General features: G+C 38.2%; 17 protein-coding genes and 1 pseudogene across 24 annotated transcripts in view; 13 read left to right on the forward strand and 5 right to left on the reverse strand.

Moving 5' to 3' along the window:
• Positions 1-329, reverse strand: part of LOC121770016 (pumilio homolog 24-like) — a 4,926-nt gene extending 4,597 nt beyond the window's left edge. Inside the window, exon 1 of the mRNA XM_042166807.1 lies at positions 1-329. This exon is cut by the window's left edge and continues 11 nt beyond it. Coding sequence (XP_042022741.1) covers positions 1-235 — 235 coding nt within the window. The 5' untranslated portion in view covers positions 236-329.
• A 7,246-nt stretch (positions 330-7,575) lies between these two features.
• LOC121772054 (two-component response regulator ARR1-like) lies at positions 7,576-11,482 on the forward strand. 5 transcript variants are annotated; one of them, XM_042169000.1, is made up of 8 exons: positions 7,576-8,019; positions 8,436-8,588; positions 8,694-9,080; positions 9,453-9,529; positions 9,610-9,817; positions 9,887-10,773; positions 10,857-11,147; positions 11,258-11,482. In XM_042169000.1, the coding sequence occupies exons 1-7, from the start codon at positions 7,851-7,853 to the stop codon at positions 10,929-10,931; spliced, it is 1,956 nt and encodes a 651-aa protein (XP_042024934.1). In that variant the 5' UTR covers positions 7,576-7,850; the 3' UTR covers positions 10,932-11,147; positions 11,258-11,482. The 5 variants fall into 5 exon arrangements, with proteins under 5 accessions (XP_042024934.1, XP_042024932.1, XP_042024930.1 ...); XM_042168998.1 differs by having other exon boundaries at positions 7,577-8,019; positions 9,610-10,773; positions 11,219-11,482; XM_042168996.1 differs by having other exon boundaries at positions 7,577-8,019; positions 9,610-10,773.
• Positions 11,483-11,524: 42 nt separating this feature from the next.
• LOC121772055 lies at positions 11,525-12,612 on the reverse strand. The gene is made up of 2 exons (XM_042169001.1): positions 12,001-12,612; positions 11,525-11,924 (listed from the first exon to the last, which is right to left on the reverse strand). The coding sequence occupies exons 1-2, from the start codon at positions 12,363-12,365 to the stop codon at positions 11,525-11,527; spliced, it is 765 nt and encodes a 254-aa protein (XP_042024935.1). The 5' UTR covers positions 12,366-12,612.
• Positions 12,613-14,828: 2,216 nt separating this feature from the next.
• On the reverse strand, positions 14,829-18,063 carry LOC121769867 (myb-related protein 308-like). The gene is made up of 3 exons (XM_042166632.1): positions 17,909-18,063; positions 17,650-17,779; positions 14,829-15,495 (listed from the first exon to the last, which is right to left on the reverse strand). The coding sequence occupies exons 1-3, from the start codon at positions 18,039-18,041 to the stop codon at positions 14,904-14,906; spliced, it is 855 nt and encodes a 284-aa protein (XP_042022566.1). The 5' UTR covers positions 18,042-18,063; the 3' UTR covers positions 14,829-14,903.
• A 30,595-nt stretch (positions 18,064-48,658) lies between these two features.
• LOC121772160 (zinc finger CCHC domain-containing protein 10-like) lies at positions 48,659-50,160 on the forward strand. The gene is made up of 2 exons (XM_042169157.1): positions 48,659-48,785; positions 49,178-50,160. The coding sequence occupies exon 2, from the start codon at positions 49,195-49,197 to the stop codon at positions 49,984-49,986; it is 792 nt and encodes a 263-aa protein (XP_042025091.1). The 5' UTR covers positions 48,659-48,785; positions 49,178-49,194; the 3' UTR covers positions 49,987-50,160.
• Positions 50,161-50,851: 691 nt separating this feature from the next.
• Positions 50,852-52,330, forward strand: LOC121770087 (annotated as a pseudogene).
• A 1,411-nt stretch (positions 52,331-53,741) lies between these two features.
• LOC121771156 lies at positions 53,742-55,575 on the forward strand. 2 transcript variants are annotated; one of them, XM_042167941.1, is made up of 2 exons: positions 53,742-53,877; positions 54,079-55,575. In XM_042167941.1, the coding sequence occupies exon 2, from the start codon at positions 54,135-54,137 to the stop codon at positions 55,026-55,028; it is 894 nt and encodes a 297-aa protein (XP_042023875.1). In that variant the 5' UTR covers positions 53,742-53,877; positions 54,079-54,134; the 3' UTR covers positions 55,029-55,575. The 2 variants fall into 2 exon arrangements, with proteins under 2 accessions (XP_042023875.1, XP_042023876.1); XM_042167942.1 differs by having other exon boundaries at positions 53,784-53,867.
• Positions 55,576-55,900: 325 nt separating this feature from the next.
• On the forward strand, positions 55,901-57,904 carry LOC121772568 (ubiquitin-conjugating enzyme E2 32-like). The gene is made up of 5 exons (XM_042169714.1): positions 55,901-56,093; positions 56,576-56,707; positions 56,790-56,874; positions 57,076-57,239; positions 57,324-57,904. The coding sequence occupies exons 1-5, from the start codon at positions 55,983-55,985 to the stop codon at positions 57,711-57,713; spliced, it is 882 nt and encodes a 293-aa protein (XP_042025648.1). The 5' UTR covers positions 55,901-55,982; the 3' UTR covers positions 57,714-57,904.
• Positions 57,905-60,647: 2,743 nt separating this feature from the next.
• On the reverse strand, positions 60,648-62,153 carry LOC121772639 (universal stress protein PHOS34-like). The gene is made up of 4 exons (XM_042169823.1): positions 61,889-62,153; positions 61,197-61,306; positions 61,001-61,119; positions 60,648-60,908 (listed from the first exon to the last, which is right to left on the reverse strand). The coding sequence occupies exons 1-4, from the start codon at positions 62,064-62,066 to the stop codon at positions 60,830-60,832; spliced, it is 486 nt and encodes a 161-aa protein (XP_042025757.1). The 5' UTR covers positions 62,067-62,153; the 3' UTR covers positions 60,648-60,829.
• Positions 62,154-70,487: 8,334 nt separating this feature from the next.
• LOC121770115 lies at positions 70,488-74,368 on the forward strand. Its single transcript, XM_042166912.1, has 5 exons — positions 70,488-71,171; positions 71,319-71,377; positions 71,456-73,123; positions 73,384-73,540; positions 73,616-74,368. Exons 1-5 carry the CDS (start codon positions 71,054-71,056, stop codon positions 74,278-74,280), a joined length of 2,667 nt encoding a protein of 888 aa, XP_042022846.1. The 5' UTR covers positions 70,488-71,053; the 3' UTR covers positions 74,281-74,368.
• A 902-nt stretch (positions 74,369-75,270) lies between these two features.
• LOC121771479 (ATP-citrate synthase beta chain protein 2-like) lies at positions 75,271-80,089 on the forward strand. Its single transcript, XM_042168265.1, has 17 exons — positions 75,271-75,519; positions 76,478-76,596; positions 76,701-76,803; positions 76,978-77,043; positions 77,131-77,254; positions 77,375-77,509; positions 77,693-77,753; positions 77,830-77,906; positions 78,035-78,190; positions 78,274-78,402; positions 78,478-78,610; positions 78,702-78,829; positions 78,913-79,018; positions 79,159-79,235; positions 79,321-79,391; positions 79,478-79,762; positions 79,852-80,089. Exons 2-17 carry the CDS (start codon positions 76,497-76,499, stop codon positions 79,925-79,927), a joined length of 1,827 nt encoding a protein of 608 aa, XP_042024199.1. The 5' UTR covers positions 75,271-75,519; positions 76,478-76,496; the 3' UTR covers positions 79,928-80,089.
• Positions 80,090-82,006: 1,917 nt separating this feature from the next.
• On the forward strand, positions 82,007-86,790 carry LOC121771544 (phytochrome B-like). The gene is made up of 4 exons (XM_042168354.1): positions 82,007-84,492; positions 84,661-85,468; positions 85,682-85,975; positions 86,332-86,790. Exons 1-4 carry the CDS (start codon positions 82,401-82,403, stop codon positions 86,549-86,551), a joined length of 3,414 nt encoding a protein of 1,137 aa, XP_042024288.1. The 5' UTR covers positions 82,007-82,400; the 3' UTR covers positions 86,552-86,790.
• A 5,434-nt stretch (positions 86,791-92,224) lies between these two features.
• Positions 92,225-97,574, forward strand: LOC121771161 (probable serine/threonine-protein kinase DDB_G0282963). Of its 3 annotated transcripts, none has more exons than XM_042167950.1 (13): positions 92,225-93,104; positions 93,375-93,786; positions 93,865-94,525; positions 94,913-94,953; positions 95,385-95,453; positions 95,569-95,669; positions 95,763-95,841; positions 96,328-96,426; positions 96,508-96,579; positions 96,691-96,740; positions 96,829-96,910; positions 96,996-97,090; positions 97,181-97,574. In XM_042167950.1, exons 1-13 carry the CDS (start codon positions 92,656-92,658, stop codon positions 97,293-97,295), a joined length of 2,325 nt encoding a protein of 774 aa, XP_042023884.1. In that variant the 5' UTR covers positions 92,225-92,655; the 3' UTR covers positions 97,296-97,574. The 3 variants fall into 3 exon arrangements, with proteins under 3 accessions (XP_042023884.1, XP_042023883.1, XP_042023885.1); XM_042167949.1 differs by having other exon boundaries at positions 92,225-92,493; positions 92,569-93,104; positions 96,328-96,579; XM_042167951.1 differs by lacking the exon at positions 96,508-96,579.
• A 57-nt stretch (positions 97,575-97,631) lies between these two features.
• LOC121771163 (huntingtin-interacting protein K-like) lies at positions 97,632-99,493 on the reverse strand. Its single transcript, XM_042167952.1, has 4 exons — positions 99,268-99,493; positions 99,108-99,163; positions 97,939-98,005; positions 97,632-97,842 (listed from the first exon to the last, which is right to left on the reverse strand). Exons 1-4 carry the CDS (start codon positions 99,394-99,396, stop codon positions 97,762-97,764), a joined length of 333 nt encoding a protein of 110 aa, XP_042023886.1. The 5' UTR covers positions 99,397-99,493; the 3' UTR covers positions 97,632-97,761.
• A 5,410-nt stretch (positions 99,494-104,903) lies between these two features.
• On the forward strand, positions 104,904-106,661 carry LOC121772426 (transcription factor bHLH148-like). The gene is made up of 3 exons (XM_042169534.1): positions 104,904-105,064; positions 105,395-106,010; positions 106,272-106,661. Exons 2-3 carry the CDS (start codon positions 105,438-105,440, stop codon positions 106,332-106,334), a joined length of 636 nt encoding a protein of 211 aa, XP_042025468.1. The 5' UTR covers positions 104,904-105,064; positions 105,395-105,437; the 3' UTR covers positions 106,335-106,661.
• A 6,810-nt stretch (positions 106,662-113,471) lies between these two features.
• LOC121769713 (probable prefoldin subunit 3) lies at positions 113,472-116,116 on the forward strand. Its single transcript, XM_042166451.1, has 6 exons — positions 113,472-113,772; positions 114,380-114,437; positions 114,895-114,966; positions 115,194-115,313; positions 115,390-115,491; positions 115,789-116,116. Exons 1-6 carry the CDS (start codon positions 113,645-113,647, stop codon positions 115,867-115,869), a joined length of 561 nt encoding a protein of 186 aa, XP_042022385.1. The 5' UTR covers positions 113,472-113,644; the 3' UTR covers positions 115,870-116,116.
• Positions 116,117-127,229: 11,113 nt separating this feature from the next.
• LOC121769878 (probable WRKY transcription factor 48) lies at positions 127,230-128,880 on the forward strand. Its single transcript, XM_042166641.1, has 3 exons — positions 127,230-127,704; positions 127,905-128,048; positions 128,127-128,880. The coding sequence occupies exons 1-3, from the start codon at positions 127,331-127,333 to the stop codon at positions 128,617-128,619; spliced, it is 1,011 nt and encodes a 336-aa protein (XP_042022575.1). The 5' UTR covers positions 127,230-127,330; the 3' UTR covers positions 128,620-128,880.
• A 3,056-nt stretch (positions 128,881-131,936) lies between these two features.
• LOC121770911 (peroxidase 40-like) lies at positions 131,937-133,542 on the forward strand. The gene is made up of 4 exons (XM_042167688.1): positions 131,937-132,220; positions 132,292-132,483; positions 132,707-132,872; positions 132,947-133,542. The coding sequence occupies exons 1-4, from the start codon at positions 131,969-131,971 to the stop codon at positions 133,333-133,335; spliced, it is 999 nt and encodes a 332-aa protein (XP_042023622.1). The 5' UTR covers positions 131,937-131,968; the 3' UTR covers positions 133,336-133,542.
• The last annotated feature ends 1,926 nt before the right edge of the window (positions 133,543-135,468 follow it).

Raw genomic sequence — 135,468 nt, forward strand, 5'->3', positions numbered from 1 at the left:
GACGAGCTTGTTTCTTGGAGTCCCCCACTTCCCCATTCTCCCCATGAGGTTTTTGGTATTCCTTTTTAGGAAATTTCGATGGATGGGTAGGATTAAACTTGGACTTGTTCGGATTGTACGATAATTTAGGTTTTTTGAAGTTTGAAACTTGTCCATCCGATTTCTGGGTAGGGTTAGTCTTCCTCTTAATCGAGCCGGAGCCGCTGCTCTTCTTCTGTTGTGGGTTCGGCGCCATTGACAGTGTTTGTGTGAGTTAACGTCGGCGAGGCAGGGCGGCGGTGGGCGTGGGTTTAGTATATGTAAGCCTCTAGGGCTTTGGGATTTACTTACAGAAATTTATAGAGTATTATTATTACCACTATATTTCTTAAAAGCTAGGAGTATAATATAGGAGTATATTTTAAAATTAAATTCTTTTTAATTAATTAATAAATGTAAGTATTATTTTATTGAATTTTTAGTAATAGTATGTTGAAATATTTGTGGTTATATTTAAATTAGGTAGTACACATAATTAGAATTGAGTTGATTTTAATTTGTTCAAAATGACTTTTTTTTCTTGTTTTGTGCTTTTTAAAAGATTGAAATATGTATAATGCAGTATAATATTATGTATTGAATTTAAATTTGACAAAACTGAATATATTGATTATGAAATTTCGGTATTCGTTTGCTCATGTGGACTAATTTCTAAAAAAACTTGTTTGTATGTTGCATTTTCAAGAGTCGCGATATTTTAATCTATAATGATGAGGTTAACAATAATTAGTGATTAGAGGTGAGCAAAATAACTGGAAATCGAATATTCGATCCGAATCATACTGGAATTTAAAATTCTGTTCGGTTTAAACTTGTGGCCTATTTTGATTTTGGGGATTTTGTTTTCCGATAATTCAATTTGGTTCGATTTCGTTCAAATTCTTTTTTCGCAAATTTCGATTTTTTGTTGTTTTAGATGTTATTATTCTATCTTGATTCTTGATGGATGTAATGTTTTAAATATTATTTATTAATTGTCATTGTTTATTATAATTATTTGTTTTTTAATGAGCTTTAATTGATGATGTGGCATAATAAATAGTAAATATTGTTAGATTGATGAAGATTTAAATATGAAAATTTAAATGAAAGTATAAACTCAAATTTCAATTCATATAATTTTATTTAAATTGTGATTTTCGTGTCAACTGTAACGTATGGTTCATTTAAACCTTTAGATTGGCATAATGTCAGCACAGAGTAAGTTGGATTAGCATTTGACGCCCTATGTATATATGTACAAATATATAGGTGTGTATGTGTAATATTCGTATTGCGTATGTATTTAGGTTCACCACATGAATGAGAGTAGTATTTGGACATAATAAATTTGGCCTATAAAAGAGAGTTCTTTTTCATGCATGAGCACCCCATCATAGTCTTTGCAAATGCCATCTTTGTTTATTTTTCTTGACCGGTACTTCCTTCGTCACTAAAAATTTGACATTTATTTCTATTTTCGTTCATCCTAAAAAATTTGTTACCTTTCACTTTTACCATTTTTTGTAGTGGGCCTCACCTTCTAGTGACTTATTCTCACTCACAATTTATTAGTAATATTTAAATAGTGAAAATAGATATTAAAGCATGAGAGAAAGAAAAGTAGAGAAGTAAAGAGAGAATAACGTAGGTGGAGAATAAAGTAAGAGAATGATTTTTTTGCTAAAAAAGTAAATGATTCACTTGTAATGGAACATTCTAACAAAGAATATGACTCGCTTATCTTAGGATGAGAGAAGTACATAATATCAGAAATTATAATAATGCCAAGAGGGAAATCATTTGAATATCATGAAAAATCCGGGAAAAGACTATTTTGTTTTTAAAGGGTGGAAAGTGGGTGATTGGCTAAGGTTAGTTCTAAGAAATTTATATGCGTCTTTCTTTTGTGTCAAAATTATTATTGAAAATAATAATTCATTAGAATTCTGGAATCGAAATTAATCCAAATTTGTAAAAAATAAATTTTCAAAATCACGAAACCTCTTTCTGGTCTTTTACTTCCAAGTCATAATTTAATTTTTACTTTTTCTATAAAAGAAAAAAGAAAAAAGAAAAATAAGCTTCCAGCTGAAAGGAACGAGGGAGTGTGAGCCACTAATAAATAAGAAATGGGCCCGGCCCACGTACTTTCCCGCGTTGGCCCATTAGTTCAGTACCCAATTGGCTTTTGGTACATTCAAATAACAATACTATAAAAGACCCCGTTTTGTTGTTTTTAATCCTAAAAATGGCATTCCTTTAATCTAAGATTTTTATCTTTTTTAATTTTATAATAATTAAAACTGTTGGTCATTCTACTATATTAAATGATACAACAAATATATAGATAAATTATACATATAAATGACACAATTGAATATAGTCACCCAACATAGTACTACTACTACTACTACTATTTATACGATTAATTTGGAGCAATTTTAAAGGTGAAGAAAAAGCTGGATGTGGGGTCTTAAAATAATTTTCGAACAAGCTTTATTCTGTATCAGAAGCATTAAATATTTATACAAATGCTGCCCGTTATTTAATTTTCATAAACATTTTTGGAATCTTGTCTTTATTTTGTACCTAGTATTTTCCTTCTTTGTTCTTCTTCTGCATACAATGATACAAATGACACAACACAATTGAATATAGTCAGAGCAGAGTGATAAATGAAGCAGATAACAGCGTAGATGAAACATTTATAATTGAAGCATTATTATGTGAAATAAACGAAGAGGTCAGTTTTAACAGGATAGACACATTTTGTCGAACCAAACTATTTAATTTCAGATAATTATAACCCTATAAAAACGTGAAAATTTGTAAATAAATTAAATTTTAGTATTAGATATTTGAGAACGATGAAAGAAATAAAAAGTTTTTTTTATAAACGTTGCAATGGACTTTAATTTATACCCAAGAGAAACCCACATTTTGATATTACCCACATAAACATTAGATATTTGGAATTGGTGATTGAGAACAAAATGAGAATTAATATTTAGGAATTGTTTCCAATAGAATAAAGAAAACAAAGATTGGACATGGGAACACAAAGCATATACTTATATGTGTGTGCTGAAAGATATCTTCAGATTTGGTTTAAATATTAGTATTAATTTCTTGATTAACCAACCATCTCCAGCCTTATCCAAATTGACATATGATTTTTTTAATAATAACTTGACGATATTCTAAAAGGGTTCAACTTTATTAGTTTCTTTTTAAATTTTTCGTCTTATGTCACAATCAATCTCTGCAACAATAATAATTTGATAGCTCATGTAAATTAATTATCTACTCATTACATGATCAACGTATTTTTTACCGTTTTGTTGACATAATATTAGAGATTTTAAAAAATCATTCTCATTGTTAATTGGATGGCAATACTTCATCTAATATAATAGGGTTGTAAGTTGTTACTTTTAGGCCTGAATTTGTAATAATTGTGAGAGTCAGCAGCTAGGTAGCCGAAATTTTAATTAGTCCACAAAATAAACAATGAAGATAAAGTATATTCTACGTGTTTGTTACTATATTGTAAATTTACTCATATGATAATTAAAAATTGATGTTATTTTTTTAAGAATGCTCCAATATAATATGAATAGGCAAAACAAGAATAGTGAAATTTCCAACTAAATTTCACTAAAGTCTCCATCCATCCATCCCCCTATAAAAGATTGCCAAACGTCTAATTAGTGGTTTTGACCACAAAGCACTTATTTGTGGTGTGCAAAAGTTTTGTTTCATTTAAAACTACCGTTATTTCTCAAACTCTATATCTATAGTATCATGACTTTCGTATTATAGTTGAAAGTGGTTTCTTCACAAAAAGGTAAGTTAAAAAGATTAAATAAAAATGCGAACACTAGTGAAAGAGACATCAATAGTGGTTTTTCCAGATATTGAAACCATAATAAAAATGCCATTATTTTCCCAAATATTTGTGAAATTTTGAAACGAATTTGAATAATGTCATACAATGATATAAAATAATTCCACTACCCGTAGAAGGACAAAACACAAAGACAAAGATCGATTTTTGTACTAAAGAAAATTTCTCAAGCTCCTAATGATGAGGGACACTTGCCAATTTAGGGAGGAATTATAAAATTGTAAACCCTAGTGCTTTTAAAGAAAATACACTATGCTATTCATATTGGTATAGGATTTAAGATTATTATGACAAAATATTACTATTATACTATTATTCTATACAGAAATCATGATTATAAATATAGGGAATAATTTAAGTGAGAGAACTAAAAATCATAGTATAAGTTTTTTTATACATTCATATCAGTTGACATCACAAAAACTATTAATTCCTGATATTCATGAATCAACAAACTAATATTAAGTCTGAAACTGATATGTTTGTAATATTAACTGATATTAATGTATTTAAGAACTGATGTAGTTCAATATTTTGACTTTAAGAAAAATTCGTAAATGAACCATATTCTTATGAGTATATATTACCAAATTTAAAAAATACTATGTCATTCTCTTTTAAAACATACTTTGAATATCACATTTTCTTAATTAGTGGATACATAAAACATATTTTACAATAGCTTTGAATCTGAATCAGAATCAATGTGACTATCTATTAATCTTCTTCTGAATTTGAGATCCTCATACAAACTTCACCTCAAATGTGCTATTATCTTTAACTGGGGGGGGGGGGGGGGGTCCTTGCCTTTTCACTTAAATAACATCTACACTTAATTTCTTAGACTTGAAAATCATTACCCAAATAATGGTATAGTTGAAAATTAATAAAGATCCAAGAAAATTGGAATAAAAAAGTGTAGTGGCCAACTTTACCCTCCCTACCACCACCAACCTAGAAAGTGGAAGAAAAAGGGTGGACATACACATACTAAGAGATGTTGCAATAAATGCACATGTCATGCAAATAAAATTGCAACATTTATGGTAGCAGATCTCAATTCATGCATCATACCATGTGCTTAACACCTCAATTCCAACTTGTTAACTCGGCAACTCTCATTTAAATAATTCAACCTAATATTGTTTTTTGTATTATTTTCCCATCAGTTGTTTCCTCTTTCAGCAAATCTGATTATTGGGCATTTTTTTTGGATTAAAATAATTTTTTTTCTAGGGTATGTAAACACTCCAAGATGCTAAAAGAGAAACTGTAACCGTTAATTCCAGTAATACACCGCTGCCGTTGCATTTAGTCTGTATTTGCATAATTCGTGGATTATTTTATGAATGTGACCAATTCATATATTATCTCAGATGTAGAAGATGATCTTTGCACCTTTTGAAAGGGGAACCAAAAAATGGTCCACCAAATTATTTTCATTATGCAAGTTCTCTAGATTTTTGGTATTTTGCATATCTAAAGATCCAATGTTTCTTCCTTTCATAGATGGACGTACGTACTATTTTGAAAAGCTTTATAAGAGGATGTGAAGCTCAATTGTGGTCAATTTGGTGGCTCACAAATAAATTTATCTTACAAAAGATGAAAACTGCATTGATATAATTAAAAGGAACTTGTTATGTGGAGACTAGGAGCATAGATAAAAGATTGGTGCCTGAAATATCTTTATATCTCGGGATAAATGAGTGAAAACCTGATTGAAATTAAAAGATTGAAATTAAAAGATGGCATGGATAGAATTACAAAGCCTGTCATATAATTGGTGGTCGACCATTAGATTACTTAGTATGTTGCGTGCGGTTTTTTGGATTATTGGTTTGTCCATTGTTGGCAGGAGTTGTCTTTGTTGTTGATTATTTTTTTATTTTGATAATATTTTTGCTTCTATTGAATTCAAGCTCACTACCTTATTAAACTAGAAAATTATAAAAACTATATGAAGTTCGTTGAATTGGAAACAAACTCGAGCAATGTCGGTGGAGTAACAATGATATTTTTACAAATTATTTCGATCCGATGATTGAGATGAAAAATTGTTTGTGGATAATAAAATAAGTCGAATAGTGAACCAAATTTGAATATAAATTTCCATGATATTGTTATCTTGAACTTGACATATAGTATTAACCAATTTGAACAATTTTTAAAAATTAATTTAAAATTTATTTAAAAACTTACCTCAATTTTCAAATCAGAATAACTATATAAGAACTACTCCATATTAAATTAATATTGTACAAATTATATATCAGCCTAAAGCTCTTGTCTTATATTCATTTTTTATATGTATGGTAAACAAATTAGGAGTATTATTTGGAGCATTAAATTATCCTAATAGTACTAATTTTTTTAAAATAGCGAAGAGATATACTACTCCATAAAATAAATAAAATGAAAAAATTATAGAGTTATTATTTTTCTCTACATGACACGTTACGATCGATAGTGTATGAAAAAACAGTATATTTTCTTTGTTGATATTGATAAGAAAATATCATAAATGAAAACTTTGAAATCGGAACATATCATCTACCTTAGTTACGTGAAGGGTAATTGTATAAAATAAAATTCAACTAATTAGGGTAAATCCCTTAATTTTGGGAAAATATATACTCGTAAACAATAAATTATCCCTATTATATAGTATTTCCATATATGCTAAATCATCACTACCCTAAATTATATGCTAATTCATCACTACCCTTTTCATTTTTTTAGTACTCATAATAATAAGAAGAATGTATGAGTTTGGATACGAACTAATGTACGTATGCACAATAAACAAACTTTTGGAAAGCAAAACTTTATAGCTCATGATTTAATTTGGTAGTAATTAATTTGATTTATGGCAAGAAATCCATTTATTTATGATAAATTATTTGTATTTAACTTGGGTGATCATTGATATTTATGACTGTATTTTAATGTATGCAAGTAAAGAACTAATCTGAAAATTTAAAAAATCTACTATTAAATTTAAATCAAACCAAAAATTTCAAACTATCTAAAAATTTCCAAAAACTTGAAATTTTGAAAATTCAAAATATTTTTCTATATAATAGGTCATCTAAATATAAAATTTGTTTGGATTAAAAAAAATAGTCTGAAACCATAAGAAAATTCAGATTTTGAAGAGAAAGAAATTCAAGAAACTTAAAAAAATAAACAAAATTCAATATTTTGATACAATTCAATTATTAAAATTGAACATATTTTCCCCCCCTCTATATTTAACTCTCTAAATTGTTAAGGAAAGAAAATCTCTAACTTGGAGACTTATTCTATTAAGTCAACAAATCTTTTTGGTATATAGAAACTAAATAATAGGAGTACATCAACTTTGTAAATTTCCGTCAATATAGTTCCGTTAGAACAGCCACTAGCTTAAAATTTTACCCACAAGAGAAATAATTTTAGCTTCCTCAATGAGTATTTACCAATTTTACTAATAAACGCATAAAATAAAAATAAATTTTTTTATCTAAATATATTTGGCTGGTGTGGGGTTTGTTATAGGTGAGCTGTATCCACACTCAACGAAGTGCCCACCATCAAATGAAAATACCAAGAAAAATAAAGATAAATTATACTCATAAAATACAGCACTAGTATAATTCCAATAAATTGAGTAAATTCCTAAAATTAATAAAAAAAGAAGTTCATTTCCTCGAATCACAAATACTAGCAAGTTTCCTTTTCTCACTTGATCCGTTTATTTATAAGTAAAAATCCAATCTTGAAGACGCCACTTTTATTTCCTTTTTATTCTATCATATGGGTGCTTGAATTTTCAGTGACTGCAAATGAATTATGCTCACATAGCTCGAAATATGTGATTTTCAGCATATTGAAATTCCTGGAATTATAGTGTTGTTTTGTTGATTTTGGCAAAAAAAAAATGAATCTTGGAGTCAATTCCATGTCTGTAACTACTTCAAGTGCTTCTTGGAAGTCCGGCGATGCAGTTTCCGATCAGTTTCCGGCGGGTTTGAGGGTTCTCGTCGTCGACGATGACCCCACTTGTCTTAGGATCTTAGAAAAGATGCTGAGAAATTGCCGCTATGAAGGTAAAATTTGAATTACTGTTAATTGATTTTTGCTTGTTATGTTTGATTTGTTTAGTCTAAGATGTTGCTTAGAAAGCTTAAAAACCTATTGTGTTGTGATAAGTGTGTTTGAATCACAGATCTTACAACAGAACTAGGTATTTTTGTTAGCAGTTTAGTGTGTGAAATTTAGATTTGGGGTTTTGATTGTGTGATTGATTAGGGGATTTTCGTTTAAGAGGGAGAAGAAGTAGATGTTTGGGATCAGAAATCTAGAGAGTTTATTTTGTAGATCTTGTGAACGAATCCGAATGTGGTGGAGCTTGCTGTTTCATTGCCTTTTAGCCAACAGTATTATGGAATCTTGTTCTTTAACTCAGCTTTCACTAGGCTAGGTGATTGTTTTGGTTAGTGATCTCTTGCTTTTGAGGTTTCAGTTACCACATGCGGTCGAGCTGAGGTTGCGTTGAAGTTACTTAGGGATAACAAGGATGGATTCGACGTTGTTATAAGTGATGTCCACATGCCTGACATGGATGGTTTTAAGCTCTTGGAGCGCGTTGGACTGGAGATGGATCTACCAGTCATCAGTAAGTACCAGCTTCGTATATCATTTTTATCTATAATTATTAATCGATATGTTACTCGCTCGACCTTGTTGTTTTTCTGATTCTTGATCATTTGTGGTTGCTTAGTGATGTCGGCTGATGATAGCAAAAGTGTCGTGATGAAGGGTGTCACTCATGGTGCTTGTGACTATCTGATAAAACCGGTTCGGATGGAGGCGTTGAAGAACATATGGCAGCATGTGGTTCGTAAGAAGAAGAATGAATGGAAGGAAAAGGATGCGGAACAGTCGGGAAGCGTGGAAGAGGGAGATCGGCAGCAAAAGCCTACGGATGATGTTGATTACTCTTCTTCAGCTAACGAAGGGAATTGGAGAAACTCGAGAAAGAGGAAAGAGGAGGAGGATGACGGGGATGACAAGGACGATTCATCTACATTGAAGAAACCGCGTGTTGTTTGGTCTGTGGAGCTGCACCAGCAGTTCGTAACTGCTGTTAATCAACTTGGGATCGACAGTATGTCCCAACTCCCTTTCCTTTTGAATCTTTTGGCTGTGATGTTTCTGGTTTCGTGGTTAATTAGTAATACTGACTGAACTAGGACAAAAATGAAAAAACAAAAGTTACGGCCAAACAAATCGAACTCAGATAGTTTTAGTGCTTCAAGAGATGTAATTTATTGCATCGTATTTTACATATTACTAGTAAATAAGTGATAAATCTTAAGTGATCCCAAGTACTATTGTAACTTGGCTGTTGCAGTTCAAAAATATGAACACATATAATTTCTTTTAGAAATGGAGTTTAATTGAGAAAGTTCCTCAGATGAATTAGTTTCTTTGCACGGATTAGTTACGTTCTTATATTCGTTTCTGTCCACGAAAACAGAGGCTGTACCAAAGAAAATCTTGGAATTAATGAACGTCCCGGGCCTCACAAGAGAGAATGTTGCAAGCCACCTTCAGGTTAGTTGAAATCAGAACTTTGCTTCGTTTATCAGAGTCTCCTCATGATTCCTCTGACAGCTGACAATTGAATGATGCAGAAATATCGTCTTTATCTTAGAAGGCTTAGTGGACAGCCCCAGAATGGACTCGGGAACTCGTTTCTTGGACCCCAGGATTCAGGTTTTGGCTCAATAAGCTCGCTCAACGGCCTCGATCTTCAAGCTTATGCTTCTTCAGGTCAAATCCCAGCTCAAAGCCTTGCTTCAATCCAAGCTGCAGCACTTGGTAGGGTGACCAACAAATCAGGTATATCTGTGCCCATTGTTGATCAGCACAACATTTTCAGCTTCGATAATCCAAACATGAGGTTTCTAGATGGGCAGCAACACCATAGCAATGGTAAGCAAGTGAATCTACTCCATGGCATCCCTACGAATATGGATTCGAAACAGCTTGCTGCTTTGCACCAGTCTGGACAGCCCTTTGGTAATACGCTTATGAACGTGCACTCCCAGTCAGGCCAAAGTAATTCTTTACTCACGCAGATGGTTCAACCACAGTCGAGGACACAAATGTTAAACGAAGTCGGTGGTAACCCGGTCTTGAATTTTCCATCATCGGTAGGGCAACCTGGTTTGTCTCAGCCGATTCCCGGATCCGTCTTTAGCCGGTTTGGAATGGATAATAATGTTCGTCCTCTGACATACAAGTCCCTTTCCCAGCCCACGTCTGTAGTAGAATTTTCGAGGAGTCAGGGCATGGAGTTATCCGGGAATTCAATTCCACTCACTAGTAACTCAGGAATCCCAAGTTATACCTCCAAAGGGACGACTCTCCAAGAAGAGGTGAACTCTGAAATCAAAGGATCTCGAGGCTTTCTACCCAACTTTGATGCGTTCAACGAGCTCAGCCAGAACAGAACCGACACTTGGGACTTGCAAAATGTTGGATCAACCTTTGAAACTCCTCAACATTCCAATGTTCAAAGCCGTCTGGATGTTCCACCGTCAGTTTTAGTCCAACCAGCATTTGCCTCTGATCATAGGAATGGGCATCTCCGGACTACATCCGTTAACAAGGCCGCTTTCTCAACTGCTACCAGTCTTGGCAACGGCACAAACTTCGGGCAGCAGCTCACGCCATCACACGCTGATAGTTCTCTAAGAATCAAGACTGAAAGACTACCCGACATGGGCTTCCAAAACAGCCTCTTTCCCGATCAGTTGGGCCAGGACGACCTCATGAGCACGCTTCTCAAGCAGGTAAACGTTGTAATTCACAATTTTTGAATGTGATTATTATGTGATAAAATGAACTCTATGGTAAGTCGATTTCTTACTTGCAGCAGCAAGACGGGTTGGCGCCAGTGGAAAACGAGTTTGGCTTTGACGAATACCAACTGGATAATCTTCCGGTTTAGCCTGCCCGTCTTTATGTAGCTGACTCACCTTTCAGATCTTTGTACATAGTCACTTGTGCTGACAATTCGTGATCAACGCACACATGCTATAGATTTGTTCTTGCAATAACGTGTTGCGCCTGCGCCTTTCTTGCATAGACGGGCTTCATTCTTTTCAAATTCAGAACGTCGGGAAACAACACTCTGATAGTCGCGTGGTTGAAGAAAATCGGCATGGTATGCAAAGCGTACTTGCTAAATTTTGGTTGCTTTAGGGTTAGGTGATTGATAGTAGGAAATTGTTACAGGCTGATTTTCCTCATTCATTGTGACAACACCTTCCGCAGGTGGTGTGCTAAGTCGCTTTGCGCGTTTCTGGGTTAAAAATACGATGGTTTCTTATTGACTCGTTGAGAATGACTCGGATAAATTTGTGGCATCATGGTAGAATCACACGGATCTGATTCGGAGAAACGTTCTAGATCGACATGTTTGATTATGAATGTGTGACATTGTTGTAACTTTGATGATTCTTTTTTGGAATATTTGTCTATCGATTTGGGGTTATGTTACAGCTTTGTTGCATTTCACAAATCTTTAGAAATAAATCCCTATCAAACAAGTCTTGATTGCTTGTCAAACGCTCGTAAGTAGTAATCCAGTGAATGAACATAGTGTTCATCTTGTCTCGGCAAATTCGGCCCCTCACCCCGATCAGCCCCGACGGGCTGATCCCGTGTGGGTGATCTTGGCGGGGAGGCATACATGACCGAAACTTCCAATATGTCTCGTCGCATGTTCTCCTGTATTTGAATGTACCTCTCCGCCCGCAGAGCCGTGATGTACAAGCCTGCGGCGAAGAAAACCGTCGCCAGACCCAGAACTCCGGCCGCCGTGAAAAGTCCTTGTCGGATGACGAGGCAGCTCGGCCGCGGCGTCTCCCAGTCATTGAGGTGGCCTGACTCCACGCTCAGCCCGACCAACAGTTGGATCTCGCCAACAGCAAATGTCGTCCTGCCAGTTATTATCCACTCATTTATAAAAGGGTCATGATCACCAATTTATCGACAGGGTTTCTTTCAGTACTTACCACGTGGCAACGAAGAAAAAGCCGGCTTGCCACGTCAGAGTCTTGGCGAAGTGGGACTGAGGGTCCCAGGTGATCTCAACTGATTTGCTGACAGCGACCAATAGAAAGACATGCTGCACCACCATGGCCGCTGCCAGCGCAGCAAAAGCCGCGGTGGCGGAAAGGAGGGGCAGCTTTCCGGTGCCCGTGTAGGTGCACTGGGAATCGCGCCATTTGGCCTGGGAGCGGGCGGCCTCGGCTATGAGGCAGAGGATGAAGCAGAAGAGGCCTAGTAATATGGATAGGACCATGAGAAAGACGCCGGTTTTGCTGCCGAGGTTGGTGGTTTTGGGTGTGGGAGAGAGATCGGCGTGCGTCACCGCCATTTTCGGAGTCGGAGCTCGTTCTTTGCTGTGAGGAGGAACAAATAGATTGTCATGCTTTTGGATTTGGAGAAAGGTTTTTAGGATTGCTTGGAGCAAAGGTTCCTTAAAGGTTAGACATTCCAATATTCTTGTGCTTTCTTTTGTGTCTCAATATTATCGATAAAGTAGTCCATATTTACATGAGTTACATTTTGATTTTAAAGAACTTACTCATCTCATCTTACATGTATACGAATCTCGACGATTGAGAAAAAATGGAATTCGTGATTTAATATCTACTAGTTTTTAACTTTATATCATTGATTATATTTGACTAATCTTCGTAATTTAAAAGTTATTATTCCTTCATTTGATAATGTATCATGGCCGGTGAAGTCCTACTTTTTTTGCCATTCTTGGAGGCAGATTCGTTTCATATATGCATTTCTTGTAGACATTCTTTATTCTATAATTGTACCATTAACTTTTTAATGCTAAGAGCACCCACAACCGTGCTCTTGCCAACGAGCACGGTTGTGGGTCCGACGCCACTATTCATGTCTGCTCTTAAGCAAGAGCACAACACCAACAGCTGTGCTCTTCCGCAAGAACGAACACAATTCATTTTAAATAAAAACATTTCCATAACCTTAAAATTAAAAAAAATTGGAATAATATTACAAATTACAAATAAAATAAAAAAAACATAATTAAAATCCTAAAAAATAAAAATTACATAATTAAAATCCTAAAAATTAAAAATTACTTAATTAAAATACTAAAATTAAAAATTACATAATTAAAGCTAAAAATATCCCCGTGGAAGACTACTCATCCGACGGCACTACCCCCAATTGTTTTTGGAGGCCCAATATCATGGCCTCGTGCGATCGAAGTTGCGAGGGGGTCATAGTTGACCTATTGGCCATATTGAGTTGGGCCAAAAGGGTCCACAACGAGTTGGTGGGGGGTGGAGGTAGCGCATAGGGAACGGGAAAGGGAGCGGGGTCGGGAGCATCGCCGGATGGAGTCGCGGTGCAACGGCGGTTGGCCGCCGCCTTCTTCCTTCCTTGCGGTCGGCGTTGGGAACCGCTCGGGCCGGCTTCGGGGCTATCCAAGTTAGCTCCGGCGAGTTGGCTAACCACGTCTTCGGAGCCAGAGTCGGATAGGGATACCGACCTTGACTATTTGGAGGAGCCGCTAGAGGAGGATGTTACGCCTCCCCTATACTTCGGATGCGACCGCGTCTCCTGCCAAATGTTGAGGTACTTGAACGCCTTGTAGTTCATGGATTGGTAGGTCGACATAGCGGAACTGATGATGTCGACCTCGCTCCGGCCGCTCCCCGCCGACCGCTCTTTCTGGAGGTAATACCCCTGGAACTTGTTAATTTCTTCGTTGGCTCGGTAGATGGCGTTGCGCACCATACTCTCGTTGCGCTCGATTGTTCCCTCCGGCCGGTTTTCATTGTACCGGCGACAGATGCGCCACCAAAAGTGATCGCCGGATTGGTTCGTGCCAACCTCCGGATCTTCGGAGATTGACAAATACGCCTTGAACAATTGCTCCATCTCCGCCGGCGAGTACGGTGTGCGGACACCGCGAGTAGGAGGAGTCGGAGTTTGGGAGGGGGCGGTCGACCTCACTCTAGGCTCGGGTGTCCACCCGTATCGCCCTTCGGGGGCATCTTGGTCGTCGATTGGGTATGGCCGGTAGCCACCCGGAACGCCCGAACTTTGGGTTTGAGGAGAGGCCGAATATTCTGTTTCCGGACTAGGAAACGGTTGTGAACCTAACCAATCGGGGTTCCAACCGTGGGAGCCCGGAGTGTGATCGCCTTGGCCGGACATTGTTATGTTGTATGTGTGGAAGAAATGGAGATGAGAGAATGTAGATGAGAATGGAAATGAGAGAATGTAGACGAGAATGGAAATGAGAGAATGCGGTGTGAATTTTTGGGTGTGAAAGTGGAGTATTTATAGATGAAAATGTCTATTTTTTGGGGGAAAAAATAAAAATAAATAAAAAGTGGTAGAAAACGGTAAAAACGGATATATTTTTTTTGGGAAGTGAAAAAATAGTTTTTTATTTTTAATCGGTTTTTTAATTAAAACTCGATTTTTTTAAAAAAATAATAAATAATTCAAAGGCAACGGCACGTCACCTGCTCGCTGTCATGGACGTGCTCGATGCATCGAGCAGTGCCGTGCCAGCGGTGGACGAGCTCTTCCGTGCCGCTGGCACGGACAGCGGACGCCATCCGTCCACCGTTGCAGATGCTCTGAAAGTATAAAAGGGGAAGCTACTGCCAATTTAATGAGAACATTTGATTAATTGTGCTCAAACTATTTGCCACATTTCCTAAAATAGTTACTTTTATTCTAATAATTGTCACTTCAATATTATTTTTTGTTATTTTTTATTAAATAGAAAAATCAATTTAATTTTAACAGTAGTGGTAAATAAATGAAACAAGTTAAATCATTGCCACATTGCAATCAGTCTTCTTTATTCAATATGATTGCATGAGAAAACCAATATCAGAGTTGATCAATTTAATTACCACACATGTCTAGTTTCTGATTGTATGCCCAAATCAGACGAGTCCCACAGATTGATGTCGCCTCCAGCACCGCTGTGATCCCACTGCATCACATGGTCGTCACCGAAAAACGAAACGATGGGTGACAAACAACCATACATGTCTATATCCGAGCCCCAGCCACCATCCCTCTCTTCACTCGTAGTCCTATTGCCTGTATTCGTCAATCTATCCCCATCGTTCTGACACCGGGCTGCCTCGTCATCTTCGTCTTGTAAGAAGTGGTTGAGCTGCATTAATATGTCATCATCTATTTCAATGAATGGCTCCAACAACTCCATCCCTTGTGTTGCGTCGTTTATGGGTGACACCATTAGTGCATTTGTACCACTGCTTGACACTGTCGTGGCATTCGAGCTCGGGGGCTGCTCGGATGCATTCTTGCTGTTGCGACCTTTGTTCTTAGCTATCTTGATTATGTCTTCCGGAGAGAGGGTGGCTTCACTAATGAACCTATATCGGTATATTGTCCTACTCAAATGAGAGTTCCAGTAGTTCTTGATCTCATTGTCTGTTCTTCCGGGTAGATGGCTTGCTATCACTGACCACCTACATACAACGCCCAATAAAAACTATCAACGTGCCACTTTCTAGTTCATAAATTATGTTGTTAAATGAAACAAAAGAATATTCAACATTTGTTTGTGTATAATAGAACTGAAACTACCGTATAAATCTTTATCATGATATTTTTCCCTTTTTTAACTTTTATTTCCTACTTTTGTGGGAAAAAGACAAATATGTACTAGAGTATAGAGGATGATAGTGCCACAACATAACAGCTGATTACTTTGAAGTCATGTACATTAGTGGCAGGGTATGAATTTATAAGTAAGAAAAATCATATTCTATCTAGTTTGATTATGGAAAGTCCCTAACTACTTTGAAAATTTTGAGTTTTTCACTTGTCGATATCCTAAGGACCTAAAGGATTCAATAAACATCTTCCCCTTTATTAAAAACATTAGCATGTAGACTTTTCAAAATGTATAGACTAGACTTTTATCAATCTTCAACTAAATCACTTTATTTGTACTCTTTTTGTCCCCAACAATAGATTTGCAATTGGATACTAGTTGTAATAAAATTGAATAAAAGGGCCTTGCTTTAAAAGTAGTGCTAGACTATATAATATATATGAACCTACCAAAATATCAAATGGTACTACCTAACGAAAAACAACCTTTTTTCTTAGAGTATCCATAGTGGTGCGGATGTCCCGGCGAACATCTCGACGGACTTCCCAAAAACACCTCCGGCCACGTCATAAGGACCTCCCACTGCACTGCCACGTCATAAGGACATCCCACTGCACAATGGCGGACATCTCCAAGGACATCCCAGCGGACATCAACAAAAAAATAAAAAATCGGGACATCCGCCGGGACGTCCGTCGTGGCACCGCAATGGCTGACGTCCCGACGGACGTCTTGAAAAACCGCGCATGTGCGGTGTCCGCAGCCGACCCTCCCTCGCCTATCCCTCGCCTAATGGCGGACGTCCCGCGTGAATGTCCGGCACACCGGTCCGACGTCCGGCGGGACATCCTCCATTATGGATGCTCTTATATTGGGTCGTCCACCACCAAAACTATTTTTTTTAAATGCAAAATATCAAATTTATGAATGTTATATATTTACATATTCTGACATAGTAATAAATACTATTATGAAATACTACATATTGATTGCACATGCATTTGGCATTTAATTAAAGGTCCGTACCTGCATTTTTTCAGCACTTTTATTGGGTGAACGTCGTCAGTAAGGGACTAGGGGCAAACATGAAATTTGGATTGGTGAAAGATTTTTTTAGGGAGGTTGGTGTTTTTATTGTAGTTTTTTTACCGTATGATTTCCTTGGACTGTATAATTGGTAGAGATGAATATTTAGGTATATCCTACTTCATTCCTTACAATAGGTTGGAATAGAATGTTACTAAAACTTGAGAAAATAGACTACAACAAAGATGTAGGTATATTTTTATACCTTAAAGGAAGATGCTCTAAAATTTTCCCCACCTTTCGTCCTTGTAAAAGGCTGAAACCCCAACCCCAAGGCCACCCACATCCCAGCCCGATAGGGTACGCAGTGGCCCGTTAAGGGAGGGCCGTGACTCACTGTCCTGCTAGAAGCTCACCTTCCAAGGCCACATACTTGTGCCTGAGAGAAGTTGCAATTACATGGCAGTGTGGGAATCGATCCTTGGCCATTCTTGCAACTGCGATGCCTATGTGGGCAATTTTCCCCACCTTTAATCTCTTTGGTACTCCTTATATAGTAATATAATGTAAAGAGTTAGTTATTTTGCCTTGGGATCATTCAAAACAAATACTAGTAGTGTTTACAATTGATTGGAATAAAATGTTACTACAACTTGTAAGCCTTCACCAAGCCAAGAGGTTGAGCTTTAAGAAAGTTCCATTTTTGCATACGTTGGCATTGAGTGCATTTTAGCCATCCATCTAGCCTTTCCCTATTGTAAGTCTTAATGCGTGGCTAGTACATGCGTTATGAGATGCAATCAGTGACTTGACGCAATAAATTTTGTTAGTAAGAGTTCTTTTCTAAGCATCAGTTCAGTAAGTCAAAGGAAAAAAACAATTGGTAGGAACTTAAGCTCGTACGTGGTCTGCGCAACACGAAACATCGTACGAAGATAGATCGACTGTAAGAAATGAAGAAGGCAAGAATGAGGTTTACCTATTCCCCAAAGACTTGTGCAGCTTGACAATGGTCTCCTCTTCTTGTTGAGTGAATTTCCCTCTCTTCACATCTGCTCTCAAGTAGTTAATCCATCTCAGTCTACAACTCTTCCCACATCTCAACAAACCTTAATTTATTTCACATCACACAAAAAACAAACAAACAAACATTAATACATCTAATCTGGTCGTTACTTTACTAAGACACTCTCTAAATCAACAAATCCAATAATATCCCAAGAGAGAGAGAGAGAGACCTGCATTCTTGGGTAGTGATCTCCAAGAGCCTTCCCCATTGGCCTTGATGTACTTAACCAATTTATCATCTTCTTCAGCACTCCATTTTCCTCTATTCAACCCGATTTTTTCGCAACAAGGAGTTCTCCCCATCTCTCTCTCTCTCGTCCTCGTCCTCGTCCTCCTCCTCCTCCTCCTCCTCCTCCTCCTCCTCCTCCTCCTATATTGCAGGGCACTGTAACTGCCAATTTATAATGGAGTAGGTGAACTTCCAAACTACTACCTTTGTCCCCGATTAATTGTCACTCTTTGACCGGACACAGGTTTTAAGAAATGTAAAGCAAAGTTAGTTGAAAAAGTTAGTGGAACGTGAGACTCATTTTTTTATATTGGTTTTATAATAAAATGTGAGTGAAGTGAGTTAGTGTAATGTGGGACCTACTTACCATTTATGATAAAAATAAATCGTTAGTAACAATTATTGAGGGACAGACCGAAATGGAAAAGAGCGAGTATCGAATCATGTATAAAGAGCTCTGTGTTGGCGTGTATCGAATCATGTATATATATATCAGGATTTTTGTTGGCGTGTATCGAATCATAGTATATATCAGGATTTTTGTTGTTCATGTGATGGCGTGTATCGAATCATGTATAAAGAGCTGTGTGTTGCCTCGTCTTGTCTATTCCTACTGGTGATGCACAAAATGTGTATATTTGATACCACACCATATTCTCAATTGGCATAGCCCTAATTAAAGAGGCATTTTTTAGTTACGAAATCAAAACCGATGATAGGAAAATTGGATTTTTTACATGCCTCTGATTTGTTGTAGTGAAATGTAACATAAAATTTGATATGTTGGATTTCATATAATTATATTAAGAGGAACACCTTTTAGGTCCACAAATTTTGTCAAAGTATCATTTTAGGTCTGTGAACTTTGAAAATATCATTTTAGGTCCGTTAACTACAAGTTAATATCATTTGAGGTATTTTGAACCTTTTCCAGACGAAAATGCCCATAAGGCCTTCAAAGGGCAATTTGGACAATTCTTTCGCCACTCATCTTGCGTCAAACACCTAGAGTCCAACAAATTTTTTTTACTACTATTTAATTCATTTACCATCCAAATTGAATTTAAATATAATTAAAATTTGCCGTAAAAATAGTACTATGTGTTAATTTTTCAATTATTAGATGACCAATTATATAGGAACAATGAATTGAGACTTGATACTTTATTTGATTTTTTCAATCTAAACTGCATTTTAAGAAGTTACTATAGGTGATTTGTGAATTATATTTTGTTTATTTGTCTTGAAATTAGATAGCTATTAATTTGGATTGTCATTCGGAGTATTATTTATATGAATTTCAGAATGGAGATCAATTACCATCCAAATTGAATTTAATTATAAAAAATTACCGTTAAAAATTGTTGGACTATAGGCTTCTGGCGTAAGATGAGTGGCGAAAGAATTGTCCAAATTGCCATTTGAAGACCTTAAGAGCATTTTCGTCCAGAAAAAGTTCAAAATACTTCAAATGATATTAACTTGTAATTGACGGATCTAAAATGATATTTTCAAAGTTCACGTACCTAAAATGATACTTTGACAAATTTCGTGGACCTAAAAAAATGTTCCCTCTTATATTAAATATCGTCATTATTGTGCATAATATGTCATGAAACACAGAGAATATGTAACATATTCAAATTTAACATACTAGTACTTACTATAGTTTGTTGTACTGGTACAACAACACTATCCTAAAGTAGATAAAATTGAATAGATATAAATCTACAACGGTGACATTGTTTTATTGCTTTTTTTAAAAATAGATTACCAATAATATTTTCAATTTACTCCACTAATGATAGTGACTTCAAACTCCCAAATTATTAGTCACATGCAGTCATTGAGCCAAAATTTTAATGGTCGACCCCAAACTGCAGTTAAATTTTGTCAAGTATTTTTAGTATTAGCCGTTCGTTAACGGCGCTGAAACAATTTCGCTGGAATTGTCAAGTATGCAAAATCCCAAAACTGTTAATGTTTGTTGATGGATCCGCGAATTTTTGATGTTAGTAAATGCTGGTAGAGAATGAAGATTATGACACAAAGAATTTACGTGGTTCGATTTACTGAAGTAAATCTACGTCCACGGGAAGAAGGGAGGGCAAGATTGTATTGCTTGATCTGGGATTACAGCTTACAACACAGACTTGCTATATCGTATTTTATCTCTAGAGAGCTTAACCCTTTTCTATCTGATCTAAGTTCTATTTATACAATGAACTAAGGTCGTGGTTTGCAGCCCCACTAACAAGATCGTGGGTGAGCAATAACTGCTCAATAACTGCTTCGTACCACTAAATAGATCGTGGGTATAGCGGAGGTCGTGGAGGCCTTTCATGAGTCCACTAACTCCTAGTTCGGTCGAATGCTGAGACCGAACTGCTGGACTTTACCGATCAGCTCTTGCCGATCTGAGAGGAGAGCTTGACTGGTCGGCTTTTACCGAGCTGTAGGCTGAGTCCGAACTCTTTGGTCGTGCCGAACTCTTTGGTGCCGAACAGATACTCTTTCTTGGGCTCTGGGCTGATGGGCCGTCACTGTTATTGGGCTTGCCATTAGGGTTTAGTTCGTACCCCATCACTACCCCCCCCCGAAAAGCGAAGTGAATCACTTCGGCGAGGTGAGTCACTTCGGCATTCTGGATAATGGTAAGGGGGAGGCTGACGTCAGGGGACGTGCCTCGCGCGTGCCTGCATTAAATGCGACAGTAAAATCCGGCCGTTGAATCCTGAAAAGGTGGGATTCGAAACGGCGCAACGATCTCGAAATCTTTCCCGAATCTGATAAATATGCTCTTTCTTCCTCATTTGAACACCTTTGCTGTTGCGTCTTCTATACTCTCTCTTTCTCAAGAAATTTTCTTCCGCTTTCAAGAGCTTCTTCAGACTTTCTTCACCTTCAAAAAGTAAGAAAAATGTCTTCTTCTTCTTCGGAGTCGGGTAGCGGTAGGAAAGGGGATAAGGGGTCTTCTGGCCGGAAAGAGTCCGGGGAGAAGACCGTAGAGTATTTCCATAGTATTTTGAGTAAGGATACTGTGATATCCCTACCCGAAAAATACTTTTTTCCTGGGGGGAAGGCGGTGGTACCTGACGGTGATCATAGGGCTGACTCCCCGCCGGAGGGGTACGCCACCGTGTACGAGGCCTGCTTAGAATGCGGGCTTCGTTTCCCCCTCCCTTCTGCCTTTATAGATTTACTAGATTTTTTTCAGCTTCCTTTAGGCCAAGTGACTCCGAACTCTTGGAGGCACTTGTCGGCCTTCGCTGCCGAACTCCGTAGGTTAGGAAGGGATTTGTCTTTGAAGGCGATCCTTAAATTCTTTCAATTTAAGAGGAAGGGGTCTTGGTTTTACTTGATCCCTTTACAGCCCTTTAGGGCCTTTTGTAAAACGAAGTGGCCGAAGTGGCAAAATCGCTTCTTCTACTATGATAGGACCGCGGCTCCTAGTTTTCCCTGGAGAGGGCCGGAGTCCGTTATCCGTCATCCTCGGCCTGAACCGTTGGACGAGCTCGATGGCGAGCTCAACAAGATTCCCATAGTTAGGAAACAATACACGGAGTCTGAGCTCGTCAAGGGCGACGTCGTGTTCGACATCTCGTCTTCGGACGAAGAGGCCGAGGGTGAGGATTTCTCTTTATCTTTATGCTCTACTGCTTTAACGAAGAAAATCTGACTTTGCTTTCTTGCTTTTTGGCAGTGTACATGCTGAGTAAGGCTAGCCGCAAATCTTCGGAGTCCAAGGAGCCGGAGAGGCCGAAAACCACCAGCTCGGCGTCTGATGCCGAGAGGACTCCGAAAAGGCAAAAAACCTCTTCGGATCCGAAGAAGCCGGAGTCGACTTCGGCAAAGGGGAAGGGGAAGGCCCAGAAGCCCCCGAGAGCGCCAGAGAAAGATGTGGTCTTGGCGCCTCCTTCGGAACATATCTGTGAGCCGTTTTTATGGCCCACGGACTTCGCCGAGGTGAATTCTCTTCTTGATTTTCTGGCCTTGCTTTTTTCCTGTATTTTTTGTGGCCCCTTTGTTGACTTTTTTCTTTATCCATTTTCAGAGGAACGATATGCTCTCCAAGCTCGTCGCCGTCGAACTCTCCAAAGCGTCCAATGACTATGCTGAGATGCAGAGGAAATTGGCGGCTGCTTGTCATCGGGCCGAACAGGCTGAGGCTAACTTTGAGAAGGCCAGAGCTGCTAGGATTTCGGCCCAGGATGAAGCTCAGTTTGCCAAAAACCAGCTCGTCATCCAGCGGGAGCAGACGAAACGGAGGGATGCTGCTGCCGTGGTTGCCCAAGGGGAGGCTCTCCGTGTTTACACGGAGAAACTCTTTTTGAGCAGCCAGTTCTCGGCCTTTGTCGGTAGTCTGGTAAGGCTAATTGCCGATAAGGGCGAGCAGGGGGCCGACGTCGTGCTGCCTCTGTACAGCCGAGAGATAGCAGCTCGGCTTCAGAATCTGCCGCTCCTTGAGGAGCTCGCTTCATCCTCGGTCCTGCTTTCTGCAGACCGAGTCCGGAGTTGTCGAGCTGATCGGGACGAGAACCTGGAGGCTATCTTTGCCTCCGTGGGACCCGTTTCACCCGCTTCGACTTACAACGGAGAGGGTGAGGCCGAGCCGCTGGAGCTGGAGGCCGAAGTCGAGCGGGCCGGGCATCCGGAGAAGGAAGCCGATCAGGAGGCGGAGGCGAGGCCGGCAGGAGGCGAGGCCGAGGCTGAGGTAGCTCAGGAGAAAGAAGCTGAACCAGACCAAGGAGCCGGAGACGAAGCTGGCGGAGTATGATTTCGTCTCCCTTCTCTTAGTCTAGTTTCTTCCTTGTAAAATGGCCTTGAAGCCCTCCTAGTGTAAAAAATTTTCCTTGTGAATGAAAAATTCTCTACACTTGTCTTCGTATAGCTTTTCGTACTCGCCTTTATTCCTGTTGTATTTTACTATCTGCTCGGTACAGCTGCCGAACTAATATAGCTGCTTTGTACTCAAGGAGATGGAGATACTTCACTGGAAACGGTTGTACTCTTCGGCTTTAGACGAAGCTGAGAAAAGAGCTATAGCCGATCAGACGAAGAATGACGAGCTTCTGGCTCGTTTAATGAAGCTGGAGGCCGATAATAAGGACTTAGAGTCCGATAAGAAGGATCTGGAGGCCGAGCTGAATACGACCATTGCTGAGAGGACTGCGTACGAGGATTACATCCGTGTGCGCGGGGGAGTGACCATACCAGATGTTCAGAGTCGAGTTGACGAACTGTGGGAGGAATATCATGTACTCCGGAGGAACAATGCGCTGGAGAGCTCGGCTTGCCAACAAGTTGTGACATCACTGCGGCGTTGGGCTTCTCGGTACAACATTGTTCTTTCTCGGCGCCCCTCCATAGAAAGATTCCTTCGGCATATCGTGCCAACAGATGCTCGCACTCCAGATCAAACCTCTGGTTCCCCTGTTCAAAATCCTACTCCTAGTCAACAACGAACTCCGGAACAGCCGGAAACGTCAAGACGAGAACGGGCTCAGGAGCAACCGGAATCGTCAAGACAGGGACGGACTGAAATTCGCCGAGGAGTTGTGACTATGAGCGAGCAAGATCAGCAGATGCTTATTGCAGAGACTCTTCATCGCCGAGGTGTTAGGACTTCTCGGGCTCGGGGAAGAGGCGTTGGGTCGAGGATAGCATCTCGTCGACCTGCTTATTCTTCATCTGCTCGGAACAACCGAACTCGGCTTCCAGAGGATTTTGCAGATAGGTGGCTTAACTTCAGCAACCCTGGACAGTAGAATAGTCCTTTGTAATAGCGTAACGCCATTTTGTAGGGTAGCGGAGTTGTATGCCGAACAAGATTTGAAAAAATGAAATTTTGTTTTCGCTTCTAACACTGTATTTACAGCTTAGCGAAAAAATTTCATCGTACTTGTCCTCGGTCTCATGAAGTAAACTTCTTTGACCGAACTTGGTCTTTGGTCTGATGAAATAAACATCTTTGACCGGACTCGTCTTTGGTCTGATGAAATAAACATCTTTGACCGGACTCGTCTTTGGTCTGATGAAATAAACATCTTTGACCGGACTCGTCTTTGGTCTGATGAAATAAACATCTTTGACCGGACTCGTCTTTGGTCTGATGAAATAAACATCTTTGACCGGACTCGTCTTTGGTCTGATGAAATAAACATCTTTGACCGGACTCGTCTTTGGTCTGATGAAATAAACATCTTTGACCGGACTCGTCTTTGGTCTGATGAAATAAACATCTTTGACCGGACTCGTCTTTGGTCTGATGAAATAAACATCTTTGACCGGACTCGTCTTTGTGTTCTAACTTGGCAATTTTTGTCGCCGGGATCGAACTTTCCCTTGTCCTAATTCGGCGAGTTTTATCGCGTGGATCGGACTTTCCCAGTTAACCGAAGTGGTCTTATGCAGTAAACCTCTTTGACTAGACGTGGTCGTCCCCGGTCTTATGAGGTAAACTTCTTTGACCGAACTTGGTCATCCTAATTCGGCGAGGTTTATCGCGTGGATCGGACTTTCCCTTATTGCAGTTCGTTTCAGACGAAGTGCTTATTTCTTAAGCCGAATTGTGGTCTTGTATCTTCCTGAGAAGCTTGGACTCACAATCGTTGGCTTATTGCAGTTCGTTTCAGACGAAGTGCTTGTTAAGCTGAATTGCGGTCTTGTATCCTCCTTGGAAGCTTGGACTCACAATCGTTGGCTTATTGCAGTTCGTTTCAGACGGACTGCTTGTTAAGCTGAATTGTGGTCTTATATCCTCCTTAGAAGCTTGGACTCACAATAGTCTTTAATAATCGATCTAAAAAGGGGATCAGTCTTTAAAGAACGATATACCTTGGTACCATTTGTAAGAGACGACAAGCACATAGAGACAAAACACATAGGGAAAAAATGAAAAAGACGAAAGAAAAAAAACTTTAAACTTTTTATAAAACGACAAGTAAAAGGTACAAGTAAAAACAAACAAATAAAAACATGTACCCCTATGACCGAACTAGACACAAGACAGACTGACCGGACTTTGTCTCTTACAAGTGGAACTTCTTGAGGTTGGAGACGTGCCATGTTCGGGGTACTTGTTCTCCTGACATGTGAGTCAATTTATAAGACCCTTTGCCGAGGACTTCTGACACCCGATACGGACCCTCCCATGTGGGCTCGAGTTTGCCCAGCTTTTCTGCTCGGCTTACTTCGTTGTTTCTCAAGACGAGATCTCCCACTTGAAATTGAAGCTTTTTCACCCTTTGGTTATAATACCGGGCTACTTGCTCCTTATACTTGGCTGCTTTTATGCACGCCAATTCTCTTCTTTCTTCGGCGAGATCTAGTTCTGCTCTCAGTCCGTCGTCATTCATTTCTGAGGAGAAGTTTAGAGTTCGGGGACTGGGTACGCCGATCTCCACCGGAATTACGGCTTCAGTGCCATACACCAGACTATACGGAGTTTCACCGTTGGAGGTTTTGGGTGTAGTTCGGTAGGACCATAGGACTTGAGGGAGATTTTCTACCCATTGTCCTTTGGCTTGTTCTAACCGAGCTTTTAACCCTTTCACCAGAATCCGGTTCGTTACTTCCGTTTGTCCGTTTGCTTGGGGATGGGAGACCGAAGTGAACCGCTGTTGAATGTTCAGCTCTTGGCACCAATTCTTGAACGTCTTGTCGGTGAACTGAGTCCCATTATCCGAGATGAGGATGTGGGGTATGCCAAATCGGCACACTATGTTCCTCCAGACGAAGTCCAATGCCTTTGAGCTCGTTATCGTAGCTAATGGTTCAGCCTCCACCCACTTCGTGAAGTAGTCCACGGCAACGATAAGGAATTTCATTTGCCGAGGAGCTTGAGGAAGTGGTCCCACTATGTCTATGCCCCATTGCATGAAAGGCCAAGGGCTTTGCATAGTGTATAGATCGGTCTGCGGCATCCTTGGGACATTTGCATGAATTTGGCACTTCGTACACTTCTTGACGAGCTGCACTGCCTCTTGTACCATGGTTGGCCAATAATATCCCCATCTCAGAACTTTTTTAGCTAAAGCTCTGGCTCCGATGTGGCTACCGCACGATCCTTCATGAACTTCTCTGAGGATGTAGTCCGTCTCTTCTGGTCCTACGCACCGTAATAACGGCTGGAGGTAAGACTTTCTAAAGAGGACTCCTTCATGAAGTTCGTACCGAAGTGCTCGGCACGTGATCTTCCGAGCTTCTCTCTTATCCTCGGGCAATTGTCCTTGATCCAGATACTGCAAGATCGGCGTCATCCAGTTCGGCGAGCTGGATACTGAATGTACCTCGGCTTCATCAATGCTTCGATGCATCAATTCTTCCGCCTTTGAGCTCGGATCTGAGGCCAACTTACTTAAGGTATCTGCTCGGCTATTTTCCGCTCTGGGAATGCGGATTATCCGAAAATAGGAGAAACTTCGGCTGATGCTTTGCGCTTTGTCCAAATACTTCTTCATTCTCTCGTCACGAGCTTCACTTGTACCCAACATGTGGTTTACTATGACTTGTGAATCACAATGGACTTTGAGAGATTTGACGAGCAGACTTTGCGCTAGCTGGAGTCCGGCCAGGAGGGCTTCGTACTCGGCTTCATTATTAGTAGTGGGGAATAGGAACCGAAGTGAGTAGGTTACCTCGTGTCCGTCGGGAGCGACAAGTAAAATACCAGCTCCACTTCCCATCTTGTTTGAAGCTCCATCTACGAATCCGCTCCAGCAGTCCGGCGGCTCTACTTCGGATTCCAAGGGCTGTGCTAGTTCGGCATTGGCAGAATTCTTCTGTTCGGCAATAACAGGAATTGCTTGATCGAACTTTGCTTCTGCAAGAAAATCTGCCAAGGCTTGTCCCTTGATGGCTTTCCGAGGTAGATATTCAATTGTGTGCTCTCCCAACTCTATAGCCCACTTGGCGATTCTGCCTGATGCTTCTGGTTTGGTCAACACTTGCCGAAGTGGCAGATCAGTTAAGACGCATACCTTGTGAGCATAGAAGTATGGCCGCAGTCTCCTTGCTGCATTTACTAATGCCAGAGCAATCTTTTCCAGTGGTTGATACCTGGTTTCTGGACCTCTTAATGCTCGGCTTGTAAAATAGATGGGAAGCTGCTTTAGGCCTTCTTCTCGTACAAGCACCGCGCTGATGGTTTGATCCGATGCCGCTAAGTATAAGAATATTACTTCGGCTTCGGTTGGAGCAGAGAGAATAGGAAGCTCGGCTAGATAACTTTTGAGCTCGTCAAAGGCCTTTTTCTGCTCGGCTCCCCACTCGAACTTTGGTGCCTTTTTCAACACCTTGAAGAACGGCAGTTGCTTTTCGGCTGCTTGGGAAAGGAATCGATTCAGTGCGGCTAGACATCCGGTTAGCCTTTGCACGTCATGTATGGACTTCGGCATTGCCATGTTCTGAACGACTTGAACTTTTGAGGGGTTTGCCTTGAGTCCGTCCTTTGAAACCCAACAACCCAGAAACTTTCCCGAATCTACCAAAAAGGTACACTTTTGGGGATTAAGTTTGAGGTTGGCTTTCTTGAGCACGTTGAGAGTGGACTTGAGGTTGTGCTCGTACTCCGAAGTGCTTTTGCTTTTGACGACTATATCGTCAACATACACTTCGACCTCCTTTCCAATCAGGTGCCGAAAAAGCTTGTCTACCATCCTTTGATAAGTGGCTCCGGCATTCTTTAAACCGAATGGCATCTTTTTATAAGCGAAAATGCCGAAATCAGTAATGAAGGCCGTTTTTGAAGCGTCAATCTCATCCATTAAAACTTGATGGTATCCTTTGTACAGATCAAGAAAACAAAAAATTTCAAAGCCTATCAAAGCTTCTACTTTTTTATCTATGTTCGGAAGGGGATAGCAATCTTTGGGACAGTGCTTATTTAGATCGGTGAAATCTATGCACATCCGCCATCCTCCTTCCTTTTTCTTGATCATGACAGGATTGGCCACCCACGAAGGATACTTCACTTCGAATAACACATCCGCCTTCAATAATTGACGGACTTCGTCATGGATGACTTGACTTCGTTCTGCCGCAAAGAGTCTTTGCTTCTGTTTTATCGGCCGGACTGAAGGATCAATATTTAACCGATGAGTGATTACCTCGGGGGGCACTCCGGTCATGTCCAACGGAGACCATGCAAAGACGTCTTTATACTCCTTGAGGAGCTGGATGGTTTTTTCCCGAAGTAGGGGCGTTCCCGCGAAGCCGATCTTGACCGTTCTGGATGGATCGTCTTCGTACAGCTGAACTGTCATCGAGTTCGGCTCCGGTATGACTTCGGTCATCGCCTCTGACTCCGGCTGCTGTGATTGCTATGCTTGGTGGTGCCGATCTGACTGCTCGGCACTTCTAAGCGCAATTTGCAGACATTCCTTTGCTCTCTTTTGGTCACCTCGGATGACCGCTATCCCTCCTTTAGTAGGGATCTTGATGGTGAGGTGATAGGTGGAGCAAACGGCCCGAACTGTGTTGAGCCAGTCTCTTCCCAGGATGACGTTGTACGGGGACCGAGCTTTCACCACGAAAAACTCAATCATCGTACTGGAGCTAGTAGGCGCTTTCCCCACCGTGATCGGAAGGCTGATAATACCTTCAGGGCGGGTGTCCTCCTGGGTGAAGCTCTTCAGGGGAAGCGGAGCCGGACTGAGCCGAGCTGGGTCCACTTCTAGTTTGTCGAAGCACTCTTTAAAAAGAATGCTAACCGACGCTCCTGTATCCACAAACACCCTGTGGATCAGTTTGTTTGCCACTCCGGCTTGGATGACAATGGCGTCTTGGTGAGGAGAGATGGCCGGGACGGGATCAGCAGCCGAGAACGTAATCACTTCGTCCTGCTTCAGCCTTTTATGCGTTGGCTCCTCTCGATTGGAGCCTCTGCGCTCTGACTTTAGGGACGACTTGGTCTTCCCGGCAGGGAGCGCGTCAATAGTCTGGATTACTCCATCATATTGCGGCTCGTCATCGTCTTCGGGATCCGGCTGCCTTTTCGGATCCTGAGGAGCGCAGTTCGCACCACTCTGCTTTTTATTCTTCTTTGGCTGCTTGCTTCGGTATTTTTTCAATGTCCCTGCCTTCACAAGAACATCGATACCTGCAGCCAAGTTTCTGCACTCCTCAGTATCGTGACCGTGGTCTTGATGGTAGGAGCAGTAGCTATCCTGTGGTCGGCGCGCGGCTGATTTCGTCATCCGCTTTGGCTTTTCGAATAGGTCAGAGTGCAGTTCGAAAATTTCCGCTCTCGGCTTGTTCAGCGGTACGAACTGAGCGGGCGGCTTCTCGGGATTGAGACGAGGTCCCAATCTGTCTTGCACCGGAGCCCTTTGAATTCTTTCAAATGGAGTCCGGCGAGGATGCCCCTGATCGCTATGATCGGGCTTCCTTCTGTCTCCTCGGGACGATGAGCTGTCTAACGACCGTTTGCGACGGTCTGCCTCATCGGCCCGGGAGTACTGGTCCGCAATGTCCCACATTTCCTGAGCTGTCTGCGGACCGCACTCAACGAGCTTCCTGTAGAGAGCTCCAGGCAGGATTCCATTTTGGAATGCCGAAATGACAAGCAGATCGTTGAGATCGTCTACTTGCAGGCATTCCTTGTGGAATCTTGTCATAAAGTCGCTGATTTTTTCGTCGCGACCTTGACGAATGGAAAGCAGCTGAGCCGAAGTGATTCGGGCTTCCGCTTTCTGAAAAAACCTCCTGTGGAAGGCATCCATTAGATCTCGGTAAGATCTGATGCTGCCTTGTGGGAGGCTATCGAACCACCTTCTCGCGTTCCCGATGAGCAGCTCGGGAAACAGCTTGCACATGTGGACCTCGTTGAGACCCTGGTTCGCCATGTTATATTGATAGCGCCCCAAGAAATCGTGAGGGTCCACGAGCCCGTCGTAAGTCATCGACGGAGTTCGGTAGTTCTGTGGTAGGGGAGTTCGGGTGATGTCGTCCGAGAACGGAGTCTTCAGTGCTCCGTACACGGCGAATCCGATATCTCGTCGGTATGGAGGAGATTGAGTTCTCCTGTGATTCCGGTACCGAGGAGGAACAGGAATATGTCGGGGTTGAGGACTCTTCTTCCTGGAAGCCACGGCACTACTGCGGTAGTGACTTTCTTGTGCGGAGGGAGAAGGAGAATCCGCCGTTTTCGTCTCCGGCTGCTTTTGGCTTTTTCGCAGGAAGGTTAAGAATTCCTCCTGCTTCGCCTCCAAAAACTGCTTGACAGCCTCATTCAAATCGGGCTGCTGGGAAGACTCAGTGGGACGATTTTTGGAGCGGCTTGTTCCTTCGCCATGAGAACTGGTGGTGGATTTATCCCTAGGCTGTTTTCCAGACCTGTGGGATGGATTGGCTTCCTCCTGGTTCTCACGGGCAGGAATACGGGTACTCTGCGATCTGGTATGCATTTTTTGGGTGGAAAAAATGGATCAAAAATTCGCTTTATCACAAATTTTGTTCTCTGTTCCCACAGACGGCGCCAGTGATGGATCCGCGAATTTTTGATGTTAGTAAATGCTGGTAGAGAATGAAGATTATGACACAAAGAATTTACGTGGTTCGATTTACTGAAGTAAATCTACGTCCACGGGAAGAAGGGAGGGCAAGATTGTATTGCTTGATCTGGGATTACAGCTTACAACACAGACTTGCTATATCGTATTTTATCTCTAGAGAGCTTAACCCTTTTCTATCTGATCTAAGTTCTATTTATACAATGAACTAAGGTCGTGGTTTGCAGCCCCACTAACAAGATCGTGGGTGAGCAATAACTGCTCAATAACTGCTTCGTACCACTAAATAGATCGTGGGTATAGCGGAGGTCGTGGAGGCCTTTCATGAGTCCACTAACTCCTAGTTCGGTCGAATGCTGAGACCGAACTGCTGGACTTTACCGATCAGCTCTTGCCGATCTGAGAGGAGAGCTTGACTGGTCGGCTTTTACCGAGCTGTAGGCTGAGTCCGAACTCTTTGGTCGTGCCGAACTCTTTGGTGCCGAACAGATACTCTTTCTTGGGCTCTGGGCTGATGGGCCGTCACTGTTATTGGGCTTGCCATTAGGGTTTAGTTCGTACCCCATCACTTGTGATTTCTAAAACCAAGTTTTAAGTTCGTGGAAAAATCCAAAATTCGGCCAAAGTTCATGATTTAGCGACCAATTGTCAATAATATAACATAAACTAAATGAAAATTTTCAACAACTTCTCTCTTACTTTTTTCTCTTCTCTCTTACTAATAATATGGACCTCAAATTCCACTAACACTATTTCTTTCTTACTTTTTTCCCTTCTCTCTTACTTTACTAATTTCACATTAAAACTCATGTCATTCATAATGTGTCCTATTTTTTAGTAACCGAGGAAGTATTATTTGGAAGATAAATTAAAATTAGAATTACAAAATTCTTTAAATCAAAATCGTAAGCTCGATTAGTGTCAATATGTTGTACATCAAAATTTTAATTTGTTGCATGTTATAGTGAATGAAGCTAAGAACTCTAATAATTAGAAAGAAAAAAGATTTTTTATTTTTATTTTATAGGTTTAAAATACTACACAGAAGGGTTAAAAATATGTGATTATTTTTTTAATAGACGTTCGATGTAATGTTCCAAAAATTAACTGATTAAAGGATAAAGTAGATGAGAAAAAAAAGTAAAATTTTAAAGAAATTCCCGCAAATCAAAACATTACTGGTACTATATATAATAGTGGACAGACCAAAATGAACACTCCATAAAGAAAGAGTATTATATTATAGTACTCCATCCGTCCCAACTAAGTTGAGCCTTATACCTCTTTGGGATGTCCCAACAAAGTTGAGTCATTTCATTTTTTAGCAAAAAAAACAAAACATTCATTCACTCTTATTTTAGTATCTACTTTACTCTCCTTTTATGTTTCCTACTTTATTCATTTCTCCTACTTTTCAACACAATTTCTTAATCTCCGTGCCTAAAAGATAGTATGACTCAACTTAGTTGTGATGGATGAAGTAGTACATTTCTATAATTTTATTAAAGCATTAAAAATTTTAGTATTTTTAAAATTGTATATTTTCGTTATTTTTTATTTTAAAATAAATTGATGAAATTAATAAACCTTTTCTAATGCTTTTCATTCTTTTATTACTCCAATTTTTAAGCACATAACAAGATATTTTATGTGGATTTTACGGAAATAAAGTGATAAATCATAAACGTGTCGGTCAAATGTGGGTCCCAGCCTCTCTAGCCTTCGATATCTTTCACATATAATATTCCATAATCAAAGTCATCCTTGTTTAAGATGTTGGAATGATTAATACTCCTATATACTACAAAATGTGTACTCTATATAATAACTACGAATTATACAACTTCAACATACTATTAAACTTGAAATGACTAACAAATTATAAATATTTGGATAGCTCTGATACACAATGCATGAGTGGGAATCATTTAAAACAATATTTGATTAAATTTTGAGAAGAAAAAACGAGCACCTATAATATAAGGCTCTATTTATAATTATTACAACACTAATTTATGCTCAAACAAACATGTCATAATAATTAAAAATACTACTCCTTCCGTTCACGAAAAATAGTCATATTTTAAATAGTCATATTTTGTCATTTAGGATATGCAAAAAAAATAAAAAAAATAGTACTACCATTGAAAAAATAAAACTAATATTTTATCCATGTTTTCTCCTTTCGTTTCTTACTTTCTCTCTTTTACTTACCAATTTCTCCTTAAAACTCTTGTCGTCCACAAATAAGATAATTTCGGAGGGAGTATATTAGAGGCGAAAATATAACATCTCATGAAATATTTTCTATATAAAAGTTCTATAATGTTAATAAACAGGTTTTAAATCAAAGTTAGACAAATTCAAATGAACTTGTTACTACTTTTTATATATTCTATACATTTAATAACAATAAATTTAAAATATTGACATCGGGTAATAAATTATAAAAACAGTTAGCTAAACGATTTAGACAATATTTAAATCAAAACATTAAATAAGAATTAAATACAAAATAAACTATAATACATTCAATTTACCAAAAGCATTGATAATTCATGACTCAACCTATATATAGATCTATTATAATAATAATAATAATAATAATAATAATAATAATAATAATAATAATATATAAGGGCAATTAAATAGGAGCCTATTCGATGAATAGCTTAATGGTTCATCCCTATAACTAAAAGAATAATCTAACAACATTGTCGGAAAAAAAATTAGAACTACACTAAATAACAACAAATAATAAACCTGAAATTATACAAAAAATCCTCTGTTCTTTAAGTACATCACCGAACCTCAAAACAACAAATCACACGGTCAACACTATAAACTGATAGACATTGATTTTAACTTCATGAGCGGTAGTTTCGTAAAATGAATGCAACAAATTTTGATAACCGAATAAATTGTGGAAGACTATATATCATTGATAGGTATGAAATGGTTCAGTGCTTTCAACCTTTCTTCCTATGATAAGAATAAAAATATCAAGCTACAACTAAAATTGTGACTAACGGCTGATTGCCTTTAAATTTAATTAATTTGATCACATTAAGAATCACTCATTGCATTAATTTCTTGAAATTTTGAAACATTTACAATGATAATATAAATTGTGATAAGAACAAAAATACCAAGCTTGAGAATGTGTGGATAGTATGTTTCAAAATATCATATTTATAGGCCAAAAAATAGTCACGAGACTCCTCTATATTTATACTATTCATAATGATATTTATGCACATTTAATATTATGATTGATAGGTGACACTACATATTCATTAATAATATTTAATTTTATTTAATCATTATGAAAGTTAAATTTTTGAATAATTGTAAATGTTTCAACTTTCAAGCATACAATTTATATTATCATTGTAAACGTTTCAAAATTTCAAGAAATTAATGCAATGAATGATTCTTAATGTGATCAAATTAAGTAAATTAATTAATGTGATCAAAATAGTAAATTTAGTCACAATGTTAGTTTTATCATGGAGAATGTGAAAGCTTTTAGAGGAGTCTCATGACTATTTTTTTGAAACATTGTATGCTTGAAAGTTGAAACATTTACTACGATAATATAAATTGTATACTTGAAAGTTGAAACATTTACAATAATGCAAAATTGAACGTTCATAATGATTAAATAAAATTAAATATTATTAATGAATATGTAGTGTCACCAATCAATCATAATATTAAATGTATATAAATATCACTATAAATAGTAGTATAAATATAACAACCTTTCATTTTCTATATTAATTATGAAGTATTTTACAAATATTAAAATTTATACCCATAACTTATAAATATTTCAATATAAGGCCAAAACTCGTCTTTTATATATGGATAGATTAAACCAGTCTATGAACTATTACATCACACATATTTCTAGTAAATAAACATAATCCAAGACCTATTGCTCACAAAAACACTTGCAGACAAAAGTGTTTGGTCCATCAATAACCTCTAAATTCTTTCCAACCGTTAATGGTCCCATTTTCATATATAAGTGTAGTAAATAAAATTTAAGGTGACGTACTTATCTTATTTTTATTTATTGATAAATAGTGGAATTAAAAAAGTTACATAATCGAAAACAAGTCCTGATCATCAAGGGGATCAAAGGGTTCTATGCTATTTTTTTCAATTAGATTATGCTTGAGTTGCCTATGTTAGTCTTTATCGTAAGTTGATTCAAGACAAGCTGCTACTTTCTAAAATTTCTTAGTTTGGGCGTCACTAGCAGTCCAAGTAAATGAACTAGTAGTGTCCTTGTGTGCCCAGTTAGGCGCATTGGTTCCTTCATCCAATAATCAATCATACGTGATATCGACTTGCACGTCCTCCAACCACATATGATTGCGAACCATGCTCGTAGCACACCAAAAACAAGTTTAATTAATTCATGTTTTTTTGCTGACTCCTGCTTTGGGCGAAACGAGTTCTTTTCAGTTCTGCTGAAAATAAAAAGGTCTTGATGAAGTAGGTGCGCACTTGGGAGAGCTGCCCCACGAGATAGTACGTAGCTGCGGGTATACACTGCCGTCTAACGGGAATTTTTTTCACTCCCAGTTCATGTAGTATATCCTGCCAAGCATGTCGGAAAAAGTCGTGTCGTTCCCCTTGCACATTCAATTCAAGCATTATAGCCTAGAGCTCTCAGCGACTTGCAAGTACTCGTGAATATATCAGAATCCCCTCCAGTTGTGAATTGGTGGATATAGCCTACATATATTAATATTATCTTGTCTAATTGGATTATTGTATAACTAATTGTTTAGCATCTGTAAAAGGGGCGAGCTTATATAATAAATGAAAAACTATACATGTTTCACATAAAATATACATGAAAGGCCCCCCACCAAAAAAAAAATCTGTTGATTATGGTGTGGTTCCTATCGTAGAATTAATAGAGTTGCCAAAACGCAACAACCGATGTTTGGATGCCAGTGTTTGATAGTTCAAGTATTTATAAGGACAACTCGCAAATAGAAACCGTAATAAGATAAGGAAGATCCAATTTTTCAACTTTCCCCATAAATGGGGCAAACAAAACAATAAAGAGAGCGAAATTAAAATATACTAGCAATTATTTTGTGGATGGGATCTTATAACAACTTGTCGGTCATTTGCAACCAAAACTGTCTTCCAAGTTAATTTTTTTTATCAAAGTCGGGAATTTACTGTCAAAATTCACGATGAGGCAAAGTCAAAACAACATCAATCTTACGTTAAAAGATGTGAACTAGCAAATAATAAAAATTCACTAGCTAACAAACAATTAAACATCAACATCACCCAACAATATTAGATCTATAGAGATATCGATTATGTAGACCGATCCAAAAGCACACATATAACAAACAATACTATAATTAGCAAATAAAAGGAGAAACAACAAACATATATAGTCCTAAATTCTGTAAATTCTTAATCTTCAAAGGAAACAATAAAAACGTGATTTTTATTTTCATGAAGCAAATTAGCACGTCCTAATAATAAGTAACGATATAGTGAGATGAGATGTGGACCTAGACACCTAGTTATATGACACATGTGGCAATTTTGTGTAATTTGTTCACCGTACAGGTTGAAATTAATTAAAATTTTGAGGTCACATATTGAAAGAGGGCAGTACTTATAGTCAGCTGTTAATTGAAATTTTATAACCGATAAAATCACAGCTCGATTAACCCATAGGATGAAACAATTGGCCCGAAATTCACTGGGCTGACCCGATTGACATCGCTAGTCTATATTCATCAAATTAGTAATTGCTAGAATACAAACATCCATGCATATTGGGCAAAGAAGAGTTGATGGGCTTAACTCCACTCCAGCACCAACATTTCTTTTTCCACAATTTTATTTTATTTGTTTCTCTACACTTTCCTAATACTCCATTACATTAATATAGTGTATGAATTTAAACAGGATACTAATTAAATATGCACTTTTTTTTATTAAATAACCAAATTAATTTAATAAATAAGCGTTGCCACATACGCTTTTGTATTCAATAGCAATATACAGAGTTGATCATTTTCATAGCCACAGATTTGTAGTTTCTGATTCTATGCTAAAATAAAAAATAGAGATCGCCTCCAACACCACCGCTGAGATCCCACTGCATCATGTCATGTCGTCGTCATCGAAACAAGCATGCATATATAAATCCGAGCTCCAGCCACTCGTAGTCCTATTGTCCGTGTTGGTCAATCTGTCTTCATCGTAGTTCTGACACTCGTCATCGTCGTCTTGTAAAAAGTGGTTGAGCCGCACTAAGAGCATCTCCAATAACCGGCGTCACCACCGCGACGCCGATTTTTCGCCGAACCATTGGAACCGGCGTCGGCGAAATCGGCGTCAAAATCGGCGTCGCCATGCCGATTCCCGCGCTGACGCCGGTTCCGACGCCGATCCTCACGGGCGCCATTGTGCGTCCCGGATCGGCGCCAAACCGGCGTCGGATTTAATTTTTTTTTTATTCGAATTTTAAAAATTCGAATTTAAAAAAAATTAAAAATACTATTTATTTATGAAAATTGTTTTTAATATTTAAAAACAATTTTTACAAATAAATTTATACAAGAAATTCGTAATAGCCCATATATATTTAATGGGCTTGCGAGTTATGAAACCATTCTAGGTTGTCTCTCTTTTATAGAGACATCCTTGAATGTTTTATGTTCCACATTCGATGTGGGACAAAAACCACTCTAGGTAGTCTCTCTTTTATAGAGACATCCTTGAATGTTTTATGTTTCACATTCGATGTGGGACAAAAATCATTCTAGGTTGTCTCTCTTTTATAGAGACATCCTTGAATGTTTTATGTTTCACATTCGATGTGGGACAAAAATCATTCTAGGTTGTCTCTCTTTTATAGAGACATCCTTGAATGTTTTATGTTTCACATTCGATGTGGGACAAAAATCATTCTAGGTTGTCTCTCTTTTATAGAGACATCTTTGAATGTTTTATGTTTCACATTCGATGTGGGACAAAAATCATTCTAGGTTGTCTCTCTTTTATAGAGACATCCTTGAATGTTTTATGTTTCCATATAGAAATATTGTACTTTTTTAATTGTACTTTTTAATTTTTGTACTTTTTTTAAATTATTGTACTTTTTTTTAAAATTAATGTACTTTCTAAATTTTAATAGTATTATTCGAATTTCCCGTATTTGTCTCGTAAATTAAATTCCGTATGTTGATACGAGTGTAAATTAAATTATATAATTGTTATTAGTGATGTGGATAGGTAGTGTGAAGGCTATGTGAGGGCTATTTGATGTCCAGTTGATGTGGCAAGCTGATGTGGCAGGAGAATTGTAGTGCTGATGATGTGGCACTGTGAAGGCTATTTGATGGCTATTTGACGTCCAGTGCTATTGGAGATGCTCTAATATGTCACCATCTATCTCAGTGAATGGCTCCAACATCATCTCCATCCCTTGCGTCGTAGTAGTATTGTTTATGGGTGAGAGCGTTAATGCATTTGTACCACTGCTTGACACTGTCGTGGCATTCGAGCTCGGGGGCTGCTCGGATGCATTCTTGCAAGCTCGGGGGCTGCTCGGATGCATTCTTGCTGTTGCGACCTTTGTTCTTAGCTATCTTGATCATATCTCCCGGAGAGAGAGTGGCTTCACTAATGAACCTATATCTGTATATTGTCCTACTCAAATGAGACTCCCACTAGTTCTTGATGCCACTATAACGAGTGTAATCGAATATGATATTTACTTATCATTTATAATTAAAAAAAAAAAGTGAAGATAGACTCTCAATTGGGTGGGGTCGGATCAAAATGGCTAAAATTGACACTTACTATGGAAATAGGGAGTATATTAAGTAGTTGAAAGCTCATTACATATACTATTATGTTGTACAACAAGACTATCCTAAAGTAGAGTAAACTGGATTAATGAATGTACAACCGTGACATTGTTTTATTCCCTTTTTAAAAAAGATTATCAATAATAATGTTCACATATACCCTATGCTAATGATGAATCATGAATGTACAACCGTCACATTGTTTTATTCCCCATTTTTAAACAGATTATCAATCACAATTTTCTCATTCACCCCACTAATGATAATATGATAGTAACTTCAAACTCCCAAATTATTAATTAGAGGCACTGGCTTTATTAGCAGATAATGGCATGGGGCCATGAGTCCTTTATGTATTTGTTTAATGTTAAATTGAGTCCTATACGTATTTGTTCGAGTTTTCTTCTAAAATTAGTTGGTGATATGTTCATTTGGTTCACAAATATATGAGCATTTTTCTGTATTAGTCTGAAATTTCACAATTTTGTATTGCTACCATTTTATAAATTGCTCAATATTACTACATTGAATTGTTAAGTGTGATCACTGTGTATATGACATATCGAAATTGAATAGGTTTATTTTTAAGAGGATCAATAATGGTCATTTTTTTTAATTTTTTTTCTTCTAATTGGAAAGAAAGAGGATTAATAATGGCTCTCTATCTACCGATGTGGTGATTCGAACTCCTAACTTATTGGTTAGCGGGGAAGCATTCTACCAATTGAGGAGATAAAGTTTATCATCGATTAGGAGTCTCGATTTTCTATTTTGATCTGTGTGTGATTATAAGTCTCAATTGAGTTCATCACGAGCTTTAAGAAATATTGTAATAAAAAAAAGTGAGTAAAAATATAATAAAATGTGAATCTTATTTTTATATGTTAACACGTCAGATTCACAGGAATTGTCAAGCGGGCTAAATCTAAAAAACCATAAAGTTTGTAACTAAGGCCAAAATTTAAATTTGTGGAAGAATCCAATTCGGCCAAAATTAACGATATTAGTGACCAATTACACTTAATATAACATAAACTAAAACATTTCATAAATATAATCCAAGACCTCTTGCTCACAAAAGTACTATATACTCTCTTCGTTTCATAAAAATAAGAATTTTGAGAATGACACAAGTTTTAACGTGAAATTGGAAAAGTATGAAAGAGATTGAAAGAAAAGTGATTATGGTAGTGATAGTAAAAAATGAGGCCCAACTTATTAAAGAGAATAAACTTGCCAAAAATAGGAGATTAATTTTATAGAACACCTAAAATAGATTAAGAATAATATTTTTATGGGATAACAAATGTACTGAATCCTCCTTCCGACTAATCATGCTCGACCAAGTTTGCGGATCCTACTCGACCAAGTTTGCACATTAAGGTCGAAAATCTCCCAGCAAATGACGGGGTTTGAACTCGTGGCCTCAAGAGGTCACTACAGCTCTACGCTACCAACAACGCTACAACCCGTTGATAAGAAGATTTAACTTCTAATAGTACATGGGAGTACTAATATTTGACTCGCAAATTCTAATATTCCTAGGCTTGGCCTGGTTCTTGTCATAGCACTAACTGAATGTGATATGTCAAATATTTTTAAGTGGAAACTGTAAGAAGCTGAGAAAGATCCATTTATTCAAATTTCCTAATGAATGTGGCAAATTAAACAAAACAACATAGAGAGTGGTACTGGTACATAGTCTGCCACTATCAAAAATTCAAATACAGTAATCATTTCTTGGTAAACAACATAGAGAGTGCTACATAGTCTACCACCATCAAAAATTCAAATACAGTAATCATTTCTTGGATGGAATCTTACAGCACTTGTCGGTCCTTTCAGAGCATCATTAACCCCGGTTCGGTTTCAGGCCTCAAGTCTCCTCCACGTCATTATTCCCTCAAATTTGAGTCTCAGGCTCCAACTGCTCTAACCCTACAGGCCACAACCCTGGCCACAACTAATAAATGACACTATTCACAACTTCAACCTATTTTACACGTAAATGCAATACGTTGTACAATTCAAACCGGAAAAATTTATTGTTCAGTCGAAAAAAGAAAATAACAAATCCTAGAAAAAAAAATACAAATCCTAAAAAAAATTATTAATCCCTAAAAAATAAAAATTACAAGTCCTAGAAAATATATTGAAATAATTTAAAGGATAGAAATGGAGAAATTGGTGGAAGAATGTTGAAGAAATGAGTATAAATGGGCAAAAAAATCCAAAAAAAAGAAAAATAAATTTTGGGGGTTTGCGGCCCGTCCCGACACCCTCCAACGCTAGCCCGGGCCGGACCCTGGGAGCGTCCCCAGGCCGCAACTGCGGCCCCGAGACCGGCCCAGGTCGCATTTCCGCCTCGTCTAACCCCGCGCCCGGGCCGGGACTCGCTTTTTGCGGCCCGGCCTGGCGCGTTAATGATGCCCTTACCACCGAAACTCTCATCCATGAGTAACTTTTCTGTTTCATTCATATACCCTACGCTCTGGGAATTCAATTCTAGCATTAACTTTTGTACATATTGTTAAAATTCTTAGGCCATCCCCAACGCTTTTGTACATATTGTTAAAATTCTTAGGCCATCCACAACGCTGTCACTATACCGTCCCTTAAAACACTATTCGTGGGCCCCACTGTACTTTTTTACTCCATCCCTTAACTAAGGGACGGAACATGCAACCCTCCGTCCCTTAAATTACTATTCATTAAATTTCATTTTTTTATTTTTTTCCTACAAATTCAATTAATAAAAAACACACTTCATTACAAATAAAATAACATTACAACATAAAATAAAAATACAACTTAAAATTCAAAAAAATAAAAAAAACACACATAATTAAAATCCTAAAAAAAAAAAATTGACATAATTTAAAATACAATTTTATAGAAAATAAAAAAAACTACTCCGCCGGCGAATCATCCCCCGGAGGAGGCGGTGGAGGTGCAGTGAAGACGTGAGGAGGCGGAATGCCAAGTTGTGCCGCCATAAACGCAATTTCGTTAAGCCAGGCTTGGCATTGGGCGGACGTAAAGCGGGAAGTGTCCGCCATTGTAGCGGTCATGTACATGGCCATAAGGGAGTTAGGGGTCCCCCCGAGCCCGAGACCGAGCATGCCTTGCTTGATTCGGCTCGGCCCCTCCTCCCTCTACCCGCCTTCGCCTCATTTCTCCCTTGCGGCCGACGGCGCCCACGGGAGGACCCCCCGACATCGTCTTCTGGGGTCTCCTCCTCCTGCGAGGCAAACTCTTGTGCCCCGCTGCCCAAACCGCCCTCACCAGACAAGTATTGGCCACTCGCCGTGTGCTTCATGCGCTTCGATGTCGAGCCCGAGCTGGACCGCACACCGCCGGCCCACCTTTCCTCTTCCCATACGAGCTCCCAAACATCGGCATATTTGAATTGTTTGTCGGTGTCTTCGAAGTAGACCCGCAAAGTCGACCTCAGAAAGTCGGCTTTCGTGGCTCCGCTTTGGTACTGTGCCGCTTCATTCTTTTAGATGGTTCAGAATCATTTGACCTCTCTGTCGACTCGGTCAAAGTGAGTGCGGAGCATCTTATATGTGCGGCGGCGGGTCTTTTTCGGCTTAATCTCGTGGTAGGCCTCGGTGACCTTTTCCCAGAAGCACTTTCGGGATTGTTGATTCCCGACGATGGGATCGTATTAGACGCTGATCCAGACGTTGTACACCGCCAGCGTTTCTTTGGGGCCGTACGGATGCCGGCCTAGATCCTTCTCCTCCGCGTCCGCCTCCGTCCTGGAGCCTCCCCCGCCTCGGCCTCCTCCCCCACCTCGGCGTTCTTCCGGAGTGGGTTGAACCGGTTAATCCTCCCGAATCTGGGATAATCCCTGCGAATACCGCGGGGCGGGGGGACGGACGTATGGATCAACATCAAAATTGGGTGATTGGTACCCCCAGCGTCGACGAACCGGAGCCACCCAATGTGTTGTACATGCTCCCCAGTCGCCGAACGCGCCGGAGCCGCCACCTCCGGAGTTTCCGTCGCCGGACATTTTGTGATGAGATGTTAGATGAAAATTGGAGAGGAAATGAAGATGAATTGGGAAGAATAGATGTGTAGTTGTGTGTGAAATGAGGATGAAATAGGAATATTTATAGAGTAAAAAATTTAAAAAAAATTTAAAAAGGAAAAACGACTCTATTAACGAAATATTACCGTTTAATATTTATTTATTTATTTATTATTTATTTAATCCGATTTTTTTTAAAAAATGAATTATTGCATCAGCGTGACGATGCCCACTTGCCGGACGGCGAGTGGGCGTCACACATGGCCTGGGAGCGCGCCACGTCGCCTCGGCGCGTGCCGAGCCGTCCCGCGTTTCGTCGCGGCGGGACGGGTTGCGTGACGGGCTGGTGATGGGACGAGACGCTGCAACGTATCCCGCCCCGGTTCCGTCACTGCGGAATGAAACACGGGCCACCCGCTTGACGCGTTGCTGGTGGCCTTAATATCTTGTTCCACATCGACTTGGTAACGATCCTAATTCACCTATAAACGTATGGATAACCCTCCCCCTTATAAGGCCTTTTAAGGGTTGAGTGGCTCATTTCTAATACATATTCTTGTCCTTATGATTAAACAAATTCACCACGATATAAAATCGAAATAACGTCTTGAAACTACTAACAAACGACAAAATTCAGACAAACGCTAACATCACCCAATAATAGTATACTGTATTACATATCGATCATGTAGATAGATCCAAAATATTACTCTTTTTGTCCCGCTGCAACTGATCAACTTATGCTTTCTACCATGGGATTTTAAAAAGTGATATTTATTAAGTTTAATGAAGAGAATATAAGATAAAAGTGAAAAAATGTAAGAGAGAATACATTTTTTTTATTATTAAAAGGGAAATCAATCATTTAAATTGCGACAATCCAAAATAAATTAAAAGGTTGATCATATAATATGAGATAGAGAAAATATCAAACTATATAAAAATAGTAAAACCATCAATGTAATCCTAAATATTTGAACATTCTTAATCTTCAAAAGAAACAATAAAAACGTTGATAATCTTCTATTACAAATACAAGGTTCTTTTTTATTTTCATGGATATATTCTAAAAAGAAATTAGGATGTAACAAGAGTGTCCATTATAGGAGCGGCGCGCAGGCCGCCCACTTCCCGCCGCCGCGCCTTGCTATAGTGTGGAGGTCCGAGGCGGACGAAATTTCCGGGGCGGAAGGTCCTCCGGCGTTTTTTGTGCGAGGACGCGCCTGTGCCCTTTTGCCGCGCCGATAGTGCACAGGCGATTGGCGCGCCGGCCGCCCCCTTCCAAATTTTTTTTCCGAAAATTATACCTATCAATACCACTCATCCACCCCCCATTTTACACCCTTTTCACACACTATTCATTCATTCACTATCTACACTTTCACTCTCTAAAAATGCACGGTGGACATGACGACTCACACAGCTCGGACGAATCGAGATATGGCGGCAATCCTTCCCAGCCGTCGGGATATGGCGGCTATCCTTCTCAGCCGTCGGGATATGGCGGCAATCCTCTATCCGACGAGCCAGAGAGGCTGGAATTTCCTCCCGCCGATCATCGGCCGCGTCTGGATCGCGCACCCCGCAGCCCGCCCCAGCACCGCCGCACAGGGTCCCTGGTTCCCGCGAGGTCTTGATGGAGAACCTAGATATGCAGTTGATGCAACAACTGCAGGACGTCTACAGCAAATACGAGGCCGCAACCGACCCGTTCATCAAGGATATATACTTGAAACTCATAAGTCGGATCCAACGCCGTCTAGGCTTGGCTGATGAGGCTCCTGGGGCAGGGGAGGCCGGTGGCAGCGAGGGAGACGAAGAAGAAGAGGAGGATTCCGACTCCGCCACCGATTAGACGGTGGCGGCGTTTTTATTTGTATTTTGTTTTAAATGTTCGTTGTATAATTTTACCGTTTCCAATACAACGAATATTCGGTCTCAATTACCTCATTTTCTAATTATTTAAATTCCGATGATTTTAACTATAATTGATTGAAACTAAAGGACAAAATTAAAATGAAAATTGGTTATAAAATTTCAGGGCTTTGGAAGTGTCCGCCTATAATGGAGGAAACCTTTTTTTTGGGCGCGGACAAAAAAACTGAGGCTGTGGACAAAAAAGGGGTGGAGCTATTGGGGACGTCCGCCTTATAGTGGACACTCTGAGTCACACTATATTGTGACATAAGTGGACCTAGTTATGTGACGTATGAGGTCAATTGTGAATATAGAGTATATCATAATTTTGTTTCACACTTGATTAATGAAATGTGGAACATATATGTCGTTTTAACACTTTTGAAGCTTGATAAATGTGTCGAAGTGTATGCCCGGCCATATTCCGTTATGTTTTGGTGCCACGTTACCACTGAACATGCAACACATGGATAGAAATGATGCATGTCTAAAACAAATTTCATAAGCTTTATGATAGAAACACATTAATATGATTATTAGTTACTCTTTTACTAATTCATCGGCCAACCCAACATGGGCTAGTATGAATTTATAGTAGTAGTATTTTAAAATGATTTTTTATGATTAAAATCACGTTTTTATTAAAAACTGACTTTAAAATAATAAAAGGAAGAAGAATATAGTATTCCCTCGTTTCCTCATAGTTGAGGCGAAAATTTTCGGCACGAAATTTAAAGAAAATAGATAAATGTAGAGAGGGGAAAAAATAGAGAATAAAGTAAAAAGTAAATAAAGTAAAAGAGAGTAAAGTAAGAGAATACTATATATGAAAATGACTCAACTATAAGGGAACTTTTCGAAATAAAAAATGACTCAATTATAAATGAATAGAAGCTTTAGAAGCCTTATATATGTAAAAATTATTAACTCAGGTACTTCTACTGTACGTATTCAGAATTTTAGTAAAGAGGGGTGAAAATAAGTGTACTACTGTATCAACTTGGAGCTTCAAAATTTGAACGATTATTTTTCTATCAATAAAGATCTTTATATTTTTTAATTAAAACACTTCATCGTATTAGTTTCTATTGTTACTATTTAGATGACTCTGCCTCTTGAAATTGACGTTCTTATATTTATGGATTAAGAAGATTTAAAAAGAATTGCATATTTAATTCAAGAGTATAATGGAGTGAATGACATACGACTAGTCCATTCTTAATAAAAATGGTCAAGGATCAATCTCTGCCTTATTGGGCCAACTGTCCGATCTTCCGAGGTGTCTACAAATCAACACAAGGAATAGTTACTAAATATACCGATGGTACCCTTATCAAATAACCAAAAAAAATCTGCATATTCTAATACATCTGAATAAACATCTTTAATTTTTTTATATAAAAAAAAAGACATGCATCTCGAATAAATGGATTGAGTGCAATGTAAAACAATTTATACAAATAGATTCAATATGTGCACCAGATATGATTATTCAAATTATGGCCCATAAAAGAGCCCATTGACTGAAAACAAGCCGACGAGGCCCAAATTCCTGAAGTCATATTTATATTCATGAATCGCAAAATTAGGGTTTCAGAACTTAGCTTATCATCTCGCTCCTCTCACATCCGCCGCTCTACTCTAGGTAAGCCGCCGCTTCTCTCCATATAAATTTATTATATATACGCATGATATATTCCGGAATTTATTTTTCTGAATTCGTTTTAGTTTTGGTGAGAGAAGTGATCATCAATGGCGAAATCGAAGAATCACACCGCGCACAACCAGTCGCACAAGGCTCACCGGAATGGAATCAAGAAGCCGAAGCGTCAGCGTAACAGCTCCACCAAAGGGGTAAGGATCCCGATCTCGTTGTCGTCGCCCTAATTTGATGGCGAATTTGTTTAATTTTTTGTGTTGATGCAGATGGACCCGAAGTTCCTGAGGAACCAGAGGTATGCGAGGAAGCACAACAAGCAGGTCGGCGATGCTGCTTCTGAGGAGTAGATTTTTATTCACCGATTTCAGCTAAAATATTATGTTTTGTTTTGAGATTCTTCAATGGTTTTTGTTTGGATTATGAGCTGAATTTCAATTTGTTTTTATTTACGACTCTCTTGCTATGTGCTACTCATTCAGTTGCAAAACGGTTGTTACATGATTCGATAATTTCTAGTTTAATCTATCAAAGCAGGCCTGATTACTGGAATCTTAATGGTGATTGGTTTTCTACTGTCGATCTTGATCGTGTTGCAAATTTGTCCAATCTTTTGGGTGGAATTTGTAATCGTAGTTTTAATTGATGAATCAAATCCAGTAAAATCTGTTAAATTATGTTTCATTTCATTCGACTTTTTGTAGTTTCTCTAAACTTCATCTTTGATCATCATACATAAATTTACGTGCTCAAAATGGAATTGGCTTAGTGAGTGTTTGTAGCCTATGAAATGAACACCGAAACTCAATTAGGTAAAATTTTTTCATGAATAATTATGATTGTACGTTAATGGTCATTATATAAAATCTTGTGTATATTATTGTAAGTATAAAAGCAATCGTTAGTCGTTCACACATCTTGAAAAGATCATAAAAAACAAAATGGATAACAAGTGCAAATGCTAAATGGTAGTAATAAAGACTGGCAAGACTGATGGATGATACACCCGATTTCAACAACATGCTCCTAATCGCTAATTTATATCCTTAATCACCCGTAAATCTTTGATAGTAACACTTAATTTCTAGCTCTTGTATTCCTATTATTTCGGTTAACTGTTTAGGTCTAGAAGATATTTATATGTAATTCTCACACTTGTGTATTCCATTTGGCTTATGAATTGCCATGAAGATTTAGCCAACAACCCTACAACTTTTTCCATTACAATTTGGTCATTTGGTGTGTAACTTAAACCTTTTTTAGAAAAAAAATGGTTGAAAGGAAAACGTTTTATCAATTGAGTTATGCTTCATTCGTCTGTAACTTAAAACTCGTATGTTCTCATTATTTGTATACTGCAATTCTTAATTATGATCAAACAATGTTCAATCTTCATTTGTAATACTTACGCCCACAAAAGTAAAAAACAAAATCAATACGTTGCATTGTTTGAAGAAAATATTATAGAATTAATAAATTGAAACACGTAAATTACTCTATCGAGAGCCATGTTTTGTTATTTCGGTCCGTCCCATAATAAGAACCATGTTTTGTCATTTCATTTCGTCCTACAATAAGAATCCTATTTCACTTTTATCATAAATGGTAATTATGTCCAACATTCCACCAACTTATTCTATTCAGGCCTTCACATTTTATTATAAAACATATTTTCCACTAACTTATTCAACTCACTTTTCTTTACATTTCTTAAAACTTGTGCCATAACCAAATAAGACTCTTATTGCGGGACTGAGGGAGTATATAAAATTGAGATGTACAACAATTTTTTTAAGCAAATCGCAACATACAATATCTCGAAGTAGGGTGAAAGCTGGAGTTTCTGGTTCATAATTACAGTAAAATTTCCAATTTTCATTTAATTGCTTTAATAAAATAAAACTTAAATTACGTTTAGAGCATCAGCAATGGGGCGCCCTAAGGCGCGCCCTATATGTTTTACTATTATTTAGTTAATTAATTTTAATGTTTTCAAATATATAATGCAAACTAATTAAAAAACACAACGAGTAGCTAAAACCGGGGAAGACTGCATTGATTAACAAAAGTTACACGATTCAAGTTGGCTAATCTACGCAATTCCCAACTCCCGGCGTAGCTCATCGATCAACTCCCGGCGGCGGGTCGGTTTGGAGACGGCTCCATGTCAGACAAACCATACGATTCCGTACTGAATTCGGGATCGTACTGCGTGTTGGCGTCGAACAGCCGATATTCGCCGGGTTCTGTACCCGGCCAACGCGCATCACCACTAAACACCAGATTATTGGGACTTGAATCCATTTCGTAGTAATGAAAATGTGAGTTTCGAGAGTGGAATCGTGAAATGAAATGTTACAAATGAAGCCAGGGTAGGGGGTATTTATACAAATTTTTCGAATTTAGCATTTAAAAAAAATAAAAAAACGCGCGACATCGTCTGCGGAGCCCACAATGGTGCCCGATGGCGCGGACGATAGGCCATCGTCCGAGTTTCTTCCGCGCCCGAAGCTTAGGGCATGGGCGTAGGGCGTGCCATCGGGCGGGCACCCACAATGGAGCCATCGGGCGCGCCCGAGGACGATGGCACGCACCGGGCGTGCCATCGGGGCACCCCATTGTGGGTGCTATTATAGGATCGGAGATTAATTTTAAAAGATAAGGTCACGGGTCCCGATTAGAAATACTAAAAAGAGGAGGGTGCTAACAATATTTTACCAAAGTGTAGGCCGCGGAGTGCAATAAATTAAGACACTTTAGAAACGAATTTGTCAAGGAAGGGTTTCAAATTGGCTACCTCTCTTCATAAATCAGAATAGTAAAAGGTATGAACTTGCTCTAGATTTCCCGTATCTGTTACTGTAATTGATTATTGATTCTGTTAGTTTCTTGTATAATCTTGTTTATGGGAGACGATGTAGGTTTTGTTCTGTTTGATTTGTTATAATTCCAGACATCCAATTCCGATACTGATACTGTTGCGTTTTTCGCGGAGGATAGATCTTTTGATTTTTTTTCTTAGAATTGGGGAATTTATCCTGAGAGATATAGAGTTTAGCTACTGATGTGGTTTCGATTTTTATGAGTTGTAGGTTTTGTTTATCTTGTTCAATTTCATTTTTAAATTGTGTATTCCTTTTGGCACAATATTTGGGGAAATTGGTTAATGATGTTGGAAATTTGAAATGCTCGAGCTCCGATTGAAATGGTGGTGAAGGTTTTGGCTGTTTGGCAATGTCGAGCAATAAAGATGATGGTGCAGCGGAGAGAATCAAGGCAGCTGCTCTATCAGCTGCGAAGGGGCTGAGCCGTGCCCAGGCGGAGCGGGCTGCCACTGCGGCTGCACGGAATGTGAATGCATATGGGCAGAAGGAAGAGGGTCCGAGTAGATGGCAAGAGAGGAAAGAAGCCAAGAGGCAAATGTATTTGATGAGTACCGAGAAACAAGTGAGATTGGGTGAAAGGAAGGATCTCAAGAGCTCCACTTCATCGGTTGCTTCAGCTTCGCAATGCCAGAAGTGCTACCAGATGGGGCATTGGACGTATGAATGCAAGAACGAGAGGGTTTACATTTCAAGACCTTCACGCACGCAGCAGCTGAAGAACCCGAAGCTGAGAATGAAGGTCTCCATCTCTTACGACTTGGATAACCCGGATGTTCCCGTGGAGGATAAGGGTGAAAAGCGGGTGAAGAAGAGCAAAAGGAAGCATAAGTCTGATAAGGAGTCTGATAATGACAGTGAGGCCTCAGTTTTTGAATCTGACAGTGGTGCCTCTTCAGTGACGGGTTCGGATGAGTCTTCAGGGGACAGTGAGTCCAGTGATAGTTCCTCGACTGATTCTGAAGAGGAGAGGAGGGGGAGGAGGAAGAGCAAGAAGAAAAAGAAGCAGCAGAGGAAGAGAAGGCATCGGAGTTACAGCTCTTCATCGGAGTCCTCAGAATCTGATTCTGGTTCGGACTCTGAATCTGAGGATAGGTGTAGTCGAAGGAAGGGTAAGAGCAGGAGGCATGGCAAAAGGCACTGAGTGGTATAATCTCCTATATTATTATCCATCCTTATCCTTTTAACCCTTTAGTTTGTTTGTCTTGTTAATCTTGATGTAATAAACCCTTTAGATTTAAGTGTTTCATTCTGTTTGTTTTCAAGTGAAAGTTGTGGACTTTTCTCTACTGAGATGAAGTGAACTATTGTTTTGATACTCTCCTCTTCTTCTATTAGGAATTAGGCTTCTTTGCGTTGAGCCATGTTTGAGCTACTGCTTTTTTGTTGTTCATGTTGTTTCGTAATGGAGAAGGAGATCGATGTATGATTTGTTTGACAATTGAGAAGGCTCTCTATGTATGATGATATGAATATTTCCATGGAGGTCAGCTTAATGGCTATGTTACAGTTAGTTAACTGGTATTATGAATGTATGGAATCGCTCATCTTTATATATCGTGAGCTTCCTAATTGCTCATGTTTTTATGTTACTGGTACGGCTATCCAAACGGATACCGGGTCTTGACGATCCAGCCCGAATCCATCAGGCATTTGAGGCATGCTATTGAGCTAATCCTCACTCCACTTTTAACTGTGACATGCTATACCTCATGAAATTATGTATTGCATCCGATTTTAATCTGAGTATTGACACATAGATATGGTGCCTAACTGCCTATGCAAACTTATAATCAAAATCAATTTTTGTTATCTTGAACTGCAGATAAATCTGAGTAAAATAATTTTGTTTGTTTGATTTGTTTGTTTTAGTGTCTTTATGCCTTTGTGGTAAGACACTCGATGTCCACATCCAACAAAGCAACAAATAAAGATTGATGGAGTAGTTTTATCCAAGAACCAAAAAAGCCTTTTGTACAATGGCATAATAGGCAGAAAATAAAAGGCACATAGTTTCACTTTTATATAAAGCAGGACAAATTTCTCCGGTCATCACTCACTACACCTCAAATAATGGAGTCAACACCATCATCTCTCAACCACCGCCACCTCCTCTTTTTCTTCTTCTTCCTCAGCATCATCGCCGTCCTCCGCCTCTCCGCCGCCGCATCACCCTTCCCCACCAAATCAGGCTACTTGACAGTCAACTCCACAACCGGCTCAGCCATCTTCTACACATTCTATGAAGCCACCAACACCACCTCAAACCCCCAAACTCCAATAGTAATCTGGCTGCAAGGCGGGCCGGGCTGCTCATCGATGCTAGCCAACTTCTACGAGCTCGGGCCGTGGTTAGTGAAGCCAGACCTCTCACTCGGGCCTAATCCAGGCACTTGGAACAGAATCTTCGGGTTGCTGTTTCTTGATAATCCCATAGGCTCTGGCTTCAGTATTGCTGCATCACCTCAAGAAATCCCTCGAAACCAGTTAGGTGTGGCTGAGCATCTCTTTATAGCAATCAAGAAGTTCATTGCTTTGGATGCAAATTTCAAAAGCAGGCCAATTTACATAACTGGTGAGAGCTATGCTGGCAAATATGTGCCTGCAATTGGATACCACATTTTGAAGAAGGAAAGTGGAGTGAATTTGGCTGGTGTTGCTATTGGGAATGGCTTGACTCATCCTGAGGTGCAAGTGTCGACTCATGCTGTGAATGCATACAATCTGGGGTTGATAAATGACAAGCAGAAGGCTCTTTTGGAGGGGATTCAATCTAAGGCTGTTGGCTATGTGAGATAAGGGCGTTGGGGGGAAGCAACCGATGCAAGAACCAAAGTGCTCAACACACTACAAAACATGACTGGATTGGCCACGTTGTATGATTTCACAAGGCAGATTCCTTACCAGGATGACATTGTAGCTGAGTTCTTGAGCAATCCCGAGGCGAAGAGGGCTCTCGGGGCGAATGAGTCCACTGTGTTTGAGGTGTGCAGCGATGTCGTGGGGGAAGTTTTGAATGATGATGTGATGAGGAGTGTTAGGTATATGGTGGAGTTCTTGGTGAAGAAGACGAGGGTGTTGCTGTATCAGGGGCAGTGTGATTTGAGAGACGGTGTGGTTTCTACCGTGGCGTGGATGAAGGGGATGGAGTGGGAGGGGATTGGTGAGTTCTTGGATGCGGAGAGGGAGGTGTGGAGGGTGGATGGGAAGCTTGCTGGCTATGTGCAGAGATGGAAGAGGCTTAGCCATGTTGTGGTGATGAATGCTGGGCACCTTGTGCCTACTGATCAGCCTATTAACTCTCAAGTTATGATTGAAGATTGGGTTTTGGAGAAGGGACTGTTTGCTGCTCTAGAAACTGAAACACAAGTCAAATAGTTTTGGGATGAGTTTCATTCAACATATGATGATTTTGCTGTCTGCTTTGTAACAGTATGTAGTTTTGATGTTATATCAGTCATGGGAAATAAGAAGGCAATGTTGGTTAACTTAAACACTTATTTATTCATTGCAAGATTGCTTTTTTTTACATGAAAAAGATTTCAAGAGGTATTGGATATTGGGGAAGGATCCTCTGCAGTGATGAAAATCACAGCACCCACATGCTGTGTGCCAAAGCGCAGATGTTTATGTATTAAACGGCAACAAACATTTTATATACTATTCTTTTAATTCATTAGATTCACTACTAAGTATTTAATTCCTCGCCGTCCATGCAAATTTATTCTTTAATTCATAGATATACATTTTGATTTTACATGCATAAAGATAAAGATGCGTACTGTATAATTCATAGGATTTCCTTTGTTATATTTTCCTCCGTATATTAAAATGTTTTTGCTAATCTTTTTAGTTAGTTATTTTATTAATTAAATTTATAGATTTTATTATTAAAAATATTACTACTACTACAAGAAAAAAAGTGTGTTGTTTCGTTAATATTTTTATTCTTTTTTATGGAATAATTTATTTTATTTAGTAAAAACACCTTAAATTCGGTGATTTGGCTAGTCATTTTAATTATAACTCATTTTTTATAGTTGAATATAAAGTGTTTTTACTACATAAAAAATAATAATATTAAAGAAAAGAAGTAAATTTTTATTAAACAGCACACACTTTTTTTCTTTTAATATTTTCTATAGAATATATGTTATATTTTTAATAATAAAATTCATAAATTTATATTGTTAAAGTAATTAACTCATTACTAAAAGGACTGGCAAAGAAACAATTAGAAATCCTAATAAAGAATAAAATGATTTAAAGCATCTTTAAAGTATACTATATAAATAACATGTAATGGATTAATGAATAAAGCTGTGTGGAAGGTGGGGTTTGATAGAAATCCATGGGTTTCATCCTAAAACCAATTGGTGATAAGAGGAGAGGCCCATGAGACTTATATAGTGGATTAAACTCACTTATATAGTGGATTAAGCTCTTTGTGTACACCGATTTGAGATATTATTATATTCATTTTTATGTTTCAATTGCCAACACCCTCCCTCAAACCCTTCAAGGTGAATCTTGGAGGGGTTGGACTTTTTTTTTTTTTTTATGATCGATTGGACAATCGGCCCAATTTTTTTCGATCGGTTGGACCACAAGCCCAAATTTTCAGCCCAGTTATACTGCTAGGTCAATCATTTTTTTTCAGTTTTAGCCCAGATATACTGCTGGGTCAGTTAAATATGACTCACAGTCGGCGACCCGCTCTGATACCATGATAGAAATCCATGGTTTCATCCATTGGTGATAAGAGGATAGGCTCATGAGACTTATATAGTGGATTAAGCTCACTTATATAGTGGATTAAGCTCTTTGTGTACATCGATGTGAGATATTATTATATTTATTTTTATGTTTCAATTGCCAACATGATTAAATGAACAGTATATCACATGTGAGTGCGTTTAATGAACAAAACTCTGCGTTTTTGGCACTGCATAGGATCCTTCCCCAGAAGGTGGCCATGTTAGTGAAACCAGATTCATTGCAAGATTGCTTTTTTACATAAGAAAGGTTTAAATAGGTATTCATTGCATTTTTACATACTCAATTATCGCTGCTTTCTCAATTATCTTCATTTATTTCTCTGATGCTTGGTTTTAGTTGCTATTCATACATAATACCTTGTTTTATAGAGAGGGAAATCTATGTGAGTTTAGCAGCAGAGTCATATGTTACTTTTGAAAGGAAGCTCATAACCTGTTTGATGAAATGCCCAACTCAGGTTTTCAGTCTTGTAAACTCAATGCTTGAAGTGGAGTAGCCTTTTGCGAGACACTAATGGCCAGCAAAATGCTGCATAGTTTTCTAGCAAAGACTAAACATCTGCACGCAAGAAACAACGTGATTATCACGACTACTCGATCAAATCATCATTCCGCATTAGAAGAAGATGTTCCCGCTAGAGAATGGTGCGAAGCGGCTTTTTTGAAGATGAAGAAATGGAGCCAATCATTGAAAGAGCTAGACTTGATCGGTGGGAGGCTCGTGAACATCAACAATCATTCAAGAGTCTTCGACGCGAAGCTGGAGAAGAAAATGCACATTTTCAAGTCCATCGGTAGGGAGCTCATTCTGCTTCCATCGATGCAGGAAACACTGAGGAGCAACTCAAGGAATTCATCGGCTGATCAACGGTGCAAAGAGCTGGACTACTTCTGCGGACCCCACGAGAGGGAGGCGCTGACAGTGAGCTCGTTGACAAAGGTGGCGGACATGCTGAGCATCTCGGCTCAGCAGAGGAAGGCGGTGAGGAAGAACATCGGCCCACGGGTGACACAGCACAAGATATGGACGGGTGCACTCTCTCGGATACTCAAAGGATTGAAATCAGAGGTCGAGCTTCTCAATCTACGAGGAACAACGAGCAAGGAGATAATGCTGTCTCAGCAGATTCTTGCTGGCTGTCTCAAGATCCTTGAATCAGCAATGTCTTATGATGTTGAGTCTAGTTCGTGGATGCGCCTCCCACCCACAAAAGGGGCGAACGCGACAGATTCTCCCAAATGGGGAGATGCTCTCGAGATGTGCACTGATCTGGTCAGCTGCCTGAGTGATGAAAGTGAGCTAGCTTTCCATGTCTCGAAGCTTGAGTTGATGAAGGAAGGCCTTTTCCAGCTACGAGACGTGTTCACACTCTTGATGAAGGAAGGCATTTGGTGCAGAAGAGGCTGACAAAGACGTTAGGCCATTCATCGAAATGCTTGTTCACACTCTTGATGCACTATCTGTATGGCACGGTTGTGGACGTCGAGATGAAGGTTCAAGGAGGGGTGCATGTCGTTGGGATCGGGCAGAAGGTGTGCTTGTACGCGGGGAGGATCTTGACTGTGGACGAGGAGGAGGTGGTGAGGAGCGGGGTGAAGCAGCTCGACGTGGCCATGGGGTTGTTCAAGTTCGTGTGGGAGAGTGCGGGGGAGAAGGGGGATTTGGAGGTTCAGGGCCATTTATGGTGCGTTGGAGCTCGGAATAGGTTGTTTACATATAGAGGAAATGTATATTTGGTGCATGCTATAAATCTTTGATATGTTGTTATGTTTTGATTGGAGTCTAGTTATCAAGAATTTGGATTTGGTAGCAACCCAGCCAAGCAATAAACTTTATTTTCTAGTTCTCTATGGGAGGATCACTTCTATGTAGGTTTGTTTATTCGATCATAATTTGGAGTCGTCGATCATGGAACCAGAGCTGGACCATTTAGGATTCAGTCCTGAAAAAAATATTCAGTTATCAAGTAATCAACAAGTGATCGATTGAATTATTGGCCATATATGAGTTTATCAAATTCCTTTCAATATCAAAATTGAGTTATTTATGGAGTACTTTAAAAAAATTAAATAAATTAAAAAAAGGGAAAAAAAAGAAGAGAATGAGATGTTAACTGAAAAAACAAGGTACCAACCGCGTTTTTAGTGGAAACTGTACAACACTTAAATGTAGACAATGATCAATTAATTAGCCTATCATATGCTAACACGTACGCATATCCACGACAGATGACGTGTCGCCCTTCTCTATCTTGGGTCCTCAAATAACTTTATCCATCACAGAGAATTTGAATCAAAATTGAACTTGGCTGTTTCCGTCTTCGGCAAGGGGATTTTGGTGCCGTGAAAGTCAATCGGAGAAATGACGGAAGATAAGTACAATCTGAAGAATCCGGCGGTGAAGAGGATTCTGCAGGAGGTCAAAGAGATGCAATCCAATCCTTCTGATGATTTTATGAGCCTGCCTCTCGAGGTTTTGATTGATTATTTTGCGATTCGATATCCAATTTGTGATTGTTGTTAATTTTTTGTTTCGATTGTTTGTTTGTTCACGTTATTTTTAGATCGGCTGGATCCGACTGATTTCATACTTTAATTTGCGTAGGGTTGGTTGACTGTTGGTAAAAAAAATCATTGTTTTCTTCATTAATTGGCTTATGAGTTGGTATTTTATTTTTTGATTATGGTGGTGGGATGTTGTAGCTGCTGAATTTGTACCAATTTCCTTTTTTGATTTTTTTTCGCCTTTTGCTTTTCATTGGCAAATTTGAATCTTCCACGGCGGATCTCAATCATTTTGTTTTTAGATTGCATAGCTGATTCTATAGATATTTAAAATATTTAACTATACACTTTCATGATTTAGGAATCATTTGTTCAAATGTTTCGATGAATTTATCTTGCCATATTCTCTGTCTAGATTTAAGCTGATTTTATATTGATGTGTGCTTGTAGGAAAATATATTTGAATGGCAGTTTGCGATTAGGGGTCCGGCAGATTCGGAGTTTGAGGGAGGAATATATCATGGAAGAATTCAGCTGCCTGCTGAATATCCTCTGAAGCCACCTTCATTCATGCTGCTGACGGTATTGTACTGATCATCATCTGCTGTATTTGTGTTGTGTTTGTTGCAACTGATCTCTGATACGTGTATGATTCACATTACAGCCGAACGGTCGGTTTGAGACCCAAACCAAGATATGCTTGAGCATTTCAAATCATCACCCTGAACACTGGCAACCTTCTTGGAGCGGTAAGTTTCATCCCGGATAGGGTAAAATAGGACATGAGATGTTATTTAATGAGGTTCACAAAATTGAGGAAAAAATAACTTTAAGTTCTCATCTTGTCATTTGACTGAGAAGTTATTTAATGAGGTTCACAAAATTGAGTTATGCTTCCTTGGTGTACAATTAGATGGGTTATGACAGTCTCGTGTGGGATGAATTTGCAGTTCGAACTGCTTTGGTGGCAATGATTGCATTCATGCCTACTAGCCCGAACGGTGCACTAGGATCATTGGATTACACAAAAGAGGAGAGGCGAGCTCTCGCAATCAAATCTCGTAATGCAGCTCCAAAATTTGGATCTGCCGAGCGCCAAAGTTTGATTAATGAGGTCCGTGACATTGTACTTTCTGTATTGGCACATTTATTGATTTCATATAATTTGTAATCTTAAACTGATGAACTCCTTGCGTAGATTCATGAATACATGCTTAGCAAAGCATTGCCCGTGCCCAAAGACACGTTAGTCAAGACTGGCAATGAAGAGAATGAGGGTCAGCAAACTCCTAACCAAGACACCAAGGGTGCTACTGAAACCGAAACTCAACCAGCTGAAGTTGATGAGATAGTTCAAGAACCTAATGGGGTTCCTTCAAATGTGCACGTTGCTGCTGAGGCATCAAACTCAGTTCCTGCAAACGAGCAGCAGCTGTTGCAGAAATCAGAGACGAGAGTCCCCAAGCAGGCCGATGATCGCCTACTCACATGGGCAGCGCTGGGGCTTACAATAGCTATAGTTGCCCTTTTGTTGAAGAAGTTCATGAAAGCTGATGGGCATGGTGCTGTGTTTTTGAATCATTCGTAGATATATCCAGGCAAAATGTGCTTTCTACTAGATATGGTTGGTCCTGTATTTGCAAAAGGGGCAGAATTTCCTTCATGGCTAATGAGGATAATCTGTAATCAAGTACTAGTTTTATTGGCCTTTTCTTGGGTATGTGTTTTTCTAATATTGTGGATTTTGTATAGAAATAAAGAATTATTCCCGTTGTTTCAGTAGATGGTTTGAAAAGTTTTAAATATGAAAGAAAATTGGTGAGTGGTTTGAGCGCAACGCCATATAGATTTGAAAAGCTTTAAATAGTACTCCCTCCGTTCCACAAAAGTATGTATTATTTTCTTTTTAGTCCGTTTTTTAGTCCGTCTCACAAGAATAGACATTTTCTAATTTTGGAAACTTTTTTCATTTCAATGAGGTGGGATCCATTCTCCACTAATAATACTTTAATTATTTTTTCTCTCTATCTCTCTCATATTTTTCCAATTTTGCATTAAAACTCGTGCTGAACGCAAAGTGCATATTCTTTGGGGACCGGGGGGACTAGATAGATATATACGTTTAGAGCCGGTTTTGTAGGACGGAATTTAGGATTAAGCTTTTTATCCGCACATTTCCATTATTTTGTACGGGATAAGAATAACCCATCGGCCCGAAATATTTCATTGCCTGATACTTGTCGAGATCGGGTATAATTGATATCCATTTTCCTAGCCCTACCGGTGGTATTGTTGTGCTGGGTGTTGTTCGGTCAGTTCAATTTCCATTGTTTTGTAGATGGGATAAGCCTAACCATAAGACTGGATAATTTTCTAGGCTCGATACCCAAGACATCCTAAATTACATTGCCCGATATCTATCGGGATCAGGTATACTCGATACTCGATATCCATTTCCCAGCCCGACCTGTGGTAGTGCCCCGCTCGGCGTCCTTCGGTTAGTCAGCCATGCACAATTCAATTGGGGGTGATGAACTAATGATGGGTGGCATGCTAGGATCTGAGCCTCCTCGACTTGATTTTTTTTAAATTAACTCCTATATAAGGGAGGAAATTACAAATAAACTCCTATACTATAGATAGGAGGAAATTATTAGTGTTGTCAAGAGGGCTCGAACTCGGCACCTCATGCAATAATGTCTAAGCTCCTTGCCGCTAGGACAAAGCCTCCTCGACATGATTCAATTAGGATGTTGAGTTCATTTCTGGATTGTGTCGATTTGGGGTGATGATGCCGCCCTGCTAGGCTTTGAGCCTCCTCGATTTAGATTGGACTTCGCATTAGTTTCTAAACTTTAGTGGAATGTTATTGTGTTTATTTCTGAATATTATGAGTTAGTGGAATGTAAAGTTCAATACTTAAAAATAATAGTACAAAATATAAATGAAATAATACAATTAATAAGGGCGGACCAAACTAAACCACATAATTGAAGATGGAGGGAGTATTATTCTAGACTCTAGTATTGCTTTAATTCATATACTAACATTTACAAGTTGGAAAAAAGCCCATTAAAATAAGTTTGCCAAAAATTCATAAACTTTGATCAAATTCGTTTCGGCCTTGCATTTCTTAATATAGTCAATTATATCATAACTTTAACGTTTCTCAATCGTCCCATTAATTTGAATTTGGAGTGGAAGCCAAAATCTATGGACTTTATGCAAATTTGTATCCCACACACAAAAAGCATGAATTTTAGTTGGAAAATTAAGGTTAGTCGGGTTTCCAAATCTAATGAACACAATTTTCCTCAAATCCAATAAACAAGATAACTACTCCATATAACATATCAAAATTATGATAGTACTTCGTAATTGACTAGGAGTGTATTTGAAAGTTGGAAATAGACTAGATTTGACCAAACTTCTTGATATTTTCTGCAATTTCCCAAAAAAAAATATATAATACAAACCCCTTTTCTATTACTATTCTAACCTGAAATCTTGTACCTATGTTTCTGAAAATCAAATGAGCGGTTCGATTATCTAATCTCTAGTCTGGAAAAAACAAAATCTGTAATAAAAAAAATCTGCAAATGAACCACTAGTATTCAAACAAAATCTATAATAAAAAATCTGTAATAATTTGCAAAGTTGATAATGTTTTCTCATCTAAGTTAATTTGACGAGCCTTTTAACCACGATGCTACTGTATCCATAGCTGAGGTTGCGACCGGCCCCAAATCAGCCGCTTTATCCTTTACTGTGGTGGCAGCTGTTGCGGCGGCCGGCCCCAACTTAGCCGCTCCCTCCTTAACCGAGGAGGCGGCCGGCCCCAGCACACTTTTGTCGAACTCCGACACGTACTTAGCTGCTTCCGGCCCCAACTTAGCCGCTCCCTCCTTAACCGCGGAGGCGGCCGGCGCCAGCACACTTTTGTCGAACTCCGACGCGTACCTAGCTGCTTCGACCATAGCTTCCTTTGCCGCCGGCCCGCTCAGCTTCCCCTCCACGTCGTCCATCACACTGGACGCTTCGGACCCTCCGATGTCATCGAAAAACTCATCCGACCACGGCGACTGAGAGGGAGAGCTAATGGGGCCGTATATAGGCGATGCGGCTAGGTTGCTTAGGCCCTTTTTGGGGGAGAGTCGAGACATTGCAACGGGTTTATGGCGGTAGTGGCGGGAAGCATGAGGGGCATGTTGAGGTGATTCGTCGGGCGCGAGCTGGGGTGATGCGTCGGGGTCGGGGATGAGACGTCTTGCCTTGCAGACGGAGAAGGCGAGGCAGATGAGTAGTAGGAAAAGGATTACATTCTTGCAAGATTCCATAATTGTTGTAGTTTGGGAAGAAACTAGGTTTCTTGGAGTTGATATAAGGAGAGGGAGGCTGTTTTGATTGGTTAGTTGTGAGTGAAAATAGGATTAACCATTCCTAAATAAGGGGTTGACTCCTATGGACTAAATGATTTGTCTTCCTTGTAATAAGATCATCCACAAATGGCAAATCACAAGAATAATTGAAGGACTATGTTACATTTCATTATTGGGTTTATTGAATTGACACTCAAGGATAGATAACAGCATAGATTCAATAAGTGAAACAAGAGAAGCTTCCTAACAAAGTGCACACATGATACGATTGAGTACATAGATACGATGATCGAAACGAGACAAGCTTTCTAACCGCGCTGATAGTCTAGTCATGGCTCTTCACGACAGTTACTGGACAAGAAGCGTTGTTCACGACAAAGTTGCTAACGCTGCCCATGATAATCCTGCAAAATCGACCAAAAATGCGTATATGACAAGCGCAAAATGCGAGCGAAACTTCAAGATTTAGAAGAAAAACTTGAAGAATGAATTGGACCTTTTGAGCTTGCCAAGGCCTCGGTTCCCAATAAGAATGGAGTCAAGTGGAATGTTATCAACGGCCTCAACGAGCTTCTCACGAGCATCTCCCCAGTAGATTTTCAAGACCACGATGATCTGATTTACGAGCATAAGATGATTGAAACATCAAACATAGATGTGGAAATTAGTTACTAAGAGGTTGCTGAAATTACCCCATGCTGTCTTGCAGCAGTAGAGACGATATCCAACGTTTCAGCATCCGGGCTAACACCGTATTTCTTCATGAGATGGGGCTCTGAGAACTCGCTCAATGGAATCAAAGCTGACAAAACCCACAAATTTTGAAACTAGTAAGCAAGCCACAGCAGAACCAAACTGCATAAAAATGTGATCTTGAAAGATCAAGATTGGGGCTTAAACAGATACAATTACACAAATCCAATCCCATAAAACCCAATTACCTTACAATCCTGAAAGAAGAAACTATAAAAGGTAAAAATCATGTGTTGTTACAAGATTAAACTAATGAGCAAACCACATCAGAACCCAAACTACATAAAAATGTGTTCTTGAAAGATCAAGAACGGGTTTCAACAGAGAAAGTTACATAAATCCAATTCCCTTACAACCTTGAAAGAAGAAACTATAAAAGGTAAAAAACCATGTGTTATTACAACATCAAGAAACAGAGTGACAATCTGAAACAAATCCCATCAAGCCCTTTCAATAGACAGCGGCAGATCATTGATCAACACTCGATTAAATAGCCCAAAATCGTTAATTGTTATAAACAAAATCTCACCTTCACGAAACACAACATCGCCAACTACAAATAAAAAATCACAAAATGCTCATAACTCAAACAATCACAGAATCAAACAAGTTAGAGAGAGAGAGAGCATACGAGAGCCAGTGGCCTCCCAGAGCTGCATCTCGCCTTCCTCATAGTTGCCTTCGGGGCTGACGGAGATGAGAATGAGGTGATCGCCGCTCCGGGCAACGTTATCAACGGCCCACTTCAATGCTTTCTTGCTGCACGGTGAGAAGTCCACGGCCACCCCAATTCTTCTGCAATCTGCCATCTCTCTCTCTCTCTCTCTCTCTCTCTCTCTCTCAGAAACGTGTACTGGACAGGATATGGATGTTAGTGTGCGTTGTTTCAAGTCAAGACAAGAACACAACTGTATCAAATTCTAATCATGGATGATGATGCTGCATATCGTCTTTACTCTCTGGCCGTTGGATTCCGGACTCACCATCCCACATCGACGGCTATAATTTGATCCTTGGTTTTGATTTATTGATTAATTTTGACTTTTCAAAAATAAATTATGTAAATTTATGGTGCTTGTGTGCATGTGTAATGCACTAGTGTAGACTAGAATGTGTAGTGTTCTATTTTCTTCCATGTGATCTTTCAATTTTATATTTGAACACATAAAATCAGTTGAGTTGGATCTCGAAAAGCTCGTGGTATGGGGAATTTGATTTTTCCAAATAAGAAGGGTTGTGCTTGTATTTTATGCAGAGGAGAAATTGAGTTTTATAAATTTTCATCCTTAAAGCAACGCCATTAATTCCTACTGAAAAAAAAAGGGAGAGGGGTGGAATATAATGGGTAACTAAGACATTTTTGTCTAGAAATTTAGGATAAAAAAGCATCAAGTGTTGGCTAGAAAAGAATGTGGAGTAATGTGAGATTAAATGCAATGCGCTATAACTCATTCCAACTTTAAACTTACATTTTTTGTGGCGTTTTTGGTTATACCATTATTTTACTATTACTATTGGGTTTTATTGGAAGATACTAGTAATTTATAATGTATGAAAGTGAAAATCTAAAAAGTGGTACAAGAAAAAAATATTTAACTATAGGTTTTTAGAATATTAAAAAATAATTCAGAACTCGAAAACTAAATAGTTAAGAATAAAAGCAAGGGGTAATTTGAAGGCCTGTTGAAGCAAACTATTAATTCATAGATTGCTTCCAAATAAATGAATTGTCTCTAAGGGGCCAAAATTAAAAGTTTGTAAGTGTTTACATTGCATTTATTAGCTGCATTATTTCGTTGAATTTAATGAGCAAAAAAAGCATATATATACACAATATAAATGGGTGTCGGTTACATTTTCTTTCAATGATAAAATTTGTTGACATCATTATTGAATGCATCATATGATTTACTACTATCATTTAATCTCATTCCCGTGAGTTTCAAAGATGCGGGAATATAAATCTTTTGTAATTTTTCCATTTTTTTGTTTTAAATTTTTAATAATATAATAAAAAAAAATTGCTCCAAAAGCAAAATATGTTGTATTTTCTAAAATTGCCATAGAAGAAAATAAACCGTCGGTGCATCCATTGTGATACTTCATACTTAGGAATATCATAAATCATAATATAAATATTTGATGGTCGAAAAATGACAGTATGAAACTACTAAAAACATGATACACGGATTATTATTAGTATTATTTTTTAACGAATGCTACACGTTGATTCAACGTAATTTTGCTACATTCAACTGAATGGAGTCGTTTGTTATATAATGATGTGACGCTATCAAATAAAACAAAGCACAAGATTTCAAGATCTTGAAATTAAATGGTTTATATGATTAATAATTATTCTTTTACTTTAATTAATGATTTTACTCTAAAAACATTATTCTTTCTCGGTGCTATGACAAATTGATGTAAATTAGTGGTTGTTTAAATATCTTTATCATATTCATTGTTTTAGGTGATTGGAATGAAGTTGGTAACAGAATCCAGCTAGCTCTAATATAAATTATTTTAACTTTTCTATAACTTCACAATTCACTATTCAGTAGCGGAACTAAACTTTTACCCTAGGTCCAATTAATCATAGTTTTATTGACTTATTAGAACTTTAAAATTTTAATTAGAAATAAATAATAATTTCAATATGAATATAACCATTTTGAATCTCATTGCATGTAGTTTAAATGTTAGTACTCAGGAATCAGGATAATTCAAAACTTATGATATTACAATTTGTTTTAAATGCAATGTTTTTGAAAACATCTATTTAAACTTATGGTGAAACAGAAATAATTTCCCTATTAAAATCACTTCACTTATTGATCCCAAATGAGTTATTGGTGTTTAGAAGGGAGAAAAATACATCAATTATTTATTTGAGTGAGGTGATTTCAACCAGATGAGTTCTAATAACCATCTTGAGTGTATTAACGTTTGTGTTTGCGTGAATTCGATGATTAGAAAACTTCATTTGATCTGATACAATGTTATTGGAGGAGCACCAACCAAAATTTGACATATGGTGTTGTTCGACATGTTACTTTCATCGTATGTAACCTTGTACGATATACTTTGTAACATCAGATTAATTTGATTGTTTACTAGTAGTACTTATAAAATAACAATATAATTATCGTCATAATAATAATACGCCTTGGTTTATCCTAATACTCATGAAATAAGTATTTTTTTAAATATTTTATGTAGCATTATTTACAAAATAAAAAAATGATAATGTTGATTCATATAGTTTAGACTAAAGTCCCAAAATGGTCCTTAACATATGACGATTTTTTGATTTTGGTCCAAAATATTATCTTTTGAATTATTCGGTCCTAGACATTTGAAAACAGACCATAATTAGTCCTTTTTGAACTATTATGTTAAAATCTAACAGTCAACGTTTATTTAAGCTATTTGACCGGATTAAAGATTAGGATTAGAATTTTTAATATTTTTGAAAATAATAAACCCTGTTTTGAAGGTGTACCCAACCAAGTCTCCGATGAACTTGAACTCAACCTCCAGAAATTTGGTGGAGCTCCGCCGACTGCTACGCTTGACCTGCAACTACTCCAAGAATCTTCGCCCTAAGTCTTCCAAACACCACCAACCTTCCACAAAACACAAAGCCCACCTGTTGAAGGGCGGAGAGAATAAAACTCCACTAAAGACAAATGGAAATAGTCAATGTAGTGTGCGTTGAGGGAGTTTATGACAGAAGATATTGGATTAGAGGAATGATTTCTCGCCGGATTTGTCAATAAAATCCGCAACACCGCCGCATTCCATGGCAGAGCACTTGCACCGATCTGAGCCATCCGAACGTCAGTAGCGCTTGCCTGGAGAGCATATGCGTACGCCTTAGCAGCCCCACCTCCTCAGCTTGGCTGACATCCACATCCTAAGCCAGCGCCGAAACGACAGCTCGGTAGGACGATCTGAGGCAGAAAATCCTGCCTGCGCAGTGCGTGGGAGGAACGAGAGCGAACCGATTCGATCCGCGACGCCGCCTAGGCATTCCTCCTCGATGCAATTGAACGTCACCACTAGCGGAAGCGGCTGTGAAGGTTTCTCTCTTTCACAAACAAGCAGTGAATCCGGTGCAGAAAATTTGGTGTCGGATTTTTTATTTTCAGGTTTTATATTTTAAATTATTTTACATTTTTAAGTTTTAGGTTAATTAGTTAATTAGATATTAGCCCTTAATAAAACATAGTTATAACTCTTAATCCGGTCAAAATTGATTTAAATTCCGTTGACTGTCACATTTTAACTATTCCGTCAATTTTGGACTAAATGTGGTCCGATTTCAAATGTGAGGGACCGAATAATTCAAAAGATAATGTTTTGGACCAAAATCAATAAAACGACATAGGTTAAGGATATTTTAAGACTTTAGTCTATAGTTTAACCAATTTTTCATACCCGCAGTCTCCCTATCTCCACGCATCTAATTCCCAACTATGCACCGAGAAACACGCAAATATTTCCCAACTACAAAGTAGGCTGTGATTCGGAATTTGAAATTTCTCCTCCCTCACTAAAAGAGACGTTGCAAGATTTTAACCTTTTCTGTAGCAATTTAATTATTTTCTATGTCACACACACTATTCTATTTTTTAATTTTCTGTTCAAATCCAAATCCATTGTCTCCTCATTTATTGCTCAAACCATCACACTTCTCAGCTCTCTTTCTCTCCAAGAACTTGTTCAACTCTAACGGGAATGGCACATACAATTGATGCTTATTGTTAGGATTCGCACACACAAGGCTTTCACACACTCAATAAGATCACACACACACTCACTGTTGTATGAGATCACACAATGCAGAAAACACACACACTCACACTTTGAGTATTGAAGATGATAAACTTGGAGAGAAAACTGGAAAACTCTTTATTGAAAAACTCTTCTCTAAACTACATACACGGTGAGCTATTTAAAGCTCTATAATCAAGTAGCAACTGCTACTAACTAACTACAAGAAGAATCAAGAAAGCAAGAAGAATAACCGCTACATCTCTGCTAACTAACTGCTGCTCCAACGGCTAGTTCGGCTAGGTTGCTTCTACCTTCTCGGTTCAAGACCGAACTCCTTCCTCGGTTCAAGACCGAACTCCTTCCTCGGCTTACAACCGAACTCCTTCTCGGCTTACAACCGAACTTCCTTACCGAGCTTCCTTACCGCTGAGCTTACCGACTTCTGCCTTCTTCTTCTCGGCTAGTTCCAGGCTAGTTCCAGCTCGGTAAGCCGAGCTTACCGAACTCCTTTCTAGCCGAGCTTCTTCCAACTGAAATGAGCACTCCATTATTACAATTCTCCACCTGAGGGCTCATCTCAGTTCTTGCACAAACATTGATCAATTTCTTGCAATGATCAAACTTGTCTCTACCTAGAGACTTTGTTAGCATGTCAGCCGGATTGTGCAAGGTGTTAATCTTAATCACCTTCACTCTCCCCTTTCCATCTGTATTCAGCTTGGATTTGTCCACCAAAATCCATGTTTTGTTCTTGAGTAAAGACTCTATTTCCTCATTCATGGCTTCAATCCATCTTTCTCTATCTTTACTCTGCATAGCTTCTTTATATGTGAGTGGATCTGCACCATCAATACCTTCAGCTGCACACAGAGCATAATACACAACATCAGAGAACTTTGTTGGTGGCCTTGTTTCTCTTCTAACTCTGTCCCTTGCAAGCTGATAGTCTCTGATAGAGTCTGATATAGACTCACCAGCCTGGTTGCCCTGAGTTGGAGCCTCTTCTTTATCTGAATCAGACTCACTCCCTGAGTCAATAACTCCACCTGCTCCTAGGCCAACCCCCACAGGCTCCACCTTGAAGAAATCACCCTCATCTTCACTGGAGTCCAGCTTATCTTTCAGGTATGGCATCTGATCCTCCAAGAACACCACATCCCTACTCACCAAGACCTTCTGCTTACCGGGCTCAATACACCAGAGCCTATACCCCTTAACACCCCTCTGATACCCCAGCAAGATACATTTCAGAGCCCTAGCTTCAAGCTTACTTTGCCTAGCATGAGCATAGGCCACACACCCAAACACCTTGTATTTTGAGTAGTCACTATGAGCTCCATACCACATGTAATCAGGAGTTTCAGATTTCAGGGCAGTAGATGGGCATTTATTGATGAGATAGGCTGCTGTATACACAGCCTCACCCCAGAATCTGCTGCTCAAACCAGACCCAAGAAGTAGGCACCTCACCCTCTCTAGGATTGTCATATTCATCCTTTCCACAACACCATTTTGCTGAGGATTACCAGGAACAGTCCGGTGCCTCTTCATACCCTTCTCTTTACAAAACAGATCAAACTCAGCAGACAAGAACTCTAGGCCATTGTCTGTCCTTAAGCATTTAACACTTCTACCATTCTCTAGCTCAACCTCCTTACACCATATCTTGAACTTTGTGAGTGTTTCAGATTTTTCTTTAAGAATATATACCCACAACTTTCTTGTATAGTCATCAATGATAGCTAGATAATACTTTCCTCCACCAATTGAACACACCGGTGAAGGCCCCCAAAGATCACTATGTATGTAGTCTAAAGGGGCTGTAGAAGAGTGAATACCTGTAGGATAGGGTGCCTTCTTAGCCTTTCCAAGTATACATTGCTCACAGGGGTCCATCTTGTTGAAATCTCCAGAGATCAGACCCTTCTTGATGAGTTCTTTCAAGCTTCCTTCGGCTGGGTGGCCCAATCTCTTGTGCCATAGCATTATGGAATCATCTGACACTGCATTGCTTTCTCCATCAACAGCCTTAGCCTTCAGATAATAGAGAATATGCTCTCTGTCAGCCTCCATCATCACTGCATCTCCAGATTTCACAAACAATTTTCCTTGACTCATCAATATGGTGAACCCTTTCTGTTCCAGCATTCCCAATGAGATGAGGTTCCTCTTTACTTCTGGAATATACCTCACCCCAGTTAGGATCTTTATAGAGCCATCTTGTAGGCTTAGCTTTACCTTCCCTATTCCTTTGATCTGACAAATGTGATTATTACCAAGAACAACCGTACCCGATGCTTCTTGAAGATCATGAAACCAGCTTCTATTTGGGCACATATGGAAGCTGCACCCCGAGTCCATTATCCACCTATGACTGACCCCACTATCACTGATATTCATGAGTTGAGCCGGGGGATCAGCACTCTCCACACAATCAGATTGATTGTGTCCCTCAGAGGCCATCTTTCTCTTCCATGCATGACAATCTTTCTTCAAATGTCCAGGTTTCTTGCACCAATAGCAAGCTCTGGTTTCCTTCTGAGCATCAGAACTTGAGGGTTTAGGGCCCTCAAACTTCTTCTTGAAGTTCTGCTTCTTGAACTTCTTCACATTCAAGGCCTCTGCAGCTTGAACATTGGAGCTTGCAGAGCCTCTGTTGGCTGTCTTCTGGAGTTCTTTGGCCATCAAGGCTGAATAGACTTCTGCATAGGTGATAGGTTTATCTCTTCCATAGATAATTGCATCACTTAGCTGGTCATACGAGCTAGGCAAGGCATTCAATGTGAGAATGGCCTTATCCTCATCTGAGATCTTGACATCAACAGATCCCAGGTCATCAATGATCTTGTTGAACTCCTCTAGCTGCTCAATGATGGACCTATCTCCAGAAAAACTATAGGCATACAGCCTCTTCTTGAGATACAGCCGGTTAGCCAAGGATTTGGCCAAGTAAACTTCATCTAACTTGTCCAAGATCTCCACCGCAGTCTTGGCTTCTTGAACTTCCCTCAAGACCTTATCTCCAAGGCACAGAATCACTGCAGAATGTGCCTTGAGCTGCATTTCCTCCATCTTTGCCTGAGCTTTTTCATCAAGCACTGGAGCCTTTCCTTTCTCCTCTGGTTTTGCAAGAACTGCCGCCAAGCCTTGTTGAATTAAAACCGCCTTCATCTTCATCTTCCACAGGCCATAATCATTCTTGCCTGTGAACTTTTCTGCATCAAGCCTTGCTGCCATCTCTGAAACCGTTTGATCCTCTGCAAATCAGCTTCAATATCCCTTTCCCACAGACGGCGCCACTTGTTAGGATTCGCACACACAAGGCTTTCACACACTCAATAAGATCACACACACACTCACTGTTGTATGAGATCACACAATGCAGAAAACACACACACTCACACTTTGAGTATTGAAGATGATAAACTTGGAGAGAAAACTGGAAAACTCTTTATTGAAAAACTCTTCTCTAAACTACATACACGGTGAGCTATTTAAAGCTCTATAATCAAGTAGCAACTGCTACTAACTAACTACAAGAAGAATCAAGAAAGCAAGAAGAATAACCGCTACATCTCTGCTAACTAACTGCTGCTCCAACGGCTAGTTCGGCTAGGTTGCTTCTACCTTCTCGGTTCAAGACCGAACTCCTTCCTCGGTTCAAGACCGAACTCCTTCCTCGGCTTACAACCGAACTCCTTCTCGGCTTACAACCGAACTTCCTTACCGAGATTCCTTACCGCTGAGCTTACCGACTTCTGCCTTCTTCTTCTCGGCTAGTTCCAGGCTAGTTCCAGCTCGGTAAGCCGAGCTTACCGAACTCCTTTCTAGCCGAGCTTCTTCCAACTGAAATGAGCACTCCATTATTACACTTATGTTGTTATGCAACAAGGGAGAGTTCAACAAGTTTTGATTTTTTGAAGTGGGCTGTGTGAGTTTTCTTGATTCACATTGCTTTTTTGAGTTTTTGTCTGAATTTTATGTTGGAAAGGTCTGGTTTTCGGTTGCTTGTGATCTTATCTAATACTAGGTGAATTGTGCTTCATTTTCTATAATTGCATTTGAGCTCCATTTTAGCTTGATCATTGTGTGATGTGATCTGAATTTAGCACGAGCAGTTTAGTATTTAGAAATACTGCAGTGTGAATCCATTTTTTCTACGATCAAATTCAGTTGAAAAACACATTTTTATTTCTTTCTTTCTTTCATTATAGTGGTCAATGCCACTGTAGCTACTTGCCTGTTTCTCTAGGAGGAGCTATATCAGTTTAGAATATAGGAGTATTAGATCAATATTGTTGACAAATTGTTCTCTTTAAAAGATTCTTCTTTTGACCGGTAATGATAATCATGTGGATCCAACTCTGGTGGATTATCCTTCTTTTACAATAGGTTTAGAAAATGCAATAATATAAATATAAAAAGATTTAGAAAATGCATAAAGATAACAGCACTGACATTGCAAAGCACCGCATTAAGCACAGACTTTTCAGGGAAGAAAATGGCTTTTGGGATGAAGCTTGATATTTGTATAGATTTGGAAATATTTTGAAAAACAGTTCTGAACTACTCCGTTTACTTTGTTTTGTACATCAAGGATACAGCTTTTATTAGCTCTGTAATAGGCTATAGAAATCCTTTTGTACATTTAAGGCATGCCTACAAAGTGCAGCTATTTTCATACTGTGATTTTTTAATATTGGACTGCTGGTTGAAAGGATGTAGTATGATAACTGTTGTCCAATTCTGCAATTATCATTTGATTACCATATTAATATTCCTTTCTATGATTTGATAATGAGAGATTACCATGTACAACTATTCGGGGGCTGTAATTTGTTATACTGGTTTTCAAGAGAGATCTTGAATGCATTTGTCACTGTCACAAATATTTGGAGCTCAAGAATGTGGTGATGTGAGATTTTTCTGTTTCTACTCCGAGCTTAGTTTGAAATGTTTCTCATTCTTGTTGTTGGTAATTTAGTTTGAAAACTAATGTTAGCGACTTGCCAGTATGGGGATTGAGAACCAATGCTCCAAAGGTGGGAATTATATTGGTGGCTTCCTCCAGATGTTTGATTGGAATGCTAATTCTAGGAAGAAGCTGTTTTCAAGCAAGTCAGAAGTAACCGGTACGATGGATGTTTGATGGAAGTAACCAATGCTAAATTTGGCACATTTCCTTTCCTCTGTGCATAACCTCCACATGTGTATCAGTGTATGTATGTCTACAAAATTTCATTCCTGACTTGAAATGGACTAAATGCTCATTGATGTAGAGAAATCCAAACAGAATAAAAGATGTGATGGGAATTCGCCAAGGACGCATCTTTCCATGGTAAGGATGCTGACAAAAATGGAATGTTGTTTGTTTCTGATTTAAGAATTCAAAGATCCTTTTTTCTTCTGTATTTAGATAGAAATGGATGAAAAGGCGGCCGTATCCAGTGTAGGAGGAAGCAGTGATCAAAGCTGCGCTTCATCCCTAGTTGATGAAGACTTTTATGGGACGAAGGCGCCTGGAGTTGTTGCAAGGCTGATGGGATTGGATTCCTTGCCTAAATCCAGCATGCCGGAGCCTTACTCCACTCCACTTTTCAGCTCTAGCTCATTTCGTGATGCTTATTACCTAACCAAAAACAGTGAAAACCCTCAGGAAAGCCGTCTGCAGGGTTTGTATAACCGCAATGAAATGGAGCTCAACTATCCAAGGGTGATACACAAGCCTATTGAGAAATTTCAAACTGAAACCTTGCCACCTAAATCAGCTAAATCAATTCCAATCACACACCATAAACTTCTCTCTCCTATAAAAAGTGCTAACTTTATCCCACCTAAGGATGCTGCTCACATAATGGAAGCAGCAGCAAGGATTATTGAGCCAGGACCATCTCATTTGAGTACAAAGACGAAGCTGCCTCCGGTAGGAGCTTCTTCAGTCCCTTTAAGAATAAGGGGTTTGAAGGAGAAGGCTGAAGCAGCACAAAAACCATCAAAGATTTTTGAAGGTTCTCGAAGAAAAGCTGAATCCAGTCTCAGGGGAAACACAATGGTTAAGAGCTGGAATGGATCAGTTGGTGCAATGGCAATAAGGGTAATGCCTGACTCGGATGGAACATCGTCTAATGGTGTGAAAAGTAATGGAAAGACTATTTCTCTGGCTTTACAGGCAAAGGCCAATGTTCAGAAGAGAGTGGGCTTAAGTTTGAATGGCAACAAGAATATTGTTAGCCAGAAAGATTTGTGTGAGCTCAGTCCCAATCATCCCTTGAAAAGCCAATCGACTACAAGCAGTCCTAATCATCCCTTCAAAAGCCAGTCGACTACACTAAGTCCCAATCATCCTTTGAAAAGCCATTCGACTACACTAAGTCCCAATCATCCTTTGAAAAGCCAGTCGACTGCACAGAAGAGTACGACAAAGAAACAATCTATGCAAAATGGTTCAAGTGTGCTACAGCAGAACAATCAGAAGCAAAACTGCATTGTTGATAGAGGAAAGTTGTCTTCAAAATGCAACTCTAAAGGAGGAAAAACCACCCCCAGTGGAGAATCTTTGTCCACTAGGCAACGAAATTCTAGCAAAGTTTCCAGCAACTCTCGAGTTAATTTGAGGAAGTTGAGCTCAGAGGTTATAGACGAAAAACGAGAAGCATTGCCTTCTTGCAAAGAAAGAGTTACTAGCAAGAAACGGTCTGTAGATGGGAGTTACCACTTGGGTAAAAATCAAGCTGTTAAAAACTTGCAGATGGATAGAAGTGGGAAAGTCATCCAATCTAGGGATATTACAGATAGGCAGAGTAGTTGGGATCAAGAAAGTGGAGCGAATGGAACGGATGTCGTTTCATTTACTTTCAAATCTCCAATGACACGATTGGCGTCAGATTCTCTTAGGCCCGGAGAGGCAGGGGAAACTTGTAAGATCTTGTCAGCAGGCTATCAAAGTAAAAGATCTGATGATATGAGTGGTTCGAGATTTTCTTTCTGTGGAAATAATGTTAAGGGAGGTGATGCATTAAACACTCTTTTGGAGCAAAAACTAAAAGAATTGGCTGATAAGGTAGAATTCTCCCCACAAAATTCCTGAACGGATTCTAATGATATGATGCCTAGTTGTGAGGCCTCAGTGAGCTTAGGTATGTCAGAATCATGTAATGCCAAAGATGGGGCTCACACTGTTGATATGGTAAGCCAACCTAACTCTAATTCATGTTTTATATTCCAGCATTTAAGGTTATAATGACTGAAGAATTTGTGTAGTGACTTATGAGAAAGGGAAGTTCGTCATAATTCTCACTTAGTATTATATAAAAGCTAATCATATAAATCCAATGTTATGATTAGGTGGGGCTAGAAGAAACACGAATTAGCGATGGTAATATATCTAGAGCCAGAAAGTTACTCGACCGCAGGCTTCCTAGTTCAATTTCAGTTCTTGAACATTCTTCATTTCCAGACAGTTGCAGTTCGTCAGATACTGCCGACAGTAATAGCACTAGAGGTACGAGCCTAAGGCTACTACTCATGTTTGTTTGCTTCATTACATCAATAAACTCAGTTTTCATTTTGATTTCAGGCAGCAAGCAGTGTTCATCAATCCACACTACGGAAGAGCTAGACTCTTTTTCCTCAAAGACGTATCTTGCAGATGAACCCGATGCTGAGTTATCAGACTCAGCTTCATCAACTTCTATTGAAACTGTGCCAAAAAGGAAAGAGATCATTTTAGCCTCAACTGACAACGTGAGTCGTAGAAGGTGGGAATTCAAGTATGTGAAGGAGATGCTATCCAATATAGAGCTGAAGTTCAAGGACTATGCAGTAGGCAGAACTCAAGGCATAGTAAACCCTCGTCTTTTTAATCAGCTAGAAAGCTGCAATCAGTTCTTGAGTAACGGTGTTGAGATTCCTGTGATAGACCAAAGAGTTTTGTTCGACTGTGTTAGTGAATGCTTAAACCTGAGGTGCAGACAATTTGTTGGCGGTGGATACAGATCGTTGGCTAAAGGTCTGTCGTTGGTTAGACAAGAGGGGACATTTGCTCAAGAAGTCCACAGAGAAATCTCTGGTTGGAATGCAAACATTGGAGATTCCATGATAGATGAACTTGTAGATAAGGACATGAGCAATCAATATGGTAGATGGGTCGACTTTGATATCGAAGCATTTGAACTTGGGACACAGATTCAGTCCCAGATTCTTAATTCTTTGATAGATGAAGTTGTAGCTGATATACATTGATGCTTAAGCAAATCATACCCTTCAACTTGAATTGTAGTTATTCTTCATTTATCTATTTCGATAAAATTGATTATTCTTATAACGTAAACATTTGCCTCATTGCAATCAATCATGCTTATTTATTCAAAAACGCATGAATCTTGCATTCCACCAATGCTGTGAAGATTCTCACACACACTTCATCTACTTCATGAGAATTTCTATGAAGCGATTGGTGATGAACAAACAAAGAGTGGTAACTATATCCCCACCAAAGACGAAGCTTTCTTTGGTAGGAGCTTCTTCAGTCCCTTTAAGAGCAAGGGATCGGACGGAGAAGGCTATCAGCAGCAGAAAAACCATAAAAAATGTTCAAAAGTTGTCGAAGAAAAGCTTAATCCAATCTATGCAAAAGAAGAGAAAGGACACAAGTTAAAGGAGTATGAATATTTTTCTTAAAGGCAAATAGACATAAATTTGTAATAAGTTAACGGCCATTTCCTATTTCCAATTTTTATTTTTTTACGATTTTCTGATTTAACTAATGACTAAAGTTCATTTATTAGCTATGTATTCTGTATTTGGAATCAAGAACATACCTAATATTCAAATTTGACATTATGAAACAGTTAAAAATGTACTACTCATATTCCACTCATAGTACACATCTAACTGATTCCATAAAACTCGTATAAGTCAGACCTAATCTCTTACGAAGATGGAATATATTTTATTTTCGTGTTAACAATTACTTAAACAAAATAATTACTCCATATTTGACCTCTATTTCATACACTTATCGGTCATGCAGAATCTCTTGTCTTTGAGCTATTTCTATATTCTCCTACTTTCCCTTCAAAAAATTATAATAATACGAGTTGTGGAATATTTTTTTCGATTATCCCAAAGTAATTGAATTATTTTTTTTGTCAAAAACTTTATACTTTACTTTTTTATGCATCATGCTTGATTCCTTGTTTGATTTTCCAAGCAAGTCAAGCCCAGCAGCCATCCAATCCACCTACCTCATCATCACAACCATCCAAAATTGCGGAGAGGCTTCACCTCTTTCAATTTTCTTTTACCTCAGTCAAACTTCTACAGCTAACAAATCACACTCACAACACATTCCCTCGTCTGTTATAATAAATCCCAATCCCGCCTTCCTCATTACGTCTTCCGCTCCGATTCTCGATTCTTGGATCTATTTTCTGGGTGCCTTTTCTGTGATTCCTATCTATTGTTGGAGAACTGGAAAAGGTTTGATCGGATCTCTCCCCTTTTCTCTCTTTTTCGATGTTTACGAGGTAGCTCATTCACTGATTTCTCTTCTGCTCAGCTCGGTTCTATTTGAATTTATTTGTAGCCCATCTTTGTGCGAAAAATCAGAGCTTTTTATTGCATTTATATTTTTCACGTGCATGGTTTGGTGGGTTTATGGTTAATGTGGCGTGATCTGTTGTTTGGTGCATTTTTGGTGTGATTTTTTATGTTGCCTTGCATTTGATTTGTTTGAGCTATAGATCTCTGAGTGAGTGATTGATCAAAATTATTTGTATTTGAGCTTATATTGAGACATTGCTAGTTAGGAGGATGCTAGTAGGTGTTTTGTGATGGTTTGGTTATATATTGTCTTTATGTTGGTGATTTGTAGGGATCCATGTATGAATCGAGTCTTTATGTTGGAGATTAGTTTAATTGCGTTTTCTTGGAGCGTAGAACGTCTTGCCAATTGTTTAGTTGAACTTATCAGCAACTTAACTTGCATTTCAATTCATGTGTGATGTATATATATATCCTTGCCTGATTGCAGTTTCAGCAATTTATTAGTGAATAACTCTAGATGTTACACTTGGACAATTTTTCTTGTTTTCGCCAAAGATTCTTCGTAATGAAAGAAAATAGGATTCTTTATTTGTGTTTAAGAATTTCGAATTTATTATTCTTTTGATTATTTTAATTTTCTTTATCAAAATGTGAGTTTGAAAATTTGGTTTTTGCGTTTTTGAGGAATTGAGTTGGGGTTTTTATAATAGAAGAAGTAGATTTTTTACACAGTAACATCCCACGCAAAATGAGATGTGATTTGTAATCTAGGATGCTTTCTTGTTCATTTTTAAGAAGTTAGCCAAATGTTCAGTGTGATGCTATGATGTCCATCATGTTTCTGTGGATGATTCTTGCTTTGGCCTTTTTCTACTATCGCGTGGGTAAACAGGGGCTCTTCTGAAGTCACCATGGCGACTGGACAACTTTTCTCGAAAACCACCCAAGCACTGTTTTATAACTACAAGCAGCTCCCGATTCAGCGGATGCTTGATTTTGATTTCCTCTGTGGTATGTCTTTAGTGAAAGATCATGTGACTTCTTATGAAAATTTGAATTCCACTTGTTGTTTAAAAGAGATTGACTGACTTTGCCGTTTTGTGTCTGCTGATTAGGGAGAGAAACACCTTCTGTTGCTGGAATTATAAATCCTGGTTCAGAGGGATTCCAGAAGCTATTTTTTGGTCAGGAGGAAATTGCCATTCCAGTTCACACTGCGTGAGTGCTATTTTCCTTGCTCATTTACTTCTTCTGTAGTAGCTAGTTGGGAGACTATTTTCAACTCTAATGCATTCATTCATTTATTAAAACCAATAATCTAGTCATCATTGCCTAAACGAGGCCTTTTTAGTATCTCACTGATATTTTTATGTTCCTTTCGCAATGAAACAGTATTGAAGCTGCTTGTGCTGCACATCCTACAGCTGATGTCTTCATTAACTTTGCATCATACAGAAGGTTGGCCTTCTTGATTAAGAACATCTTCGACCTCTGTTTCTTGCTTCTTGTGCGATCAGTTACATTATTCAATTTTTTATGCTGCAGTGCTGCTGCTTCATCTATGGCTGCTCTGAAGCAGCCAACCATTAGAGTTGTGGCTATTATTGCTGAAGGTGTCCCTGAGTCAGACACAAAGCAACTGATCGCTTATGCTAAAGCCAACAATAAGGTGTCTAATGTTACTTCATTTTAATGATTCGTCACAAATATATTTCCTTCGTAATGCATCTTGTATGCTTCTTTCTGATTATCAGATATCTGTTCCTAACATAAAGGATCACATTTTTAGGTTGTTATTGGTCCTGCTACTGTTGGAGGTATCCAAGCTGGAGCTTTCAAGATAGGTGACACAGCTGGAACGATCGATAACATAATTCAGTGCAAGCTGTACAGGCCCGGATCTATTGGCTTTGTCTCCAAATCTGTGCGTGATCATATGAGAGATTCCTACTTGCGTTTTGCATATTCATTTAGATATAACGATCTGCTTCAATTAGAATCTTAAACATACTTAATTTGCTCGGATGCATCCTACTAGAATCCTTTTGCTAAAGAACTTTAGCATATGTTTGTAAATCTATTGTGATCTTAAATTACTCTTTTACAGGGTGGTATGTCTAACGAATTGTACAACACCATTGCTAGGGTCACAGATGGAATCTATGAAGGTAAGAAAAATATAAACCTGTTGTAATTTCAGTTATGACTGCGACTGGATTGTAATGTTAGTCTTGAGTTACACAGGCATTGCGATTGGGGGAGATGTGTTCCCTGGATCGACACTCTCTGATCATGTCCTGCGCTTTAATAATATCCCTCAGGTACAGCATATTTCTATCATTTGTAACTTATTCTGTAGAGCTTGGTAATCAGCTAAGAATCCAAAATCTCTCTTAATGGAATTGAACAATGGGGATGATGGTTCATCTTGGTTTCCTCCATTTAACAGGTTAAAATGATCGTTGTTCTTGGAGAACTTGGCGGACGTGATGAATATTCCTTAGTTGAAGCCCTTAAACAGGGGAAAATCAATAAGCCTGTGGTTGCCTGGGTTAGTGGAACATGTGCTACGTTGTTCAAGTCTGAAGTACAATTCGGTCATGCGGTAAGCAAAAATCTTAAGAACATTTTCTCCACGGTGTTGGCTCTATGGGATATCCACAGCTAAAACTTTGATCGTTTTGATAGGGGGCTAAGAGCGGTGGTGAAATGGAGTCTGCACAGGCCAAGAACCAAGCCCTGAGAGAAGCTGGAGCTGCAGTCCCGACCTCTTATGAAGCATTTGAAGGTGCAATTAAGGAAACATTCGAGAAATTGGTGAGTGTCAGGTTATCCGTTTGCTGCTATATTTTTCCATTGTCAGCTGTTGCTGAAATTAGTTTCCAATTCTAGGTTGAGGAAGGCAAAACCACACCAGTCAAGGAGGTTACACCCCCTCAAATACCAGAAGATCTCAACACAGCAATCAAAAGTGGAAAAGTTCGGGCTCCGACGCATATTATTTCCACAATATCTGATGATAGGGGTATTTTTCAGCTAGTCTATGCTTCATTGATGCCAAACAATGTTGTTCCATAGGAATCATATGCTCAGCCTTGACTTCTACTGATTCGCAGGTGAAGAGCCAACCTATGCCGGTGTCCCGATGTCTTCCATTGTCGAACAAGGATTAGGTGTTGGTGATGTCATTTCTTTATTGTGGTTCAAAAGAAGCCTACCTCGTTACTGCACACGTTTTATTGAGGTGATTTATTATGCATTCGCTCCCCCTCCCTTCCTCCCCTGTGATCTTCAACTTTTTACTCAGTATTGCTGTTGGTTTAACAGATTTGCGTCATGCTCTGTGCCGACCATGGTCCTTGCGTCTCTGGTGCTCACAACACCATCGTAACTGCCAGGGCTGGAAAAGACCTAGTCTCTAGTCTTGTTTCGGGTAAGTTTATGTTTGAAATCCGAATTTTTTTCTATCATGTGCCATGAAGAGAGTTCTGTTTCTTTCAAACAATTTGTAAAAAGGTTGCGATGTTTGAGGTTTTCTTTGCCACTAAACACGACTTGACTGCTTCTGAACAGGTTTGTTGACAATTGGTCCGCGATTCGGTGGTGCTATTGATGATGCTGCTCGATACTTCAAGGATGCTTATGATAGGGTTAGTTATGATTCTTGATGAGTTGATATGACAAAAAAGACTCGAAAATATTCATTCTTGAAAGTGGATTCATACGCTGTTTCAGGGCCTTACACCTTATGAATTTGTCGAAAGCATGAAAAAGAAGGGCATTCGCGTCCCTGGTATCGGCCATAGGTACGCACACTATCCTTATCTTGATCATCGAACTCTTCAAACTCGTTACTGAAGTTGGTTCTTTTATGTGTTTCCCCATTGCAAAGAATCAAGAGGGGTGACAACAGAGATAAGAGAGTGGAGTTGCTACAATTGTTTGCACGCACCAACTTCCCATCCGTGAAGTACATGGAGTACGCGGTGGAAGTTGAGACGTACACTCTCTCAAAGGCAAACAATCTAGTCCTCAACGTCGACGGTGCCATTGGTTCCCTATTCCTCGACCTTCTCGCAGGTAGCAGCATGTTCACCAAGCAAGAAATCGACGAAATCGTTGGCATTGGCTACCTCAACGGCCTCTTCGTGCTGGCTCGTTCCATCGGTCTCATCGGGTGAGTTTACACTATCAGTTCTTTAACTATCAACCAATTAACCCTCTTATCATGTCCTAACAATCAATCCATCCATTGCTCGAGTTCAGACACACGTTCGACCAGAAGAGGCTGAAGCAGCCCCTCTACCGCCACCCGTGGGAAGATGTTCTCTACACCAAGTGAAAGAAAAGGCCGGCCAATGCATATTGCCACTGCTAAACTGCAGATCGAGGAACTTTGTGTGTTTTTTTACTAGATTCAGCTCTTTGTCGCTTCTATTTGAAGGGATTCTTGATCTTAAACTTGGATTTATGAATGAATGATCCATTGTTAATTTAATTTTAATTAGAGTATAGCATCTGCAAGATCGATGGGTGGAATATGTGAAAATTGATGAAGTGATGGAGATGAGATAACATAAAGAAGATGGGATTTGGAGTGGTAAGTGTTTGGTGCTGGTGATGGGGTATCAATTATTGTACGACTTCACGTGGGTAGAATGTGGTCTGAAAGAGAAATATGGCCACGATTGATTGTCCCACCACTTTTTTTATTAATAGCTTCTTGTTTTCTTCTTATAACTTATTTCCCACCTATACAACAAAACAAACCACCCAAAACGAAGGCCATGGCTGATATCCATGATAGAGTCAAATCCAGACAAAAACCATGTCTAGATTAGGGAGTATTCTCGTAAGAGATAATCATAGCTAAAATTTTGGTTTTCACGTTGTTAGTTGTTACTCCCTCCGTCCGTCATTAGGAGTCTCATTCATTGGCAGCACGAGTTTTAAGAAATGTTAAGAAAAGTGGGTGGAAAAGAGTTAGTGGAATAGGGGTCTCACTTGTATATATTAGTTTTAAATGAACATGGGGGGAAATAGTTAGTGGAAAATGAGACCCTATTATTATTTATGGTAAAAGTGTACCGAGACTCCTAATCGTGGACGGATTAAAATGGAAAAACGGGGCTCCTATTCGTGGACGGAGGGAGTGTTTGGTAGATAAGATAAAAATAGTAAAATGTTGTAGTCTAGATAGATTATTTGATAATTAACATGTAAATTTTTATAGAATAAAAGAACTTTTGTTAATTTTTATATAAAAAAAAGTTCTTATTACAATTGGTGAGGACGATGAAGGTGGTCCGGTTAATCAGCTTCCACCATGTCAACATTCTAGCTAAAAGATCAAATCAACAAGCCAACAATTCCTCAAATATTATTGTAACGAAACAACAAAATATGAAACCCAAGAAAATAAAGGGGGTCCGGTCAGGCGACATAAATCGTGTCATCATTCTGGCCAAGAAAATCGAACCAACAATCAATCACCAAAAATTCCCTCAACTATCACCAATCAATCACCAAGATAATCGAACCAAAAACCGGCCAAATCAAGATAACTATTGCCACCAAAAAAAGAGATGGCTAAAAGATACTAGCCGAACCCGTAACCACTGTTACGGGCAGTGCACACGATGCCTTTGATAATAGAGGACGTAGCGATAACAACAATGATAGGAGAGATGAAAGTAAAAAAAGAATGAGAGTATATGATTAGTTTGTTTACAATACTAGTAGCATGATTTGTGATTTATAACATTGATTTATTTTGCAACAAATTAGAGCGTCTATCAAAAAAGTCTATTATATACACTACCCCACGTCCTTTATTGTGGATTTTTTTCACTATATTTAAAATCTAGGTGTAATGCAATCATGAAAATTGTTGTAGGAGTATAAAATTATAAATCAATCACTAGTTTGGTAGTGAAATGACATGATCCGTGTACAACGGTGTGCTTCACTTCTCTATTTAATTTGAAAATCAAATAAAAAAGGAATAAACATGTGAATCTGGTATTCGAACGTGGGCCATCACATAGATTGAGCAATTAGATTCTCTGCTTCTGTTGTCTAAATTTTGCACACAATCCAACACCACAAGAAATTCCAACTCAATAATTTAAACAAATAAAAATATATTTTGACCACACACCTATTGATGACCGGAAATAATTAAATACTAATACTCCATTTAGATTATTAAAAAAAGATAAATGTAAAAAATAATAATCACTTTTTTTTTTGGTTACAAAAAATAATAATCACTTTAAAAGTACTACAACTCTAAGTCAAAATGAAAATTACTATAATTGAACAAGCATATTGATTACGACTCTAACTCTGCGAATCTTAATGTTGAAGAAAAAGAAGAGAAAAAGGTAAAAAAAAAAAAAGAAAGTTTTCACTTTTATCATATGCTAGTTTTAGCTGTATTAGACATGAAAATTAAAAGCACGTGATGTGATGATCACAATGTTTATCAAAGTTTGAGTGAGGTCCCCATTTCCCAAATTGAATCTTTAATTCAATGAAAAAGCATTCATTCACGTATGAATGAAAGCCGTCTTCTTCTTTACGATACTAGTAGACTAGTAGATAAGATTTAGGCCTCGATTAACTAGCTTCACGATCTAGAATTACCTGATTCTCTTGAAATCCGGGAAGAACATGACTGCTGACGACATGCTCGACGAAATGTCTACTTGGAGAACAAATACAGTCAATCACTGCTCCAAGAATCTACCTCTCAATAAAACCTCATCATTTTCTTGAAAAATTCAAAGCTGCGAGTGTTTTTCTTCCACTAGATGGCTGCTTCTGGGAGAAAGGAGAATACTTCACAAGCTCAGTCTTCAGGTACGTCCCATCATCAAAGCCGCAATTTTAACCATAATTCGAGCTTAAACAGGGGAGGGGAATCTATGAGTAAGGCTGTGGCGCAATTCACTGCGGATGCTAGGCTTCATGCGGTTTTCGAGCTATCCAGTGAGTCTGGGAGATCCTTTGATTATTCACAGAGTGTGAGGACTACTAATCAATCTATTCCTGAGCAGCAGATTACTGCTTATTTGTCAAAAATGCAGCGTGGCGGCCTCATTCAGCCTTTTGGTTGTATGATAGCCGTTGACGAGTCTGATTTCAGGGTGATTGCCTACTCTGAGAACGCCCGTGAAATGCTGGCCTTGACTCCGCAGTCGGTCCCGATTCTTGAGAAGCCGGAGTTCTTGACCATTGGGACTGATGTGAGAAGCCTTTTCACACCCTCCAGCTCTGTGCTGTTGGAAAGGGCTTTTGGGGCGAGGGAGATTACCCTGTTGAATCCTGTTTGGATCCATTCCAAGAGCTCGGAGAAACCATTTTACGCGATTCTGCATAGGATAGATGTAGGGATTGTGATTGACTTAGAGCCGGCTAGGACTGAGGACCCTGCGCTCTCTATTGCTGGTGCAGTCCAGTCGCAGAAGCTGGCCGTGCGAGCCATTTCCCATTTGCAGTCACTTCCTGGTGGTGATATCAAGATTTTGTGTGATACTGTGGTTGAGAGTGTGAGGGAGCTCACGGGGTATGATCGGGTTATGGTATATAAGTTTCATGAGGATGAGCATGGTGAGGTTGTGGCTGAGAGTAAGAGACCAGATTTGGAGCCGTATCTTGGTTTGCATTATCCTTCCACAGATATACCACAGGCTTCGAGGTTCTTGTTTAAGCAGAATAGAGTGAGGATGATTGTGGACTGTCACGCAACTCCTCTAAAGGTCATTCAGGACGAGGCGCTGATGCAGCCCTTATGTTTGGTTGGTTCGACGCTTAGGGCGCCTCATGGTTGCCATGCCCAATACATGGCAAATATGGGATCTATTGCCTCGTTGACATTGGCTGTTATCATCAATGGGAGCGATGAAGATGGTGGTAAAGGAAGGCATACAATGAGGCTGTGGGGCTTGGTTGTTGGGCATCATACATCAGCAAGATGTATTCCTTTCCCACTTCGTTATGCTTGTGAATTCCTGATGCAGGCATTTGGGCTTCAGCTGAATATGGAATTACAACTTGCTTCGCAGTTGTCGGATAAACGTGTTCTAAGGACACAAACACTGTTGTGTGATATGTTGCTACGTGATTCACCAACAGGTATTATCACACAGAGCCCTAGTATTATGGACCTTGTAAAATGTGATGGAGCTGCTCTCTTCTATAAAGGGGAGTATTACCCCCTTGGAGTGACACCTACTGAAGCACAGATCAAGGATATTGTGGAGTGGCTGTTGGCCGAACATGGGGACTCAACGGGTTTGAGCACCGATAGTCTAGGTGATGCTGGGTATCCTGGGGCAGCCTCTCTAGGTGATGCAGTATGTGGAATGGCTGTTGCGTATATCACGTCTAGAGATTATTTGTTCTGGTTCCGTTCCCACACTGCAAAAGAGATCAAATGGGGTGGTGCAAAGCATCACCCAGAGGACAAAGATGATAATCAGAGGATGCATCCCCGTTCGTCATTTAAGGCATTTCTAGAAGTGGTCAAGAGCCGGAGTATGCCATGGGACAGTGCCGAAATGGACGCCATACACTCTCTCCAGCTAATTTTAAGAGATTCATTTAGAGATGCTGATGGAAGCAACTCTAAGGCAGTGGTACCTGCCCCAGGAGGGGACATGGAAATTCAAGAGATGGATGAACTCAGTTCTGTAGCCAGAGAAATGGTTAGGTTGATAGAGACTGCCACTGCTCCCATATTTGCTGTAGATGTTGAAGGCTGCGTTAATGGGTGGAACGCCAAAGTTGCAGAGTTGACGGGTCTTTCCATTGAAAATGCAATGGGAAAATCCTTGGTTCATGATCTTGTCCACAAAGAATCAGAAGAAGTTGCTGACAAGCTCTTGTTAAATGCTCTAAGAGGTGGCACCCTTCATCCTAAATTCTATTGCATTTCTTATATTTTCCATATGAAGTTCTATTTTCTTCTTTTTAAGATATTATAAAGCAAGACAAAGGTCGTCCACGTAATCATACCAGTAGTTTATTTCAATGTTCAATATGGTTATCGAAACCAATTGACTACTGCAGGTGAAGAAGATAAGAATATAGAACTAAGGTTGAGGACATTTGGCAACGGACAACATGATAAAGCTGTATATGTGATTGTCAACGCTTGCTGCAGCAAGGACTACACGGACAATATAGTTGGTGTATGCTTTGTTGGTCACGACATTACTGGCCAGAAAGTGGTGATGGACAAGTTCATCCACATTCAAGGTGATTACAAAGCAATTGTACACAGTCCCAACCCTCTGATCCCACCTATATTTGCTTCGGATGAGAACACCTGTTGCTCCGAGTGGAACACTGCCATGGAAAAGCTCACTGGATGGAGTAGAGGGGATGTCTTGGGGAAGATGTTAGTTGGGGAGATATTTGGAAGTTGCTGCCGGCTCAAAGGCCCAGATGCTATGACAACATTCATGATTGTACTGCACAATGCAATTGGAGGCCAGGATGCTGATCAGTTCCCATTTTCCTTTTTCAACAAAAGTGGGAAATATGTGCAAGCAATGTTGACAGCAAACAAGCGGTTGAATATGGACGGTCAGATTGTTGGCGCTTTTTGCTTCCTGCAGATTGCTAGCCCTGAATTGCAGCAGGCTTTGAGAGTCCAAAAGCAACAGGAAAAGATGTGTTTCTCGAAGATGAAGGAGCTGGCTTACATCTGTCAAGAAATAAAAAATCCATTAAGTGGCATCCGTTTCACCAACTCACTCCTGGAAGCTACAAACTTGACTGAAGACCAAAAGCAGTTTCTTGAGACCAGCGCTGCTTGTGAGAAGCAGATGTTAAAGATTATGAAGGATGTTGATCTCGAAAACATTGAGGATGGGTGTGTTTTCTTTGAACTTCATAATTGTTAGTTTAAACCTTTTTCTTATTTTTGGTAGAAAGGAAACATGTTTTCCAGGGCTCCAGCAGATGCTAAATTGCCAGAAAATTAGTGCTTGCTTATATTTCTTTTACCGCCCACCTTTTTTCTTAGTGTGCTAGTTGTTTTTATACATATATATTACTGATCTTCTTTATTGTCGTTTTCTGGCAGATCATTGGAGCTTGAGAGTGTAGAATTTGTGCTTGGGAGTGTAATAGACGCTGTTGTTAGCCAAGTTATGTTGTTGCTGAGAGAAAGAGGTCTGCAATTGATCCGTGATGTACCAGAAGAAGTCAAGACTTTGACAGTCTGTGGCGATCAAGTTAGAGTCCAACAGGTCCTGGCTGATTTTCTGATAAGCATGGCGCGATATGCACAATCACCCGAAGGCTGGGTGGAAATTCAACTTAGGCCAAGCTTGAAGGAAGTTTCTGAAGGAGAAAACATTGTGCACATTGAGTTCAGGTAAATAAACTCCTTTGAATGAGCTAAAGTGAGAACTTGGCATTATAAAAAGTGGTGAATTTTCATTACTTTGCTGAAATAGTGATATCTATATCTCTTAGAATTTATATGTGGCCCTTGCCTCTCGTGAGGGGACGTGAAGCATGTGCATTTGTTGTGTAAAACTGTCTGATTGAGGTGTTATTAAGTTATATCCCTTGAGCTTGAAGTCGTTATGTTTAGTTTCACACACGTCCCGCATTCATATGTGGGCGACATTGGTATGAAGCGCGATGCCTTGCTTGTTGTTGTTAATCTCGTTTTGTAATCTCAGCAACCTTAGCACTGTAATGAAATTTCGTGTTTTGTCTATAAAGGATCGTGTGCCCGGGGGAAGGTCTTCCACCTGAACTGGTCCAAGACATGTTCCACAGCAGCCGATGGGTGACTCAGGAAGGCCTAGGGCTGAGCATGTGCAGAAAGATTCTGAAGGTGATGAAAGGGGAAGTCCAATACATCATTGAATCAGAACGATGCTACTTCCTCATTTCCCTCGATTTGCCCCTGCACCGGAGAGGCTTGCCAAATGCAGGGTGAGTCGAGGTAGCAATATGCTGACCCCTCCTCACTCTTTGATATTTATACATCAGCTGATACAAGAATGTTAGCCTTGGCCCTATTCTAAGATAGCTCGTCATGCTTTGCTTTCGTGCTCGTGTTCGTGCCTGTGTTGTATTTTTAGTTTCCCTCATTTTGTAGTCAGTCACAAATAATACACTTTAGAGGAAGATCGGCGGTTAATTTCACCATATATAATAAGCTCCCCTTACTGAGAATTATTCTAATTTCTACCACTTTTGGAACTCTGCTTAATTTTAGTTAGAATAATAAAATCAGTTTTCTGTGTGTGTGTGTGTGTGACAGTATGAAGATAAGATGAAGAAGGGAATGAGTGTTTGCCACAGATTTTTGTGTGGTGCAATGAGATGTAGGTGACATACTAAAAAACCTAACCTGACCAATTTGACCAAACCTAAATTATGAGCTTCTACTTATCCTTTTATTTTCAAATGTCAACTCACAACTGGAAAAAGAAATCCAGCAACCTATTTCATATTCAATTATATAAATAATACTCCATAATAATAGTAGTGAAATCAATATACATAAATTCGTCTTTTATGATAAAGGCAAAAGGCAGTCGCAACGTTGTGGTAGCACAGTCCAATCACAATCGAGATAAGGAAGCATTTGGGGCATCAGCAAAAAAAGGGGGGGAATGCTGATGGGATTTCACATGTATTTATTTTAATAATGAGTAGTTCATAATATTAAAATTTAAGATTAGATTTTTGTCATAGTGCATGGAAACATTTTAGTATCCGATTATTGCTATTTATAGTGAAGATTGGTGAATATTTTGAAATATGCTTAGAAAAAGTTGATAATGAGATGAGAAAAATAATGTATTTATAGTAGTAAGAATAGGAATTGACAATAATTAGATTGGATTGCATGTTCGAGTGTCTCTATCGAAGATTGTAATAATTGAAGCAATGCACCTTGTACCCAAAGGTGTTCAAACAACTTGCATATCATAACTTACGTCATATGCAAATAGATCGACCTTTATTTCACACACACATATATATAAATACATATATACTTGTAATCAAATATAAAACTAGATTTAAGCGCATAATCCAGGACCAAAATGTATGGGTCGTTGTAAGAGAACACCTAAGATTATTCGTACTTTGTTTTGAGTTCATTATAAAAAAATTCAGATTTTTAAATGAGTTAGGTAGTTTTTCGTTATTAGCTCATTTAGTTCATCTTTAAATCTAAATTTTCTATAATAAACTAAAAATAAAGTAAAAATGACATTAAATGTCTTCTTATTTTTATGTATGATTGATTAGAGAGCAATTAATTTGTACTATCTAGTGCATAATTAAACACTTATAATATCCCTTAGATCAATAAATTGATGAATGATATTGAAGGAAATACATTGCATAATAATGGCCAAACATTCTCATTATATATTTGGTGCAGATAAAAAAGGTTTGTTCAAAAAACTAGGCGCCAAAATCTGGTCCATCATTTTACGTTTTTAAAGATGATTCATCTTCCCACCATATCAAACAGGTTAGGTCATCCACAACGCTGTCACTAAACCGTCCCTTAAATTACTATTCGCGAGCCCTACTGTACTTTTTTACTCCATCCCTTAACTAAGGGACGGAACCTGCAACCCTCCGTCCCTTAAATTACTATTCATTCAATTTCATTTTTTATTTTTATTTCCAATCAAATTCAATTAAAAAAACACACTTCATTAAAAATAAAATAAAATTACAACATAAAATAAAAATACAACTTAAAATTCAAAAAAATAAAAAAAAGACATAATTAAAATCCTAAATAAATAAAAATGGCATAATTTAAAATACAATTTTATAGAAAATAAAAAAAACTACTCCGCCGGCGAATCATCCCCGAAGGCGATGGAGGTGCACTGAAGTCGTGAGGAGGCGGAATGCCAAGTTGTGCTGCCATAAACGTAATTCCGTTAAGCCAGGCTTGGTATTGGGCGGACGTTATGCGGGAAGTGTCCGCCATTGTGGCGGTCAAGTACATGTACATGCCCCCCGAGCCCGCCTGGCTTGATTCGGCTCGGCCCCTCCTCCCTCTAGCCACCTTCGCCGCATTTCTCCCTTGCGGCCGACGGCGCCCACGGGAGGAACCCCCGGCATCGTCTGCCGGGGTCTCAACCTCCTGCGAGGCAAACTCTTGTGGCCCGCTGCTCGAACCGCCCCCACCAGACGAGTATTGGCCACTCGTCGTGTGCTTCGTGCGCTTCGAGGTCGAGCCCGTGCTGGACCGCACACTGCAGGCCCACCTTTCCTCGTCCTTAACGACCTCCCAAACATCGACATATTTGAATTGTTTGCCGGTGTCATCGAAGTAGACCCGCAAAGCCGGCCTCAGAATGTACGCTCCCGTAGCTCCGCTTTGGTAATGAGCCGCTTCATTCTTGTGGATGGCGCAGAATCGTTTGACCTCTCTGTCGACTCGGTCAAAGTGAGCGCGGAGCATCTTATATGTGCGGCGGCGGGTCTTTTTCGACTTAATCTTGTGGTAGGCCTCGGTGACCTTTTCCCAGAAGCACTTCCGGGGTTGTTGATTCCCGACGATGGGATCGTACGAGACGTTGATCCAGGCGTTGTACACCGCCAGCGTTTCTTTGGGGCCGTACGGATGTCGGCCTAGATCCTCCTCCTCCTCGTCCGCCTCAGCCTCTGCCCTGGAGCTTCCCCCGCCTCGGCCTTCTTCCGGAGTGGGTTGAACCGGATAATCCTCCCGAATATGGGATAATCCCTGCGAATACCGCGGGGCGGAGGGACAGACGTATGCATCAACATCAAAATTGGGTGGTTGGTACCCCTGGCGTCGACGAACCCTGGGTGTCTGGGGTCGACGAACCAAAACCACCCAATGTGTTGTACATGCTTACACAGTCGCCGAACGCGTTGAGATCCCACCCGCCGGAGCCGCCACCGCCGGAGTTTCCGTCGCTGAACATTTTGTGATGAGATGTTAGATGAAAGTTGGAGAGGAAATGGAGATGATTTGGGAAGAATAGGTGTAGTTGTGTGAGAAATGAGGATGAATTAGGATTAGAGTAAAAAAATAAAAAATAAAAATAAATAAAGGAAAAACGGCGATTAACGATAATATTACCTTTTCACATTTTTTAGTTATTATTATTTTTTATTTAATTCAAATTTTTTTAAAAAATGAATTATTGCGTCAGTGTGACGATGCCCACTCGCGGGACGGCGAGTGGGCGTCACGCATAGCCTGGGAGCGTGCCACATCGCCTCGGCGCGTGACGAGCAGTCTCGCGTTTCGTCACGGCGGAACGGGACGGGTGACGGGCTGGGGACGAGACGGGGAGTGGCAATGCGTCACGCCGCCGTCCCGTCCCTGAGTGACGGGATACGGGCCACCCGCGTGACGCGTTGCGGGTGGCCTTATTGTTGACTATCTTCATTAATTCATGCTCAACTTCTACACAGACAATTGTTTGATGCAAAAGTTGCGATCCTCGTTATTCATCTTACGATTAAGTTGCATTAGGAGTATCATAAAGATTTTCACAAGACAATAATACTATATAACAAGTTGATTTTTGTCATCATCGTACAACAAACGTATTTTCATCCTATTAATAATACTGATGTTATCATATATACACAAATTTTGTGGGTATCTCATTCATAAAATTATTGCTCAATCACGTAAAATAAGACTCTACACATACAAATATTACTTAGATTAAAAAAATGATTTTTCGATTCGATTCGGCATGGATAAAAATCAATCCGGAACGGAATACTTATTGGTTCAAGTTCTAAATCAAATCGTTACAATCGATTTTGTCTCCTCGTGGGTTAATCTTCATTTATTCTATTGTGGTCCACTTTGCGTACTTGGAATTCATTAAAACATAAGATTTATGCCTGAAATCAATTAAATAAAATTGTTTTTTATTAAGGAGTTCTGTGAAATACTCCGTATTAGCAAAATAATCAAGACCTATGGTTAATTTTATTCACCCAAAAGATTTTGGAAAATAATACTCCATGGATGCGAATTATTTTATGCAGAATAAATATTTTATAGGGCTAATATTTAGTGAAGTTCTTAGGATATTTTTGAATATTTTTTTTCAACCAAACTATTTTTATGTATAATTTCTGAATTGAAATTTGCAGTTAACTTAGGGTATACCAAACTTTAGGCACTCCACTAATAAATGTTATTCAACAAATACACTCTATGAATATACTTTAATGACTAATATGGTGCATATTCTAATGAGAGCTTTATAATTAATTCTAGTTTAAAACGAAAAAGTATTACAAAAATAATTTAATATTGATTTGAAACTATGCACGATAAATATATCCATTGTTTCACGAAATTGGCCCATCCATGTTTGGGAAGACAGAACATTTTTTAATTATGTGGTATGGAATTTCACATAAATTAAATATAAAAACACAATACATTAAAATACAAGAAGTGCTAAAAATAGTGTGATCTAGTTGGCATTTACGCATGAAATGATCATGGAATCACTGTGCTATTTCCGGTCTAAAAATAATACTCCTTCCGTTCCCGATTAATTGTTACTATTTTCTATTTCGGTTCATCCCTCAATAATTGTCACACTTCATTTTTATTATACTCCCTCCGTCCCGCACTACTCGCACGTATTTCCTTTTTAGGCGTCCCAAGTTACTTGCACTCTTTCCATTTTTAGTAAAAAATTTTACCTATAGCCGTCATTTTTCACTTTCCTATACACTCATTCCTTAATCTCCGTGCCGAAAAGGAAATGAGCGAGTAGCTCGGGACGGAGGGAGTAAATGGTAAGTAGGTCCCACATTCCACTAACTCACTTCACTCACATTTTATTATAAAATCAATATAAAAAAATGGGTCTCACATTCTACTAACTTTTTCAATCAACTTTTCTTTACATTTCTTAAAACTCGTGCCCGGTCAAAGAGTGACAATTAATTGGGGACGCAAGGAGTAAAACAATTAATAAGAAAAAGATATATTAATATATTTATTAATCCACCAGTATCTGGTGCTGCTATTTTTATGTCGCAACTGTTAGAAATGGACAAAATAAATTGCAATTTATCAGGCCATTAAAATTAGGTGGGCAGAAGTCACCCAGAAAAATGGGAAAAAGAAAAGAAAACTACAAAAAAAGAGGAAATTCTAAAATTATTGATTTTATCATTATGGTTTTTCTTTCACCCTAGATATATATTGACATTGATAACAAAACATCAATTTTTTTCAACTAAATAGGAGGATACATTTGGGGAAGACAATATCAAACAAAAGTTCATACTCGAAAAATAAAAAAATAAAAAAATAAAAAACAAAAAATGAAAAACTACTTGTATAATAATAATGCAAAGCATTAAAATAATGATATTGATTGGAGCTGGTTGTTAATTGTTTATACCTTTTTTAAAAGAAAAAGGCTGAACAAGAAAATGATGCCTCACGCGCGCGACTCACTCACACGCAGTGATGGTCCATCACTCATTCGATCCATGATTGGCTAGTTCCGAGTTAGTGCAACACACGCGTGGTGTTCGCGAATGGGACTCGGAAATGAAGGTCAAATTTGTTCAATATTATACCAATCACAGAAAGTAATACAGTTTAGAGAGAGAGAGAGAGAGTGGGGAGCTACGAGGTGATTGAGAACAAATCTGATTAAAGTTTGAGTCCCAGAAGTTGGAGAGAGGGAAAAAGGCAAAGCTGTAGTTTGTAGAACTCGCGAAAAAGATCGTATTTTTTATTGCACATTATTCACATAAACTCGAATTAGTGTTGGGAACTTTTTTATTCTGAATGAGGGCAGACATTGGCAATCTTAGTCATAGATCCATTCCGTGGGTATAAACGGTGAGAGGGAGAGAGATATTCAGATATAAAAGGTATTGAAGGAAATCTGATTTCGCTTCTTCGTTTTCAGTTGAAGTTTTCGCATCTCCGTCATTGGATTTTTGCAGGTTTGGTTGGAATTTTGAAGGGGTGTTAAAAGGGTTAGTGATATTTTGCAATTTTCGAGATTTGATTTTTCAAGTGTCTCGAGAAATATGGAGAGCGGAACCGAGCAATCAGCAGCTGCGTCATCTTCGGCGCCGCCGGCGGAGGAGCTGCTGAGGAAGATTCATGAATTAGAATTAGGTCACGCGCACTTAAAGCACGAGATGTCGAAGCTGATCACGACTTCCACGGCTGAAATCATGGCGGCTGATCGCCGGCAGAAGCAGAGGTCTCACTCCATTTCGCCGCAGCGGGTGCCGCGGTGGAGGACCGCCGCGGGAGATGGGAATGCGGTGGCGGCGTGGAAGAAGGGCTCCGCCACTTTCCGGCATGCGTCTCCGCTGCAGAGGGAGAGCCATAGCACTGATTCGTGGACGGCTGGCGGCGGAGCTCATGGACCGGCGGCGGTGAAGCTCACGGATAAGCAGTATCTGAATATACTGCAGTCGATGGGGCAGTCTGTTCATATATTTGATCTCAATTTCCAGATAATTTACTGGTTAGTTAGTTGAATTCAGCTCAACTGTACTTTCCAAATTTAGACATTTACCGAATTCTTGGTGATTTAGGCAATTTATGGTTGTAGTTAATGGCTTTGGTTAAATGATAATGCTGAATTTATTCTTGGAACATTGTTAGTAACACATTTAAAAGCAAAATGCCTAAGGATTTATCAAGTTTAAACACATGAATTATAATGAGATTAGGTTTTTATGCTAAATGCTGAATATGTTTATTGAGAAGATAAGATTTTGCTTGTCTGATGTAGGAATAAAAGTGCCGAGAAGCTATATGGGTACTCGACTACAGAGGCTCTAGGGCAGGACGCAGTCGAGCTACTAACAGATCCTCGAGACAGTGCTGTGGCTAGTAACATTGTGCGTCGTGTGGCAGCTGGTGAAAGCTGGACAGGGCAGATTCCGGTTAAAAACAAGAGGGGAGATAGGTTCTTAGCGGTGGCAACGAACACCCCTTTCTATGATGATGATGACACTTTAGTTGGTGTTATATGTGTATCGAGTGGTTCTAGACCATTTATAGAAGCACAGGCGGTAAATTCGGAACTCGGTGATTCAGGAACGGGGTCAAGATTTAGCAGGGCTAGAACCATTTCAGGCAAATTTGGACTTGATCATCAGCAGCCTCTACAAGTAACGATTGCTTCAAAAATATCAAACTTGGTGCGTATCCTATTCTGTCGAAGTTATGATAGTACTATATGTATAGCATATTCTGACTTCATTCAAAATCACATGTAGGCTACTAAGGTAAGCAACAAGGTTAAATCGAAAATGAGGCCTTCAGAGAACTCAGATCGTGAAGGTGGGAGTAATGATAGTCATCACTCGGAGCATGGTTTCCCAGAAGCAATGTCCGAGCATCGAGAGGATGCGGCTTCAAGTGGAGCTAGTACGCCTAGAGGTGATATACATCCTTCTCCATTTGGTGTGTTCTCTGGTGGTCATGAGGAAAATTCACCAGGCAAGCCATCTAGAGATTCTGGTGACGAGAGCGAGGGGAAACCAGGAATCTCTAAGATTCTTAGCTCAAAGGCTGAGGCTTGGATTGCTAAGAAAGGTTTAACATGGCCATGGAAAGGAAATGAACAGGACGGGGCAGAACCAAAATCTGGCCGATTTAGCTGCTCATGGGAGAACAACCAAGAACATGAGTTGGGGCCACAAAAGAGTGCTGCTGATTCATTAAAGCCAGAAAACCACACCGCCAAGACCAACCATACAGCTAATAATGAGGCTCCCGGGTCTTGGTCATCTTTTGTTAATGTTAACAGCACAAGCAGCGCTAGTAGCTGTGGAAGTACGAGCAGTAGTGCTCTTAATAAAATTGATATGGAGACTGACTGCTTGGATTATGAAATCTTATGGGAGGACTTGACTATTGGAGAACAAATTGGACAAGGTTGGTGTTTTCAAATATATGGATAGTCATTTTTGGAGCATTTGCTTCTTGACAACACACAATCTGGATATCAAGCTGAATTACCTAGGATAAAGTTTGGGGTATATATTATTCATAGTGACAGTAAAAACCTTAAGAAACAGATAGCATCTGAGCTGTATTGCTGCATTTGCTTTTATATGTTGCGTTTTATGATCACTTAGGACCTGTATTACAATGAATCGGCCTGTAAGATTTCAGAGTGGATATTTCTCTACTTATGCTTGTTCGGTGGTTTGTTTCTCACCTTACTACTTTTTTCCTTCTTTTTTTCTGGAATTGGTTTACCACTTGATCATGCTGGAGATTCAGTACCTCTTATGTCTAACCTGTAGTATATTTATGCAGGTTCTTGTGGGACTGTATATCATGCTCTGTGGTATGGATCAGTATGTTCTTTAACTCCATTATACTCCCTCTCGCCTTTCCCCCCAGTCCCACCACCCCAAACAGATACAACAAATATTGCAATTAAATCAGTTACTTAAAAATCACACAATATGGCCGGGTTCTTTTTATCTTATTCCTCATTTCATTCTAGTAGAGTTGATCACTTAATGTGGCCCGAATAACCATAATATGTTTGACTAGGCTAATACATTTTTCTTGTTTATCCAAAGTGTTGGTGATCAAACAGTACAGTCATTCTGTAAATTTTTAAATCAAAATTTTGAGAAAGAAACTAAGCTATGCTCCTAGGCCTTACATAGAACTCCCAAATATATCTCTTCTTGCTGTAATTTTTTTTGTATATTTAAGACACAAGGAGAAAAAATGTCCTACTCTTCTCTGTGATAGAATGAATTTCAATCTTCTGCAGGATGTTGCTGTCAAAGTATTCTCCAAGCAGGAATATACAGATGATATGATCTTGGCCTTCCGACAGGAGGTCCGTGTGCTTTCTTAAACTACTTTTGTTAGAACCATTTGAGCTTTATTATAGATTTTGAAAGATTGCTTTATTATATATTTTGAAAGATTGTCTCATTTTATTTGTTTTCAAGGTGTCGCTTATGAAAAGACTCCGACATCCAAATATTCTCCTCTTCATGGGCGCAGTTACTTCATCTCAATGCCTTTGCATTGTTACGGAGTTTCTCCCACGGTATGTTTATAATGCATAGATTTATCCATCAGTCCCTCACACACGGGTTTGCATCTTAAGGCAATTAAGTATGAACCCATTTATTTAATGCAGTGGAAGTCTGTTCCGGTTGCTACAAAGGAATTCGCCTAAATTGGAGAGGAGGCGGCATATTCAGATGGCTTTGGACATAGTAAGTCTCTAACTGCATTTAACTTTGGTGCATCTTTGGAATGAAGCAGTGTTATCAATCTCGTATGGCGGCTTATGGCGGTTCGCCTAAAAACCGCCACAGGGTTATGGGCGTATTAGTATGGCGGATATGGCGGTCAATAATTAAATAAATAAAATAATACTTATTATTTATACATAATTCAAAAATTAGAAAATAACAAAAATATAACATCTAAAACTCTTAAAACAATTAATAAAGCATAAAATACAGCTATAACATCAATGTTTCTTGCATAATGCCCCATTCCTAAATGCAGTACACACGCAATGTTGTCAAATGGCGGATATGGCGGTGCTATGACAGCGCTATGTTGCTATGGCATTTCCACCATAGAACGCAATGCCATAGCGCCATGGCGCCGCCATATCCGCTATTTGATAACATTGGAATGAAGTAAAGAAGTCTTTTCTTAGTCATTATTGTTTTGAACTTGTACGAATACAGGCACGCGGCATGAATTATCTTCATCATTGCAATCCTCCCATTATTCATCGTGATTTGAAATCTTCAAACCTTCTTGTCGATAAGAACTGGACGGTCAAGGTCAGCTTGCAGTCACCTTTACGCATCAATTCCAGTCACTTGCTTTGCATTCATTCATATAATTTTATGCATCATACAAAGGTCGGTGATTTCGGTCTCTCGCGTCTTAAACATGAAACATATTTGACAACAAGGACAGGAGGGAAAGGCACGGTACATAACTGACAACCGAGAGTTGTTTTTTTGTTTCAAAATGTTATAACTGTCTGTGAAACCTTCAAGCATACTCCAAAATTAATCATTCTAGCATTTATGCAAATGCAGCCTCAATGGATGGCTCCCGAAGTTCTTCGTAACGAACCTTCTGATGAGAAGTACGGCCAACTGAATACGAAATAAATCTTGTTTCAAGTAAATGTTTTAATTCTAAGTCCATTTTATTTCCTTGTTTTGGATAATCAGGTCCGATGTGTATAGCTTCGGTGTGATACTATGGGAACTTGTCACACACAAGATTCCCTGGGACAATCTCAATTCTATGCAGGTAATAATTTGTCTGGACAAAATTGATACTCTTGAAAAACAGTGTTCAGCGAGAGTAGTGTCTAATTTTTTTAGCAACTTGGCAGGTAATTGGAGCTGTGGGCTTCATGAACCAACGCCTCGAGATTCCAAGTGACGTTGAGCCACAGTGGACTTCCCTTATCGAGAGCTGCTGGCATAGGTTCGTATTCGCTAAATTTTTGCATGCTTGATGGATGAAACCATGTTTAGTCACCGAGTATCACAACATTTATTTATCTGATTATTGTAGCGAACCCCAAAGCCGGCCTTCGTTCCAAGAATTAATGGAGAAGCTAAAAGATATGCAAAGGCAATGTGCAATTCAGATGCAAGCTGGGCGAGCTGCTGCTGCCAAAGAAAGGTAGATAGATGCAGATAGCTGTGCATTCTTGTGCTCTGTGTTTGTAGCATTACTCCCACCTGCACATACTGTAGCATCCCCGGAGGTTCAACCGTCAGATTCTGCCAGCAACGTTGTATGACGAGACAGAGAGTGCAACATATCCTGTATATGCCTCCGGAGAAGGACATGATTCACATTTGTGCTTGATTGAATGATTCGTGATTCTCATTTTTGGCTCCATCTGTGACTAAAACAATTCAAGATACACCTTATATAAAGTTCCAAACTTGTTTGTTATAAATTTTACAAACACATAGCTATACTATATCTTTCCGGCACAACAAACAGTAGTAAAAAATGCTGACAAATTTATCCTTGTATTATGATATAACAACGTGCTGAACAATCATAGGCGTGTGTCTTAACATGGAAAATATTGTCAAAGATTTCTCATTACAGCAAATACAAATCAAGCATAATTTTCTTAATTAGTAGAGCAAGGATCTGATGGCAGCAACAGCATCACCTTTATGCTCACGCAAGGTTCTTTCTGCAACCTTTTTGTCGAGCTGTTATTTCAGAAACGGAGCAAATGGAGTTAGAAATTTACTCCACTACAGAGTGAATTTTCACCTAAAGATTTTACGAGAGTTTGAGGAAACTACCTCCAGTTCATTGGCAATGATGTCGACATCACCAGCATTAATCTTGACGGCTGCCAATTCTTTCTCCCTGCAACAGAACCAAACACGGATTTCATAGTAAGTCCTAGCTAGCTAGCTTCAAGCAAATTTTCTGAATTCTCGAAAGGTAGAAACCAAAAAATAAAATGACTCCATACACCTAAACCTTCAACAGTCTGATTGATAAGCGCCATATGACCAATATCTACAGCTAGAGCTTAGACAGCAGTTACGTTCCAAGCCATGAGCTAATAGCATAATAACAAGTGGAGTACTCCATTATAATTGAGCTCATCATATATGAAACTAAGATTCTAAGATACATTAGCATCTCAAGCCAATCAATTATCAAAAGGCCATAACTGTACTGGATAGGTTTACCACATGATGAAATACCTATAGTTTTGTTAACAAATATTAGTCATGATAACAAATATGCCAGACCAGTGAAATGAAGATGGTTGATCTTTACCAATGTGATAAAAAAAAAGACATTTGGTGGGAAAAAAATTGTGAAATCTCAAGGATAAAAAACTTGCAAGAATCCAAGAATTGTATTTAATGCCAGCAAGAATCTTCACCATTCCTTTAAATATGTTTCCACTACATCAAAGCACGGGTTGCTACTACGAAATCAATTCAAAACTCTAAAGCAATTAGCTTGATGATCAAGGAGCAAGAGAGGATCAATGCAGCAACAAGAAGGGAGAAGATGAGTGCCATGCACATGCACAAGAAGCTAAGAAAGAGAGGAATAAAATCAGTCGTGAAGCAGTGGCATCTCAACCTATTCCTCCTACAAGGAAAGACATTCTGACTGGTGGTGCATGATCATTGGCCAAGAGCTCCAGCTCATGAGAAGAATGGATCAATTTTCTCGGTTATGCTATGCTGTCACTTAGCTTGTTTGTACACTAGCTTAGCTAGGTTTAATCTTCGATTCTAAGATTTCTAATATGATGTATACATATATTTTATGTATCAAATTGCAATACACAGAAATTTATCTCAAGCATGTGATACAAATTACATAATTTTATCCGAAGAAATTATCATTTTTTTATAAAATTTTACATATAATCAAACTTCATGTTTAAAAAAGGGCTAAATTAAATTGGGCAAAAGGGGGGAAAAAGAGAAAAATAACTCACCTCAACCTAGCAGCTTGTATATCAGCTTCTTTTGATGCGTAGATTGAAGCCATGGCCTAAAAATTATTCAAAATTAGCAAACAAGCAAGAAATCAGAAGATCATCATAAACCATTTGATTCAAAGAATAGCACTAAGAGTTCAAACTACATATTACAGACTTCTTGAACTCTGGTTGAGTCGAGCTGTCGATCCTCGACTCGGTCGGTGAGTTTATCGAACGCTTTGCTCTGCTGCTGCATGTCTTTGGAATCCACAAAATTCTCGACTCCATCGTCTCCTACTTCCATCGCTGCCGATTAGGATTTCACTCCTTTTCCGAGCTTGAATTTTAAAGAATTGATTTTGCAGAGAAGTTTACTGCTTGATTTGATGGCGATATGAAGCCCTAGGATTTATGTTTTGGGCTATAAAATAGGGCTTCGTTTTGGGCTCTAATTCAGTAATATTCTAAGTAGTTCAAGTATTGTACGAAATTATATTCGATTTTTTTAGGTTTAAATATTAAAAATAAAAATAAAGCACGTTCTGATTGGCCACGGACGTTAAAGGCGTCAACATGCTCATCAGTGCACAAGCGTGTGAGTTACTGACGTTCTTCTATTTGCAGCGAGCGATGTGCAGCGATGTGCTCTAAGCACAACACTGTCATTGTATAACTTATAATCTAATGAGTCGAACTTGAAATTATTTTAGCCATGATTCTTTAAAATGTAGTATTGCACAAGTGAGACTTGTCAAGAATGAGTAGAACTTAGTGGAACTTGAACTTGACACTACTCAGTCCATTCTAGAGTGATCACATATAGGCTATGTGATTGAGTTAAATAATGGTATGTTTTGAAATTAAGATAATGAGTTGGAACTTGAATTTGACACTACTCAGTCCTCAATACACTCATGAGTTTCATTTCTCAAGTGGAAGTCCATTCTAAGTAATCACATAAAGTTTGAGGTATCCAACTTGAATTTGACATTACTCGGACCCGCCAATATATGTACCTATTTTATTTCTCTTGAGTCATGTGTATGTGATACCATAAAGATACGAGACTTGGTTATAAGTTCAAAATCTTGTAATAAGGTTTTTGAGTTGGGCTTTGTACACGTACAAGGCTTAGTTTAGTGAAGTGGAAGCCCACCCTCTTCTAAAGGATTTACAAACAAGAATTACAAATAAGGATTTACTAGTATACTGGACTTATAGTGCTGATTTTCCTTTGAAGTATCGAATTTTTTTTATGTATCGTCATTTTCAATACAATATGATACTTTAGAGCATCCACAGTAGGGCGCCCTATAGTCTGCCCTATAGGGCGCCCTATGCTCCGCCACATCAGCATTCTATCCTCCTACCCTTCCACCTGCAGTGGGACGCCCTAAAGTCCGCTCTATAGTTTTAACTACTATTTTATTAATTAATTTTTATATTTTCAAATATGTCATGCAAAGTAATAAAAAAAAGCACCACAATTAAAGGCAAATCATACCTTACTTAATTAAAAATAAGTTACAAGAGTGGAAATAAAAAAACAAGTTCACTACAGATAAAAACTTGGTCTAAAGCATTCCCAACTGGCGCTGGAGTTCATCGATCATCTTCTTGAGGTATTAGGCTTCACCCGGGTCGTCGGTCTGCCTGAGGGCGTTGTGTGTGTTCAACAACGTCCTCTGGTTGGCTGCCCTCACCAAGTCCCCGTAGGCATGTGTCGCAGCCAAAGTCGGGGCCAGGGTCGCGATCGGGGCCGGGTTGTGTGAGGTCGTCGCCTTCGCCTTGCCCTTGTTTTTGGCAGCCTTGTTGCCAATGGGACGCCGGGAGGACATCGGTGTGCCCGAACTCTCATCCTCGTACATCGGCTGGTTAAGGTCCATCGGAGGTGCGGCGCTGTCGCTGTTCGTATAATCACCGGCAGCGGTGTTCTTCGTCCTCTTCGACGCAGACGATATGGGCACAATCCCTCCTTGGAACTTCTACTTGTCCTTCACGATCAGCCAGGAGGAGGAGTGCTTGAACTCGCGTACATTGAAATGTACGACGCAAGCGCTTTATCACCCACATCGTTCAAAGTCTCGGCGCTGCCCTGCTCCCTCAAGCACTTCATATACTCCGCCGAGAACAAATTGAGTTGCTTCTTCACTGATCCCAGTGCTTGCGCAGCTGCTCCTTGTGGCGCTTGTACGCGGCCGCCGGCTTGGACTCGTTGTAGCGCTCAGCGATGCGCTCCCAGTACGCGATTTACTTTTGGTTGTTGGCAAACACCGGGTCCTCGGAGATATCAACCCAACACCGGGTCAGAAGAACGGTCTCTTCGGGACTGTAGTTCGTCCTCCCTGGGGCGAATTCTTCGTTCTTTTTCGGAGGCAGCAACTTCTGGGCCCTGTGTCTGACCCTCTTCTTATTCTCCTTGGGCGCAGAAGCTGAGGCGGGTGCGGCGGCGGAGGCAGAGGCACGGCCACAGGGTGGGACGGGGGCGCGGGTGGGGAACGGTTCCATGTCTGACAGCCCGTACGAATCCGTGCTGAAATCCGGATCGTACTGTGTGCTGGAGTCGAAGGGCCGGTATTCGTCAGGGTCTGTACCCAACCACCGTGCACCATCACCGAACATCGGCATTCCGTCAGGACTATTCGGATTTGGAAAATCACCCAGATTCGTTATAAATTGGAGATGAAATTTAGATAATGGAAGATTGAAGAAGAGTGAAAGTGGAAGAGTGAAAGTTATATATATAGTGTTTTGAAGAAATCAAAAAAAATATTGAAAACCCGTCCGCGGTATCGTCCACGTCGCCCACAATGGGGCGGACGATATACGATGCGTGTTCCATGGCTCATCGTCCACCTTGCTACAGTATGCTTTTATGAAAATTTTCTATATGATAATGGTGTGAATGGTCATATATTGCGGCACACATAAACATACCGTAATTTCGGTATATACCATTATCTATGTTATACCGTGTATATATTAACATCAGTATGGACTATAAAAATCGAATATGTTTATATATGTAATAAATATAATAGTGAATAAAGGTCACAATTATCAAAAGTTCTTATATGATTCCTTGCATATTTATATTATAATTGACATTCTCACGAGAAGGTTGATTGGTCGCTCCCATTGATGCATGATTTTTCTAATAAAATAATGGAATATTAGGTATATCACTTGATACAAAACAGAATTTGATCAACTTAAATTACCATATCATTCTCAATCTAAGTAGGTTATATGTCTAATAAATGAAACAAATTAATTGAAATGAAGTGATTTTCCGATTCAGACTCAAAGCCAACTAAAATGAGTCACTTCAATTTGTCTCATGGTAGGGCGGCAACAACGTTTATAATCATTACATAATGTTTCTACTATAATTTTGTGCACTTGTAAATATTACTAGTATTTTATTCATACCAACACATGACAGCCATTATTTTCTGTCAGAGCTTGGATTAGGTTTATGATTACAGCACTATCTATGATTATGATCTTTAACATATTTTTTTATTACTTAATCCTTTGTTAGAATTGACTTAAAGATGGTTATCATATCAATTTGCCGAATAATGCTGCCCAACAAGATTTTGTTACATATACATACAAATTGGAATTTGATGGAGTATTAAGTTTTTTCTTACACAGAATTTTAAATAATCATGTATACTTTTCTACATAATGATTTAATTACCTATATACATTATCTTGATTTTTACACTGTTTTTTATATAAATTCAATATCGGTGTCTATATATGATTAAAATAAATTTACAAATTTTTACACTCGAGACACGACCATATTTATATTTATCATTACTATTCCATATGTGAATGTTTTTCTACTGAAATTGTTCCAATTGTAACCTAAATTAGGGCAAGTGAACTGTGTGTTTACCCAATTTTCTGGTGAAAGTGAGTTGCATTTATTAATCAATTAATAAATAAAGCAGACAAAGGTGGAAACCACCCCAAGGTTCTCTTAACCTATTCTATTTCGATTGATATGTCTTTATAGTTTTTTTGCATAAAAAATATACAAAGTTGGATTAATCATTGCACGGAACATTGTGAATATGGTGGGGAGGGAACCAATCGATTTTTTTTGGAAACCAGACATTTCATGTGTCCAAATTATTGCAAATCATTTCATCGTATATTTTGTTCTTGTTCGTACTAAAAGTATTCCCTTTTATTAATTAATGTATATTAGATTTATTTTTTTTTAGAAAGAATTGCATTTCATTTCCCTTAGCCAGTATAAAAGAAAAAGAATCTGATTTTAAGAAAAAGACTTGGTTTTTTACTTGGTAATGTATCAAGTGAAAAAAATGCTAATAGCCAAACACAAACTATACCAATTTTTAGTCAATTCAAATTTTTCTCACAAATTTTGAAATTAGTTGAAAAAATATGCAAACTTTAAGTTTTTAGTCAATAGTTGATGTTGTATTTTGATTAGCCCCCTCAAAAAAACTCATGTTTTATTAGTGAAACAGCCAATATCTACGGTTCAACCAAATATAATTACAATAATTTACGGCATTAGAAATTAGTACTATTTTAATGTCACAATTCCCAAGAGCTAACTTCCAACCGTATAACTGGGCTTTGTCTCTCTTATTATTAAAGTTTTGAGTTAATGTCATCTTGGAAAGGCAAGATCAAGTTATTTGATATTAAAAATGATTTTGAAAACTAATAAATAAAATAACCGAACCGAATCGGATCGGTGGGTTTTGGCTATGAATCAGTATGTTTTTTCATCCTATCCGAGCATAAAAATCGATGTTATTTCGGTACGAATTGTAAAAACTAGTCGATTCAGCCTTGAATCATCTATCAGTTGAAACGATTCACTAATTTTAAATGTCTCTTTGCGATTTTCGTTTTCGGTCTCCTTGCTCTTCCTTCATCCGCAGCCACCCTAGCTCTCTCTCGAGCCAGTGCACTTAAAATATTTAAATTAATTTCCTTGGTTGGGAATGTTTTTATATTTCACATGATTTCTTTCCATTGAAGTTTGGTGATTCTTTCCGTTAATCTATTAGTTTATAACCTTTGATTTCGTTCTTATTTTGAGATGTGTAATGTGTTTCTTATTAATCATTTAATTTAAATATGTTTTAGAATGTACATATCGAATTATGCATATATGTATATAAATTGTTCTAGTATTATGATTGAACTATGAATTGATAATTTTGTCAGTTGTTCTGATTTTTAAAACGTTACATGATAACAATGAGTCTTATTGTATAAAACATGGAGTACTATTTAGCTTATCTCAAGTGATTTAGTTTATCCCTGAACATGACTTTCTGTACATAAGAGTTTATCATGCATCGTTACAAATTTGAGTACTTGTGGCAATTATTTAGTTCAAACTACAAAAATTGTAGTACTATTTTCGTTCCATTAGTGTTAAAGCATTTCTTAGGATACAAAAAATTAAAAATACGTATTTAATAAGTTAAGTTAAGTGAGCGTAATACTATTTAATTCCGCAATTACTCAAGATTGTTTGCATATACACTATTTATAGAGTAAATAAAAATGCTCTAATATTATTAATTTTCAATAACTGTTTATTAGTGTTTATCTTTGATAATATGCGGAGTTAGTCAATAAACGCATCTATTAAGTAGGAGTATTAGATGGCACTAAAGAATAATTAACATGAAAACTTAATGGAGAATTGATGGTTACATTTTCAACTTACTTTATCACATTATGCATTTTCTTTATTTATTTAATTTAAAAAAATTAAAAAGCATGGGCATGAATGAAGTGAGCCTCCATTTGGTTACATATAAATCCTCCACCTCTCACAGAGCACCATTTCTTCTCCACTGATAAAGTAAACTCCTATCCCAAAATCTCTGTTCAACAGGGTTGAATTTGCATTAACTTTTCTCTGGATTTCCCCTCGATTTGATCAGACCCTAGCAGGAGCAAAGGTATATCCAGATTTGTTCTTCCGGTCATGATTATACGCATCTGGATCTCCGTTTCTATCGATTTTGCTTTGCTTTGAACATTAGCAGTTTAATCCATTCATACAACTCTCGCGACCATCAATTATGATTACGATTGTGAATACAACTGTGTTTAGAATTATTATCCGTTTCTCTGTTGCGATTTTATCTCTCTCATCAATTTGATTGTGAGATTATAATTTTTTAATCAATTTGAGAGCTCTGATTTCCTTTCACTTTTTCCGATACCTATTTGAATCTGGCAGTGGTATTGAATCTGTCTCATCTTTAACCGTTCAATTGAATCTGCAGCCGGAAAATCTTCAAATCAATTGAATCTGCAGCAGCTAATAAGATGTCATCATCGCTCCTGTCAGCGAATCCAGCACTGAATTCCGGCAGATCGTCGACAAGGAGACGGAACAAGAAGAAAATCCAAAGCCACGCTATAGCGGAAAATCTCAGCAGCAACGATCAGCACCAAAACTCACCAATCGAATGGAAATCCGACGCGCAGCAGCAAATCTACTCGTCGAACCTTCTCCAAGCGCTGCGCCAGGTCAGGAACGGCGACGGCTCGCCGGCGCCTAAGCGCGTGCACGAAGCCGCCGACAGAGCCCTAGCCACCACGGCGAAGGGGCGAACGCGATGGAGCAGAGCGATCCTGACCAACCGGCTGAAGCTGAAGTTCATGAAGAAGAACAACATCGTGAAGCGGCAGAGAAAGGTGATGACGTCGATCTCCACCGGCAACAGCCGCTCGCAGAGGAAATCGAAGGTGAAGATTTTGCGGCTCAAATCCAAGTCTCTACCGGCTTTCCAGCGCAAGGTCCGCGTTCTAAGCCGGTTGGTCCCCGGTTGCCGGAAACAGTCGATGCCGGTCGTTTTGGAAGAAGCCACTGATTATATCGCCGCCCTTGAAATGCAGGTATACTTAATTTGTGTTTAATTCGACATTATATGGTTTAACTCTGTATATATGAACGCATCAAAATAGACTCTGAACCCAAAATCTTTGATTCGGCATTAGCCATTCTATAAATAGCAGTATTCTAATTAAACTATGGGTCCAATACATTGAATTGGAATCAGAATCAATGGAATTGAAAGCTCCATTCCCAATTCCATGACATTGGAGCCTATATTGTTGAATAGTAGTAGTAGTAATTTTGTTGTCATGTGATTGCAGGTGAGAGCGATGAGTGCCTTAGCCGAGCTGCTATCTGTTTCAGGCTCATCAAGTTCCCACTAAGCTTGGGGTATGTGACAATTTTTATTTATATCAAAGTAACAATATTGTTTGAATGTATATATATTGATGTGTATTGCATTTTGTTGAAACGATTTAAGGCTGGTTGAGTGTGATTAAGAAGTGAATTTTGTGTGTATTGGTTACACATTGCAATTTGCAAGGAAAAAAGGGACACATACATAAAATTAGGAGGTAGCAATCAACTTGGGTTGGTCACTATTGAAGAATGCAATATCTGAGTATGTCGTTTCTGGCTTGGGGGTTGGATGGTGAAATTCATTTGTCAGTGTAACATGCACAGCAATGAAAATGACTTATCTTTTTTAATGTTATGGGGTGTGAAATGTGAATGGAATGGACCTTTTTAGATGCCCCAATATTATTATCTTTTCATCTTTTTGTCTTTGTTAAAGTACATCAATTCTATTAGCTAGTAGTCTATTACATGTAAAAAATGTAGTACTAGTACTTGTATGAATATTGTCTTTGGTCTCAATTAGTGGGATACTTTAAAAAGAATATTGAAAATATTGTAAAGCCACTAACCGTATTAGGCCTTTGGGTAATGGTATTCGTGTCACAACATACAATGCCACGTCGTGCGGTCGGAGAAACTGATGTTTACAATATCATTTCTAGAGAAGTAGATGTTGCTATAGATTTATTTAGTTTCATAAAAGGACAAAGTAAACTATAACCTTGAATACTGTGATTTAATTTACAGTAATTATCTATATTTAACTTTATTAAAATTTAATCTTGGGCGCCTCGTTCAAATCTTGTTCCGTCGCGTTTACTTCGCTAGATAGATGTTACTTACCTCCGTTCCACGGTGGTTGAGTAATTTCATTTTATGCACTTATTTTGAAAAAATGATAATACATGGTTAAAATAGAGAATGATTAAAGTGTGTTAACTTCGTTAGATAGATGTTACTACAACTGAATCCATGACAAACAAATACGAAGTTAATTTAGCATAAGATCTTTCTAATTTTACTCTAATTCTAAAATCACAACACAGTATTGTTTTTAAGAGCATCCGCATCGCTGTCTCGATGCGGGCTCGGTCTCGTCCCGGCGAGACGAGACCGCATCGAGACACCGATGCGGAAGCTCCGTCGCGTCTCGTAGCCCGAGGGAGGGGCGGTTGGTTGGCTGTCTCGCCACGCGCGTCGGACACGTGGCGAACAGCGGTTGGCAGGCTATCTCACCAAGCGCGTCGGCCACGTGGCCACGCCGGCTCAGCGAGTGGGCGTCGATTTTAGGCTATTTTACTTTTTTTTTTGTCCGAAAAAAGTGACCTTTTTCCGGCCTTTTTTTTACCTTTTTAAATTCTTTTTTTTTCCTTTTTTCCCACATTCATCTATAAATAACACTACACACACAATTCCCCCACCATTTTTTTCCACACACAAACACTACACTCTCACAAACACTTTATCATCTCTCTTTCCTCTCCAATTTCTGCAAAAATGTCCGGTGAAGGAAACTTAAACGCGTTTGTCGACTGAGGGGGGGCATGTACAATATTTTGGGTACTTCCGGTTCTGGTTCGTTGCCGAGGCGCGTCCACGTCTGCGTACCAAACACCATCTTTTCCAGTTGATGCATACTATCGTCCCCCCAGTCCGAGGAACATGCAAACGCAGGGATTATCCCAAATTAGGGAGGATGTTCAGGAGGAACACACTCCGGAGGCGGTGGAGGACCGTGAGGATGGCGGTCGTCATCCATACACACAAGCGGAGACGATGGCTGTGTTCGACACTTAGATCAGCACGTCGAACGATCTCATCCTTGGGAATCAACAAACCCGCAAGTATTTTTGGGATAAGGTCACCAACGTATACAACGCAAAAAAGTCGACGGGGGCCCTAAGCCGCAACTGGAAGATGCTTCACGCTCATTTTGAGCGAGCCGACAGAGATGTCAAAACATTTTGTGGGATCTACAATAGGGAAGCAGAGCAATACCAAAGCGGAGCAAGTGGATCCGACATGCTGAGAGTGGCTTTGCGCGTCTTCAAATCCGACACCGGCAAAGATTTCAAATTTTCCGATGTTTGGGAGGCGGTCAAACACCTTGATAGGTGGGCTTGCGGTGTCGATTCCAGCACGGGCTCGAGCTCGAAATGCACGAAGCATACGACGTGTGGCCAATACTCGTCTAGTGAGGGCGGGGAAGGCAACGCCTCACAAGAGGTTGAGTTCCCGACATCCGATGGAGGGGGCTCCTCCGGTACACGACGTCGGACGCAAGGGAACAAGGCGGCGAAGGCGGCTAGGGGGAGGGGCCGAGGCCGAGGCGAATCAAGCCAGGCGGGCTCCCAAGGGCCGCCGTCCACCCTAATGTCCATGTACTTCACCGCCACGATGGCTGACACTTCCCGCATGAAGCCTGCCTAATTTCAATCCCATCACGCAGACATTGAGTATATGGCAAGTCAAATAGGTATTGCGCCTCCATCTAGCTTGGGTGCACCGCCACCGACTTCGGGGGATGATTCGCCGGCGGAGTAGTTTTTAAAATTTAAGTGTGCAGTTTTTAATTTCTAGTATTTTAAATTATGTCTTATTTATTTATTTATTAGATTTTAATTATGTGTTTTTTTATATTTTTAGGATTTTAAATTGTAATTTTCTTTTATCTAATGAAGTGTGTTTTTATTAATTGAATTTGTTGGAAATAAAAATAAAAAAATAAAATTGAATGAATAATTAAGGGATGAGATGATTAAGAGATGAAGGAATGCAGATGTTGTCTCTTAGTTAAGAGATGGGGTAAAAAGTGCAGTGGTGCCTATGAATAGTTAAGGGATGAGACGGTTAAGAGACGGTATTGAGACATGGATGTGGATGGCCTAATTGACTGACACGGAGGTTGGATCCTTTTTTCTAATTTGCTAATATTTAAGCCAAGGTTGATTTTTCAATTTTTTCACATAAAATTTAAAAATGATTTATTATACTTAATCCGAAGTTTGTAAATGACATGACAGATAAAGTGGATTTGGCAATGGGATGTTTGTCCAAGAATTATTACCACTAAATGAAGCTTCAATACAAAACATAAAAGTAAAAGTGGTCACTTAAGATTGGTATAGGAAGTTGAGAAAGTAGAGGGATTTCATACCATTCCTTCCAACAGTAGTAAACAATATACTAATTCCAATCTCCAAATTTGTTAGGTTAAGCGTTAATGTTAAAAACCTACAACTCAGCTTGTTGATCACAAAAGTTAATTAAAGATAATGACTAATCCCGTTTAGAGCATCTTCACTAATTAGCTCAATCATCATGTCTAATTCGAGTGATTTGTACATAATTGGAATCCACAAACAGTGGTTAAGCTCATTCAAAAAAAGTACTGAACCACATGAGCTGAACTTACCATAATTGGGCCCCAAATTAATAAAAATAATTGATATCAATTTAACTTTTGACAAATATAGATATATAAATAAATATATGTGCAGAAGCTTGTAAGCAACGAATCAGATAGGAAATGTGGGTTCCAGTGAGCATCTAATCAATTGTGGGTGGGAAGCATGTGCCATTAAATTAGAAATCCAGAAACTTAGAGAAGAGGTTTAAAAGCCAAGTTAAATTAAAGTTAGAAAATAATTTATTATATAGGGAAAAATTGTACTATTGCATAAAGAGGGATTATTAATATTTCATATCGATAAAGTTTCATCGACTCTCTCATATGTGATACGTGTAATTTTAAAAGCAAACTTTAATATACTTAAATAGTTTAGCAGTCATGTCTCATAAGTTGTATTGCTGTCGTTCATAATCAAAATAGCTTCATTTCATACTAGCAATCTGAGTTCAAATTTAAATAATTTAAGATTAATTGGTTAATAGTAGCATACTTTTGGTAGGTATCGCTCAAGATTATTATTTTATTATGTTCAAGCTAACTAACTGGTACTTAGCTTGAAAGGATTTGTTATGATGATTGAGTGCTTAGCATCATTGTGTTTTTTATGGAAATATATGATATGATTAACCTCAACTATATGTAACAATTATCGAACTTATAAAAGTAATGAGCATATAAGGGGATCAGCTACACAACGTGAAAAAATTACTCGAAAAACACATGGTATATTATGTTTAGTCTCTTTTATACTTTTCATATTTTTCTCATGATAGAACAATCACATTGATGGAAAATTTTATTTCAATTAAATAATACTAAATAATTCTAATTTTATTGAACTTAGTATTTCTTGAATTTTAGCATATAAATTTAATTAAAATTAAAAATATATAATTGAAAATCATACTAGTGTAAAATAAGAAAAGAGAGTTAAGAGTCATAAAATAATGCTGATTGAATTGATGAGTGTGACGATCGAAATTATGGTGTGAGATTCGTTAATAGTGCAAATAAAACGTTGCAAATGCCATAATTCTATAATTCTTTTAAATTTTGGGAAATAATTGCCACTTATTAAGATGAAGGATCATATGATAAGACATGGACGCAATCCTGTCTCAAATAAATGCAGCAGAGGGCTAGCTCTGGAGTGAGTGTCCCACTCCCATAAATAAAAATAAAATAAAAACTCAACAAAAATGAAAGTTTTAATCATTCATTTTAAACTCGAGTGATTGGCTGGTTGGAAGGGTTTGCCGACTCGTATACAAATAGAATCATAAGCTTTGGAAAACGTACCTATGCAAAAATAATAATAGTACTACTAATCATCATCATCATTTTACTATTAATTCGGTGATATTTTTTATAAATTAAAAGTACATTTGCGAGTTATATTAGATTTGGAATGGATCAGTTGGTGTATCAAAAACCACAAAAACCTAGTTTGTGATACGAAAATATAAACATATTACAAGGCTCCTCAATTTAACAGATTTTTTTGGACTATTTTTTATGAATATGTAGAATAGGTAAAATCCAATACGTACCAGTACCCGAATACCTAGTTAATAGTAGTATTTTTTAACTAATAATACTACAATTTGACACAAAATTTTATATATTAATAATGTACTGTATTTATTAGAGTTGTCGTCTTGTTGATTACCTAGTTGTTGAGTTTTCTTTCGAACTAAATGAGTATTATTCATTTTCTAGCTTTGGATTATGAGAGCCCCAATTCGTATCCATATACTAATAGTATTGATAAGAACGAATAACAAAACATTATTAAGTTATCTATAAATAAATAGTTTAATTTATTTTAAACAAGCAATTCAAAATGAAGATTTAATTTGCCTGATTTTTTACAATTAGAATAACTTAATTTTGAATTGATTATTGTTAATAATAGTTTAAAAATTCTAAACATTTTTTTACTACTATTCCATTTTGTTACAATTCTTTTGTATTTTCCCAACGTGATTTATAGTGATTTAAAAAAAAAAAACAAAACACCTAGACCAATCAAGGGTGATGGGCTGAGCTAGGAAGCCCCTGGGAAAAAAATGGGCCAATTTAGCTGAGCAACCTGAAGCCCATTTAAGCCCAAAATGAATTCATTTAACCCATTTAGAAATTATTTGGTCTGATGTATTAAGATTTCTCAAGGCCCATTTTAAGCGACAACTATATCTCTCTCTCCTCTCCTCTATTCTTTTTTTTTGTCATCAATTAAGTTTAATTTATTAATAATAAAAATGTAAAAGCCGGTCATATAGTGACCTCGAACCAGAGACCTTCGATCTGAAATATTATCTACTCTACCACTAGGTAAGACACACATACTAAGATTATTGTTTGTTTCTCATCGACGATGTTGCAGGGGCGGACGCAGAAAAAATTTCTTGTAAGGGCTTCGTTGCATACATATTTTATATAGTCAATATATATAATTTTCTCTACTTGAGTGTCATTTTTCACTAATTGTACTTCAACTACATTTTTTCTTTATTTTTCTGTCACTTTACTATTTTTAAAGAGTATGAATGTATTTTATAGACGAAAAATACAATCAACAAAACTATAGATGTACATAAATATTTTATAGTACATTAAACTAGTATAACATATATCTAACCTAAAGAATGAAACAAATAATCAGCATGCTTCTAATTTGGAGGTTTTTAACTTGAAGAAGAATGAGTTTAATTTAAAGTAGTCCTGTAATTATCTTTAACTTCTAGTAATAAAAAAAGGATTAGTTTTAAAAAAGATACTCATCTCTATAAAAATTTTAAAGCTATAAAAAATTCTCTGTCTATGCTTTACACTTATAGTCTATACTTTACACTTATTTAGCCTTAAAAAGTGGTAGTAGCCTGCTATCTATAGTAAATAGGACTAGTAATATTATATTACTAATATTCAATACTCTTCTTCTTCGTTTCAAATTTTCAACATACAACTGCCATTGTTATTTCTTTAAGCATTTTCAGATACTCAAACGCAGCCCTTTTCTTTTATTTATACTCGACGATTTAGTTTTTAGTGGGTTATTTTAGTAAGGGCTATAGATGACTTCTGAAAATTTTAAAAATTATACAGTGGAAAAAAACGAAAAATAACATTTGGGTAAGGGCTTAAGCCCCACCATTTGCCTTAGTGTGTCCGCCCCTGCGGTGTTGTGCCATCCATTTTTCCATTCAAGGTTAATAAGTTTGTTTTATTTTTAATATGCTCTATTTACTATTTTCTCTTGGTATTAAGTTTATGTCTAGCTGGGCATATAAGTATGCTATAAGATGTATACGCATGACAGTCTAGTTTCATCACCACATTTTATCACAACCTACCAAAATTGGACAATTTTCTTGCAGTTCAATTCAAACGGCGTATGAAAAAGGCACATAAAGTTCAATCACCAAAAATTACATAAAATATCTACGCACATTTAAATTATTTTAAATTTGGTATTCTATTATATGAATAATGAATTCAGCCAAATTTATACCATTCACATCAAACATGCGCGCAGTATGCAAGTTTGCCATGTACGATATAAATAAAAAAATTCATATAATGAAGTCAATTTATTTGTTGGCGATAACAAAACAGATAAGTAAGTGCTACCTACTATTAAAGAAAAAAATAACAAAAACAGAGTGCAAAACAGATAAGTAAGTGCTACCTACTATTAAAGAAAAAAATAACAAAAACAGAGTGAGATACATATTTAACAAAAAATGAGTTATGTCCATTAAAAATTTAAATTAGTGACTTACTATAATAATTGTGCAATGAAATTAAATCAATTGGACAAAGTAGAAGGAGTCGTCAAAATTTGTTGCGCTTCTCTTCTAATGTCGACCAATTGAGATTAATTTTTGCCCTTTATCAGTGCATCAATTGACGGCGGAGATGTCAACGTCGGCGGGCTTGACGGATAGAAGAGGGATTCCGGCGGCGGCGTTTGTCGAAGATGTGCAGATTTATCTTTCTCAATTGAATCTAGATGTCAACTCCGCCCTCGCATTTTTGCAAGAGAGGTTTTTACTAAAACTTACACTTTGATTTATGTGTCGATATTTACGGCATATCGAGGCTTCCTAAGCTTGGAATTTTTTGTATTTCTTTTGTTCTTACAGTTTGTTATGGATTGTGATAATTTGCCATATTTATTACTGTGTAAGGAGCTCTATTGTTTCTAATTTCTGATAATGATTCTGATTGTTCGTTTTTCCGGAATTGGGTGGAAATTGTGAACCGCTGTATAAAGCTGCGAAAGTATAAGTAGATTGAAAGGTGATGAATGTGGTACTGGAAGATTTTGTAGTTGTTTTTATTAGCAATTTTTGGGTTTTGGCTCTGAAATTTTGATTAAATTTGGATGTCTAGTAGTTATTGCCAAATCCATGCCGACGGGTTAAAAAAAAATAAAAAATTGATGCTTTTCTGCATTTCTCCGGGCTTGTTATGTTATCGTAGTGGGCTAGTGTTGGATCCAAGTGTGCAGGAGCATGTTGTTTCTCTAAAGGGTTTGTATTCATATCTGCAGTGACCTTCCTATGAAGTTGATATTTTGTCAATTCAGTTAGTTTCTCCTTTCCTGTGAGCTCTTGATTGTGTGTGATTAAACATTATTTATCTTGGCAGACTTCAACAATACAGAGTGGTGGAGATGAAACTTCTTGCACAGCAGAGGGATCTTCAGGTACACCAATTTTGCTGTTCACTTCTTCGTTTTCCTTGATGCTGTTAATTGAGGTTGCACCTTGTTCATAGTTTCCGAAGCACTAGGATGGTTTGTAGTTTTGGTGGATTGGAGTTGGACATTAGTACATTACACTCTTCCATTTAATCAGGAGTGTGCTCTTTCTTTACAATCCAGTGGTCTGCTTATAATATTTGTGATCTAGATAGTTGGCAACTGTTATAAGATCATGCTCTTTATAAATAGGAATATGTGATACTTATCAGTCTAGCGGAATGAGTGAGAAATCTTCCAGCTAGCTGTGAGCTAAGCTTGCTTCTTGAAGAACGCTTTATTTGCCTATATCCTGAAACTCAAGTGCTGATTCAATCTGTCAGGATCAATTTTGATTTGTTGATTTTCCACTCATACCATCCTTCTACCAAGTTACCATCGTTTCCATATGATGAAACAACAGGCAAAAATCCCGGAGATTGAGAAGTGCTTAGACGTTGTTGCCACTTTGCAATCAAAGAAGGGCACTGGTGAGGTTTGTTCTCGAACTTTCAACTGTTTGTTAGTTTAATTTCTTCACCTTTTGATTTTTGTCTTGTAAGATGGTGGTTCTATTACAATTTCATAGTAAATTCTCGCTACAAGATTTGTGCGATATAGGGGCCCTAATAAACTTCCGGCCTAAAATTTGTATACTGCTTCTGCAATGTATGGTCTAAGTATTTGAGCTGTTTGTCCTAATTGGTTTTATTGTGATTGCAGGACCTTATTGCTGACTTCGAAGTGTCTGAAGGCATCTACTCCCGGGCTCGTATTGAGGAGGCCGAATCTGTCTGCTTATGGCTGGGAGCGAATGTGATGCTGGATTATTCTTGTGAAGAGGTATGACCTTTTTGAAGATTTATCTTCAAGTCAGACGTTGTTTTAGTTATTTCCCTCAAAGCTTGATATCTTGCAGGCAACCGTCCTCCTTCAAAAAAATTTGGAAAATGCAAAAGCAAGTTTAGAAGTTCTTGTAGCTGATCTGCAATTCGTAAGGGATCAAGTGACAATTACTCAGGTAATCTTTTGGCATATATTCCAAATGCCTTTTTTGGCAAAATCTATAAACCGGGAGCTACTTTTGACAACGCAAGTAATAATGAACTAGGTCATCTATGACTCACTGCAACATACTTGCTGCATTTGCAACACTCAAATCATAAATACACATTACACATATCAATATTAAAATTGGTTGCATTTGTTTACACACTCGTTAGTTCCCGTAATTATATTCTGTCACATATCATTTAATGGCTCCTACCGCGTATTTTAGTATGCCTATGGTATTTATCTATGTCAGTGGATTGATCAGGTCACAATTGCTCGTGTGTACAACTGGGATGTACATCAACGTAGACTGCAGCAAGCCGCTGCTACACCCTCAGAGTCCTAAAACGTGGTGGTGGTTCTCCGGTTTCTCCTCTAGATTATAGCACAAGTGACCTTGTTTCTTACCCAGCCGAACCTTCGTACAAGTTGTAGCCCTACTGAGTCTATAATTTTTTACCCAGTCCCTGTTTTGTGCCTTATTAACTTCATAACATCTTGAATTGTGTTGTTGTAATGTGAAGGCTTATGCATTTCCTCAACTTTGTGTATGAATCATTACATGTCTCCTATTAGCCAACCTAGTTGTTTCACTATGATGTTCTACTTTAATTCTAGAGCTCTCTCTACACAGGCCATTGATGAATTTAGGGTTCTTGTTCTTGGCTAATGTTGATGGGGTCCACCTAAGGCATTACAAGGACCATAGTTGTGATTTTGTAGAAGCATCTATGATTTGGAAAATGTTGGCTTCTTTATTGTTAGCTAGTAATTGTACTTTCTCATAAAGTAGGCTTTTGGAGTCTACTTGTTATATCTTTGGAAGTTTATGCAATTTGCTTTATGCAAGAATTCTTTCACATGAATCTGGCGAACTATATTAATCTGGAGCTGGTTAATGTGATGCTACATCAATTTGAAATTGTCATCATGCTTTGAATTTGTGGTCCATTTTTCGAAGAATTCACGTTATTCCTCCTAAGTTCTATTTATTTAATTTAAGTTTTTAGTGATTTTTAAAAAATGTTTTTGGGCGAGTTGGATTATGCTATTGCAAATGATGTGACAGTGTTTTTATTCCATTTATTTTCAATTCCTGTGACGTCTTCATATCTATGATTTGTAGCATGTTTTATTGAGTAGGGCTAAGATTCCCTATTGATATAAAAAAAAAGTCATTGAGCTTGCACGGTGTTAGGGCATCGTTAACCCCGGCCCAGTTTCAGGCCCCAAGTCCCCTCCACGTCATCATTCTTCTACAGTTGCGGTACAGGCTCCAACTGCTCTAACCCTGTAGGCCACAACCCGGGTCGCAACTAATAAATGATATTATTCACAACTTCAATCTATTTTAAACGTAAAATAAAAAAACGTTGGAAATTTATAACACGGAAAAGTTAATTTCGATCGAAGATTGAAAATTACAACATAGAAATTTTAAAACACAAAATAAAAAACATAAAAACATAACGTCAATGCTGAAAAACGTTGGTGCGAGTCCAAATTTCTCTGATTAGATCGGCTTGGAGGCGAGTGCGTTGTTCCTCTTGGCGCATCGCAACTGAACGGGCCATGACATTGCGGATGTCAGGAGGAAGGCCCTGCACGGGCGGGTCGGTGACAACGTAGTCATTCCCAGTGCTGGCGAGCGGATCGTCGCTCCACAAATTGACATTATCTTCCTCATCCTCAACGATCATGTTATGCATTATGATACATGCATACATGATGTCGGCGACTAGTGACCGCTGCCAACCACGGGTCGCTCCTTCACAATAGCCCACCGTGTTTGGAGGACTCCGAATGCACGCTCGACATCTTTCCGAGCCGCCTCTTGCCTTTGGGAAAACAATGCCCTCCGATCCGTTGTCGGACATGTGATAGTCTTCACGAACACGGGTCATCGAGGGTAGATCCCGTCTGCCAGATAGTACCCCATACTATACCGACGGTGGTTGGCCGTGAACTCTACGTCCGGCGCTCGCCCGGCACACAAGTCGTTAAACAATGGAGACTAGTTCAACACATTGAGGTCGTTGTTGGACCCCGCGACACCAAAGTAGGCATGCCAGATCCAAAATCGTTGGTCGGCAACGACCTCCAACATAATCGTGGGATGTGTGCCCTTGTGCCCGCTAGTGTATTGTCCTCTCCAAGCCGTTGGACAATTCTTCCACTGCCAGTGCATACAGTCGATGCTTCCAAGCATCCCCGGAAAGCCGTGGGTCCGCTCGTGCATGTCGACCAACTTTCTAACGTCGTCGGTCGTTGGCTTTCTCAAGTATGTATCCTTGAATGCTTCGACGACTGCCCAACAGAATTTAGCAAGGTACTCCCGTCCAGTATGCTCGCTTACATAGAGATACTCATCGAACATATCTGATGTAGTTCCGTAAGCGAGTTGACGAATGGCAGACGTGCATTTCTGCAACGTCGATATACTTTGTCGGCACACAGCATCAGTGGTTTGGCAGAAATACGTGTCACGAGCTACAACTGCGTTGACAATGCGTAGGAACAAAGGCCTCCGCATCCGGAACCGGTGACGGAACATCTGATCACTCCATCGCGGATCTCTAGAGAAATAATCCGTGAAAAGCAGCAAGGCAGCTTATTCACGGTCTCGGTGAATATACATCCGAGTACGTGGTACCCGGATTTGTTGTTCGTTCCAAGATTGAATAGCAGCTTGGTAGCGTTCTACTTCGTTGTTGATTTCTTCTTGGATTGCCGGTATCGCCTCTGCTAACAACCGGGACATTTGAGCTTTGAATAATCTTTGACGAGGAGGCATTTTTTCGAATTTTAGGAAGAGATATGAAGTTGAAATGAAGTTGAATGTGTATGAAAATGGATGGATTAGTATTTATAAAAAAAATGAATTTTAAAAAAAATATATTCCGTTGCGGCCAGGCCCCGAATACAAAATAACCCTGGGCCGGGCCGCGTTGCGTCACGTCTCGTACCAATTAACGCGCGCATGGGCCGGGCTGCGGGACCGTCACCAGGCCGCAAATGCTGCCCCGGGACCTGCCCAAGCCGTGACTCTCTACCATCCAACGCTTGTGACGGGCCGGGACTCGCGATTTGCGGCCCGGCCCATGGCGTTAACGATGCTCTTAGGATGTGTAATTTGGATTGTTATCGTGTTAACTTGATATCGACTCAATTTAATAAGGGCTAACCTAAATCCACTATGCAATCATTGCGTTTAGGTCGTCTGATAAGTATCCAAACTCATTAAAGATTGACCCAAACTTGTTAACTTCGTATGTATTTGTATTGAAAATTTACAACATGATAATCCAAAACTTGATATTACATGATTAAAACTTGATATTGCACGATAAAATCTTCTATTAAACCATGAAAATGTGGTATAACACGATTAAACTTTATCACGTTTTAAATTTAAATAATGGAGTATGATTAATTTTTAATGGGTTGTCCAGCTCCAACCTTAAATTATCGGGTTCTTATTGGATCGATCCGGTAAGAACCCAAATACATTAACTTCGTACATGTTCATGTGGTTGTCAAAATTGGTCCGCCCATTATTTAAATAAGCAATAGATTCCATATTAATTTGATTCAAATCAATCTAGAAAATAAATGTGGATTATGGTCCGTCTCAAATTGATTACAAAATGATCCGTCAATAAATACAGATTTATTATTCGAAATGTAAGCTGTCATTCATATATAGCCTTGAAACAAAAAAAAGTGATAATTAGGATATATAGAAGTTGAAAAATGGAACACTAAAAGTACGAATAAGAATAAAGAAAAATGAAAAAGGGGAGTGGAGAAGCAAAGGTATGATTAAAAACGTGAATATATTTATTTATTTATATATGTATGCAATATGTGTATAGAATTATTGAGTTATGAGGGATGCGTACACGCAAAACGAGGCTGATTTGTCACACTCTTCACTCCCCTGTTTTTGTCCTCGACACTTTCAACTTTCTGGTTCATTTTTTTATGTATAAAGGGAAATATATTTGAGGATTTGAATGTTTTTATGTGCATGCATGTAACTTTGGAGATGAAGCAAATATAATGAAAGTGCAACTGTCTGCATTAATACATAAAAAAAAGGAAGCAAAAAGCTGTTGACTTTGACTTTCATAGTAGGTAATTAGAGTGATGAGTAATAATATTTTCTTAGAAAAATTAGAAAATGCGATTTTAAAATTAATTTTTAGGAATAAAGGCCGCAATCATCGGATGTGTGTTCAAACTTGTGAAGGCCCAAGAGTCAACCTTTTTGGTTTACAATTTTCTGTTTTTCTTTGTTGTTATGTGTGTGCTCAGCAAATAAAGTTTCTTTATTTTTCACCTTTTAATTTTATTCTCACTCCCAAGAAAACATTTTGACGACTATTTAATCTGTTGGAATTTTTTGAATCCCACACCTTGTAATTTTTAGTTAGTTCCACAAAATTCATTGTGATCAATACTTTAGTGAAACTACAACGTCCAACTATATGTATTTAATTAATTGAATACTTCAGGGATACTTATGAAATTGTTATCTATCTTCATTTAACTTCTTGAGAATATGCTTACTATGAAAAAAAATAATTAGGAAATACAAAGCATGCCAACTATTACAATACTAACATGGCTTAAAATATGCAATAATCAAATTCCTTGAATTGGCTTTAGCGTCGCAAAGTGTGATTATTATACATTCAAACTAATAAGTGCACAACATTAATTCCTTCTCGATATGAGAGGAACTAACATTTAACTTATCCTATTTAAGTCTATAGAAAAATATTGAATTCCACTATTCAAATTTGTTGCCAATTTTTATGTAACAAAAGTCAAACAATTGTGCCGGCAGGCTTCGGCATGCCAATTTTATTTATCGAGGCATATATATTTTTACCTTTTTCGTACCCGCACAATCACACACATATTTATTTAGCAAAACATAGTTACTAGTAAATACGGGCGTGTTTAGCCTAACATATGAAATTAAATTGAGCAATTTGTGTGTGTGTGTGTGTGAGAGAGAGAGAGAGAGGCTTGAAGTGGAGTGAAGAAGTAGATATTATTACAATAGATTTATGGCTGATTTTTTTACTTAATTGATTAAATTACACAGTAGAGAGCCAGAAAATCCTTTTTTAGCATCATCTTAAACCCTTAAATATGTGATGGGGTGGAATAAGTAGTGGTTGTGCAGAATCTGAGACATACTTTAATAACATCAATTATTGCACTGAATCCATTATTTTAGTAACTGTCATGAAATAGATGATCAAAACAGTTTGTCCACATAACCACAATCCTTACCGTTAAATTCTCTAAATTCTATCCCACATCGACTTGGTGAAAATCCCATCTAATCTATATAAGTGTGGATAACTCTCCCCCTTATGAGGCCTTTTAAGGGGTGAGTGACCCATTTCTAATATGGTATCAGAGCGGGCCCAAGTCGATGATGGTTCTCTCTTTATCTCTTATCTACCTCACGAGTGGAAGACCGATGTCCTTTCCGGCCCACATCGATGATGGTTTCTCTTGCATTGCCTACCCACGTGATGGAAGACTGATGTCCTTTCCGGCCCACACGTGAGGGTGCGTGTTAAATTCTCTAAATTCTATCCCACATCGACTTGGTGAAGATCCCATCTAACTTTCGATGATGGTTTCTCTTGCATTGCCTACCCACGTGATGGAAGACCGATGTCCTTTCCGGCCCACACGTGAGGGGGCGTGTTAAATTCTCTAAATTCTATCCCACATCGACTTGGTGAAGATCCCATCTAATCTATATAAGTGTGGATAACCCTCCCCCTTATGAGGCCTTTTAAGGGGTGAGTGACCCATTTCTAATACTTACCCTTTAGTAATCAACAATAGGATTAATTCAACCAAACACTAGGGTTTTCTTTCTATATATACATGTATATATCAATTGGCTACATATGATCATGGCCTCTTTCTTTCACTTTTCACAAATATGTATATATGTATGGGAAATTGAGAGTTATGGATGGCATTAAATCTAAACAGTAGGCGGCAGTTATAGGCAGCATTATTAATATATATGGAGTAGTATTATTAATTAGGGGAAGGCTATAGAAAGCAACTTTTGAACTAAGTTTGGCATCATGATTCTTTCGCATAATTTAAGGTCACACAGAAAATAACCCCAATCAGAATCTTTTGCCCTTGTTTATATTGACTGTGACTGATTTTGAAATGTTGTGGAGGGCCCCCTAATTGCCTCTTCTTTAAGTGCTACATAAATATATCAAATCATTATACTTAGTTTATATGTTATTGTTGAGTTTCTTTAGATATATCGATATTTCAATTTCATTCAGGTAGTTAGTAAAAGCAATTTCAACATCATCAAACGAGACTTGGTAGTTGATGATGGAGATCGAGTGAGTGCTAATTTGCAATTTGGGTGCTAATTCTTTGTTTTATTAGTAGTACTACTACTTTTTTGGAGGAAAATATCTTGGTGGGGTTCAAGCGGCCACGATTTTTTCTAATTTTCTTTCCTTTATTAATTTTATTTATAAAAATAAATTAGTTCTTGGTAGGAACTTAACATAACACATATTGATTGCATCATGAAACTGTAACCACGTTATTATAGTTTAATTAATCTCTTATCTATCCTCTATGTATCGTATATTAATTTAAGATGAAGCAAAGTGGCGTTCCATGTGATATTGTCTATCAATTAGTGGGGCCATTATCATTTTATATTCAGCTTGGCATACTTCAAATCATGCAGCAAATGTGCTTACAACTTAATTACAACTGTTTGAAATTGACCTCATTTTGAAAGTTATAGTATATCGAATATATTGATTATTTTGGCTAGACGACAATATTTAGTAAAGTGAGAGTTATATATACAGGTAACATTCTAGCAAACAAATTGGCCCTTTTGATTTGAAGTAATTCATCAAGCGAAAGGAAATTAATTAGATCTCAAGACGTCTTTTGTTTTTATGAAGAGGGGGAATTCGTACTTCTAATTATCTATATTTATTTTACTCATTCCCTTTCTTAAACAAAATCAAAAGTAAAGATTATCTACATTTTCTTTACTAATTAATCTATAAAGCTCGACTCGAAGCACAATTTATTTTACTCATTCACTTTGATTGTGTGAGTTTTATCTCAAAAAAAGAAATCTCAAAGCTCCTCGGAGATTGGTGATTAAACATGTCCTTTCATACCCAAATTTTTTATAAGAATAACAATAATTTATTAGATATGTCGTCGCAAAATGCCAATTTGTAAGACTTATATAATTGATTAATTATTAATATGCCTCTTTTTTATCTTAATGTTAATATATCTATTATTAATATGCCTCTTTTTTATTATTATTATTATTAATGTTATTGACGGAAGAAAAAATTGGATTATCAAGAATGCAATAATAACAATATAGATTTAAGATGCACATGAAACTAGTTTAATCGTTGCATGACGTTTCCATTTGTATATGCACATGTTTATATCACATACATCTCTAATCCACCCATGAACACAAACTTGAATGAAAATTACAATAAATTTGTATTCACAATAATGAGATCATCGTACATATAAACTACTACTGTGGGATTCATAAATTGTTGGGTAATTTCAGGTGACGGCCCCTACCAATGCAATAACCCTAGTGAACAAGGTTACTATTCCAATTAATACCTAATAAAATCCACATCCACCACACCTATTTATCTCAACCTGCTCCAATATTTATATAATTAAATATCATTTTCTTATGTTCTTGTTGTTATTACAAATATATGTCAATATTAATTTAGATAGATGTATAAATATAGAAGTACCAGTATATACATTTCCTAAACTGGGTAGCAAGAGTGACTTTTGAATCTGCAGTGGAGTATATAACAGTAAAGATCCATTGTTACAAAATTGAGTAAAGATCCCTTATTACAAAATTGAGTGTCACATTTTTATTTTTATAATAATAAAAGAGGGGGAAAACATAGTTTGTAATACAAGTAATCGTTTTTACTGTTGAGTGATGACGTAGGAAGTGAGTCAGCACATCATGTACTACATGTGGACCACACGTGCTTTCTTATTTCACACGCTCCCTTTCTTTCCATTTTTCACATTATTACTATTATTATAACTTTATACTACATGACATGAAAATTCTACTTCCCGTTTTGCCCTTTTTCCAATAATTTAAAATATAAATTTAAATAATTTATACTAATATATTACTATTCCTATGTCTATAATATGATATTGTTTTGGTTGAGATCACATAAATTAGTCATTAAGACACTATCATTGTTATAATTTTAATTAGTTGTGTAATTAAATCAAATCAATAATTTGATACTAATTCACAGACACGTCTTAAAGTTACTAATATGTAATCAGAATTTGATAAAAGAGAATTAAATTTTACAAATAAACATAAGTTAGTTTTCAAATCTCCATGAGGACCTAAAGCCCCATAATTCCCCAGCGTTCGTGTATTTCATTTCATATAGTATTAGGCTAAACTTATCCTTACATCTTTATACTTTCATTTTTTATTTCCTTGGAGAATTTTTTTTTCTAATAAGTCTTTATACTTAAAAAAGTATGAATTTTTAAAAATTCATAACTACAACTAATTAATCCTAATTCTTTTCTATATTGAGTTGGTGGTGTGCAAATTTATATCTATCTTTCGTAGAACTATTGGCATGGATTCATTGATCAACAGCTCCACTATAAAGTTATAAGACTATAGACTACGATGATTCTCATATAAAATCACTATATTATTTTAATTAATTTAACTAAGGTTATCAGTAGACCTAGGTCACCGTTTACTTTTTAAATTAGATTATTCCTTCTCATATTTAATCTCTCATCCATCTCTTCTTTGCACTAGAATTTTCTTCTTATATTTCCCTCTTCTCGAAACTTTCCTTCTCTCTCCTGCATTCCCCTCTCCTCACTTTGATGATTAATTTATAGTACTATATGTTGGTACTATATTACATTTTCAATCATTACACAATTAATACTCCGTATCATATGTATAATTAAAAATACATAAAAAGAGAATAATTTACTAGGTTGTGTTGGGATGAAAAATAAGAGAGAAATAAATATTTTATTTAAAATTAAATAAGGTTAGACTATAATAGAGTTACGGATGAGGATAGTATAACCAGAATTTTAATGGGTCGGTGTAATGCAGGATAAAGTCGGTGTTAATCGGATTGGTTTTTCTATTTTTGAGTTGACTAGAGCTATCTAAGCAATTAATTACAACTTTTTGGCTTAAATATCAGGAAAAAGATTAAATATTGGGTGACATATATATTTAACTTAATAAAAAAGAAAAGTAAATGGATGTATTAAGAAATGTAACTATAGTATCAAATTTTGCTTAAATACACTAATGTATTGGAATTGATGACTTTACATATTAGCTTATTTTCCCTATACACCATTTCTCTTATTAATCTAAGCTTAAGAATTGTCACACTTCCACTAAAGAATCATAATTAAAGGTAAGCAAAATTGGACTTGTAAAAAAGAAAAAAAAGGAAAAACATCTGAAATGATTTGATGGTTTCAACTACCAAATTGGGACCGTTGCTAGTAAATAGTAACCATCCACAACGCCACTTTATTTACCATAATATTATCATAATATGTTAAGTAATTAATTCAAAATAATGGTGTAGACCATGCAACTATTTGAGCTTAAATAGGGTGGGGCTGCCCATCCCCTCCTTTCCTATATCTATCACAATTTCATGCATCTAATTAGGAAGCCATTTATAACTTTAGGAACAATCAAACAAAGCTATATTTATAATATATACTGGGGTGCGTTAAAATGACAACACATTTTAAAGTGACACTGTGACATCACGTATCCTGTAATATTATAAACGCTACACTGCAATATTATAAACGCTACACTGCAATCTATAGATTACTGTCTAGCGTATTGGACATTGCAGTCGGGCAAAAATTGCAGTCTACCGTATTGGATATTGCAGCCTGAGAAAATTTACCCTTGAGCGTTTTTTTATTTATTGCCACATGACAGCTGATTATTCGTCCACGTGTACATATGATTGGCTATGAATTGTGGTATGGTGTCACTTTGAGGTGTTGTCATTTTAACACAAAGTTATACTCCTATGCTTAAAAAAATATGTTGTTTTTGCATAGTAATAGAACAGTTGGATTTGAGTTTATCGTGACATAACTTGTAAAAATATATATTTATTTATTAATAAAAAAATAGTTCAAATAATAATTCCTAAATCAACCATTTTTTAGACGAATACAACACTATGATTCAAATTTCATAAGAAGAATTTTTATAATGTATTTAACTTCACTATGACCTCGTAAGGTAAAACTTAAAAGGCTGACTACTTAAATCAACTCTAACAAAACTTCCACTTCCACCAATAATTTTAATTATAAAGAAAAAGTAGAGCTGCAAAACGGAAAAGTGAGTATAAAATTCAAAGAAGCATGCACACGAGCCAGAGTCGACTATTTTTTCTCTATCAGCATTAAATGGCAGCACCAACAGCCCCATCTTTTCCACCCCTCCGTACTAACTACCCACTCAAATTTTTCAATCAACTTCCAAATTGAAGACGTTTTACTTTGTTAGATTCTTTTTTTCTAGACACACCCAATTGATACCATGCTTATATATCACAATTAATAATTTTGTTTGTTAGGGTTAATACTCTTCGATCTAGAACATGCATACTATTATTCATTTATGTATGATCTAAATTATCATGTACATGTGAGGACAATAGGCAACATCAATATGTTAAATTTCATGCATATATTAATATTAGTTTTACTGTTGGGGCTAGAAACCTGTGCTTTCGGTTTCGATTCAAATCTACAATTTAAGGTTTTTGGCCATGTCGTTAACACTAACCTTAACTTAGAACTTGATCTTCCTCACGTATACATGATAGTTTAGATCGTACGTACATAAATGAATAGTATTCACGCTCTAGATCGAAGAGTCAAATAGTGTAACCGCCAATGGCCAGAAATTGGCGTTTTCGGTTTTGATTCAAAACCAATTTGAAGGTTATATATAAATAATGAATAGTATGCACATTCTAGATCAAAGAGTCAATCAGTAAATGCTTATATATAAATATAATTTTTGTATGATATACGTCATCTAAATATATTTTTTATTGGTAAAACATCATCTAAATTCCATTCATGACCCCTGTACATATAATCAAGCATATGGTAATTTTGAAAAAAAAATCAAAATAATGTGAACAGATAGTCAAATCTCTCTATGTACATTCGACTGATAAAATTAGTACTCCATATGCCACTCGTTTGTCTTATGTAACAAAAAGAAGAAAAAATAGAAATACTATCCCAAATTATTAAATTATTCGGAAGGATATCTCTACTTGATTACAGTTTGCCATATAGTAATATAAAAGCAAATAAATGTTACAGTATTCTCACCATTCCACCCAAAAAAAAGATTGGATATAGAAATTAATAAAAAATAAAAGGAGATAAGATGTAGAAAAAAAAACAGAGAAATCAAATTTGCAAGAAAACAAAAATCTAGGCGGGGCCAACCTGTTGTCCGAACCCACCCCCCCTACCTAAAGAGAGAAAAAGGGAGGCCCCTTCTCAAACTCTCTCTTCACACTTCAAAACCCCCAAAACCAATAAACAAACCTCTCTCTCTCTAAATCGCTTCACTGTTGAAGAACAGCAGCAAATGAAGAATCTACGCTTTTAATCAGCAGAAACCAATGGAGGAGAAGCAAAAGGAGTCCACACAAGAGAGAGACAATTCAGCCGAAAAGATTGCATTTTCTGATCAAATGATGATTCCAGAAATTAGCAGCAGCAGCTTGCTCGACCTATCAGCCGATCATCCCCACAAGAATTCTTCTTTCCGATTCATAGACATGCTCAGCGTCCAAGATTTCTCCAACCCTTCTTCCATCTTCGATGATTTGCTGCCCGCTCCCTTCCCCCCTCCGCCGCCGCCGCCGGAATATTCTGAGGTCGTGAACACGCCGGCCACGCCCAATTCCTCCTCCGTGTCTTCCTCCTCCACGGAGGCTGCTGCTGCAAATGATGATCAGAAAGAGGACCAAGATCAGGAAAAGGCTAGGAAACAGTGAGATCTTTTTTCTCTTTTTTTTCCCAATATTATATTTTTTTTATATATAATTGTGAATGATTCTTTTTGTGTGAATTCTTGTAGTAGTTGATAGTGGGGTTTGATTTAATGCATGATCTGTGTTGACTGGCTATAAAAAAATTCAGTCTTTTTAGTGTTGCTTTGATTCTTGATATGTAAAAGGTGGTGTTTTTAAGGTTAAAACCGAAAAAGAAGAGCCAGAAAAGGCCAAGGGAGCCGAGATTTGCGTTCATGACAAAGAGTGAGATTGATAACTTGGATGATGGCTACAGATGGAGAAAGTATGGCCAGAAAGCTGTGAAGAACAGCCCTTTTCCCAGGTATATTCACACACCCTTTTCGATTTAGTTGTAAAAATTGAATCTTTTTTGTGTTTGAATTGGAAAAAAATTGTTTAGGAGCTACTACCGTTGCACGAGCACGGCATGTGGGGTGAAGAAGAGAGTGGAGAGATCTTGCGAAGATCCGACCATTGTCGTCACAACCTACGAAGGCACACACCTCCATCCCTGCCCCCTCACGCCCCGGGGCAGCTTCGCTGGGATGCCGGAAAGGCTCATGCTTGACGGAGGAGGAGGATCGAGCAGTTTCCCACCAATGTTCCACCACCACCACCACCTCTATCAGCAGCAATTACCACCACAACCTATGCAACACCAACCCTACTTCCATAATTTATTGACTTCTCCTTTGAGCTTTAATCCTAATCCTAATCCTAATCCAAATCCTAATTTTAATCATAATCCAAATCCTGCATTGTATCCTAATCTATTTCAAGAAAGACCCTTTTCCCTCCCTGCCTTGGCCAGGGACGACGGCCTGCTCCAAGACATGCTGCCGTCGCAGGTATTCAAGCAGCAGAAGGAGAAGGAGGAGGAAGAGGAGGACTAAAGAGTAATTTTATTTAGTGTTTTTTGCTAGTAATTAATGTGCTAGCTTTATTAGTTGGTATGCTTTATTTTTCTTAATTTGCTGACCGAATCTGGAGTTTAGGGGGTTTTCTCTTTAGATATGAACCACCAACTTCGTAGCTAGACTTGGCTTAAAATGATGTTTTTTTGGTTACATTTCTTGTATATGTACTTAAAACTTGTCTTCATATAGTTTCAGGGTTTAATGGATATATATGTGGATATATATTTATTTATATTAGATCCTCTTCTCCTGTCACTAAATCAATATTGTGTTTAGGGTTAGGTTTTTTTTTTCTGTGGATTAAGCAATTTTGATTGGCTGGTTTCTATGGGTTTCAGCAGTTTATGAACCCAAGTATTTTGTATGAAATAAATGTTGTGGAATATTTGGGATGTGAATTCATGTGAAATTTATGCAATCTGCTTGAAATTTTATGCAGGGAATACTAAAGTGGAAGAAAGCCTCATTTATTAGCAATTATTACTGATAAATTGATGCGTGATTTTTGGCCATTAATTTACTAGTAATTTCTTTTAATACTACTACTATACTGCATCTGTGTGAAGGCTGGGATTCTTTTTGTTGAGAAATAGGATTTCTTTTTTTAGGTCGTGTGTAAATATACATCGGTGATGGTTTTTATACTTTTTATACATACATAAATATTTTTTTATATATAGGAGTTGGAAGGAATATACTATAAAATGATGGTGCATACTCAGATGATAGGAATTACTACTATATCTTTTTGGTTGAGGAATGTGCTATTTCAGTATATGTTTGATTCACCATGAATTATTATTTCAATTGGAATGGCAGCATGTAGAATTTACCCATATTGAGAGCATATATGGTGGCAGATTTTGTGCAAGTTGTATTGTCGTTTGATTAAATGCACAAAACATTAACACAGTTCTGGAAATAGTTTGCTGGTAAGAATCAAGAATTTGAATTTTATAACAAATATTTTAGATTGAGATTTTTCTATGAACACACCCTTAAATAAGTAGGAACCTAAAAAGAGTTATAAAAAAGGTAGTGTGTATAATTTTTTTTTAATATTATCTCGATTCCATAGTCCACTCGTTAATATAAACATTTTCATTACACACATGTATATGCAATAATATAGTTTGTGAAAGAAGTGATGAGAAATATCAGGATTAATTCAGTCGAGTAGTATAGTCAATTGCTCTTACTTTTCAAGATAAATACATAGGCATCTACACTCCTATCTTATATAGAAATTTTAATAATAAGGCATTATCTATGATAAATGAATTGACTAAATATTTCTCATTTTTAAGGTCATTTCGAGACATATATGGATCCATATCTAGCTATTTTTAATTAATTAGCTATATGGTCTCCGCTTGAAAATTAAATTGCGGTAATTATGAATAGTACTATGTGATAAGGAGGAGAACATGGTGAAATTGTCAATGAAGAATTCACTATTTCCAAGAAGTTAGGCACACAAATTAATTAAGTTAATCTAATATTATTGGTGCATGTAGAATGATTGTTGTGCACCATCACTCTATATAATAGTAAAGTCGCCAACCTAAAATATTGAATTTTTCAACTTATATTCATGCATAGTCCTTACATATAGTAGACGTCTAGGCCATTACCTAAATTTAGTACAGTGTGGACCAATCTACTATAGTTTTAGCTTATTTATTTTCACCTTTTCCCATCTTATATTCAATATGACAAATAGAAGAAATCACCATGTGGTATGTATCGTGCACCATGTAAATACAATTTTATAGTTAAAAAAAATGCATATGTTAATTACATATTATGTCACTGAATTAGGGTTTCTAATTATGAATTTAACTAGAAGCAAAGTTTTATGGAAAAGTAAATGGAGAAGCTATGCATAATTCCACTGCAAGAAATGCAGTATTGGAAAATTTTGTGGTGACAACCATGAGAAAGGAATCGGAATGAATAATATTTATTTCTTCTATCTGTAAAGAGATATGAAAAAATATTCTCTGCCAACAACAGACGAATTATATTCAACATAGCTGGAAATCAATATTTTCCTCTACTGTTCGATCAGTGGCATATGCATCATTTTCTCTACTTTAATTCTCCAAAATATTTCAAATTTAATTCTGCATACTAAGAATTGCTTACGTACGTCAAAAGATATGTATAATCAAATGATAAACAGCAGTCAAAAGTTAGATCCCTCTAATGTTGCTTGCAAAATTAAACAAACCTTCGAAGTGATGTGACAATAACTGCCGTTTCTTGATTTCGAAATTAAAACGTGAATACAATTCTTAAGTTGTAAATTACTCCTTAAGTGGGTGAATTTAGTTATAGACGGAGAATATCAATTTTATGGGCTCAGCTTATAACATTTTATTATTATATAACAGGCCCAATACTGAAACATATACGGCATACCACAAATCCAGGCCCATGCACTTTAAGTTTACTTTGCATATATTAATAAAGAAACTCCAACTCGTTTTATTTACACAAAATATGCACCATGTGTATTTTAGTCTGGTGAAATTGCTTGAAAAATATTACTAATATGTTTGATCATCGGTCCCATAATTTGTTAAAAAAATCACAAAATTTGGATTTATTCAAAGTTATCTTATAGTGAAAAAACCACGATCGCTTATGTGTGATATATTGATGGATAAATTTCAATAAAGTAGATTTCTTTATGAATAGACAACGTCCTTAGCGTCCACATATGAATTTTGATTGTCGCATCAGATATAATTTGGCAAATGGCAAAAAAAAAACAATGAACTTTTGTCAAATTCTGATCTATCCTACAAATTATTTGTTCGCACAATAATTTTCGTTTTCCAAAAGGACACATAATATCCCCCAAATCATAGACTACGGGGCATTAATTGACAAAAATGTCAAAGTTATAGTAATACAATTGGCCATTTTTTAGAGTTGCAGGATGACCCAGAATTTGTCCAAACTTGACGTTTTCCGCCAGATTTATTTGTTTATACACACAAACACCCTTCAATGTCGTGAACTCCCTCCCTCGGCCCTTGTGTTCGATTTATCAACTGCATTGTTATTTGAACCGGAACGCATTTGAAAATTTCAAGTATGGAGAAGAAAATACTACTAACAAAGTAGAGCATGTAATAATGCAAGAGGCATCACCGCATCAGATGGTAGTAGGTATTCAGTTAGAGAGTGCTCATCTCATCCTCTTCCAGAACCTCACGACCTTTTCCTATCCTTGAATCTGTCTTCTCCCCTTCCAACATATATATATATATACATAAACTAGGTTTGCTTCCAACACAAATAAAGAAAGAAGAAAATGGATTACAAATATATGGCAGCATTTGTGTGTTTGGCGATGTTTTCAGCAGCATTGGGTAGCAGCACTCTCCCAAACGAAGCAGAAGCCTGCGTGAACGGCGCCACCATTTCACTAACCTTCGATTTCTACCTCAGCAGCTGCCCCGAGGCCGAAGCAATCGTCTTTTCCTGGGTCGAAAAGGCCGTCTCCGATGACCCTCGGATGGCCGCCTCCCTCCTTCGTCTCCATTTCCACGACTGCTTCGTTAATGCACGTTACTTATCGCTCTTTCTTTCTATATCTCTCTCTCTCATAGTTCTAATTACTGCGTGGTTTTGTAGGGATGCGATGCATCGGTGTTGCTGGACGACACGGCCAGCATGGTCGGAGAGAAGTCCGCGGCTCCGAACGCAAACTCCCTGAGGGGATTCGATGTGATCGACGCCATCAAGGCCGAAATCGAATACTTTTGCCCTCAGACAGTTTCCTGCGCCGACATTCTCGCAATTGCTGCAAGAGACGCCGTTGTTCTGGTACGTTACCAAACTCCAATGTCCCAAAATTCACTACACTCACCTTCTACTAAAAATGTACTACAGTAGTGGAGTAGTATATAAATGAGACTCGTATTTTATTAACTCTTTTCAGTTATTTCCTTTATAAGGTACAAAAAAAATCTTAAAATTTGCGTGGTGTCAAAATGTGTCATTTATTTTCTAAAGATTAAGCTTTTTTGGATGAGTTCTTATGGTGCAGTCGGGCGGGCCCGGGTGGGAAGTGGAAATGGGAAGGAAGGACAGTTTGATCGCCAGCAAAGCAGCCGCCAACAACAACATTCCCTCTCCCAATTCCGATCTACCAACGTTGCTGTCTAAATTCCAAGCACTCGGCCTCTCTCTTCAAGATCTCCTCGCACTCTCCGGTAATTTGCTACCGATACAACTGGTGTGGAATTTATAGACCAAATGACGTTATTTTGATCATATACTAAAACAGGTGCGCACACGATGGGGAAGGCCCGTTGCTCCACGTTCAGCGCCCGTCTCAACGGTGGCGGCCCGGACATAAACCTCGAATTCCTGCAGTCACTGCAGCAGCTGTGCGCTTCGAACACGACTCTGGCGGACCTGGACCACGCGACGCCCATGACTTTTGACAATAGGTACTTCACCAACATTTTGTCGGGAGAGGGCCTGCTGCCCTCTGACCAGGCACTAGTTGGTGGAGTTGACGAGGCACGAGCGCTCGTGCAGTCTTACGCACTTGACGCTCGTGTTTTCTACCGTGACTTCGCAAAGTCGATGATCGTGATGGGAGGGTTGCAGAGTGCGGCTGCCGGAGAGATTCGCCGGAATTGCCGTGCGGTTAATCAAATCCTGCCGTGATTTGTTTTAATTAACTGAATAAATTAAAAATTCAATTTCTATGTTATGCTAATGTTGCGAGTGTTGATTTTCTAGATCTTATTGGACTACTACTAGTGCTAGTATATATATATGTCATGTCACGTGTATTAGTTGTGGAAAAGAAGGCTTAAATCCGTGTACGTATTAATTATTTGTTGAGGGCATGCTCTGATTTAATTTGCTGAATCTATTTAATTTAAGCGTAATCCAAATAATTGGATTTTAATAATCATCAACTAAATCATAAATTTTGATTTGTTCTGATTTTTACAGGTTAGTTAGATCTAATGTTTTGTTTTCAAGCATATGCATTTATTTTTTTAATTTCAAATCAATTAACTGTTTTTCTTGTATCTTTTGGTGGTGCTGACTAGTAAAAGGAATCTAGGTTAAATTTTGGGGGAAAGGTTATTGCTTGCAAAAGGTAATGGAGGGATTACAAAAGAAGAGAAAATGACGTGAAGTAAAAAATTTACGAAGTACTTTAATATTCCGCCCAAACAAATCTGAATCGAATATAGTAATACAGTCAATTCCCTTGTGAGTTGCTGACCGGAGAACATAAATATACTAGCAGTGGAAGATTTTTTTTTGCACGGATTAAGAAAAAATATGTAATATAGTATTAAATATAAAAAATAAAGTATGAGAGATGAGAAAGATATTGAACTAAAATAGAGGGAAAAGTAAGAGTGGGAAAATATAGTACTCCATCCGTCCCGTGTTACTTGCACTATTCCATTTTGGCTATTTCATTTCGGCTCGTCGCAAACTACTTACACTATTTCTAGTTGAAGTTAGTAGAATTAACGTATTTAATTAATATGTTAGATTAAGTTAAGAACTCCTTTATTAAGTGATGTCTCGTTACACTTCAAGTTCTAATTTAATTATATCCTAAAATAAAAAATGTAAGTAACATGAAACGGAGCTAAAAAAATGAAATGACTCTATTACTTCTATATATGGAACACTAAAAATAGAAAAATGACTCAAACACGAAGGGATAAAAAATTATTAATATATTTTGTGCTTGGAATAAATTTACAAATAATTAAACGAAACGGTACTCGGTTGGTGAAAGTGAGGGTAACAGGGCACGTGATTGATGTAACTCAATTTTCCCATATCGGGTCTACCTGCTTGCTTGATTCTTCTTTATATTTTCTTTTTATATTTTCTTTTTATATTTTCTTTCACATTTTTAAACATATTTAAGAGAGAAATTGCTTTACGTGTTGGCAATTTAAGAGGGAGCGCAATGATCCTGTGGTTAGAAGGTTTATAATCAGTTGTGAGATTCTCTGAGGTATAATTTTATTTTTCCCTAGAAAAATTCTTACTCTCTTCTTATCTAAAATTAGTTTGTCTTTATTTGCTTGAATTTTTAATCACTATATTATGTAGATGTTATGGATCTCAATACCTACCAATATTACTTCAAGTATTTTTAAGGAACAGACCAAGTACTACCTTTTCTTAATGTGATCAACAAAATTAAAACTAGTTTTCTTCCCTAGATTCTTTATATTAAGTAGCATATATTGTCACTTTCTTTATCTTATTTGATCTAATCTTCCACGGTCAAGATCGAGATCACCGTAATATTTGGCTTCAAAATATAAATTTTCAAACTTTTCTTTATCCAATCATTATTCTTAGAGCATCCCCATCCGTGTTATTGTCAAAGAGCACGGATGTGGGCCCGGACCCACTTTTATTACTTTTTTACTCTCTGCTCTTTCCCAAGAGCACAACATCCACATCCATGCTCTTCCGCAAAGACATGCTCAAGGGTCCCATCATTCCATTATTTAATTTAAATACTTTAATTACTAAAAATATTTTCACAATATTAAAATGCATTAAAAATACCCGGAATACTATTACAAATTACAAAAAAATTAAAAATTACATAATTAAAATCCTAAAAACTAAAATTACATAATTAAATTCATAAAATTATAAAAAACCCACTGCTCGTGGCCGAATTTCGCCCAAATGGACGATGAATGTGTGTATTTATATATGCTTTTGGGATTAATTTTTTAAAAAAAATTCAAAAAACGGTAATAGAAAAAAAAAAGAAAAAGAAAATGTCAACCGCCAATA

This window comes from Salvia splendens, chromosome 16, assembly GCF_004379255.2.
Source record: "Salvia splendens isolate huo1 chromosome 16, SspV2, whole genome shotgun sequence".
Classification (NCBI taxonomy): Eukaryota; Viridiplantae; Streptophyta; class Magnoliopsida; order Lamiales; family Lamiaceae; genus Salvia; species Salvia splendens.

Coding starts and splice junctions, on each gene's coding strand:
- LOC121772054 (XM_042168997.1), top strand. CDS start 7,851: ATGAATCTTGGAGTCAATTCCATGTCTGTAACTACTTCAAGTGCTTCT. Junction 8,589..8,693: donor GATGGATCTACCAGTCATCA/GTAAGTACCAGC, acceptor GTGGTTGCTTAG/TGATGTCGGCTGATGATAGC. Junction 10,774..10,856: donor TGAGCACGCTTCTCAAGCAG/GTAAACGTTGTA, acceptor TCTTACTTGCAG/CAGCAAGACGGGTTGGCGCC.
- LOC121772055 (XM_042169001.1), bottom strand. CDS start 12,365: ATGGCGGTGACGCACGCCGATCTCTCTCCCACACCCAAAACCACCAAC. Junction 11,925..12,000: donor TTTTTCTTCGTTGCCACGTG/GTAAGTACTGAA, acceptor AATAACTGGCAG/GACGACATTTGCTGTTGGCG.
- LOC121769867 (XM_042166632.1), bottom strand. CDS start 18,041: ATGGGGAGAACTCCTTGTTGCGAAAAAATCGGGTTGAATAGAGGAAAA. Junction 17,780..17,908: donor ATCACTACCCAAGAATGCAG/GTCTCTCTCTCT, acceptor AAATAAATTAAG/GTTTGTTGAGATGTGGGAAG. Junction 15,496..17,649: donor CACAAGTCTTTGGGGAATAG/GTAAACCTCATT, acceptor CGTTGTATGTAG/GTGGTCAGTGATAGCAAGCC.
- LOC121772160 (XM_042169157.1), top strand. CDS start 49,195: ATGTCGAGCAATAAAGATGATGGTGCAGCGGAGAGAATCAAGGCAGCT.
- LOC121771156 (XM_042167941.1), top strand. CDS start 54,135: ATGGCCAGCAAAATGCTGCATAGTTTTCTAGCAAAGACTAAACATCTG.
- LOC121772568 (XM_042169714.1), top strand. CDS start 55,983: ATGACGGAAGATAAGTACAATCTGAAGAATCCGGCGGTGAAGAGGATT. Junction 56,094..56,575: donor TTATGAGCCTGCCTCTCGAG/GTTTTGATTGAT, acceptor GTGTGCTTGTAG/GAAAATATATTTGAATGGCA. Junction 56,875..57,075: donor CTGGCAACCTTCTTGGAGCG/GTAAGTTTCATC, acceptor ATGAATTTGCAG/TTCGAACTGCTTTGGTGGCA.
- LOC121772639 (XM_042169823.1), bottom strand. CDS start 62,066: ATGGCAGATTGCAGAAGAATTGGGGTGGCCGTGGACTTCTCACCGTGC. Junction 61,120..61,196: donor CTGCTGCAAGACAGCATGGG/GTAATTTCAGCA, acceptor CTCGTAAATCAG/ATCATCGTGGTCTTGAAAAT. Junction 60,909..61,000: donor GGCCTTGGCAAGCTCAAAAG/GTCCAATTCATT, acceptor TCGATTTTGCAG/GATTATCATGGGCAGCGTTA.
- LOC121770115 (XM_042166912.1), top strand. CDS start 71,054: ATGGGGATTGAGAACCAATGCTCCAAAGGTGGGAATTATATTGGTGGC. Junction 71,172..71,318: donor AAGCAAGTCAGAAGTAACCG/GTACGATGGATG, acceptor TCATTGATGTAG/AGAAATCCAAACAGAATAAA. Junction 71,378..71,455: donor CAAGGACGCATCTTTCCATG/GTAAGGATGCTG, acceptor TTCTGTATTTAG/ATAGAAATGGATGAAAAGGC.
- LOC121771479 (XM_042168265.1), top strand. CDS start 76,497: ATGGCGACTGGACAACTTTTCTCGAAAACCACCCAAGCACTGTTTTAT. Junction 77,044..77,130: donor AACTTTGCATCATACAGAAG/GTTGGCCTTCTT, acceptor TTTATGCTGCAG/TGCTGCTGCTTCATCTATGG. Junction 77,754..77,829: donor CACAGATGGAATCTATGAAG/GTAAGAAAAATA, acceptor TGAGTTACACAG/GCATTGCGATTGGGGGAGAT.
- LOC121771544 (XM_042168354.1), top strand. CDS start 82,401: ATGGCTGCTTCTGGGAGAAAGGAGAATACTTCACAAGCTCAGTCTTCA. Junction 85,469..85,681: donor CTCGAAAACATTGAGGATGG/GTGTGTTTTCTT, acceptor GTTTTCTGGCAG/ATCATTGGAGCTTGAGAGTG. Junction 85,976..86,331: donor ATTGTGCACATTGAGTTCAG/GTAAATAAACTC, acceptor TTGTCTATAAAG/GATCGTGTGCCCGGGGGAAG.
- LOC121771161 (XM_042167949.1), top strand. CDS start 92,656: ATGGAGAGCGGAACCGAGCAATCAGCAGCTGCGTCATCTTCGGCGCCG. Junction 93,105..93,374: donor AATTTCCAGATAATTTACTG/GTTAGTTAGTTG, acceptor TGTCTGATGTAG/GAATAAAAGTGCCGAGAAGC. Junction 95,454..95,568: donor TCTTGGCCTTCCGACAGGAG/GTCCGTGTGCTT, acceptor TTTGTTTTCAAG/GTGTCGCTTATGAAAAGACT.
- LOC121771163 (XM_042167952.1), bottom strand. CDS start 99,396: ATGGAAGTAGGAGACGATGGAGTCGAGAATTTTGTGGATTCCAAAGAC. Junction 98,006..99,107: donor ATACAAGCTGCTAGGTTGAG/GTGAGTTATTTT, acceptor GTTCTGTTGCAG/GGAGAAAGAATTGGCAGCCG. Junction 97,843..97,938: donor TCATTGCCAATGAACTGGAG/GTAGTTTCCTCA, acceptor CTGAAATAACAG/CTCGACAAAAAGGTTGCAGA.
- LOC121772426 (XM_042169534.1), top strand. CDS start 105,438: ATGTCATCATCGCTCCTGTCAGCGAATCCAGCACTGAATTCCGGCAGA. Junction 106,011..106,271: donor TCGCCGCCCTTGAAATGCAG/GTATACTTAATT, acceptor ATGTGATTGCAG/GTGAGAGCGATGAGTGCCTT.
- LOC121769713 (XM_042166451.1), top strand. CDS start 113,645: ATGTCAACGTCGGCGGGCTTGACGGATAGAAGAGGGATTCCGGCGGCG. Junction 113,773..114,379: donor CTCGCATTTTTGCAAGAGAG/GTTTTTACTAAA, acceptor TTATCTTGGCAG/ACTTCAACAATACAGAGTGG. Junction 114,967..115,193: donor CAAAGAAGGGCACTGGTGAG/GTTTGTTCTCGA, acceptor TTGTGATTGCAG/GACCTTATTGCTGACTTCGA.
- LOC121769878 (XM_042166641.1), top strand. CDS start 127,331: ATGGAGGAGAAGCAAAAGGAGTCCACACAAGAGAGAGACAATTCAGCC. Junction 127,705..127,904: donor CAGGAAAAGGCTAGGAAACA/GTGAGATCTTTT, acceptor GGTGTTTTTAAG/GTTAAAACCGAAAAAGAAGA. Junction 128,049..128,126: donor AAGAACAGCCCTTTTCCCAG/GTATATTCACAC, acceptor AAAATTGTTTAG/GAGCTACTACCGTTGCACGA.
- LOC121770911 (XM_042167688.1), top strand. CDS start 131,969: ATGGATTACAAATATATGGCAGCATTTGTGTGTTTGGCGATGTTTTCA. Junction 132,484..132,706: donor CAAGAGACGCCGTTGTTCTG/GTACGTTACCAA, acceptor CTTATGGTGCAG/TCGGGCGGGCCCGGGTGGGA. Junction 132,873..132,946: donor AGATCTCCTCGCACTCTCCG/GTAATTTGCTAC, acceptor ATACTAAAACAG/GTGCGCACACGATGGGGAAG.